At 36.6% G+C, this 121896-nt stretch overlaps 18 protein-coding genes and 1 non-coding gene across 36 annotated transcripts in view; 4 read left to right on the top strand and 15 right to left on the bottom strand.

Moving 5' to 3' along the window:
* Nucleotides 1-644: 644 nt before the first annotated feature.
* Nucleotides 645-2775, bottom strand: LOC122574419 (protein l(2)37Cc). 3 transcript variants are annotated; one of them, XM_043742015.1, is made up of 4 exons: nt 2714-2775; nt 2211-2309; nt 1667-2088; nt 645-1591 (listed from the first exon to the last, which is right to left on the bottom strand). In XM_043742015.1, the coding sequence occupies exons 2-4, from the start codon at nt 2305-2307 to the stop codon at nt 1283-1285; spliced, it is 828 nt and encodes a 275-aa protein (XP_043597950.1). In that variant the 5' UTR covers nt 2308-2309; nt 2714-2775; the 3' UTR covers nt 645-1282. The 3 variants fall into 3 exon arrangements, with proteins under 3 accessions (XP_043597950.1, XP_043597949.1, XP_043597951.1); XM_043742014.1 differs by lacking the exon at nt 2714-2775 and adding an exon at nt 2421-2579; XM_043742016.1 differs by lacking the exon at nt 2714-2775 and adding an exon at nt 2417-2435.
* A 691-nt stretch (nt 2776-3466) lies between these two features.
* Nucleotides 3467-3540, bottom strand: Trnan-guu. Its single transcript has one exon. It is a non-coding gene; the product is annotated as a tRNA-Asn (tRNA).
* Nucleotides 3541-3793: 253 nt separating this feature from the next.
* Nucleotides 3794-9794, bottom strand: LOC122574380 (vitellogenin-6-like). The gene is made up of 16 exons (XM_043741896.1): nt 9779-9794; nt 9635-9673; nt 9205-9500; nt 8976-9116; nt 8733-8909; nt 8505-8647; nt 8035-8412; nt 7626-7954; nt 6902-7527; nt 5924-6816; nt 5722-5851; nt 5406-5642; nt 4985-5338; nt 4640-4922; nt 4270-4567; nt 3794-4143 (listed from the first exon to the last, which is right to left on the bottom strand). Exons 1-16 carry the CDS (start codon nt 9792-9794, stop codon nt 3954-3956), a joined length of 4530 nt encoding a protein of 1509 aa, XP_043597831.1. The 3' UTR covers nt 3794-3953.
* Nucleotides 9795-11547: 1753 nt separating this feature from the next.
* On the bottom strand, nt 11548-12623 carry LOC122574272 (inosine triphosphate pyrophosphatase). Of its 2 annotated transcripts, none has more exons than XM_043741666.1 (2): nt 12493-12623; nt 11548-12250 (listed from the first exon to the last, which is right to left on the bottom strand). In XM_043741666.1, exon 2 carries the CDS (start codon nt 12247-12249, stop codon nt 11677-11679), a length of 573 nt encoding a protein of 190 aa, XP_043597601.1. In that variant the 5' UTR covers nt 12250; nt 12493-12623; the 3' UTR covers nt 11548-11676. The 2 variants fall into 2 exon arrangements, with proteins under 2 accessions (XP_043597601.1, XP_043597602.1); XM_043741667.1 differs by having other exon boundaries at nt 12479-12575.
* A 284-nt stretch (nt 12624-12907) lies between these two features.
* Nucleotides 12908-14511, top strand: LOC122574269 (26S proteasome non-ATPase regulatory subunit 7). Its single transcript, XM_043741663.1, has 4 exons — nt 12908-13182; nt 13412-13504; nt 13580-13758; nt 13833-14511. The coding sequence occupies exons 1-4, from the start codon at nt 13008-13010 to the stop codon at nt 14346-14348; spliced, it is 963 nt and encodes a 320-aa protein (XP_043597598.1). The 5' UTR covers nt 12908-13007; the 3' UTR covers nt 14349-14511.
* Nucleotides 14512-14968: 457 nt separating this feature from the next.
* On the bottom strand, nt 14969-23876 carry LOC122574260 (protein artichoke). 5 transcript variants are annotated; one of them, XM_043741649.1, is made up of 11 exons: nt 23828-23876; nt 21158-21370; nt 19920-21090; nt 19149-19855; nt 18277-18601; nt 17917-18183; nt 17369-17522; nt 17077-17289; nt 16285-17011; nt 15889-16214; nt 14969-15814 (listed from the first exon to the last, which is right to left on the bottom strand). In XM_043741649.1, exons 2-11 carry the CDS (start codon nt 21319-21321, stop codon nt 15318-15320), a joined length of 4551 nt encoding a protein of 1516 aa, XP_043597584.1. In that variant the 5' UTR covers nt 21322-21370; nt 23828-23876; the 3' UTR covers nt 14969-15317. The 5 variants fall into 5 exon arrangements, with proteins under 5 accessions (XP_043597584.1, XP_043597583.1, XP_043597582.1 ...); XM_043741648.1 differs by lacking the exon at nt 23828-23876 and adding an exon at nt 23333-23460 and having other exon boundaries at nt 21158-21367; XM_043741647.1 differs by lacking the exon at nt 23828-23876 and adding an exon at nt 23333-23439.
* A 27-nt stretch (nt 23877-23903) lies between these two features.
* LOC122574266 (L-threonine 3-dehydrogenase, mitochondrial) lies at nt 23904-26413 on the top strand. 2 transcript variants are annotated; one of them, XM_043741659.1, is made up of 5 exons: nt 23904-24276; nt 24604-24867; nt 25162-25329; nt 25802-26068; nt 26140-26413. In XM_043741659.1, the coding sequence occupies exons 1-5, from the start codon at nt 24120-24122 to the stop codon at nt 26298-26300; spliced, it is 1017 nt and encodes a 338-aa protein (XP_043597594.1). In that variant the 5' UTR covers nt 23904-24119; the 3' UTR covers nt 26301-26413. The 2 variants fall into 2 exon arrangements, with proteins under 2 accessions (XP_043597594.1, XP_043597593.1); XM_043741658.1 differs by having other exon boundaries at nt 23905-24276; nt 25162-25422.
* Nucleotides 26343-28808, bottom strand: LOC122574264 (DNA primase large subunit-like). The gene is made up of 8 exons (XM_043741654.1): nt 28705-28808; nt 28404-28584; nt 27940-28277; nt 27629-27856; nt 27418-27552; nt 26984-27362; nt 26757-26918; nt 26343-26680 (listed from the first exon to the last, which is right to left on the bottom strand). Exons 2-8 carry the CDS (start codon nt 28555-28557, stop codon nt 26409-26411), a joined length of 1668 nt encoding a protein of 555 aa, XP_043597589.1. The 5' UTR covers nt 28558-28584; nt 28705-28808; the 3' UTR covers nt 26343-26408.
* A 91-nt stretch (nt 28809-28899) lies between these two features.
* Nucleotides 28900-30796, bottom strand: LOC122574268 (nucleoside diphosphate-linked moiety X motif 19-like). Of its 2 annotated transcripts, none has more exons than XM_043741660.1 (5): nt 30553-30796; nt 29989-30331; nt 29642-29877; nt 29402-29560; nt 28900-29323 (listed from the first exon to the last, which is right to left on the bottom strand). In XM_043741660.1, the coding sequence occupies exons 1-5, from the start codon at nt 30631-30633 to the stop codon at nt 29045-29047; spliced, it is 1098 nt and encodes a 365-aa protein (XP_043597595.1). In that variant the 5' UTR covers nt 30634-30796; the 3' UTR covers nt 28900-29044. The 2 variants fall into 2 exon arrangements, with proteins under 2 accessions (XP_043597595.1, XP_043597596.1); XM_043741661.1 differs by having other exon boundaries at nt 29989-30325.
* A 119-nt stretch (nt 30797-30915) lies between these two features.
* LOC122574273 (succinate dehydrogenase assembly factor 3, mitochondrial) lies at nt 30916-32873 on the bottom strand. The gene is made up of 2 exons (XM_043741668.1): nt 31572-32873; nt 30916-31395 (listed from the first exon to the last, which is right to left on the bottom strand). The coding sequence occupies exons 1-2, from the start codon at nt 31746-31748 to the stop codon at nt 31216-31218; spliced, it is 357 nt and encodes a 118-aa protein (XP_043597603.1). The 5' UTR covers nt 31749-32873; the 3' UTR covers nt 30916-31215.
* A 150-nt stretch (nt 32874-33023) lies between these two features.
* LOC122574271 (cysteine dioxygenase type 1) lies at nt 33024-36421 on the bottom strand. The gene is made up of 5 exons (XM_043741665.1): nt 36005-36421; nt 34005-34146; nt 33832-33928; nt 33573-33742; nt 33024-33419 (listed from the first exon to the last, which is right to left on the bottom strand). The coding sequence occupies exons 1-5, from the start codon at nt 36217-36219 to the stop codon at nt 33384-33386; spliced, it is 660 nt and encodes a 219-aa protein (XP_043597600.1). The 5' UTR covers nt 36220-36421; the 3' UTR covers nt 33024-33383.
* Nucleotides 36422-36557: 136 nt separating this feature from the next.
* On the bottom strand, nt 36558-43352 carry LOC122574262 (calponin homology domain-containing protein DDB_G0272472-like). Its single transcript, XM_043741650.1, has 5 exons — nt 42185-43352; nt 39080-42108; nt 38413-38979; nt 37834-38061; nt 36558-37687 (listed from the first exon to the last, which is right to left on the bottom strand). The coding sequence occupies exons 1-5, from the start codon at nt 42491-42493 to the stop codon at nt 37540-37542; spliced, it is 4281 nt and encodes a 1426-aa protein (XP_043597585.1). The 5' UTR covers nt 42494-43352; the 3' UTR covers nt 36558-37539.
* A 520-nt stretch (nt 43353-43872) lies between these two features.
* LOC122574379 lies at nt 43873-52163 on the bottom strand. The gene is made up of 18 exons (XM_043741895.1): nt 51840-52163; nt 51488-51763; nt 51249-51399; nt 50990-51149; nt 50655-50918; nt 50365-50578; nt 49897-50212; nt 49511-49818; nt 49035-49358; nt 48395-48966; nt 48224-48324; nt 47798-48124; nt 47145-47467; nt 46852-47026; nt 45875-46575; nt 45014-45458; nt 44478-44735; nt 43873-44412 (listed from the first exon to the last, which is right to left on the bottom strand). Exons 1-18 carry the CDS (start codon nt 51989-51991, stop codon nt 44209-44211), a joined length of 5271 nt encoding a protein of 1756 aa, XP_043597830.1. The 5' UTR covers nt 51992-52163; the 3' UTR covers nt 43873-44208.
* A 425-nt stretch (nt 52164-52588) lies between these two features.
* On the top strand, nt 52589-71243 carry LOC122574259 (unconventional myosin-Va). 6 transcript variants are annotated; one of them, XM_043741640.1, is made up of 24 exons: nt 52589-52603; nt 52717-53241; nt 53328-53470; nt 61042-61466; nt 61941-62241; nt 62318-62635; nt 62965-63453; nt 63530-63736; nt 63921-64043; nt 64137-64435; nt 64864-65482; nt 65579-65770; nt 65838-66200; nt 66290-66589; nt 66687-66792; nt 67267-67453; nt 67560-67592; nt 67777-67975; nt 68054-68147; nt 68276-68332; nt 68708-68878; nt 68959-69634; nt 69700-69982; nt 70073-71243. In XM_043741640.1, exons 3-24 carry the CDS (start codon nt 53444-53446, stop codon nt 70190-70192), a joined length of 5589 nt encoding a protein of 1862 aa, XP_043597575.1. In that variant the 5' UTR covers nt 52589-52603; nt 52717-53241; nt 53328-53443; the 3' UTR covers nt 70193-71243. The 6 variants fall into 6 exon arrangements, with proteins under 6 accessions (XP_043597575.1, XP_043597576.1, XP_043597573.1 ...); XM_043741641.1 differs by having other exon boundaries at nt 52717-53470; nt 70073-70240; nt 70521-71243; XM_043741638.1 differs by having other exon boundaries at nt 52717-53470.
* On the bottom strand, nt 70977-74790 carry LOC122574265 (T-complex protein 1 subunit epsilon). 2 transcript variants are annotated; one of them, XM_043741656.1, is made up of 8 exons: nt 74552-74790; nt 73649-74073; nt 73384-73576; nt 72794-73063; nt 72296-72481; nt 71732-72050; nt 71520-71657; nt 70977-71209 (listed from the first exon to the last, which is right to left on the bottom strand). In XM_043741656.1, the coding sequence occupies exons 1-7, from the start codon at nt 74657-74659 to the stop codon at nt 71524-71526; spliced, it is 1635 nt and encodes a 544-aa protein (XP_043597591.1). In that variant the 5' UTR covers nt 74660-74790; the 3' UTR covers nt 70977-71209; nt 71520-71523. The 2 variants fall into 2 exon arrangements, with proteins under 2 accessions (XP_043597591.1, XP_043597590.1); XM_043741655.1 differs by lacking the exon at nt 70977-71209 and having other exon boundaries at nt 71316-71657.
* Nucleotides 74791-75187: 397 nt separating this feature from the next.
* On the bottom strand, nt 75188-79712 carry LOC122574270 (prohormone-3). The gene is made up of 6 exons (XM_043741664.1): nt 79562-79712; nt 78880-79077; nt 78238-78364; nt 78010-78159; nt 77734-77822; nt 75188-77647 (listed from the first exon to the last, which is right to left on the bottom strand). The coding sequence occupies exons 2-6, from the start codon at nt 79039-79041 to the stop codon at nt 77504-77506; spliced, it is 672 nt and encodes a 223-aa protein (XP_043597599.1). The 5' UTR covers nt 79042-79077; nt 79562-79712; the 3' UTR covers nt 75188-77503.
* Nucleotides 79713-81328: 1616 nt separating this feature from the next.
* Nucleotides 81329-95042, bottom strand: LOC122574263 (serine protease filzig). 3 transcript variants are annotated; one of them, XM_043741652.1, is made up of 8 exons: nt 95038-95042; nt 90054-90141; nt 84585-87097; nt 83628-84081; nt 83309-83495; nt 82669-82934; nt 82434-82588; nt 81329-81928 (listed from the first exon to the last, which is right to left on the bottom strand). In XM_043741652.1, exons 2-8 carry the CDS (start codon nt 90139-90141, stop codon nt 81767-81769), a joined length of 3825 nt encoding a protein of 1274 aa, XP_043597587.1. In that variant the 5' UTR covers nt 95038-95042; the 3' UTR covers nt 81329-81766. The 3 variants fall into 3 exon arrangements, with proteins under 3 accessions (XP_043597587.1, XP_043597588.1, XP_043597586.1); XM_043741653.1 differs by lacking the exon at nt 95038-95042 and adding an exon at nt 91471-91570; XM_043741651.1 differs by lacking the exon at nt 95038-95042 and adding an exon at nt 90987-91031.
* A 10789-nt stretch (nt 95043-105831) lies between these two features.
* LOC122574284 (serine proteinase stubble) lies at nt 105832-118720 on the bottom strand. Its single transcript, XM_043741689.1, has 10 exons — nt 118588-118720; nt 114489-114808; nt 112904-114302; nt 110814-110957; nt 110060-110206; nt 109418-109494; nt 109070-109170; nt 108611-108882; nt 108378-108532; nt 105832-107825 (listed from the first exon to the last, which is right to left on the bottom strand). Exons 1-10 carry the CDS (start codon nt 118718-118720, stop codon nt 107661-107663), a joined length of 2913 nt encoding a protein of 970 aa, XP_043597624.1. The 3' UTR covers nt 105832-107660.
* The window catches only part of LOC122574294, an 18919-nt gene continuing 6578 nt past the window's right edge, over nt 109556-121896 (top strand). Inside the window, exon 1 of the mRNA XM_043741707.1 lies at nt 109556-109685. The gene's annotated coding sequence lies outside the window, so the exon portion shown is untranslated. The remainder of the gene's footprint in view (nt 109686-121896) is intronic.

Below are 121896 nucleotides of genomic sequence, written 5' to 3'. Positions count from 1 at the left end.
GTGTCTTCATTATTCACGCTAATCTGCTTTTGCTTCGTACTCCTACCGCCACGATCTTGCCTTGTACCTTTTCAAGACTGAGACCTCTCTGTTAGTTTACAATTTATTGAAAATTATAGATACTAATCAAATTTACCATAATGCGTAAATCATTTTCATTCATTACGCCTACTTCGAAACTTTCTACAAATTATATCTGATTATAATACAAAAAATATAACATGAAATAAAGGAAGAAATTATGCATTTCAATATTTACATTTACGAAACTGCTGTTTAATTTTACGAAGAAGAAATTGAAATTGTTAACGTGTATTTCCAATTTTCTTCGCAACCCATGATAGAAACCCCATGGTGATCGCCCAAATTGTGATGAATTGTTTTCTTTCTTAACTGGCAATGCCGACAAACGTTGGGCCACAGGACCCCGACTGCGATAATCTTTCACCAATCTTCAGTCTTGATTGATCGTCATAATTCATTGTTGATCCGGACGAATAAATGACTGCGATAAAATTTCGAAGTCTTTTCCCTAGCTAGCATTTTTCGCGATAAAAAAGTACGATTTTAAAATATCGATACTTAAAATTCTTAAAAAATTAAAGTTTTGAAAAAGTTGTACATTGAATAAAGTACGAATAAAGTGACTGTTTGAAAATATATACTCTGAAAAATAAAATTTAAATTGGTATAAATCTTTTACAGGATATTTACTAATTTACAACTATGTATTCGTTCAATTCTCCCACATCATAGCATACAGTTCACTAAAAGTTATACATTTCCTGTAAAAATTCAGTTTTTATTACTTGACACTGAAATAAATACAACTCTATCATTGCTTACTAATTACTATGAATGCACAGTTTGAGGTACAGAGCTTATTATTGGTAAGCCAATAACCCTGAAATAAAATAATCTCGTGGATGCAAAGAAATTTAAATTTAAAAGCATTACACAAATTTTAAATTTTATATTAGGGTATTGAAAATCCACAAGGAAAATGATCTCCTCTTCTGAAAAGCAAACTGACCCATACCTAACAACAACAGATGCTTTCAGTTTGTCAAGTAACTATTACATAACTGAAAGGGAAACATGTATAGAATTACAAACGTAAGATTGTAAACTAAAATTCTACAAAAATTGCTTCATTTATGTCTAGGAACATGTATGCACATTAAAAGTTCTCTGTTACTAGTATACCATTAATGCATCAAACTCATACATTATAATATAAATGCACAACTTATATATATAATTTTTATTTGAGTTCATATCTTTACTGTGGTAAGTTTAATAAAACATTTTGACCTGGTGGTAAATAAGCTACTTGACGAGATCTAGACAGATTATGGGCTATATCTTCTGCAGCTTCGATTCTTCTAAGTTCAACTAAACCATCACCTGCTTCGCCAAGGGATTTTGCAATTAAGCTGGCAGCTTGAGCATCACCCTCTGCGCTAATGATAGCAGCTTTCTTGTGTTGTTCCGCTTTTTCTACTAAGAAACGGGCCTTCTCTGCGTCTTGCTGTGCTACTTGTTTCATTTCTACAGCCTGAGTAAATTCTTTTCCAAACGTTAAGTGTGTCTGAAATAAAGTAGATTGTGAGATTAAACAGAGTATACACATATTGGAAAACATAAATGATCATAACATACTTACAATAGAAATATCATCTAAAATTAATCCAAACTGAGAAGCTCTTTCTGTTAAATCTTCCCTAACTTTTTGAGAGACACTCTCCCTCTGCGTGATTAATTCTCCTGCATCAAATTGAGCAACTACTGCTTTTAAGACTTCATTGGTAATAGAGGGCAATACTCTTTCAGCATAATCTATACCAAGAACAGTATAGATTTTTGGCAAGGAGTCTGGTACAGGTCTGTAGAGAATACGAAGTGTGATGTTTACATTTTGTAGATCTTTACTTCCAGTAATTACAGGAATATTTCTTGGCATTGATCGAATGTCAAATATGATAGGTCTCTGAACCCAAGGAATAATGAAATGAGTTCCTTCCCCTACAACCTGTTTCTTTATTCCAGTAAATCTATCAAAAATAACAGCCCTGTGACCACCATCGACTGAAACAAACAATACACAAATATTATAAAATTTGTAACTTTGTAAAACTAAGAAAAAATTATAAAACTTATTAAACTTGTATTCGATAAACACATTGTTGCATAATAAAAGGAAAACCAACCATTGTACAAGGCATTATTAACAACAAGACCAGTTGCAGTCAAACCTAATCCAAACTGTCCTAAACGATTCCAAAACATAGCCATTTTTGATAACATATCTGAAACAAGAATAAGAATTCAATTGCAGAAAATAAATGGAGTGTGTTCTGATGCAACACTAATCAATATAGATACAGTTGTGGTTAAACAACTTTAACTACTTAACCTACAACGTAACAAGACCAAAATACGAATTCGCTCTAATAACATAACCAGAGACAATAATTTTCACAAAATTGTAAAGTTAAGCATATCAAAGAGTCACAAACATATAACGTGAATAAAATATTTAAAAGTATCGTATAAGACCAACCACATGCGGTCTCAACCGATTCTATATATAAGTAATAATGTGTGCAACTAACAATAGACAATGGTGCTATATTAACAAATAACTAATGTTTTTGATATTTACATAATTAATTCTTATATAATAAATGTTATCTTTCAAAAACGAACTTACGTTTCTCTTCGCGTTGCGTATACGTTGTCGGCGAAAGGAAGATGGAGTCCAACCATAATTTCAAATCGACAGTAGCGCCACTTACTAATAGGATTTCGGAGGTAATTTTAAAATATGTGCTCTTATTAATGGTACATGGAACAGTCATAATATATAATAACAGATAATCGCGTTATTTAAATAAATATATAGTGTATCAAATCATATGTTGTATCATTTAAATCTTATTTCCCATTTACTCTCTATTATATCGCAGTATATTGGAATAATTCATACATTTCTAAAACTTAAAGCTAACATCTAAATCTTGTACATTTATTGTAAAAATACGTAACAAATTATAGATACATTCAATATTTGTATATTTGTATTACTTCTGCATTGTGTTATAGTAAAAGCCGTACAATTCACATTAACACTATATGCCTACAAGCACAGACGAGGTACAGAAGTCATCTGTACAATAAGATATGACATGTTCTACATTTCTACTTTTAACACAAAATTTACTGATAACGTTATTATTATTAGTGAATATGTTTTACTTCATTCCAAAACTACATGGCACGATCTTTATCTCAGAATCTCTCCAAAACTAGTGTTCCACTTTACTAGATACTAAATACTAGATAATGTTGTTTCTACAGTATATTTGTGATACAGATGTATACATTTTTTTGCCAGTGAACACGTGCCGAAAAATATAAAAATCGTGTATTATTTCTATTTTTGCAAAATTTGCAAAAAATAAACCGCCCCCGGGTGGGCTCGAACCACCAACCTTTCGGTTAACAGCCGAACGCGCTAGCCGATTGCGCCACGGAGGCCACGTGACAACTACTTTCTTAATGCTATTTTTCTTGTTCTTTCTAGACAATTGTAAATATAGAATATGAAAGAAATAAAACTTTATTTTTTCAATTTCAAATTATAAAATTTTATAAAAAAATTATTAAAAAAGTAATACTTCTTCAATATTTATAAAATGAATTTAGACATAATAATGAATTTTTTTTCCTTTACTAACATAATACATAATGATGATTACCATTATAAAGGTAAAGAATAACTAACCGAAGATTGCCCGGTATAAATCTTTATTCGTCTACTTTTTGTATCTACATGATCATTTTATATTAAGTTCTCTTGTTGGACAATGTACACCTACTGCTTTATATAATTTCCACTGAATACGTTTCATAAAATGGGAAATGTGATTAAATGATTTCATTTGATCTCTTTAAAGATGCGATACACTGTATATCTGTGAAATTTTGACTTCGTGCGTGTTATCCATATGACCGCACATGCCAGTTACTTGACCTTGAAGTGAGGTACCCATAAAAATTGTCACGCTGTCTGGTAGATAGTAAATTTGGAACGGTAGTAATTGAGATTCAATCGTCACAATCTCATAACCTTTGGTCAACCTGTTCGAAAAAGCACGAATATTATAATTATACTCAAATACCGTGTTATTCTGCAGAAATCATTCTGTGAGATTAAAATTTAAGTAACTGAGAATTTGTTGGAAAATTAATACTGAGGGAATTCACCTAATAACGTAGGAGTCAGAGTTCTTAGGTATCATAACACCTTTTTCTATATTCGTTTTGTCTATAACTTCATTATCTATGGTGACTGTCATGCCTCCATCGACAGGCATGATTTCCAATTCATGTTCACCTACATAAACCTTCAGAGCCAATACATTGTTTTGCACTGATTTCACGAAGATACTATACATTTGGTCTATATGATCACCAGACAGCAGAGTCCATTTGTCTCGTACGATGTACGGAATGATACCATTATCCAGATTAACAAGAACTCGAGGACGAATTGTGCAGAACCCTGTGAATAGTATAAAGATATTGATGACTATCTTATTAATGATTACTTGTTATAAGCAGCAAAATAACTTACTGAGTCCGCCTTTAACGTAATTATGTAACATTAAGAAAGAGAATTGTGCGTTATCCATCCATGGATTCCAAAGTGGATCACCAAATGGTAAATGGGCCAATTCGTAACTGTACGTCGGTGTAGCGAGGGCTACGTTTAGGAGAGATGTCGAATATGGGAATTCTAAGACAATCTTCGCGTTTCCGGGCTCCACATGATTCCAGGTATATTTCATATGCGAGAAGTAAGCAGCACGTAAAATATCTTGTGCCATATTTACGATCGATGTCAAATATAGAGGTACCTGTAATAAAGATCAAGTATATAATTAAACTACTACAATAGTACTAAATTGCAAATATTTACCTTCCTTAGCGTCATATTTACGGTGTACTTTCTCAAGGTCGAATGACGCAACGCTTCTTCAATACATTCTCTAGTCTTAGGAACAGTTGACCCCTTGGAGTAAAGCAAAGAATTCTGACTTTGTTTAGAGCACACACTATGCATGCTGTCATGGACGATATGATCTTTTTGGTCTTCTGACATTTCACCTTTCACGACTACTGTGACGTCCATGTCATCGCGTACACACTTATCATCTTTCGTTTGCCCCATGGTGATCGTCACTTTTGAATTAATTTCCTTTTCTTCATTAACTTTCCACGCACCTACTTTCCAGCCAATCATCGGATATTCTTTTTGTGCCTCGATACATATCTAAGAAAACACGTCAAATGTCTTTTTAACGAAAACGTTTTATGTATAGATCTTAAGACTTACGAACCTTCAGGTTTTTCTCTTCTGGCGCAATACGAGTGATCATAACTTTCATACTGTTGTTGAAGTGTCCCTGAGAAAATATAATGTTAACATTCATATCCCACTGTCTTACAGATTCATCAGTGGAGGCTGCTTTGACGTTCATATTTCCCCGAATATCGATTCTCTTGCTACTAATCAAAACCATTTTTTCATGATTGTGATCCAAATCTTGAAAACTAACTTTTCCGGTTAAGTCGATCTAAATAAACAGTAAAAAATTAGAATTAACAGAAGAAAGATTCGCGTATTGCATAAGTAAATCCACTTTTTTAACTTGCCATCGATGTAGGATAAGCGATACTTGGTTCACTTTTATACACAATTACGCAACTTCCTTCTTGTTTCGCAATTATATTGTTCATTATGTTATGATGAACTGCCATAACAGGTTTCATCCATGAACAGCCACTACGCAGAGAAAATAAGTTTTGATGCTACTCCTTCTCCTTGTTCGCTGTCATCCCTTAACTTTATACTTACATGGTGTTTTTATATTTGTCTGAGTACACTTCAACCCAGTGATTAACAGGGGAGATAGGAATGGTATCGTTGTCACAATGAAGTATCATCGAAAATCGAGTGCCGGTGTCCTTCGAGTCAAAGTTGCTCTCGTAAGTTTTCAAACTAGCACCAGTGGTGATAACTTCGTGATGACGGCAAGTGGAACACAATTTCTTCAATAGATCGTGCTGATCTCCTGTAAGGGTGACATAGTTCTTTCCGTGAAAGGATATTCCAACGACCGAGAATTCCGAAACAGGCAATCTTGCCAATGAAACTTTAAAACTCTTCGTGTCCTGATTGTAACCGATGGCTATATCACAAGGTAAAGTAACGTCTACAGACGACGTTTTACGAATAGAGTGCCAGGAATCAACGACAGGATTGTAAATCGACATCACGTATTCACCGTGCATCCATTGTTGATATTTGACTTTTGATTTCAAGATTAAATGATTTTTATTCTCGGAATATTCAACGCTTCCTCTGAGAGAGCTCAAAGATGGTACTTTGGAAGCCAAAACGGCTGGTACACCAAGATCGGTGACCATGTGCATTTCGAAATGACTATGGTACAGCACAGTTTGCCAGTTAATAACATTTAGGTACTCGGTAATGAGCTTGTTCCATTCCTTCAATTTATCAAGAAGTTTCAACGAATTACTCTCGTCAGAGTGAAGTATGAAAACAACATTGTCGTTCATTGTTAGAATCACGTTAACGTTTATATCTTTAATTGCCGGTATATCTTTGAATGCTCGATTCAATACATTCTTCACATTGTCATTTTTAATTACCTCTACGACTTTGTGCAGCACATTATGATTGATATGCTTTAAGATTTTGCTCATTCCATCTATGTTCCAGTGAACCTAAGACGTAGAAACAAAGTTGAATGATACTAAAAAGAACTTAAATAATATTTTTCATATATACAATAATATCGAATAGACTCACTCCCAATGTGGTCACAGGTTTATGAGCAACAGTTTCGACGTGTTCCACTGAACCAACGTACGGTAAACCAGTTAAATTGTCGAGAACTAAGGAAGCCATCACGCTCTCAGCGAATCCGTACTTTTTATCTACATAGTCAACGTGGATTTTGCTTGAAAGTGGTTGATTCAGGTTCCTTATGCGAATAAACTTCAATATTTTCTTAGCCATTTCTCGAATTTTCATCAGGCAAGGGTCTACCGAGTTGGCAAGTCCTTTAACGGTATCCACATAATAATTATACAGATGTTCGTCTTTTTCGTAAACCATTAACCAGTATATGTTCATAATACGCCCTAGATTAGGCTCTTGATTAACTTGGTGCATCAGTATATTAAAAGCAGCGATTCTCACTGCCGAGGGAAGGCTAACGTCACTAAGAACTGGCCAGAGTATATCGTTTATATAATTTCTATGCACGTTTATGTTTTTCAGGATCCAAATAGCTTGCACTCGAATGTTGTGTGGCTTTTCGGAAACAACCTCTTCACCTTTGATGATAGGCTCCAGATGTTTCAAAACATGTTTCGATCGAACGTTCTTCATAGCCATCATGTATACCATCTTCATGTGAAACATCGGCTCATCTGTAACATTTGTTATCAATCATATTGAAGAATGCAAGGGCTTAAGAACTAAGAAATTAATTTAAAAAAAGAAAGAAAAAGTGATAGAAATTCCATACTCCTAACATGATCCATGAAATGCTTCAAGTATCTCTCCATAAGAGGATCGACAACTTCGGTTTGTTCTTTCTTGAAGGTCTTATGAATCAATGTGGCAAAGCAGAATATGCCAGCTTCCCTTACGCTCGGAGAAACGAATTCGCCTAAGTTAAGGAGTTCTTCCATCTGTAAAAGCAGTTCCTTCGATGGAACTTTTACGTGCATCGGAAGATTGGCAAGCATCGTGACGGCAACCCAATTCGGTACACTCTTTGCACGGACTACATTTCGCGTGAAAAGGCACGCAGCAGGAGTTCCTACATGTGGCACTATTGTGAGGAAAATATTTCTGAAAAGGCATGAAAAAATTGGTGTGAAGATATATTACATAGTTATTTTTCAATCACAGTTAAATATCGGTTTACTCACCTCACTGCTTCCACTTTGTCATCTTTGATATCCTCAATTTCGCTAAACAATTTGTTCAAAGATGCAACGTTCATGTACTTCATAATGTGTAAAATTCTGTTGATCGTTTGGTCGTGCTTCCAATCTATTTGTTTCTTATCGACGTTATTTTCCTTCAGGTAACCAGCAACCTCGTCCAACATTTTCTTTGCTTTAACCACAAGTTCATCGAGTTTAACAACGTGCCGGTGACCAGTTACGTCTATATCAGCTTCAGGAACGTATGGAGTTTTAGGTTCATCGTAGATGACCTTCTCGATAGGCGAAACAATTAAGTGTTTGGAGCCCATTAATTGAATGTCAGATACGGGAACGACCTTTTCGAGGAACAAAGTTTGGCTGCAAAAACAGATATTGTTCTTAAATAAAACTTCAGCGAAGTGTTTATACGTTTCTGGAATTGTAATAATATGTTATCACTCTCAAATTACTTGGTCAAAAGATAATGAGCTTCTGATGCAGCCAGCCATGGGAAGTAGTTAATCACTGCATGTCCAATCAGTTTTTTAATAAGGATTTCATTATCGTGATTATCTATTACGAAAACGCGTCTGCTGGAAGTGCTCATGTCGTTCTATGTAACAATATAGGAACGAAAATTATGAAATTGAAATTTTAGTATAGAAGAAATGATAGGAAAGATCGACTGTTCTTAATACCCTTTCATGTATTTGACATTCGTGGCATTCAACATGATTAAACTCGTGGTATTTGAAGTGAGAACAGTTCATGGATTCGTAGAACTTTGTAACTATGAGCTCTTTGCCAGATGTTGCTTGCATTTCGTTCATTGGCTGTACGTTATATGCCACTTCGCAATTGCCATGAATGGTAACCTAGTGGTAACAACCAAAGAGAACATTAACCAAAACCCAAGGATGTTCCCATCAGTCGTTACCTACCTCCTGAGATATAAAACTATGTGCTTTTATTGGGCTTTGAACACGCATCTGATCCAAGTCCAATTGAAGCATAGAGACGATACCCTTCTTCACGTTCTTCGACCATCCTGGCTCATCTTCAGCGAATTTCACGCCTTCAAGCTATGATAATACAAATAAGTTTCATTTCATTCGTTATTGGAATGCTTGTCGCTTTTCTAAATTACTTCTTTATCTTCTTATAACTTACGTGCCCATTTTCCTCATAGATAACGAGGAAAGGATTCAACAGCGCTTTAGCAGCGTCGATCGGTAACATATGGCTTACAGACTCGTAATGTTTCATCGGCCCATTGTACAACCCATGTTTCATATCACTCAAAGTAACGTAAAAGGTATTCTTTGAGTTTGGATTGGTAACATCGTGGTGCACCTGAAGGAGGCATTCGATATTAAAGTCGGATGCGAATGGAGCCGGGTCGATGATTCCAGCTTTCACGTCAGCATGGTATTTGTAAGTCACAATTTTTCCATGGGGGAAAGGTGCTGCAATAATGTTTGATAAGATTATGCTTATAACTGTGTCTTGAAATTGTCATGCGATTCGCAATTTCAAGTCCAAAACTTCTCTGCATGAAGAGTTCGGTCGACTCGGTTCACTTTATTTCCATTCAACGTACCTTGAACGGCAAACGCCGTAGCCAAGATCGCCAATAATGCTGAAAAATAAGAAATTTGTGTAATATTTCAAGTTATTGATAACGTTCGAAAATATATGAGAACAAAACATGTAAACCCCTCTTTGCTCTTTCCTTATTACTTACCGATTAGGGTATCCATTATAGTATGACCCATGCAACAAGACTGGTATTGCCGCTGCATCGCTTTCTCCTTTTATAAGGCGAAAAATCTGCAAATCCCGGTGGAATAAGAAAATGCGAATACAATGATAACCCCTCCCGAAAGGGTGTTATGAACTGGCTGTGCCGGTGTAATCAATGCACAAGATAACCCGTTCGGACATCGTCACCAGTTACTTTTGCTACGTGAATAATTTTTAAGAATATCACCTAAATTAGCTAGAACCTGGTCCATAGTTTTTACGTTAATTGAGCATTTCATAGAAATATGTCTTTTTAATCTCCTTCTATCCTTTCACGAAACAAATACGTATAAACAAAATCAAATAAAACCTTATCAGCTATTTTGTCGAAAAGTATCGCAGATATGGATTGAAAACTTGTTCTTAATTAAATGGGACTGAAAGATTAATTAATATTTTTGGGTTAGTATCAGGGGATAAACGAGTCCCTTTATTCTCTCTTCTTCTTTTTCCCTAGTATCGAAATAAAATTTAAGTGAGAAATTCTTTTCATTTTACATAATTAGAGAATTGCGGTGAAGAATATTTTTGTCAAAAAAAGAAACATTGACAAAGCATCAAGAATAAATGTATTCTGGATTAAGAGGTATTTTATTAAATTTTCTATGGCATTGCTAGAGTTCCAAACATTTATTAAGTCATTGAACAGTTGATAAAATTAATGCAACAAGCGATGCGCAGGCGGCACGCATTCTTACATACGCTCTGAAATTTTTTTATTCCTTAAAGTTTCTCTTGGAAGAGACATTCTCTGTTATGATTCTTTAATTGTATAAAATAAAAAAGAATGTTATTACATCGATAACAACTATTCCATTGAAAGAAAAAATAAGGGGAGCGGCCTTTGTTCTAGCAGCCTTAAAAAATCTGTGATATATTAGATAATTAGTTCCCCTGACCCATTTAATTAAAAGAAAAGAATTGCTTTTATATTCGTAGAAAACTTTGATTAATCGTTGGCTATTTATTTATAGCTTCACAATATAATCAGTAATAAATAATATAATTTGATGTGCTAATTTTAATACGATGATAGACAATTTCCTTGATAGAAAATTTTCCTTGAGATTGTTTTTGTTCTTTTAAGTCACAGTATTGCAAATATTTTCGATTAATGAACCTAATTGGCTTTATCAATAACGTTCAGAAGAGCAACAAATAAAATCCGATTGCGTGTTTACCGTCGTGCGTGACAATCAATAACAATATAAAAGTATATGAAGATTACATTATTCCATATATAGCAATAACGAAAAAAGAAGTAATGTTACTGCGAAATAAATACGTCCAATTTTCTGTATGTATTATATATTCACAAAATTTTAAAAATTCAAAAATTTAAATTTTCATTAATAAATAAACATGGTACAATGTTAAAAAATATTGCATCATTTTACAACATATCGATAAATGTATGGTCAATATTTACGTTATATGAAATATCGTTTGCTAAAATCAATTTTTTAATTCTTTTCCTACTTTTTATTGTTCGTATAAAAAATTCTTCGGTAACAACTTATGACGAAGTCCATCGGCTATCGCCACCCCAGTCAAAATGTATTTTAAACTCTAAATCTGCTTTGATAAAACAAAAATAATTTACTACGTAAATTAACATTGGATTAAAATGACGAATGCATACTTTGATGATATACAATCATTCATAGGAGAAAATAAATATTTATATAGGAAATAGTAAACAACACGCCATGAAAAGCAACTAAAATATATTTCTCAATGCTAATAGCTTACAAATACATATTTTTAATACTTATAGGAATCAGGAAATTAAATGAATATTATACTTCATAATCATATGTAGTAATCATTTTTTTCGCTTTACTTCACAGCCTCTTTCATAAAATATTTCTTTAGTTTCTTTACCGCTTTGCTACGGTGTGAAATTTTATTCTTCTCTTCTTTCGATAGTTCTGCATAGGTTTTATCACTGCCCAAAGGCTGGAAACATGAATCCCAACCAAAATCACGTGGTCCTCGAGGACTCACGATGGTTCCTTGGGTTTCATCCTGAAACAGTAAAACCGGATCATCCGGTCCTCCGGCGCAATAGGCAAAAGTGCAAACCGCTTCCGCAGTTTTGTCTTCCCAACCATGGAGCATTTGGTACAATCCTTCTGGTCCTAATTTATCTAAGAACCATTTGATATAAGGTCCAGGTAATCCTTTCATTGCATTGAAGCATAAACATGTGTCTTCAATAATAACAGGACCTTTTATTAAATCTGCTGCTGTTCGACATTTGGAAACGCAAATCTCATCTATCTCTCCTTGATATTCCGGAAGGTTAATATTCATGTGTTTCACTTCTTGTGGAAAATTCTTTCCCAGAATAGCCATAAATTCCTCCAGTTTCTTTGCATTTCCGGTTATGAAGATTATTGGTTTCGACATACTGTAAAAAAATATGAAATCTAAAATTTCCCGCCTATTCTGATTTCTACAGTTGGTAAACTTGCCGGGAAGAATATACGTTATTAAAGCAAAAACGTAAGACGCATTGGTCTTCCTCCTCGAATAAATAAGATTAAATCGTTATTAAAGGATATACATATATATGCAGATGCATATTACATGACCCAACATTACGTTTATCACATTTCTTTAGATAATTACTACGTACTTGATAAGAATTACCTTGCAATCGAAAAACCTTCAGAATCGAACAAAACACGGTGGAAGAGTATGTTTTCGCAACAGTGCTGCTAACTATGATTTCTTATTCTACTTACAATAAATGCAAAAGCATTTTTATAATTATTTAGAAAATAAATTTCATGAAAATTTCATTCGCTTCGTCTCACCTCGTGGGGGATATAAATTGGAAAAAATTGTATAAAAGTTACATATATACAAAATTTTTTAATTAACCTTAAGCTGATTTTAAATTAGGATATAATTGGTTGTTGTAATATAATTATTATTAATTATTATTTAATATATTATTAATTTTTGCTTGTTGGAAATACTTAGGATATAGTATCTTATAGAGATATAGTTGATACATTTTCCTGAAAGTGGCGCTTATATTGTCAGATATTGTTTACTTTCACGTACTTAGAAGGGTCTTTTGTGAATGGCCAGTGAATGACTTGGATGTTGTTTCTGCTGTGGCTACGTTCATTGGTTAAAGTCAAAGGAATTGCTCAAAAATGCCGAGTCAAGAGGTTGTAACTACAAAAGTAGTCGTGCACCCTTTAGTTTTATTAAGTGTGGTGGATCATTTTAATCGTATGGGAAAAATTGGCAATCAGAAGAGAGTTGTTGGTGTTCTTTTGGGATGTTGGAGGGCTAAAGGCGTTCTAGACGTGTCAAACAGTTTTGCAGGTTAGGTTGATGCTACTAATATTCACTACTTGCTTTTGGAAGTTTTACCAACTTTTTTAATAAAATGGCAAATTTTTTACTAATTTATCGTTCTTTTAATACCTTTATAGATAAAATGAAGTTATTTTTATCATAAAAATTTCTAATTTTAATAGCCTACATAAACATGCACACATTTCAAATTTTAGTTACATGAATTATGAATATCAAATATTATCTTTATTTACAGTTCCTTTTGATGAAGATGATAAGGACAAAAGTGTGTGGTTCCTTGATCATGATTATCTTGAAAACATGTATGGAATGTTTAAAAAGGTCAACGGTATGTATCTATTGGAAACATAAGCACATGAGCTGATAAACAATCAGAATTTTATATTTCATTAATCCATTTTAGCACGTGAAAAGGTAGTAGGATGGTATCATACTGGGCCCAAATTACATCAAAATGATGTTGCGATTAACGAATTGATCAGAAGATATTGTCCTAATTCTGTTTTGGTCATTATAGACGCTAAACCCAAAGATCTTGGTCTTCCAACAGAGGCGTATCAAGCTGTTGAAGAAGTTCACGATGTATGTTTCATAACATAATTGCTATGTAAATTTTAATTTATATTGTAATTAATATAACTGTAAATTGGTTACAGGATGGTTCCCCGACATCTAAAACCTTTGAACACATTCCTAGTGAAATAGGTGCAGAGGAAGCAGAAGAAGTAGGTGTAGAACATTTACTAAGAGATATTAAGGACACCACAGTTGGTACCCTTAGTCAAAGAATTACAAATCAACTACTAGGTTTAAAAGGTCTTCATGAACAAATTAGAGAAATTAGAGATTATTTGCTACAAGTTGGTAATGGAAAATTACCTATTAATCATCAGATTGTTTATCAACTACAAGATATTTTTAATTTACTGCCCGATATGACACAAAGTAGCTTTGTTGATTCATTATACGTGAAAACAAATGATCAAATGTTGGTTGTGTATCTTGCTGCTCTTGTTAGATCCATAGTGGCTTTACACAATTTGATCAATAATAAACTAACCAATCGCGATGCTGAGAAAAAAGAAACAGATAAGAAAGAAGCGAAAAAGGATGAGAAGAAAGAAGAAGAAAAAAAGGACGAAAAAGAGAAAGCAAAAAATAAAAGTCAGTGAATGAAGTGAAACCAAGACTAATTTGTGTGATTGAGACTGTTAACATTGCAGAAGTTCACAAACGTTGCAGAGTTTGTTTATACATGTACAGATGTATTTTGTGCTTACAAACGATTGGTATTTCAAATTAACACCAAAATAAATCGAATGTCCGAATGTTAAAGTGGTTTATCATAGTATGATATATACATTAAATAAAAGATACGATAGTAGAACTGCAGTTACACATTTCCACCATTTATAGTAAATACGAATTGTAGCAAATATGTTGCACAATTAATAAGAATTCTGTATGAAACTATGTTTACAAGACATAATGCAATGAATGTTTTCACTGATAATTCTTTTCTTTCATACTAGGAATGAGCAACTGCTTCAAACTACTTATAACTTTTATATAATGTATCAATATCGGTAAAAAAATTTCGTAATTTTTTCATAAACCAATACCATTCAATTGTCGTTCACGGCACGTTTGAATGTATCAACGTTTTCTATATCATCTGAAGGTAGCAGATAAGATTCTTATAACATACGATTCGTAGATATTATAAACATATTTTCTAGAGAAGTTAAGCTTTCTTAACTATCATACTGCGTTATTAATAAAAAATCAATCATTCGGATTTATAATTTTATTTGTGTTTCATTACTACACAAAAACTCTGTGAACGCCATCACGATATGCACAATAAATCAATTGTGCATTTCTTTATATTATAAAATTTCATATCTGACCATAGGCATGAAGCACAAAATTGTGAACCTTGAAACAACCTTTTATGGACATGTTATCTGTTTTTCATAATTAAAACACTTTAACATTGTCCCGTAACACTTGCATTCTTTTTATCTTGTTTTCACCGTTCAGGTCGACCGATATTTTACACGTAATTAAGAGCACTTCAAATATTAATTATTTAATAAATTAATTGTGCTGGAGATATCTATATTTAATCTTCCATGTTTTTATATGAAAATGTACAAAATAAGAGAGAGATATATTTGACCCAATAAAGTCGATCGAGTCACACTAGTCTTTTCACCTCCACTGTATACTACACTAACGAAAGGTTCTAAATTAGTGTCGTTATAATGTTGAAAGTACCAATTAAAGGAATTGTCTTCAAGAATCTCAGCATTTTCATTGGAAGATCCATCTATGCCAAACAATTTCTCCTCGGCATTCTCCAAATTTCGTTGAACAGCTTCTGCCACGGATTTTTGTTTCTCTGGTTCACCAGAAAGGCCAATACGCGGTGATGGAACTTTTGTTATAGTTGGCCTGCCTAATGGACGCAGATTTGGAACCAACGAAGGTACTTGACCTCCTGGAATCAGGAACGCTGAAAGAGCCGATGCCTCTGTTTCTCGAGAAACTTGAGACGTGGAAGAAAAATTTTTCCGATTTTCCAAAAAGGTTGAACGGGAACTTGATCGTTCTGTTGCGATAGTACTCGAGTCATCTGTAATTAATCTTAAAGAAATATTTGCTTGAAATTACGTATAAAAAAAATTACGATACAAGTTATAATTTTACCACTCGGTTCGTTTGGAACGTTTGTTACAGGACTGGACGTTTTTTGAAATCCGTTTACTTCAGTATCCCAGTAGGAATCTTTTTCTCCTTGTAATATCTCTGTTGATATTTCCTTTGTCGTTTCCAAGGCAGCTCTCGGAGTAGTCCAGACAATTCTACTCGCGACTTCTATTTGTGGCTTTTCTTCGTTTTTACTTGGCTTTTTAATCATCTCTAGAGTTTCTCCACTATAAATTTCGGTAGATGTAGAAGTTTCATTTGTTTCTTGCAATGACTCGTCTGCCGCGGGGCTCAAATCAGACGTGTTCGTTGAATTTGTAACGGCACTGGAAAAAATGAACAATAAGATATGTGTAACAATTCTTGTCTTATTTAACAACTTATTGACTCGTTTACCTGATTTTTTTCGTGTCAGTTACTTGCCAACGAGAATCTTGTTCATTAGCTGACACCGTGGACAACTCTTCCCTTTCTTTGGACCCTGCTTTAGGCTTGCTCGTTCTTGGATAAGCCCTTTCGACTTTCACCACCGTCCCATTTCCACTTTTCCATCGTTTTCGCTCTTCTTGAGTAACGTTTGAGTTTTGAACCCTTGAAGTTTCATTTTTAATCTGTTTTTCATAAATTAGCCTGGGATCAACGATAGGTACAAATCCACCTTGTCCACGTGGTAACGGTACGAAACCACCTCTGTGGATTTCCGGTTCTGTAGGCGGGAACATCCTGTAACGACCTCTTCCAGGTCTTTCCGAAGAATTCTTTCTTTCGAATTTTTTCCTCGAATTACCCCAAAGATTGAAACTGAGACTAGGCAAAGGAACCCCGAAAAAGGTAAAACCAGAGCTACTGGGAGAGGGAGGCATCGAAGTACCCTTCTTTATGGGAATCGTATTGTTCGTCGAAGGTTGAATCATCTCCGTTGTCTGAGTGGCTTTCACAGCTTCTGGTGCTATTGTAGTCAGAAACTGAGTCGACGTGAAAGTTACATTTGTCGTATTACTTTTGCTATCTTGGTAATCCGGATAGTCGTAGAAGTAATCAGTATCCTGAGTATTGGGAGGATTTTGTGTTGACGAGTCTTTTAGATTCATACGAAGTGGTACCATCTCCGTTGCTCCAAATACTGATAAAGTATTTATTAAGCATCTGATTGATAAACGAAAGTGATAATTTGCGAATATTACTCACTAGAAGAGGAGACAGGATACGGTGCAACGTCGATCATTTCCGCCTCGCAGCCGGGGTGGATCGGATCAATCTGTCTTTCGCGCTGACAATCCTGACGTGATAATCTAATTTCCTTGAATAAAGATCCGTCCGCGCATCTTGGACCTTCGGAGGAAGCTTGCTGCAGCCATCCCCTTAACCATAACATTCCACAGGAACACGAGAGTGGATTTCCTTGAATACGAGTAAAATTATTTTTACGAAATACTAATATAGAATACCAAGTAGTAGAGAAAAGAACAAATTTGATTACCATCGATATCTAAGACAGCAATGTTTGATCGCAATCTTTTGAACGCTGCTTCCGAAACGGAAGCCATTCGATTGCTTCTTAAACTGAGAACTCGAAGTCTCGGCATTTCATCGAAAGGCGAACCTTGGATGGTACAAATACGATTGTTGTCCATCTGCAATTAACATGGACAACATATGTAAAACGATCCGCTATCTTCTTAAATAACGATACAGCTACATTTGCAGAATAATTGCTCTACTAGCATAACGAGTGGCCTCGCACCACGGTTCGTGGCGAAGTTTCACTCTCGACGAGAAAGTATTCCCCGTTATTACTAAAGACTATCCCCACCACAGGCATATTTTTTCGTACTCGGTTTGCGTTTAATACGATCATTACGAAAATCGACTTTTATCACAACCATTCCATTCATTTTCACTCTCGAATACTTCATTTGAAAGAAAGAGATATTTCGTTCACAAGTCATTAATTCTTTTTAATTAGCACATTTATTAGCAAATGATCTACGAAGCAATTATTTTTATCCTCAATTTTGTTTTACTTACTTTCAGCTCGACCAACCACTCCATCGATGCTAAACTGTTGCTCGATACCCTAGACAATCGATTATTGCTCAAATCTAAAACTTCCAGGGAACGCAAGCTCTCTAAACCAACGTAGTCCAACGAAGGTAAATGATTGTTGCTTAGATTAAGGAAGAGAAGGTGAGGCACGTTAATGAACGCGTTACTTGCAATTTCCTGGATCCGATTCTCCTGAAGTTCCGCGCTTTGCAGCAGTGGTAACTCGGTGAAAGCTCCGCTTGGAATTATCTACGTACGTACGTCCAAATAATTATAGCGACAGTAGCCAATCGTTATAGTTTTCCGATTAAAATCAAAGGAACAATAAATATTTTCTGCTACCTGTAATCGATTTTTCCCAAGTCGTATCGCCTGCAACTCGGGCAGAGCTCTGATAGCGTTTCGCTCGATAATTCTCAGATCATTATTTTCCAGATCGATTAACGTTAACCGTGGCAAACCATCGAAGGCGCCTTCACGCAACTCGCGGATACGATTCCTGACAAGTTTGAGCTCGAGTAAGGCCGATAGACTGCTCAATGTTTCCGGCGACAGGATGTTCAGCTTGTTGAAGCTCAAGTCGAGTACCTGAAGAGCTGTTAAGCCGTGTAACGATCCGGGTAACTCGGTCAAAGTATTGTGCGACGCGTATAGTTCACGAAGGTCTCTGCAATTAACGTCGTTTCCTCCCTTTGATATGGAGTCATTAACAGGAACAGTCGTTTCTGACTTTGACAAATTGGTCTGCCTAAACCTATCTTGGCAGACTTAAGATCAGTTTGCAATAAAATATTGAAATGAAAAATAGTAATTTTAATTGAAAAAAAAAGATAGAGGGAAACGTTTAGCGTTCAGAATGTAATACGCCAATAAGTTAAATGACTAAATTTCTAAAAAAGTTACCGTTTAAAGAATCGATCTTTTCGTTCGCATTTAAGTGATTAGAGCTCACTTGTTAAAGCAACAGAAACTGGTAGAAAATAAACGACACGCCAGGATGGTGCCATCTCGCAAATAGAAGGGGACATTCAACACGGGCATGAAGAACTTTCTAGGTACCAATTTGCTAGTGACGCAACCATATAACTACGAGTGAAACTGCTTTTCTACTCGCGTGTTGACGTGCAAAAAATGGCGCATCTTTACGTAGTTTTGTACGCATTATGGTACGAGTGTACTATATGATTATACACAAGAATATTTCATTTTGTTACCTGGTACTTGAAAAAGTTGCATGAGGTATTTGCGCAAGGTTGTTCCTGCTGAGATCCAATCTCTGTAATCGAATATTTTCCTGGAAGATATCTGGCCTTAGAACTTCCAAACGACTGCCCCGTAGGTTTAAATCCATCAGCGATCTCAATGGTCTAAAACTTCGTCCATGTAGGGTGACTAATCGATTATATTTTAAGTCCAATTGCTCCAATCTCGACAACCCTTCGAATGCACCGTCTTCTAAGATTCGAAGAGAATTATAACCGAAATTTAACTTTCTCAAGTTCGGCAGGTCGGTCAAAGTTCCTGGTGGTATTCTTTCGATCCCGTTTGCGCTGAGATCCAAGGACCTGAGAACTGGCAGATCGAGGTCTTGAGAAGACACAGCTGGTAGAACGATGATCCGATTCATAGGCATGTGAAGGTGTTCTATGTTTCTCGGTAAACCCGGAACTATCTCGAGCATTCGATTCCAACCGATGTCCAGTTCGTAAAGATTAGCTAAATGATGAAACGTGAGAGGATGAAGAACCGAGAGCGCATTTCCAGAAATGTTGATGTGCTCTAAAGCCGGTGTACCCATGAACGAGTCAGGCTCTATAAGGCCTACAGCGTTTCCGCTCATATCCAAACGTCTCAAACTTGGCAAATTTGCTAATAAACGAGGCTCTATATGACGAAAGTAGTTTTCTGAAAGATCTAGACCCTGAAATTGTAATAGAGCACGATTAAGCCAGAACACAGAGAATGTTTCATCGTCGACCACTTACTTTCAATGATGGCAAGTTCCAGAACGGCGCTTCCAATAAGTTTGACAAAGAATTATTTTTCAATCTAAGTTCCCTAAGAGCGGGCATCGCGGTGAAGGTTTCTCTCTGCAGAAAGGCCACTCTATTGTGATCAAGGTGAAGTCTTTCCAGTGTGAGATGCCCCCTCAGTGCCCCAAATGGTATCTCCTCGATTTGATTGTGACTAACATCGAGAAACTTCAATCTAGGCAAAGCCTCCATTATCGATCTCAGTTCAGTCACGTGACTTAGATCGTTGTTGATCATCCACATCTCCTCCAAGATGTTTCCGGGCCTGCGCGGGAAGAACTCGGGATGTATTCGATGTATTACATTGTGATTGAGATCTACGGTCTTCAATGCTGGCATTCTTTGAAATGCTCCAGCGAACACCTCGGTAATATAATTCCTTGATAAGTACAAGCGAGAGAGAACAGATAAGTCTGTGAAGGCTCCTTCGCCAAGACGATTTATGCGATTTCTGTCCAGTCGTATCACCGAAAGCGAAGGTAGATCCATACAGGCACGGCCGATCATGCTAGCGTCCACGATCGAGTTTCCAACCAACGAGACCTCTTTCAATTCTGGTAAATCTATCAATGCTCGAGGATGAACCCAATGAACTCCACAGTCCGTGATGTTTATCAATTCGAGACGTGATAGGCTGCGGAACAGGCCAGCTTCCAAACGTATCAGACGTGGACTACCAAAAACATGGAACTGTTCCAAATTGGTCAAGTCTCGAAAATTTCTTGGAGCCAATTCTAATAAAGCCGGAGAGTTGATCTGGAGATATCTGAGCTTTGGCAGTCCAGAGAATTTAGGCAGCTTTTTCATCGCTTTACTCTGCAAGGTTACTGCCTCGAGACCCTGCAGATTTTCCAAGCTATCTACTGGCAAGGAACGCAAGTCTGGCTCCACGACGAATAGTTCTAAGAGAGAGTCGTGAAGTCCCTCTAGCCACCCTGACGACACTCTTTCAAGGCGATTATTTCGAAGCATTAAACGAAGAACACGTAGAGTAGCAAAAACTTTGCCTGGTAGACTAGGCAGATTGTTGTTCTCCAGGATCAATTCGTCTACCGGTCGATCTAAATAATGACTCACTGCCTTTAGACCCTCGAGAACTTTTGGTAGCTCACTATGGCTGCACCTATTGACATATAAGGAATAAATTTCATCCGACTGGTTTTTCCCCATATTTGAAGTACGACACTTGCCATATTTGAATCTCCATGTCACGAGTAGAACATCTGCAAGGTAGAATCCTCTCCTGAGTAGGACATCCGTACTCTGAACCTAACTGAGCACTGACACTGATACAGAACAGTGTCAGGAACCAGCCAGTTATAAAGAGGTTTCCACCCCACGGTAGTTTAACCATAGCGCATTTGGATCTTGGTCTACGACCTTAAATACCAGTCCCACATCTTCTGAAAAAATCATTTAATCTCTAGCGCGCAACCAACAATTTTTCCTTCTTTTTAAAGTTTACAAGCGTAACACGCGTTCGTTTCTTTGTAAAACTGGTCGTGATCATCGAGTGTTGAACCGCCCTTGGATGTCACAGTATTTTCTATGCGTAAACCAAAGAACGCACGGTAGATATATATGTATATGCGCTGTCTACACGTCACGGTCGTAGACGACAAAATTAATGCTTCGTACCGTAAGCAAAGCTAAAGACCGCTAGGACAATCTTTCCCCGCAATAATTACCATCGCCACAAAATTACACGACATAGCTATATTATATCTCTCGCGACCAAATTAAAATGTTTGTATTAATTGCAACAAACAGCATAGTGTTCCAAAATGCGAAGCGTACGTCACGAACGATGCTTAAATATACTTCGACGTCTTATCGTGTCGTCGAACGACTTAAAGAATGGAGCATTGAAGTAAAGCACTGACTTAAGGGAATCGATACGGAAGAGGAAAGTCTTTTTACTCTATCTGATAGAATGAAAACAAAGGTGTTCTTCGAGGATAGTGTCACGGGTGACCACGTGTGTTTCATAATGCGCCTTCCGTAAGTAGGAACAATCGGACGACCTGGAAAAGCAGTCAGACATAAAGAATGTCGATATCACGGTGATCATTAATAAAGAAAGGTTTAATTAAAGATCCATGTGTCAGTTGAAAAGGCCGATTTATACCGCGTACTTCGTTGAAAATTTAAGGGGGCAAATCAGAATTGAGGTATACAGGTCGTTACACTCGCGTGATTGCATTTGCATTGCTCCAAACTAGACTAGCTGATTGTTAGGAAATCGCTTTTCATCGTTCAGTGAACTTTCAAATTAAACTATTGAATTCGACTTGATACTAAACAAGCGAGTCTTTTCTATGGGCATTCCCTGACAAAACGGGTCTTCGCGTGACTCGAGCTGATTCTGCAAACAGTTGACATAATCCTTCGCTGTGTGGTCTACTAGTGGCAAATTACAATGTGTACAATCGATACAGGTGCAGCACCTCTTCTATTGCAATCGTTATCGTCTATAACTATGTTCGAATCATAGCGATCGTATGTGATACTAGTGAAAGTGATATAGCTACGCTTCTTTCGTTTCCTTCCTTGGCTCTGTTCCTCTTTAAACCGCACCAAGTGTAACTACATGGAATTATGCGACTTTAAAATTGGTTGCAAACGAATTGAAACAACGTTGAATAATAAGAACAATATTATTCCATACATATATGTATTCGTTACTATCCACGATGAAATTATTCTTTGACGTGACGATCTGAAAAAGTGAAACTATCCAACCCTTCTGTCTGTTCGATCATTCCTACCTTTTGGACTCCGTTTAACTCGCCAAAAGTCTCGACTTATTTCTGGGAATAGGAACGTTCTCTTCCTCTTGGAATTTCGATGGTTTCCGTAAAACTGTTTGTACTATCTTGAGCAAGAGATTAAACAGCACTGTTTGTTCACAAATATAAAAATAACACGTCGCGTGTTTTGGCGTTGTTTCGAAAAGCTAGAGCGTCGGTGCGCTCGTTACGAACAGATACGGGCTAACTACACGAAGAAGTTTTGTGCAAAGCGTGCTGATGCACAAACTCGAGGGGAGAAGATGACTGTGGCGTGGGTGATGGCGAGCGGGACGAAAAGAGAATTGCGAAGTGCCGTGTCCAACCACCGTGAAGGCACGCTTCCAGGAAATTCTTCCCTTTCCACCAAATCTTTACCATACGTACCAAATTTGACAAATTTCAGATTTAAGATCACCCGCTTTTAAATGTTTTTGCATTTTGCGTGTGAAAAAATATTCAAGAAGCTACAATTAACTTACAATTATAGATATTCCATAAACATTGCAAAGATCCAGTAAAATTGAAGCTTGAAAGAAATTAATATTTCCGTACTACTTGATTTGATTCTCTTACTATAAATAAATTCTATTTATCATGATGTTCGACAATTCTTCGACTTAAATCGACAAGAATCACGATTTCCATGATTTTCCTAGGAACGTGCAGCTAAACGTGTTCCAGTCCAGATGACACGAGTTCCGTCTTCTCTTATTCACTTTTTTTAAAAATGCAGGAAACATGCATTAGTTAGATTCGAAATATGTAATATTGCAGAAAATTTCCATTCCTCTCTAGCCAATCTGTATGAGATTACCATTCATCCAGGAGTGGTACCTGAATTGTTGAATACGTAAAAAAGTGAATAGCTTTTGGTATGTACGTCTGCCTGAAAGATACAATTTTCAAGTATTGGAAACATATAGTTAAGGAATATATAGTAATACTTAATTTCTATTAATAATCGATAAATTTTTGTAAAATTAATGGCAGATTACAAAGACGAACAGGCATTTTATTCGGATAGATTGAGCACTGATCAGAGAATTCTATGCTTATTAATGCACCAACACAAGTTAGAGAACTAATCCGTGTTACAACTGGTTTCTCTATAATGTTGCGTGATTATGCGTGCCTGTGGCAGTTGTTTATCGTGATCGAGTCGAGAAAGGTCCCCAATTTTCCATGGTTCTTTGAGAATCACGCCTTTTTGTGTGGATAAAAGTTTCTTCCTCGAGCTATTTTCCTTTTTGAGTTCATATGACTCTGCTGTAACCAACAAAACATATAGAAATAATTTTCTTTCAATAAAAAGAACCATCGCTTCGTTCGTCACTAAAATTTTTCTTTCGAATCCCGAGATATGTGGTGCAAGAATTTCTCAAAAACTTCTCAGTGGTTCGCAAGAAATACTTTGAGACATTATCGTATTACAAACAACTGTTCGTCGTGGGAAATTAGAAAAACTGGGATCAATAGATCGTATACTACCGAAAGATCACCAAGGATACTTATTACTGGTGAGTACGTTTTACGAAACCAGTTAAGGCTTTTAAAACCAGTTGGCCTTGTTATCATACAATTTTCATGCCAATGCTCCAAGTAAAAGATACACATATGTATACACGTAACTTAGCTTATCTAAAAATTTGAAGAATAAAAGCAAGTAAATTATTTAATTGTTGAAGAATAGGCAGTCACGACTTTACATTTACATAAAAATAGAATATTCGCTTTTTACTTATTCTGAATTAAAAAGAACAAAAAGAAAACGTGTTTTTCCTGTACATTAATCGTTATCAATAAAAATCTACTCAACATTTATGCTATATTTATATTTTTATAAGGTGGTCTCGGGCAACTGGGTACTGAGTGTGCGAAACTACTTCGTAAAAATTATGGTAGCGAAAACGTGATATTATCTGACATAATCAAACCGACAGAAGAAAATTTATCCAACGGACCGTTCATTTTTGCTGATATTCTCGATTTTAAAGGGCTTCAAAAAATTGTGGTCAATTACAGAATCGACTGGCTAATTCATTTTAGCGCTCTTCTTAGCGCTGTAGGCGAGCAGAATGTTCCTCTAGCAGTGAGAGTCAATATAGAAGGTAATATAACGTTTCAAGTTTTACGATAAGATAGACAATATTTCGATGAAATGGAATGTTGCACCAAGTGAATCTGTCATTGTGATAATAATTATATTGTTAACGTAGTTATAAAAGAAAGTAAATGAGAGAAAGTAGCTTTCTTAGATATCATTGAAAAAAATCTTCGTGCAATGAGACAAGTAGAATTGTTATTCGAAACGTAAAAACTTAAACCGAAAAAAGTGTAAAATTCTCTAAACTATACTTATAGATTAAGGGAAAGTTCTATAAAAAATTAATGTTTCATTTTAGGAATGCACAATGTGATTGAACTGGCAAAGCAGTATAAATTAAGAATATTCATTCCATCAACAATCGGAGCCTTTGGACCAGATTCACCACGGAATCCTACTCCAAATGTAACTATTCAGCGTCCACGAACAATTTATGGTGTTAGCAAAGTCCATGCTGAGTTATTAGGTGAATATTATCATCACAGATTCGGGCTTGACTTCCGCTGTCTTCGATTTCCGGGAGTCATTAGCAGTGACCCACCAGGTGGTGGTACCACAGGTGTACTTTTTATCATATTTTATTCATTTTTTACTTTTTATTCTCTCTCCTACGTTGTTTATTATTTTTTATTTATAAAGAATAAAATTGTATCATAAAAATATTTTCCTGTATCAAGAAATGGAGCATCATGATTAGAATAACAACATAATAGCGCAATTCATTGGTTTTTAAGGACAATGGTATTAGTAAATTGTTGAGCGTCTCTTGATCATGAACCGTGAGATCGCTTCTTGTGTTTCCCTTGTTTCCTGAAGCGTAAATCTTAAAACAGTAAAATCACATGATAAATAAAACCATAATTTATAATAAAAAGTAATATTCTGTAGGTAATTAATAATTGTACGATATTGTATATACATTTTTTTTTTTTTTGTAGACTACGCAGTTGCAGTTTTCCATGAAGGATTATTTGCTAAAAAATACGAATGCTATTTAGAACCTTATACCAGATTACCAATGATTTATATTGAGGATTGCTTATCAGCACTTTTTCAGTTTTTAAACGCTCCAAACGAACAATTACAAAGAAGAGTATACAATGTTACTGCCATGAGTTTCACACCTGAAGAATTATTTAATGAACTTAAAAAGCATGTACCTGATTTAAAGATTTCGTATAAGCCGGATGCAAGACAATATATTGGTTGGTCTATAATACACAATACATATATTATTATCGATATGTAAAAAGATAATATACTGTTCAAATTTTAGCTGAGAGCTGGCCTCAAGTTTTTGATGATAGTGAGGCGCGTCGGGACTGGGGTTGGCGACATAAATACAACCTGGAAAAACTCGTAGAATCAATGATTCGCGATGTGAAAAAAAATATGTTAAATAAAAGATCATTAAAGGAGGTCAACAGCTATGTATAATATAAAATCATTTAGGAAATAATTGATATAAATTAGCCAATGTATAAAAATATTATTTATTTTACAACAAAAACACGATACAAAGTTTAGCAAATATATTTTTATACTTCACATGTCTTCACTCATTAATTGAGCGATATCATCATCATTGAGATGATTTTCGATCCTTTTTGGGGTTGGTCTAGCAGCTCTAGTCGGGGTCGAGTTCGTTCTTGCCATTCTTCTCGATGGTGTGGAACCTTTATCTATACTTCTCGAAGGTGTCATTGCGTTTCTTAAAGGTGTACTAACATTTCTATCGATGCTGCGGGGAGTACCAATTCCAGGACTACCAATATTGTGCCTCCCACTTTGTGAGAGCCTTTCTTTGTTTTCAGGTTCTGCATACAAAATAAAAATAAGTTTATTTGTTAAGATAATTCCTATATGTCTCCCTAATATGAAATACTACTGCACCTGTTGCATTATCCTTAGACAATATGGCACGACTTTCCATGAAATATACATTTGGATGATTAATAGGTTTATCTGGTAAACGATCATGTATAAATTCAAAATATGCGGTACAAGCACCAAAGTAATTTTGTTCTTTGGCAAGGTCTGTTATTTCATTAATACCTGAAGTATATAAGATTGTAGATACCATTCCTTAGAATTTATAAGTAAAAGAACAATATTCTTACTTGCTGCAGTTACACCATAATTAAATAATTTTTGTCTCAATGATCCTTGATCCATGTGTTTAAATGGACAACCATGATATTCTCCAGCGCTTACAGCAGAAGATATAATTTTTGTACACCCAAGAGGAGTGTAATTTGTTTGTTTACCCTCTTTACCATAAGTATGCCTTATAGTATAGGCATATTCTTTATCAAATTTTCCTGGGTCAATTTTCTTTGTGAATTCGGTTTTCCAGAAGGATAAAGCATCTTCCAATGTTACTCCTATACCTTTTATAAATAAACCATACTGAATACGCCCACTGTTTTTTAGGTGGTGGTGAGTTCTAAGTGCTTCATGTAATACTCTCATGCACAAAGGATATGAAGTTTTTGATAACTGAAAATCATGTAATATTATACAAATGTAAGATTATGAGAAATAAATTAATTACCTCATCCAACTTATCTATAGGTGTAGCAGCACTAGTCCAAAGAACAGTTGTTCTATCAGAAACATTATGTACAGATTTGAGACACGAGGCTATTCTTTCATCACCATACATACGTCCAACAGACATTCTTGCCTCCTAATGTTGAAAACAGAATCAAATTAATCACACTTTAAACAGCATTTGGTTAATTAATATAATAAAGGAAACTTACTGGCATACCATCAACTAAATTTTTCCTAAAACAAGAAACAAACAAAGATACTAAGTCAGTCTGTGGTATAAATGCTATTCCTTGATTCAGATAAACCCTGCGTGATCTAATTAAATCAGTGACTTTTTGAAAGGGCACTTTATAAAACTCTGTCATATCAACATTTTTTACTTTTGCGGTAGATGAACCAAGTTCTTCCCTAAGTTCATCTTTTTCTTCTGATGTAATCTTAGAAAAATAACATTAAAGATAACAATCATAAAATTAGGAATAATCAACTTATATTTTATTTTACTGATTTTATTTCTTACTTGCTGGCAATCAATTTTATGCATACTAAGTAACTTTTCTACTCCTTCTTTATCTAATGAGTTGAATCTTAATTTAAAAAACTCTACTTCTTGATTAATAAACCATGTTTGGTTATCTGGCTCAAAACAATGTGATAGCCTCAATATAAAATGTGATATATGATCCTTTCTTCTATACTGTAAATCTGTTTCTGTCGGTGTTTTGCATCCCTTTGCATACAAAAGATGTGCATAATGTTTAAGTCCATCTTTAGTTAAAGCTGTGTTTAGATTTTGTTTACGTTCTTCTAATGTCTTAAAATCTGTTCTATTTGCATTGTTTTCAATGTGTAATAAAACTATAAAAAATTACATGTAGTTACGTACAGTTGGAACTATTTTGATACACGACTCTTAAATTTTATAAATATACAAAGAAACAATTATTAAATAGTAAATTAATCATAACATTCCATAATACTTACGTCTTAATCTTTCTTTAGCCAATTGTTCAAATTCTGTAAGTAGTACTTCACCTCTTGGAGGAAAATCATACATTTGTAAATCATGAGGATAGATATCCTCAAGATCATTATTTTTCACTTTAATTGCATATCGCCTTCTTTTAGTATATTCCATTTTTAAAAATAAATATACTCACTCTACCTGTCATATCAAATACATTTATAAATTTATTGCTTTAAATAGATTATTTAAATAATTTGTATAGTAGAGATTTTATATAATAATTACAATTAATAAAATTACTGATAGGTAAACACGTACCTATTTGACGATACTTTATTCGTTGCATACGATCAATTTAACGTTAAGGCACTTAAGCAGCCATTACTATAGCACTATCTTTCCCGCGCTTTTTTCCCGCTATTTTTCGATCGAAACTGTTCAATAGGGAAGGTAATGCATAAAAAGAATATTGTGTTCATTAAAAAATTTTAATATGTGTTTAGGCGTAGAAAATTATGAAAAATATCAATATATATTTATTAAAAATTAATATACAATCATCAGTATTTTGATATAGAAAAATATGATTCTTAGTTACAGTCTAGCATCGAGTAAGAATGTATATTAAAAGAGGATTGTACATCGTTAAATACATGTATTATAGTTTAGAATTCTTACGTGCCACTGCAATAGAAACATTTTTTAATTGAAGGGGAGCTAAATGGCCATCGGCGCTATCAAAATTTTGAACATAAAGCTCTTTCACTTGCAGATTGAAAAATTCCATTCTATTTTTTATGGGAGATATGTCTCGAAATTCGGAGATAGTGATATCGGTTCTATCAATAATTTGTTTGTCAAGTAAATTGACTTTATTTGGATACATCGAGTCACCTGGTAAAACGTGTACTTTTCCATCTTGTAATTCTACCTGTATCTAATAATATACATATGTATTATTTTAAAATCATTTCTTAAGTATTAGAATGAGTTTTTTTCAAGTTCTTTCACATACTGGTAAATTTAAGAGCACGCCCATTTTACCACGATCGACTGCGAAATCTAGTAAATTATGTATGCTTTCGAACTTTGCTATTCTTGCAATTTCGTACTGTTGAGGAGGGGGAAACGCAGCATCAGGAGATGAAAATAAAAAATTCCCGGGCATGTCCCACTAAATTTCAAAAGCAATATTATATATGTGTCATATTATATTATACTGATGTATTACATTTGATTATCACAACAATCTTACTTTCAAATCTTCCATTTCTGTAATCTCATAAATGGTTTGAGGCATAGTTGCAATACAAGCCAAATAAAAAGCAGTGTCATAACGTCGTCCAATAAAACAAGTTGGTGTTAACCAATTACTCCATTCATAAAGAGACCATAGATCTGGATAACAGTTAAAATCTTTGCACAATGTATAAAATTCCCTGGCATCGTTGTGCACCCTTGTTTGCCAATTATATAATTCACTTTCAGAAACTAAAAGGGGACAAGAAATAAAAAAGGAGAAAAGAGAAAATTGTCACTTATTTATTTACTCTAACGAAACAGATTTTATTTTTGTGATAGAAACATTATCAAACAAATTACTTTTTATGTGTTGCGACCAACCAAGATCAGTCATCTCTTCTGGTGACTGCTTGCAAAGAAGTATACCAGATTCTTCGAAAGTCTCACGAATTGCAGTAATTCGTAATGAAACTTCTCTTGGTAATTCATTCGGTTTAAATTTGAAAATTTGAGGACGGTTTGGAGCATTTGGACTCAAAGATTTAAAACTATTGGCATCAAAACCAAAGGCGGAATAAATATTGTGCCATTTTAAATCAGCATCGGATGGATCTATTACTCCTCCAGGAAATACATATGTACTTGGCATGAACTTCGAATTCCGATGACGTTTTAGACATAGTAGATTGTAATTATACTGAAACTAGATATTATTATCCAAACTTTGAATGTAGTATTTAATAGCTACTTTTCTGACAAAAAATATAAATCAAAGAACGATTTCGGTGTATAAAATACGATTCGATTATCGATATTATATTCATAACCTTAAGCTTGATTATGTTTTATTATTTTCTTTTTACTACAATAATAAAAATAATGATCAAAGCAACATTTAATTATAAATACTTTAATCAAACTTACCTTTGTAGAAGACGGGCGAATATATCTTTGTGTTTGACGTGCAGCTAATATTAAGCTAGCAGAATCTTTCCACGCTTTCATTTTTTTTATTAATTAACGTATTTTGATTTTATGCTAATGTTTGTAATTTATGAAATTTTTTAATAAAAAAAAAACAATTTACAAGGTTATATGATCCCACAAGATGTACTTATAACTTATAACCTAATTGACTATATCTGTATATGTATACGATCTAAAGAAGATAATCTTCAGTAACAAAATAAATGAATCATCAAATGAATGATATCATCTTTTTTGATATATATTGTATTTTTATATATATTGTAAAGCTTTGTAATGTAATTAAGCTGTTAAACATTGTTTTCTTTTTTCTGCACTCTGTAATTTCTTTATTGTAATATTTTATATTTTTTACAACATTAAATACGCTATAGTATACTAATATTTAATATACTTTATGTACAAGTCTATTAGATACTAGTGTTAATGAGTATTATTGTAAGGTATTTTGCTCAAGCCTAAATTTTTATGGATTACTTATGTACATAAACAATGATACAAGTAAATTACAATTACATTGATAATAAACTATGATATGTAATATTACATATCTCAAAAACTATAAAATATGAAGTACTTTGACATTGTAGCGATAATAAACTATTTGCCTTCTGCATCGTTATTAGTTTTACCAGTAGCTGCAATCATTAGCTCATATAACTGATACATTTGTTCATTCCTAAATTTGTCTAAATCTTCTTCTTTTAAATTTTTACCTAGAGGCTTAGCTGTATGAGGCCCTTTTAGTCCAAGTTGTTTAGTAAGCATTATAGCATACTCCTGCGAAATAAAGTAATTTCATTATTCATGTTAGTCAACATAATTTTTAGCTATTAAAGACAAAATATCAATTTAATTCCTATTTATTGTACTTTTATCACTACAATAGAGGGTAAAAGATAACCTATATAATTATGTTAGAGAAGTATTGGACTAAAATTTTTAATATTACTCACTGTCCATTCCTTCAAAAATATAGCTGCTGTAGCTTCATCACAATTTTTATGTCTTCTGAACTCATCTTGAACATAACTGGTTCCTACAGCTTGAATTTCAGCTGGTAAACCACGATGTAACCTTAAAATTGTTTTGTACAGTATTCTAACACGTTGTACATGAGATAAATTGGACATAATTTATTTATTGGAAGAATGTCATCTATGCATGCTAATTGAATGTCTGCATACAATTTTTTTCAATATTAACTTTATTGAAAGACAAATTTTATTAAATAAGAGACATTAGAATCTCGCGCCAAATACCAGACAACTCTTTGTAAGTAATGAAGGAAAGAAAGCTTGTATATGTGTATACCTATTTATAATATTATGTAAACTATGTATACATTATCAAATTATTGGATCTATCGTAATGAAAACTGATTACAAAGCAAAATTAATGACATATTTTGATATAATGTTCCGATAATTACTGTTTTGCTGAATTTTACATTGCACTTTATTCAAGACATAAATTAAAATACTTTGGTAGGTACTTAGAAATATTTGAAATACCAGTGGGTTTGATACAATCGAAATTTAAAACAATGATTCCCTATCATAAGGAGATTTGTATAACGTAACAAAATTAAAATATTATAGTCTTTAAAAAATAGTATGATACATATCGTATGATGTGCATCTAATAACGTTTTCAATTATTGGATATTAATAAGAACTCAAATTCTTAAAATATAGATATTATGCTCTTTAAGATTTGAAATTTTAGCGAGAAAATTGCAATTATTCTTAAATCGATAAAAAGTTCCGAAACATTATCAAAGTTTAATCCGTATAATTTAAACTTTTTTTTACAACGTTTGATACAACTTTTATTAAGTCTTTGTTAATATCTATTCTTAAATTGAAATAATTAAAACAAAAATTAAATTGAGATAGTTGAAATAATTACTTTCTGCGCCTATGTTTTTAGGCAGGACCCCCGCGAATATTTCGACCAATAACGACGATTAAACTTTAGTACCAATCACCTGTCTTTTAACATTTTTCAATTTGGAACGTTATATGTTTTTATAACTTTTTTAGTTCGTTATAGAGAACAATGAAGTGAGAACGGATGCTCTGAGTGAATTACTAAAGGTAATGGTTTCGATTAAATTATGTACAAAAATAATCGGTTTAAAATTTTTATGACTTATGTTAGAATACGTAATTTTACTGCATATTTCGAGGAATATTGTGTAAAGGTGATCCCTCCTGCCGCGCTTTTGTTGACCAATCAGGAGGATCTATTGTATCCTTCTGGCTACTTCTTTATTACCGCTCATTCGTCATTGTACCCTCGTCCTGTTAAGACACTTAAATAATTAATCCGATTTAATGTATTAATTGTACAATCCTATTTTTCATTACGTGGTCTCAGCGGTCAGAAAAAGAAGAAAAGAGATATTAAGAAATCTAGGTAAGCAATTTTATTCATAAAATTCAGTTTTTCAGAGGATGGGTGCCGTGGATCGGGTGGGTCTCCAAACGCAGCATCCTCCACGTGGTGAGATCTGGGCAATCAATATTATTTGAGGGATAGTTATTATGTCTCAAATAATGTACAGCTAATTGGCTATTTTCGTGTTACCAAAATTTATCATATCTTGCACCCTTTTTTTTTTTTTATTCTTTTAATTAAAATATCAGGAACATTCTGATCATTTGGTATAGTATTTAAAAATGCATATACTATCTCTTTATTTTGTTTAACTTAGAATAATTATTCAAATGATTATCACTGGTATCAACTTCATTTTTGATATATTAGTTATCCTCAGGGCACCTAGCATCTTGGATTTCCTGCAAGTTTAGAGAAAATCAAGTTAAAGTCAGAAAGAACTCAAATCAGTGGCAACTTAATTTTGACTTGGTATTGATAATATTGACAGAAAGAAGGATGATTAAAAATGAAGAAATGATTGAAGAAAGAAGAAAAATAGATGACCATCTTACGCGGTTTCGCTTATCTCCGTATTTCGACCAAAATGTAACTTTACACGAGCTTTTTTGTCCAGTTTGCTTATTGAAGACGGAACAGGAAGAGAACGGCGGCGAATACAAGTGTAAAGAAATAGCAGGATTCACGGTACTCGGATTTTCAACTCGATGAAGTCCTAAAGAATCTGTAACAAGTTGTATATAAATAAAATCAAAATAAAATCTCAACAATATTATATAACGATAGATAATTTAGTGTATTTAGAAATTATACCATTTATATAACATATCTGATTAAGACCAAGGGTATTTCTTTCCAATTCTTGTAGTTCTTCTGGTTCCTCATGCTGTATAGGCCACGCGTATCGTGTCTATAAAATCATAAACATAATAAAAAATTATTCGCTATATATATATATGAAAAAAATAGAATGTTTCATTCTATACCTCAAAGAGTTCACCTTGGAGAATTTTCATTACGCAATGTGCATTCGCATGATCATGTATTGCTGAACCATGACCTTCTCCCCAACATAGAATCATTAGATTGAACCTTCCATTTCCTTCATCGACTAAATTTCTTGTATACCTAAGCACAATGATTCATTTGGATTTTTCTTTAAGGACTTATATGATTAAACTAGACAAGCACCGGTGAATCACGTTAAATTAGAGGACAATAAATTAGTCTGATTGGAAATGTACTCGGTATAGGCATTGTTTCTAAGTTCATGAGAATGTTTTGTCGTTCGTTATTTTCGACCCGATAAGTGTCGCGTGTCAAAGAACCGATGTTCTGAATCAAGTGTAATGTTTAAGAGAAGGGGGCATACGTGGAAAGTGTGTGTAACCAGCCGTTCACCGTACTATACTACGCACACTACTGATTTATGTGCAACACACATAAACATTGAAGTGTTCCGCATACTTACGTTTCGGTTGCAATGATGTCAAATCTTTTTGGTCATATTTCTTTGTGTATTATATTATTAAATGACATGGTAGAAGATAACGTTTCCATATCTATTTACGAAACGCAAATAGGACATGTACTAGGTCGGCATAAAGTGAATCGAACGAAGTACTAGAAATCAACAAAGTGTTTCGATGAATATTTTCGATGTAATTTTTATGCGATTAGTAATCGTCTTTTTTCCGTTCGATATAGTACGTTCTACTCTGTAAAGAGGTTGTGCCTGAACTACAGTTTCCATACTTTCGCGTGTTATGTGGAAATCGGCTATGATAGCAATTCCGTGTAATAATTCCATTTATACATACATACATACATATATATATATATATATATATATATATATATATATATATATCTTGTAACGTGATCATTATTATCTTTATAATTGGTGAAGTAATATTCATTGAAAATTTATGTTATCTTGTAGGCGAACAGAATAGAAAGTTCAGACTAATTCATTTGTTTTCTCAATCTAAACTTAGATTTGTGCTTTTAATTTTGAAGAAATTATACAAATTATTTTTTCAAACTGCTTTAATCGCAATCTAAACACTTGGTTGTAGTTTCTGTCGATTATGTACTAATTAATGCAAAATATAATTAGCATGCGAATAGATGATCAGCTTGTACTTACTAATTGATGTGTCATTCTTCGTGAATACAAAGGGTAGCTTTAATAGATTTTGATAGATGTTATTTATAATTTTTTAATTACATAAACAAAATTATCGTCTCGTATGAAAATACTATTTGTAATAATATCATCGTTTAATAATATCACAGCTATCTGGAATAATTCTGGTATGTACTCTTTTTTTGTTTTAATATTGATAGCTTTCTAATGCACACATTATGCCACTTATTGCATTTATTGTAGCATTTTAGTGCGAAGTGCGATCGTTGTAAAGTCTCGCAATATATGTTTTTGCAGATAAGAATAATGACGTTTTCAGTAAACTTTTAAATTTGTCTTGCTTCTATCAGAAATCCGACCATGTTCCCTTCTTATTTTTTTTAAGGTCAGTTACTTCATGCTCGCGTGTCAACTTACACAGATAATACTCAAAGTACAAGGTTATTAAATTCATTACTTAAGATTGAATGAAACAAAATATTTAAGAGAAGACCAGGGTCGAAGAAACAGTAACAGATGATAACCTATCGTAAATTTTATGTTAATTTTATTTTATGTTTGAGATGTAGTTGTGCCGTGTTCTGTCGACTGATAAAATATTTACTGGGGAATTCGATCTTTCGCGAACGTAAGACGCGTAGAAACGAAATAGAATGGGAATCAGGTGACCACCCTCGTTATAGTCGTTGATATTTTAATCCAGTTAATATACTGTAACTTCATACCGTACTGTATTTTTGAAGTATTGAAATATATAAATCTTTATATTAAAATTCCTTATTTTTCCTTTAGATTATTTTAATAACTGTTAGTATAATTTTCAAGCTGTCAATTTACCTGTATCTGTCAAATTTTGCATATTTTTTCCATTCTGCGGAGTTGCTTCTGTACGAGGCCATTAGATATTGAACCCTGTCTATATTCACGTAGTCAGTTTCGAAAGCTTCGTGTAAACCATCTATGAGTTCCCGAAGAGTTAAAGAATTCTTCTCGTTTAGTAGTTTATCACGAGAAACACAGGGTGATACAGGATCTTCACTGTACACTTGCATTTTCTTTCCAATTTGTCACCTTTCTTCTTTTTTACCGGCGCTCGATAAGAATTGACAAAAAAATATAATAGAAATAAATGACACGAAATGAAGAAACAATGAGCGTTAGGATACTCGAATTTGATTCTTGAAGCAAAAGAGTGCTATTTGAAAGCGAAAGCAAACGAGGAACACGATTAAGGAAGAACACGTTGCCCGTCTACGGCTCGTACTGATCTAGTAAAACGGAGGAGACAGCGTCTTGTATGAAGCCTAAGATACCCCCTACTCCTGACAATTCTAGCAGTCTCAAATATTTTGCACACAGTTGTGAGGTAAATAACACTTCCGAAGTCTTGGTTGTTTTTTGTTTCTTCAATGAAAGTGGAGAAACAAAACACTCAATGTAATGTTGTGAACATTTTTTAGCTGTATTTTAGCTTTATATTTTAGCTTTATTTTTAGCTGTATATTTTACGATTAACATTGTATACAATTTTTTTGTAGAAAGATGCAAGATTAGAAAGGAAGCTTAATCTATTTAAATTTATTTTATATTTCAGTTACATCACGCATATTTAATACGTTCATTTATTTTTGTCTTAACGCGTTTGTGACATACGCAAATGTTTATTAATGTTTAATATCTTTGACTTTAATTTTTATTTTACATATGTTACATAAAAAGACAACTATGTTGTTATATCGTTATATCCGTTATAATTTACAAAATGAAATATTCGTTCCGTTAATATGCTAACTATTGCTACGTAATCAGAGCGTTTTGCAATATGTCAAATGTTTTATCGTAACTAAAACAGAGTTACCTTGTTTCTTTATGATTATATATATATATATATACACATAAGAGGGAATGATTTAGTAAAATGCAACAAACTGAAACATATTATAGTGTAAACATACTTGAAACGTTAAAGTTAAATCCTCGACAGTATTATATACCTTGATCAATTTTGAAAAAGAAAGGAAAAGAAATGACACTGGAAAATGTTCATAAAAATTCTGTAGAGAGAGAAGTAGGAGGAAGATACGTTCGATTATCAGCTAAATAAAAATGCTGCTTTTCATTGTGAAAAATGAAAATTGCGAGTGCAGCAGAATCGTTTGAACCGTTGTTCGTAGAACGCTCTTAACAATATAATTCAAATAAATTTTGTTATGTATAAAGATATTATCGAAGACTATGAAGAAGGGGTTCATTTTCAAAAATTTCGAAAGATGCAAATCGTTTGTTGGCTTTTGTTTAAAAATCCTGAGCGGTAGTTTGCTCCAATTGACATTGTATTCCAAATTGTAAGTCAAGTAACGACAGGTGTCACATTAGTGCACGCAAATTGTCTTTTCGTCATTGTTCTTCGGTTTCGTAGATGTTTTTCCATACGATGTGCTTTCCTTCTCTTTCGTACGGCAAGGTGAATCAGTGCACCTGCATGGCCTCGACTTGTTGCGCTCTCTGGCCGCAATGCAGCTGTAGTAAAGAATGTAATAAAAAATCAACAACTGGAAGTACCAGATCTACGTTCGGGGCAATTAGCGAAAGAAGTTGTTTCCGCTAACGTGAAATTTCCACACTTCTTCCGTTTTCCTCTTTTCTTTCTTTCTATCGATACTTACATGCACGGTGAATTTTTACAATAATAACATTTCGCTTTCAGCTTTTTCTGACTGGGCTTAGATCTCTTGCATCTACAGGGTGTTGCTTTGCAAACACAACAAAGGGCTACCAATACTTTTTTCTGTTTGTCGCTCTTTGCGTGATTAGACTCGTATTTGCAATTATTCAATGATTTATTTTTCGCTTTTTCCATACATACGGCGATAATCTTCCGTCGTGTTTTAGGGCTGTAACGAATAGTTTCTTAATATGATATTTTCGCAATGCGCTTCTTACTTTAACCCTTTGCCAGGGTAATAAAATGACGAAGAATTGGAAATGTACGATTTAGGAAATAATTGTATTTTCTTTTCAAGATATCAGAATCAAGTAGAAAAATAGTTTTGACACGGCGGTCATTGACGATATATTGAATTTTAAAATTGTTCTCTTGTCCCTGTGATTTTCATTTATAATGTACTTATAATACACATTATTAAAATAATACTGTAAATTATGAGTCATCTAATGATTGCCTGTCCGAGTTTCTTGCGATTTACATTATTAATGGGTTAATCAAAGTAGTAAAAAAATCCAACCTGATACAATACTTTATCTTCCTATCTTCTCTTCTCTCATCTCTGTCTACACTAACATTACAACAGCAAGGAGCTTTTTGGCATCGCGCACAACACGTAGATTCGATTATTTTTTGCTGCAATTCATCCATCACGTCAGAAAAAACGCTCAATCGTTGATAAGGAAGGTCATCGGAGTTATGCTGCTTAAGCTTCTCGCAGCAGCAGCATTCATTGATGGAATCGGTTTTAAGATCGGTCAAATTCCTAGAAAAGTAACGTCGTACTTCTTCTCTAGGCTTCCACGCAGTAACGTACATAGTGCGATCGTTATTAGACTCGGTCAGGACCGGTCTTCCATCGCAAATTGTTTTCTGCTCCTTACACAAGCACATATCTATGGGCAGTTCACAGTACGAACATTTTCGTGCCATCGCCATACACGTGCATTTGTCGCGAGGTTTATCGCAATAAAGACAAAACATCGATTTCATGTACCCACTACTGCTCTTCCTTTCGTAAATTAATTTACAGTTGCATTTATTTTGAGGTTTGTAACAGTTTACGCAGTTTACCATCAATCTACAACTGTTTAATTGTAATTAAGTTTAATTGTCGATGAGACACTGATCGAGCTGAATAGATTCCGGATGTTCGTGCAAATTCATATTTTTGTTAATATATTTACCTGCATTCGTTCCGTGATCTACAAAAATTGTTGCAAGGAATTATTCTTCTACAACTACACTCCTCCCAGGTTTTCTTATCACGGTATGGAATCGCACGATTACTTTCTTGAGAAATAGTATGATAACACGATCTTTCCTTTTTTAAGCAACTTTTAGGATAATTTATAGGTTCGTTATTGCATTGACGCATCGGTAAATAATAACAATTGCATGTGCTTTTTTCGGTTGTAGTATAATCGGTAACACCCGTATGCCTTGTGTAACTTGGGTTCGCGTTTCTACATATCATACGAGAGTCGAATTTGTCAGGTTGCGTAGATACCGCGATAGATTCTTTTTCAGAATGCACAATAACATTCATTTCTTCACCTGACTTGTCTTCTTGAGTTTTAGTAATCTGCGGTTCAAGTTCTTTTTCTTCTTCAACGTCGATTCCCTTCTCAAGCTGTGGCTTCGTCAACGATTCATGAATTTCGCGATTTTTAGGCATGTCTTGAGTTTCAGATATTTTTTTATCGTTTTTAGGATTTCCTTGGTTTCCTAATTCAATAGCAACATTTTGAATTGGCGAAACAGCCGAATTTTTGCTATTAGTGACAATTAATAAATTTGATTTATTTGGATTTTTTTTACTGACATTAGAATTTATTTTATGTTCTGCATTATTTTTTATTTTTTCTTTGGTGGATCGCGAAGGATTGGAAGCAGGATCGTCTTTATTGTTCTTTTTATTTTCTTCGTATACAGGCGGTTTCGTTGAATTAGCTATATTCGGATTTTTATTGTTATTTTTATTTTCCTCGTTTACAGACTGCTTTTCTGAATTATCTGTACTCGATTCAGGTTTATCATTTTTCTTCGGTATAAGTATTTTCTTTAGCGTAGGTATTTTCGTCGGTATAGGTACTTCTGTCGGTATAGGTATTTTTTTCAGTATATATGTGAACAATTTAGATTTTGTATCGTCTTTAGATTTCTCTGGTAATTCGCTAGTTTCTATTTCGGGAATTTTAACAGTTTTATCGATAATAATATCAGGCGATGCAGGTTCCACGAATCCTTCAGGCTTTGGTTCTGGGCGTTCTGTTCTACCTGTAATCATTTTTAAGCCTTTGAAAAGAAGCGATGGTCTCAATATTTGTTGGATGACTTTCGTGTCTTTGCTTTCGCTGTCGCCTTCTTTCTCTAACTCTCTCTCCTCTGCTTTTTTCGTATCTTTAATTCTGTTGTCGTCTTTCTTTAACTCCCTCTCCTCTGCTTTTTTCATATCTTTAATTTTGCTGTCGTCTTCTTTCTTTAACTCTCTCTCCCCTACTTTTTTCATATCTTTAATTTTTCTGTCGTCTTCTTTCTTTAATCCTCTCTCCTCTGCTTTTTTCGTATCTTTAATTTTGCTATCGTCTTCTTTCTTTAATTCTTTCTCCTCTACTTTTTTGATATCTTCAATGTTTCTGTCATCTTCTTTCTTTAATCCTCTCTCCTCTGCTTTTTTCGTATCTATAATCTTGCTATCGTCTTCTTTCTTTAACTCCCTCTCTTCTACTATTTTCGTATCTTTCATTTCGCTATCGTCTTTTTCTTCTAATGTTCTCTTTTCAGCTTTTCTCGTATCTTTAGCTTTGCCTTTGTCTTTCTCTTCTAACGTTTCATCTTCCAATCTTTTTTCCGCTGATTCCTCTTTCAATATTTCTTCATCTTTTTCCTGAGACAACTTTCGTTTCTCTTCAATTGCTAGTTGCTTGGGTTCAAGTTTGCTATATTCCTTACGCAACTTGTATTGTTTAGAAATAGTCGGCGGTACATGGATTTCAGGTTTTAAATCAACCGTATCTTTCGTCGATTTTTCCAAAATATCTGTTTTCATAACAGGAATTGGCAAAATATCAATAATTCCTACAGGTTTTGGTTGTATAGGTTGTTTCAACAACTGTTTCAGTACAATTACTTCAGGTCTTATTGTTCTTGATGGGACAAACTTCGGCATGTCAAGTAGAGTTTCTCCTGGTTTCTCGCTTTTTTCTCGTACAATAGGTATCTTTTCTTCCTCGGGTAAGTCTTTCGTATCCTTTTCTTTTTCCATGACTTTCATATTTTCAGCAGGTTCTTCCTTTAATTTCTCTATACGTTCCGGTAAATCCACAGAATATCTTGGGCATGGTACAAACGTCGTCGTTTCTTTTAAATCTTCTGAAGGTTTGCGACAAGTAGTTGTTGTTTCTTTCTCTTTTACAGTTGGCTTTTCAAACTTTTCGATAGTCTTCATATCGACGCATACATCTTCTTCTTCCTCTGTTATACAATTACAAGTCATCCATGATTCTTTGTTTACTGTCTTAGAGTAAGGTCTTCTGCTTTTACAACTGCATCGCAGATTAGACCTATCAATTAGTCCTTGATCTCTTTTACGATATTTACATATACTTTCACGAGCTTTTATAGGCAATGTACGATGTTCGCTATCGTTAATACGATAATTTAAATTAGGCTCTACTGACCAAGCGTCGGATGAAATACATACATCTGTATTTCGACTGCTGCAAATCGATTTCGATGACCATCCGTCGCTCTCTGAGTCTGTCAAGGTCTTCGTTGTATAAATCGTGGAGCAAGGTTTCTCTATTTTGTCGCATATAACAAATTTCGATTTTTCAAACGACAAGTCTGACTTATCAATTGTCATGAGAGTATCGCTATTATCGATGTCCTTGCATCCACATTCGGTCGAAACAGAGTCAGTGCTTACACGGTTGTCATCCTTATCAAGGTTGTCATAGACGTCGATAAAATTACAGCTTTCTACTTTCAGCGTGTTTTTGGAATCTCCGTATGGGCCTGAACTATAGGTAGTGCTGTCATCGTTACTTTGTTCACTTTTTACAAGAAGATCGATCGAATCCTGTTCTTGAAATTTTCTGCGCTTGTTCCGAATTGAAGTGACAAGTTTGCTCGATGAAACTTTTGACTGTTCCGTCGTCGTTTCTGAGCATGATTCCGTGCATGATTGAGATTTATCTTGTTTACTAGTTGCCTAACAAATAAAATAGTAAGTGGACAATTTTTTTTTTAAAAAAGAAATGCTATAAGCGAATAAAAAGTAGAATTACTTGGATATTTTCACTGGCTTCCGAACAGATATAAATGTTCACGTTTCCAGTCATCCTACGATTATCAGTTTTTACATTGTTTAATGATCTTGAGTGCCTCTTTTTCTTTACTTCTTCGAACGCGTTATCTTTTTTACTCTGACGTTTTCCTTTTTCCTCCTGTAATTTTCTAATATTCGTACGTACGCTATTATATTTTTCTCGAAGACGATTCGATTTTAAACGATTATCGAGCTGCTCGTTATTTTTACGTAATCGTTCTATCGTTGAACTATTCCGAGTGGTACGTGGTCGATGCTCGTGCTTCATTTTTACTAGAATTCCTTCCTTATTTACGTAGCAAACTTTATCAAAGTTAGCTTCTTCTTTTGGCTTCTTATCGGCATCTTGTTCTTCTTTCTGCTTTTTAAAACGCAAAATACATAATACATTAAAATAATAATTTCCTTCATTTTGTTTGCGCGTGCACTGACAATAAAAATGTGGTAAAAAATTGAAGTATCCTGGATACTTGCATCTTAAATACCATTTTACATTGCTTCACGATATTCTGCATCGCTTCTTTGATCGAGCTATTGATTATTTCTGTTAATTTCGTAGGAGAGATCTTGTCGTCTCTATCATGCTTCGTGCGTGTTTCTGAAAAATTGTCACAAGTTTCAGAACAAATGCAATCTCTGTTCGAATCCAAATTTACTTCTCTATATTTGTCTACTTTCTGAAATTTTTCTTTCGTGCAAGTCATCGAGTCGCAAATTCCATTTGCATCTGAATCTACATTTTCAGATGTTTCTTTCCTGCAAGTTATCAGATCGCAAAATTCGTTTTCATCCAAAAGTACCTTTTCATCGTTTTTCATTTCATCTTTGACTTCATCCTCGATTTCGCCTTTGATTTCATTCTTCGCTTCATTCTTGATTTTATCCTTCAAAATGTTTTTATTCTTTCTGTCCTCTTCAGTTGTTCGTAAGATATTTCTGTCTTTGGTATAGGATATCTTCTGGCGTTCAAGGTGCGTTGCAAGTAAAGTTCTAGGCACTGACACATTTGGCGAAAATGGAGGGGAAACGCTTGCTTTTACACCGTGAAGTGGATCAATTACATTTCGATCGCCACTTTTTGGAAGTTTTTCTGAATTTTGTCCCGGCAGAGACATATCGTTCTCTGTTTCCAAAATACCTGGCTTTGAACCCGTTTGTCTGCGACTGAACTTGTTAATTGTATCTTTTTTCTACTTCTTTCTTTTACGTTTGTCTTTGTCAAATCTTACGTCGTCTTCCAGATATATTCTTCTTCGATTTTGAAGAAACTTATACGTTTTCTTCGACATAGCCGAAATTCGTGTATGTGTTGGAAAACGATAATTTTATTTCATCTCTCGGATAGATAATTGTTAATCCTTTTTTTATTCGACAGTTCTATTAAAGGTTATACATTTTAATAGGATAGAAAATTTGAAACAGTCGAAAGTATTTTTGCGTCCATCAGAGCTATGATTATGAAGTGTGTTGCATGTAATACGATTAGAATATCATCATTTTTAAATGATAGAGAGATGAGCGAATATTTGTATATCTTGAAATGCCGATAGCGAATGACGATCAATTCGGAGAATTACTTAGAAAGAATATGTGCAGAGCGAAATCTTTAATAATACGGTGTGATTAAGAAATAAGGGTTTAATGCACTTAGGGTTTCTAAACTATATATTTTCTCTTTCTAATTCAGAAGGGGAACGCTATTAGTTTAATTACTGACAAAGCTTTGGATAATTCCTATATGCTTACATATTATATGCATTTTGTACATTTTCACGCATTTAAATAATTTCGCAGCATAAAAATCCGCAGTCCAGCCTTTAACATACTTAACAAACTATTTATTTCTCCTATGATAAATTTCCACCATTGAGTTCGCCAATGTAAGTATAAGATCCGATAACTAACGGTGTCTCGAGATTATACTATCAGGAATCAGATTCCAAAAGTTTGTAATACACGTTTGAAGATATTATTTTTATCCTTTCATTGGATTGACTCGTTATTATCACTTGTTTCATCGGCGGATGTTAAAGTACCAGATTTATGTGTCTTGTTAACGCAACTACAAGTAGAAGATGCCTCGCTTAAAACTTCTGCGTCACATAAGCAATCGTACATAATTTCCATTTCTTCAAACCTTACGTCTCCTCTGTGCGTCTTGCATTTGTGTTTCTTACATTTAGGCGGCTAAAATGATGATTAAGAAACATATATGCCAGTTGTTGCAATTATTAATTCACATTTCAAATTACCTTGAATGGTGCTACTATTTTATGAGCGAATTTCTTCATCACACTCGGCTTTTGTCGAGCTTGTCTTTCAGATGGATATAGTTGCTCCACTTCTTTACTTTTGTCTGCCTTTTCGGACAAGCATATTAAAGGTATCCTATTTCTAGGTTTCTTACGAACTTCTTCACGTCCAGCCCTTGTTTGAAATTCGCGTAAGACATTTTTATAAGCTTGCGACTCTTGATAAGCAAGTCTGCCATCTTTTTCTTTCGGTTTAAACTTAAAGCGAAATAATTATCTTTTTAACGAAAGCGATACTCTGTCTCATATAGTATGTGTACTTCAAAAATGTAACGACATGAATCATTTTTGTGTTGGAGTATTAAAATCGTCGGCAAGGGATTTTATGGGCTAAGAATGGAAAATTAAAAAAATAATATTTGATCATTGTTCCCTAGAATCTATCCCTTTTGCCAACATTATATGTCTTGAGTAAATAATTTTGTTGTTCACTTTCAAAGAGTATCACACTTCTCCTGAGAAACTTGTTTACTTACCGATGAATCAGATGCAGGAGAACGATCAACCTTTCGATCTTCCGCATCTGAAGATCGATGAGAACTTCTACTTCTCCGTTTTCTAATTTCTCTTTCTTGAATTAATCTCATTCGATCATGCCTTTTCAATTCTTCGATCAGTCCTGGACTCTGATACATAGGCAAGTATCTTTTTACCATAGGCATTTCAAATGTTCGTTTCGCCATCTCTGGATGATCGGAAGCACAGTTCTTACAAATATCTGGTCCATAACTTCGCGATGGAGATTCACGAGCAAAGTATTCATTTTCGCGTGGCTTCAATTCTTCTGCTTCGCTTCCTTTTTCAGCATTTTCGGGAACAAATCGACGTGATCTTTTTGATCGTGATTTAAGCTCAGGATGAATCTCTTCGTCATCGGTTAACGTTGATTTTTCTGAACCACTGCGTTTTCTTCGTTTTGACCTGCCATGTTCATCGCGATTATTTTTCAAAAATGCTCCCCTTAGTTGAATACTAAAGAGCATTAAAGAGAAAAATTTCTTTTCGTCAATGAGACGATGTTGAAGCTCATTATTATTTATGCCAAACTTATTTGTCAGGTATAAGCAAGAAAATTTTTTTAAATACTCTAGGAGCCTAATAAAAAGTCTATAAAAGCTATTATCCTTATCATTTATGTTATTCTTATTACCTAAGATATTATCATTATAGGAGGAGATGAATCATTTTTCAAGAAAACTGAAGACATAAAGGCTTGAAAAGTCGTGATGTTACAAACGATGAAATGTTTAATTTCCTTTAAATCTTTCTTTACTTTCGTCATGAATTCGCCAAATAATCTAATATGTACCTACCTTGCTATCTATTTTGATATTTACCTTCGACGATGCTTTTCTTTCTGTCTTCTACTCTCCTTATTTAACTCTCTAGAAAGTTCACCAAACTTTCCTGAGTCTGCGATATTTGTATCTTTCTTAATATAATTATCTCTTCTATCATGTTTGTGCAATTTTGTTTGAGTGAATTTGTTTTTATCTGATAGATCGGTGGATTTATCGACCTTCGTCTTTCTTATTAGCTTGTCGAAAAATATGTTTTTATTTCCAGTATCAATTTTTAGAAGTTTTCCTTCTGAGATTGTTGGCTTCACTTCCGAACATTGCATTTTAAACCCTGCAGCTTCTTCCATAGTCGCTTGTCGGTTCCTCGATTTATGACCAACACCGTATAATTTTAAATCTGCTGTTGGATCATATAATGAAGTATTATCTGTATCTGAACAAACTGTTGCAATTTCTTCCTTTATTTTCTTCGTAGTTATGCTTTTTATCTTTCTGTTTTCTTCCAATTCCGTGTTTTCTTCCTCTAAATCTTTCGAGTCTTTGTACTCAGAAAAATCATCCTTCGTATACTTTTGTTCGATCCACGGTTCTCTCACCTTTGTGTAATCTGTCTTACCTTTAGATACAATCTGACTAACTCTATTTGTCTGTTCCGATATAGTGCTCATACCCAATGAATAAATATCTTTATCTGCAGTTGTCTCAAACGTGATCTCTGATGTGCAAGAACAAAGATCCTAGAAGAAGCAAAAGAATGTTTTTCATCGTCTCTGGTATTTTGTAATGTTAACTAGACTGCGGATTTATGTTCTTATATGAATAGTTAAAAGAGTGGGAGCTTGGTAGAGATTTGTTTCACCTATTAAATATTACGACGAGTACCTGTACTTTGAATATTCTATACAATTTTATTCTATAAAATTCTTCCACCAAATTTCGAATAAATACATAACGATCCAGAGTCTAGTTATAAATTTATGTACAATTTTTTAAAAGTATAAATATGATAATACTAATTCATCGTTTTCTGTCGTGCTCCACGTGTCTCTATATTTAAGTCCTGTAGGCACTTTTATGTCTGACGGTTTATTGATATCCTCTACTTGGCGAACACATTTTCGCATTCGTGAGTCTTTAGTCTCATCTACCTCGAAATAAGACGTGTCTTTCACAGCAGACTCCAGATTCCTGTTTTATCGTACGTTTGTTAAAAATAATTACGTACAATAAGAAATACTTACTATTACTAAATAATTATATGCAAATTAAAAATAATTATAGTCTTTCATTTTTTATACAACATTACCTTGGTAATGGTTTCGTCTCGAAATTCCTTTCATACGATACCCTCCTAGTTAGAGTTTCATCAGAAGTATCTTCCGTTGTTGTCTTTCTACTTCTTCTTCTAGCCAAGTGTGATGGACTATCAGTGTCTCTGTCTTGCACATTTAGCAGACTCTCGTTTTCCTCGTCAGACGAGGAGGAAGAAGAGGGCGAGGAATCCTTCGTCCTTCTAACTCTTTTATACGATTGGATTGGCATTGATTGCTTTCTGTGAAGCATACTGACAATCTTATTCATAAGGGATGGACGTCTCCTTTGCAATCCTTTGCGTGTCTTCTCGTCATTCTGTCGAAGCGATAAATTTCTTTCTTTGATCAAATTTTCGACTAAATTCTATTTTAAATGGTTCTTTTTGTAACAAAATGGATACTCTAAATTCTATATCCATTTCTGTATCTTCCAGTGTTTTTAAAAAAGAGTGGGCTGCATAAATTTTTAATTTCGCTCTATATCGTTCGATAGTACTTTTTAGAAAACGATGGATCAAAAATTTGAGGCGCCTTGAAACGAAGTTTAAGCAAACTTTCTGTCCTTTCAATAAAACGTCAAATCCTTCCCCAAGGAATAATGATCCAGAAATATGAAAATATTCGGAGGGCTTAGAATGTTTCATACCTCTCCTTTACCGAGCCAAGGAATTCTCGCAACCGCATCGACGATTCTATTTATACGACCTAGTTTCCTTCTATCCTTTCTATCCTTCGGAAGTAATTCTTCCGAATCGCCGTCTATTTCTATGTGTATTACTTCTTCTTCGTCGACGTCTTCACTCGGCCAGGATTCCGTGTCGGCAATCGAACTTGATGAATCCGAATCTCTCACCTCGGCAACCGGCCGCTTTTTTAATTTGGCACGAACTTTTCTACGTGCTCTCACAACGAAGCCAGAAGTTGGTGATTTACTGCCCGAGATTGATTCTCTTACGAACGGTTGGTTGAATATCTAAATACGAAACGATATTAAAACAGTAGCAAGAAGATAGGATATTTAATGAAGTTGATATTAGACGAAAAGACTTTACTATGTCACGTTGAAACGCACTTGGATTGTTACGTCGTCTCGAATTTTCTGTGCTTCCACGTCTTTGAATCGTTTCCTCGTTTTCTCGATTTCGACTTCCTCAGGAGATTCATCTTGATACGCTGGGACAATTAACACGGTTATTGTAGTACACTTTAATGAGGTTGTCTCAACTATACGTTAAATTCTTACTGTAACTGTATTCGGTACTTTGATCGACATCTTCCAAGGATTTATCATCCGTCTGCTCACCGACGTCTCTTTCCATTTTCTCTGCCTGCTCGGCTCTTACTTTGTTTCCTTCTTTTTCGTTCTTCACTTTTACCTCTTCTTTGTCTTCTATCTTTCCTTCCTTTTTTGCTATCATTTGCATTGCTCTTTCTTCTTCTTCTTCTTCTCCCCCCATTACCCTTCCATTTTCGTATCTTTCTCCTAATATCTCTTCACCTTCATATTCTGTACCTAGTATCTTTTCATCTCCATATTCTTCACCTAACATTTCTTCATCCTCAGTTTCATATTCTTCACCCATCATCTCTTCATCTTCCACTTCATATTCTTCACCTGACATCTCTTCATCTTCAGTTCCATATTCTTTACTTAACATCTCTTCCTCTTCAGTTTCATATTCTTCGCCTAACATTGCTTCGTATTCCTCTCCCATCATTTTACCTTCCTCGTCCATTATTTTATCTTCTTCCAATTTCAATTCAGGTTTTAGCAACGCTCTTCTTGGTATTTCAAATTGATCTTCCGAAGAGTCTCTAATATTTTAAAGGCGTTAGTGATCACCGGTTAGCCTATTCAGGATTTTTATCATTAATTAATTTACTTCTCCTCACTCATGTCGGACAAGTCACCGTAGTCCATCGGTGACCGACAAATGGTGCACAAATTCTGCAAATCCGCGAAACATTGCGTACAATATAGGCCAATGCAACCAGGAGTTGGACATTTAACATGTGGATCCTCGTCACGTTCCACTGTGCCACACAGAAGACACGCTTTTTGTTTCGATGGGAAAAATATATTCAATAAGGGAAACGTGGCCCACAATTTCTCTTTCAAAGTTACTTTCTCGATCTTTTCCCCTTCGGTGAGGCCAAATTTTCGGCGCAATTGACGTCTAGCAAACTTCAAAAAATTGCCCCTTGACCTAGTTCGAAGTAAAGATTAGGAGAAAATAAGTATTTCGCATTTCGAAAGTTTCGGATTCGAAGTTGGCGAGTCTAAAAAACAGATTTCGACCCGTCTGTAGTTAAAATAAGTTCACCAGGTAGATACCTTGGATATAGAGAAATTGGATACCTGATGATGTAATTGTACAACCAAGCTGCCCTCTGCTTTGCTCTCTCGGGATAATACTGGCACATGACTACCTGTCTCATTCGTAAACCATAAGGCTCGAAAAATGCCATCAGCCAGCAAAGAAAGATCAAAACGAGGATCTGAGTGTATTTATCGAAATCAGGTGTTACAGGATCCGGAAGACAAAGCATCGTATCGATTTCTGTTCCCTGCCCGTGTGGCGTGAATGCTTTTACGATACTTTTATAAAGATCAGCTAAATACCCATCGCCCGATACGTGAATAGTTACCACGTTTGGTCGTTCGATCTAAAAGAATGCCGTATTACTGTATGAAGTAATTGCGATAATCATCCGCAGTCTAATAATAATAGTTCGTCATTTTACTTTGCTTTGAAATCGTCCGTAAAGTTGTATGGTGTTCAGTACCCAATAAAGACAATAATCTATCAATATGTACGTGATAAGTTTGACCGTAGCCAGGCTTAAGAATATGATAGACTTGGATAATTTCGTTCTTTCGGATTTTATTAATATGACGGAAGAGAGTGGTACGTATTTGTTCCGTTCACGTCGATTCAATGGCAAAACTGTCTCCTTGTCTTGACGTGTTCTTATCAAATCGATGGTACGTAGATCGTCGGTTATGTATCGATTGTCGAAACGCTCGCTGGTTAACCATTTGTAACGATAGCGTAACACCCTGAAAATATTAAATCGGATAGTCAATTTATATTGAATATTCCATTTCTGGCATTGTTTCAGAGAAATGCGCGAACGTACTGAAATTACACGATTGAATAAATTCATAATTATCCAACTATTCTTATCGATGTAATAGCTACATTACTTTACCTGAGTATGATAAAGAACATGAAAAAGGACGTGATGAAGTTCATGAAATCGAAGAAACCAAAGAGTTTGTCCGTTCTCGAGCGTATTTCTGTAGTAATGCTCGTGGACACGTCTTGTATCGTTCTGCTTTGGTTGGTTTCGAAATGAAACGAATGGGAGAACTTAACTTTAACGTAGAACATCGCTTTCATATGCATCGTGAACTTCTTAATTTCTACGAATTGCGACTGTAAAAACGTCTTCGGGGGAAAGAAACACGAAAAATTCAAATTTATTTCGAGATAACTTACTGCTCTTTACGACACCAACTACGCTGTCAGCGATATAGGAAACAAGCATGCAAATGAAATCCAGTGGCTTCACTATGTAACACAGACTACTGACTACGTAAGTTATGTTGCAAACCAATCCAAAAATTGGACCCAATTTTGCTTTGCAATCCGCCACTGCTCCTTCGAAAACGCTTTGGCACCTGTCGAAAGGTGTGCCCAACTTTTTGTTACATATACTTATGATACTTCCCAGCCATTCGAATACCGCAGTGATAACTCTAACTATGATGAGACACGAAGTAAAGGATGCAGGTTGTAAAACGTTTAATAGATTGTACACAAATTCTACTTACGTATGCTAAGAACGACTCTTTTAATCGCAATTAGAGTCTGTTTAATCCTCTTTACGACCACTTTGACCATCTTTATGACTTTCGATATTGCTTCTCGCAAAGCGTAAAACGGTTGTTTTGCTAAATCTATGACGGTCTTTACCGCTTCCTTTAACTGTTCCTGGAGAGTAAACGATATTTTCTAGTTGACCGTGAATGCGATCGATATTAGAGAACGGGGAATTTAATGACGTAAAATGATATAGAGCGATATACGTACTTGCGCACAGGCTAGTGACTCTGAAAGTACACCGATGTTGTGCATAGTATTCTTCACTGGTCCAGTTAAAGCTAAAATAAACGCGTACGCCATTAAAGCTTGCCTTCCGCGTTTCGAGAAAAATTGCGGCAAGAGAAGGAACACAACGCATCTGAAATATTCTTCTATTTATTTAAACTACCAAGAATATATCGTACATGTTATATGTATGATAAATACATGTGCATATCATAACATACCGGACTTGGAAAGAAAATGCAAGACCAAGAGTGAGAATTATTCCTATTATTGTACAGAGGAACGTCGCAGACGACAGCTTAAAGTGCAATTGAAAAACGAAAAATACGAAAAATATGTACGTCAAGAATATTCCACCAACGAATCCTGCAAAGCTTTTTGCTATGTAATTTTCCAGTGTTCCATCGGTACGAATTACAACAATCTTTTCATACATCCAAGAATCTCTTAAAATGGCAAAGATTTTGCCTAAGAGGTGTGTAACCTTCTTCTTAAACCTGTCTCGATTTTCCAAAGATAGTCAATATAAAAACGAAGTAAAAATTTCTCGATTATTTAAAGCTCCAGTCTAACCATATTTTTCTCCGACGAATTTGCTGCTTCAAGGTATATACAGGTTTGACGATACCCTTCGAAATCTCAATCGATGTCAGTTTTTCATCCTCGTAACTTTGCCTCAATTTTTCCAATTTGTTGGCTTTTAGAACCAATTGGAAAAATGCCATGATAGAGCTCTGTTCGTCTGACGTTAATAAATCATGCTGATAACTGAAATTATTCTTTGCACGATAGTTCCTTATGTAATTAATGGTTAAGTATACAGTTAACTTTTACTGTCTATAGAGATGCGATTTCATTTTTCTTTTCTTTTTTATCGAACTGTATAAAATATAGGAAGTATGTGTACATTAAGTTATATCGCCAGCTATAAGCTTTTAAGTATACAATAAAATTACAAATTATATTGCAAATAATACGAGTTGATTGGCTGCGATCGCGATTAAGTTTTTCTATAGTTAGGAAATTTATATAGTTAGTAGTAGTAATTCCATAATTACATTCCACTATAATTCCAACTGCTACTAATGTCGCGTTCTTGTTTTATACTGAATCGATAACATCGCATGTGACACCAAAATGATAAGGGACTCATCCGATTCCCTGAAATCGGGCGACTTGAAAAAGTATTACCGTCAATGTAATTGCACGTTTATTCGTGTCTAAGCTGTCCATCGTCAACACACATTCCTATTTCACTATCTACGAATGCTGATAACGTATCGTACGAGCGAACAATTAATAACGTGTTCGCAACTGATGTTCGTCACGACTGTTAGGTAATATGTCGTTACAATTTCGTTAATAAAAAGATCATTCTAAGGTTTATTTCTCAACGATGAAATTTCGTAATAGAGAAGATTGCTGAAACAATTCTAATTTACTGTCGTAGGATGTGAGAAAATCCACTCGTCTCATTTTTCGATTCGCCTGTGAGATGGCGTAAAACTCGTAGTTCGATCTTCGAAGAGAGACGTCGATAGCCAGAACGAATATGGAAAAGAAGGAAAGAAAAGGTTGCTTCGGCTGGAAAGCCGAAGAGTAGTCGTGCAAGGAGTCGTAGAGGGGCGCCGAATCTAAACCCGATAACGAACCAGCTGGTGGCAGTGCCGTCGGACGACGTTTACGTGGAAGTACGGCCTTCGCGAAAATTCATTTCTCTATCCAATCACTGTCGAATGATTCTAACGAAGAAATTTGAAAAACGATAGAGACAGTGTCACAAAATCAGAATTTGTTAAAACGATTACTTGTGATTCTTGTTATCGGTAATTGGTGATCCATCGATTTTTCGTGATTCCTGATAGAAACAAGGCAAAGCAAAGGGAACAGAGAAGAAGAAGAAGAAGAAGAAGAAGAAGAGGAGGAAGAAGAAGAGAAAAAACAAAAACAGAAACATGCCTTGACCGCACCTCAGGTGACACCAGGATGTATTGTATAGTCGAAAGAATATCACTGTGCTTGTAGCGCGTATAACTTTTGATTGGACGACAAATGTCGTAGGTATTCTTATCTGTGCTGAGGTGTGTGCGTGTGTGAGTGAAATCGTGTGTGGCTGTGGGTGCTGCTCTCCTCGATTGTATCTGACCTGACCCAGGTGAGCACCTGGACCAACAAAGATGACTACGAGGGAGTTATACGTGAAGGTACGAACCAGTTCAGATTCCCAGGCCGTCGCAGGTACACGAATCCAGTTTTACGATGGCAACTGGTTTAGTAGCATTGTGACAAGCTTGTCTGTTGACATTTACAATTACCTTTTCATGAAATCTCTCTTAAAGCCTGGCGAGAAGATCTCTTCCATTATAGAACAGTACATGAGGCAGAATTTTAGCTTGAGTTTGTGAATCGAATAAATAAGTTCCAATAATGACAAATATAAATCTATATTATCGTGGAAATGATCATGAGAGTCTAGTAATTCTTCGAAAACCGCGGAGAGTTGTTTGGATCATCGTCGAATTACCAAACGAATTTTCACCTCCGACGTTCCCTGAATATTTCCATAGTTATTGCCAACGTATCTAGTTTTCTAATATCGTGCAAACAGCATTTGCGTATTCTCTTTAAAATTCCGAATGGAAGGGTCCGCTCTGCAGAGAAGCAGAGGAGGTCTTTCGATAAATGTGTCGGAGCAGATCTCATGTAAACTTATGCGAAATTTTCCCTGGGAGTTATCCAGTGTTTTAAAACACTCGGATGCCTCTATTTCTTCTCCCGATTTTCTGATAAAAATTTGAAGATATAACTGCTCAATTTCGGACGAATATCTGGCGTAAAAAAAGATTGATCGATCTTCTCTATGTGCCTGATATTACTCTCGTTTCATTTTATACGAATTTAAGTGCATGGAAATGCGTTATCGATTACGTTCCTAAAGTTCGGAAAAGTTCGAAGCGCGTCGTTAAAACCTGAAACGAAGCAAGGAAGATTGAATATTATTTTGTAAAATCGAACGAAACTTTCTTCTTTTCTATCGCCGATGCATATCGTGCATGGTTAATCGTTTGAGAAAATTGTGCTATAGACAATATATCGTTGCAATTAGTTGGGAAGTATCCATTATCGATTCGATCGAAGATGTCTTTCTCAAACTTAACTACTACTTTCACAAAAGGTGTCTACTCCTTTCAATTTTTATAACAGTAATTTGCACTGTTTCGAACTATGCATGACCTTCTCAATATGACATTTCAAATTATAGTTACATGTATCTTATCGATCTCGCTTGTAGAAAAAAGAGATTCGATGCTCTCTATGATTTAAACGATACGACAATGATAGGTACGTGAATTATAATTCTGGTTTATAACAGAAAGTAGTGGAGAACGAGGGACGAACGCGTCTAAAATCCAGAAGTTCTTTTTAAAACAAAAATCAATAATTGTCGTATGGAAGCTCGGAGGCTCAAGACCTAAATTTCGCTTTAAAACCAGTGATTACGACTAGGTTGTCGACCACGATAACATTTGTTGTATACAAACGAAGCGTTTCTTGACAAGAGATTATTGCGTCGAAGCATTAGTTATGTCCCTGACTAAGTATCGCTCGTAGAGTCTCTCGTTGTATTATAATCGTTAATAATAATCGTTATAATAATTAGGCAAATTATCTATACAAAATTCAGGCAAACTAAAATATTAGAAAGTAAGATTCTGCTCGCATTTAATTATAGCTTACCCACGAGGAAATATCTGCTAACCATGCAGAAATGAAAACTGGGATACGGTGTTCTGAATTACCTGATAATTACTTGGGTCTTACTATGCGTGAGAATGTTACGTACAAATTGCACAGTGAACGTAAGGGAACGATACTGTGAGAATACTTAGTCGACGAGAACAGAGAGTTTAGTCCAGCCCGAACCTGCCCCTTTAAGGTCGTGCCGTGGCTCTCCATCTTGGCTGATTTATTGCCTTGGTCAAGTGAACTGCGGGGGTTGTCCGAGGTCGTATCGCAATTTTCGTCCAAGTTACCTCCAATGATATTTGCTTCTTAATAGCGCTAACTATTAATAGTAAGAGAAACGTGGCTAAAATATACCCGCAACCGTTAATGGACATTACATCTGTAGATACTGGTAAAGTCAGGGACACCTATTGCTCAGTACAGAACGCGCGTATTGATTTAGTCATCTTATGGATGGTCTTTGAGTTTTACGATTTATAAACGCGAACAGAGAATAATATATCGCGTACGAACACAGCTTAACTCTTAAAGGCCACGAATTTATTAATACGAATTTTTGTTTTCTCATTGTCATCCTATAATGATATCGTACATGTGTTTCAAAAATGACAAAATGCCAACTAGTTTCTCAGGGTAAAGCTCTTTGGAAACTTACGAAACGATTATTTATTAACACGTAATGCTGGCAAAGAAAGAAACAGCCTCCGGGAAACAATGTCCAAATATTATTTTTATAATTTTTCATTCTCAGTTTGAAATAATTCTTCGATGGTTTTCGTGTTCTTTTAACATAGGATTAAATTATTTCCTGACGTGATCGTAATATTATTTGTAATTACCGCGTACGATGATCGTTCTACGTTTCTTCTAGTATCAAATAATAACGAAACATCATCAATTCCACTGGTTCGATTTTGTTAATTTCTTGATTTAGAGAAGATGCTTCCGGGTAAATTTTCTTACGATGACCTTTAAGGGTTAAAATGTTTCCTGGCGCGAAACTCTTGTAACAATTAATTACGCAATAGCAAGTGCTTAACGTTTTGCGAACTAGTTTCGACACGTTTGAACGTAACAGGCGAACTCATAATGAAATAGAATGTCGTCTAGGTACGATGCTAGCCGGTTTGAGACACAAGGAAATAATGAAATTATATTATGCAATAAATTGAAACTCGAACCGTAGTCTCGATCGCACCTTTACATTTAAAGGTAAGCTAACCCCATTCGAGACTGTTGCTCGCACGATCAGTTCGAGGAACGTGATCGCTAAGACTTCTCTTACGAACGGGCAGTTCCCTTTCTCTCGGAACAGAAAAGCAAAGCGTCTTGGAATAGGTCGTTCTCCTTGCTTCTTCGTGGCCCGTCACAAGGAGGCGCAAACAGAGTCGTGGACATTATGCTTCGCGTGATTTTATCCGAAAGGTCAAGGAAGATTTCTTTGAAACTCGTCATCCCACGATGACCGATGTGTTGATCCGGGTGTAACGGTTTCGTAGAAATATATTCGTCATTCTGCCCTTCTAATTTTGCCACGTTCGTAGATTGATCTCGGGTGCCGTGAAAAATACCTGTACAGTACGAAGAACGCATTCTTGTAGACTTTCATTGTCTCGTGACGACAGCACCGTGATACAGCAATTTAGTCGAGAACAAAACTGTCGCTTGGTTAAATACGATGTTTCGATCGCCCTTTTGTGCAACCTCCGTGAAAAACGGAGGATTCCTTATAGCAGTCTCCCACGAAGGCATGCCGCTTCGCGATCTTACTCAACACTGAAAGTATGAATTCACATTCTCACGCTCGTAAACTTCGCTCGATGAACATTGTGCATTTAGATTTGCATTTGCAGTTACGCTTTATACGCTGTCCTTTAAATTATAGCGGCTCGAGGAAGCGTTTAAACACTTGTAGAAACTCCCTCTCTCTTTCTCTTATGAATCTATTACGTGTACACGTATAATATAGGACATTTTCAAAGCTTTGTTAGCACTCTCTTCTTTATTATCGAAATCAGTAATACCAAATTTGAATTGGTTCCGAGTTTTACAAATGACATCACGGTGTAGCTGTATCTCTTTCTAGCGATATCGAAATTTGAAACGTCTTATACAACGCATAATAGACTCAGAGATGCTCCTATAGTTTCTATAAATGCTGAAATAATTTCGCCACTCGCTATATCTATCTTCTACGTAACTGAGATCGATAACACATCAAACATGATCAAACGATATGATACGGTCCGCAATCAAGAAATACTCGTACTCGGTATGAAAGGCACGTTTATCTTTAGCCGATTGAAAGGGAAACTGTTGGGTTGTACAGGGTGCATGTGATACGGTAGCTCGCCACCGGTGTCAACGGTGCCAATTTCGACGCACGTGGTAAAAATTATACGTGGGCGGGAAACTTGACCTGGTTATTCTCGATAACGGAGAACCTTTCTCAGGAACAACGATGCCGAGCTACGGCGATCGATCTCTCGACGACAAACACGACGTCAAGCGGTTTCTAGGTGTAGCATGATGCTCTCTAAATGTACTTCGGATTTGCTGCTGAAAGCGTAACAACGTTAAGCCTTGGCAACACAGTCAGCGAATAACATTTTGCGATAAATGTTAAAGTTCACATCTGCGTAAATCGTCAACAATAACAGAAGCAGGAGAAAAGATAGCAGACACCGAGGAACGTTAACAATGATCGCAATTGTTATTTCTTACGTATTGAACAAACGAACAAGTGCGAAGATCAATTATTTCCCATGTCGGACGTACATAAAAGAATATGACAGGCAATTTCAAACAGTATCTACATTACCGGAGTATATTTACGCCACTTGTGTTACGTTATTACGTTAGGGTCTTAATTTTCAAGAGAAAGGTTTCCGCAATCCTTAGCTTTCATTTTGATCAATAAGCGAGCAGAGCAATCGGAGATACGCGTGCAGGGGATTTCCACGCATTTTAAAGCTCGCCAAGTTGTATTCTCTTGTTACGTACGAGTCGTGAAATCTGGATGTATTTTGTGGGAGGAATCAGTGGCAAAATGATTCATTCTAGAGTGGTTTCACGGTTGCAGATAAGATTATAACATGTATCTTCCCCTTCCTATGTTTACGTGAATATTAAAAATAAAATTAGATGTTCGTGGAATAACGTCATCGTGATGACGTCATAAAATTGTTATCGCGAGGTCGTCATTGTCAAACGCGAAGGTATTTTTAGTCGCGGAAATGAATTTTCTAATTGTACCTTACGCCGACGAAAAAGCTGATAAATTCCCTGGCACGCGTTACAAATTATATAAAGATACGTTGTTACGTTCCATTCGTTTTCGATAATAATAATAACAATGATAATAATAATCGATAATATTGAAGTTATCGAACGTAGTAAAAAATTGCGTAGTTTGAACATTGAAACGAGTCGTGAGTGGGACGCGACAGAAGCCGTAGATCGGTGGTCTGTTGGTCACAACATGCGAGTGGACTGCGTTCATGTAGACGCCAGAACTTCCCCTATGTTGCACTGCGTCAGAAATATCTTTGAAATTATCTGTTCAGCTGGTCGAGCAGCACAACGATATTATTGAAATATTTTCTTTTCTTCAGAAATTTCGCATTCAATGAAAGTTATGATTAGGAGAGACCCGAAATATTCATGAATGGGAAGCAGAGATTTACGTACCTAATTACTAGTTACGCAACTTACGAAAGCCGTGAGAGAAGTCGAGGTTGAGAGAACAGCAATTAATTTGAAAGGAAGAGGGGAAAGTCGGATATTCTCATCTTCGAACTTAGCGATTGTCGCGCTTAGATTGAATCGCGCGCGGTTCGCTCTCATTCTGATCACCTTTTCAATTAACAAGCAGCGTGGGAACCCGGTAGGATTTTACTTTTTATATGGCTTTCCGTGAGTAAGACTTAACAGAGTAATCGTTATTTGGTACGTAACGTAGAAAGCATGGGAACTACATACTTCTTTGGTACACTTTGACGAACGAAGTGAACCATCAAACGTTCATCGTAAGAGAAAGGGTAGGATTCGCTGGAATTAGAACAATAGAATATTCTACGAGTCATCGACCACTTACTTTCCGAAAAGTAAGCACGATCGAATAAGTACGAATCGAATGTACGGATAAACGTTGAAATCGTGAAGAGAATTTGTCCGCTGCTTTGCTGTTCGTTACCGTCGAAATATTTCGTAATACTTTTCTTCCGATGATTTCGATCGGATTCGAATTTAGGAAATTTATCGTTTATGTTATGTTTTATTAACATATTTCGTTGAATTTTTTCCCGTTCAAATTTATCGATGTGTCACGGATTACGTTTGCTGGAAAGGTGTAGCGTATTACGAAATTCGCGGAGATGCGTCCACCGGCGAATTCGTAATTGCACAATCTGAAATTACAAAGTCAGCAATCAACTAACCTCGAAACGCGAAGATACAATAACTACACTTAGAGTAACGTAGCGTTAGTAATCATTGCTGAATTATAGTGCATAGTTTATGACTGAACGTCTAAACACGGTGATGTTGAAAATTTCGAGGTAAATCGTTCCGTTGATAATCCCGCGAGGGGAGAAGTATTCCATATTGCGAGAAAGTTGTAATTATTGGTTTAATAATTTTAGTGATAGCATGCCGAGGTATGAAGTTACTTTTAATTAAAATATCGACGGCGTTGAAAATGAAATTTGTGCATGTACCACGGATATCTACATATATTCTTCTTGATTCTTTCTCGATATCTTTCGAACGATGTCTTGCATAATAGTTGAGTCACGAGAGTTCACGGTTAATTTTCATTTCTTCCTAGCCATAACTGTCTCATATACGCGTGTCACTATTCTGTTCAAAGGCAGAGCTCGCATGAAACACTTTACTGTTTTCAATCGTTTTAACCGGTTTTCGAATATCAAAACGCGACAGCGTAAATACAACGATGCTTAGAGAAGACAGCAAACTATACCGTTGCTCGATATTTCTTCAGTTCACGTAATTCGTCTTTTGTCTGTACACCGTGCTCGATAACAGTACATTTTGGTATTTCGTGTCTCATTTGTATGATAGCGAGACAAGCTGAAGAACCATTTCCTTGATACCGTTACGAATCTTTTTATCTTCCAAGGAGAATTACGTTCAACAATGTTCGTTTTATCTTTGAAGTGCATTTTCCTTTGTTGAAAAAGTCCCTTTAGGATTGATAATTTTGTAATTAGAAAATACTACGTTCAAAGAAATACGTTACGTCTTTGAAATATCTTCTTCCTTTTTGGAAAGGCTCCTTTAGAGTCGATGATTTTGTAATTAGGAAAAATGATACTCAACAGTGTTCGTTTCATTCTCGGAAAAGGAAATATCTTTTCCCTTTTTTGGGGGAACGTTTCTCCAGAAATCGATAGTTTTATAGTCACTGTATTTTCGGACACGTTACGGAAAAACGTGTCGTGGTTGAAGAGTAATAACGGTTCTAACGCGATAACCAATCTCGATTTGGCGCAGTTGGCGTCGTAATCGATATGCTGTATTGCCGACCTCATTTTCATACGTACTTCTCGCAAAAAGGAAAAGCAGGTCATCTTTTCAAAAGAAGGAAAATTAGACGCCGAGTAATTAACTCGTACGAGCTCGTTCATGTAGTTGAAAAACTTCTTGCTCGGGCTCGTATCTCAAGGCGATATTTCACCGTTGAATCGCGAAGCTTAACTTTTAAAACAATAATGATAGCGTGAAGTACTTTTCAACGTTATATCGCTAACATAAATTCACCATCACAACGAACTGTAAAGTACTTATTATATTGACGCATAGGTGCTTAATAAAAATAGTGATATTGAAGAGGAATCCGTGTTTCGTTGGAGTTAAAGTAATGGTGCAATTAGGTTCGTTCTATTGTTGCTTTGCAACGTTGCATCCTTAGATTTGCCATCGTAACGAACTGTATTGTACCATGTGGATGCACAGATGCTTGATAAAAATAAAAATAGACGCATTGAGGAGGAATATGTGTTTTCAGGGTGGTAAGGTATGGGTGCCGCACCCAGAAAAGGTTTGGGAAGGCGCGGTGCTTCTGGAAGATTACAAATTAAAACAGCGAACCTTGAAGGTTCATACGGACGATTCCAATCAGACGAAGGTCTTAGAGATCAAATCAGATTCCGATTTACCACCGTTAAGAAATCCTGATATACTTATAGGGGAGAATAACTTGACATCGTTGTCGTTTCTTCACGAGCCAGCTGTTCTGTACAATCTACAGATTCGTTTTCAACGACACTGTATTTACACTTATTGCGGTATCGTTTTGGTTGCGTTTAACCCATACAATGAACTTCCAATTTATGGCAACGACACGATATGGGCGTACAGGGGTCAGGCGATGGGCGATTTGGAACCTCATATATTCGCCGTCGCTGAGGAAGCGTACACCAAGCTGGAAAGGTTGAAAGCTTCTTTACTCTGTCACAAATTACTTAACCCTTTGAGTGTTCGCTAAAGGTAACTTAAAAGCCTAATACCGAGCGACGAGCGTACAAAGAATAAAAAAATACACTCACATCTTTAGACTTTTAATTTAACGTAAGAAGATGGCAGAGGATAAACAATGGAATGATAAGCCTATTTAGATTTTTCTGATTTTAATGCCAATAGGTGAGAAATATGTAAATGCCTCGAATCGAGAAAAGTAAAATATTTCGAAATAATTGACAAATGACAGGAGATCTTTTAAAAAGCAAGAATATTTCTAATGTTAAGACGGTCGGATGATTTTGACATGTTCAGGAGGATAGAATCTTAAATTACCTGTATGGCGTTGAGAAGAAGCGTTGTCTGTACGGATTAAACACTCAGAGGGTTAAAGGTTATACAGGCAGGCGATGGTTAGAGTTTTTAAATGTTGCATAATAAACGTAGGGAAGGTCACGACCAATCTATTATCGTTTCTGGAGAATCCGGCGCTGGAAAGACTGTGTCTGCAAAATATACGATGCGATATTTCGCTACCGTCGGTGGTTCAACGACCGAGACGCAGGTCGAGAAGAAAGTCCTTGCCTCTCTACCGATCATGGAAGCTATCGGTAATGCAAAGACAACGAGAAACGATAATTCCTCGAGATTCGGGAAGTTTATCGAGATTCAATTTAACAAACACTACCACATCACCGGGGCCAGTATGAGAACTTATCTTCTGGAAAAGTCAAGAGTCGTGTTTCAGGTATTATTAATTAGTACACCTCTCGCGTTCGTTTATTTACAAATGAGCCGGTTAGATTAAACGAATGATTTTCTAGACATACGAGGAAAGGAATTATCATATATTTTATCAAATGTGCGCAGCCGCAGCGCGTCTACCTCATTTGCATTTGAGCCACCAGAATAAGTTTCACTATCTAAATCAAGGAAATGATCCCTTGATAGACGGCGTGGATGACTTGATGTGTTTCGATGAGACGATAAGCGCGCTCACCATGCTTGGATTCTCGTCCAAGCAGCAGGACGACATGCTTCGTATTTTAGCAGCTATTATGCATTTGGGAAACGTGAATATAGGGAATGCCGATAACCAAAATTCGAGCAATGAAAACGACACCGAAACCAGTTACATTCATGTAAATATTATGATTTTACTTTAACGCAGATCCACTCTGTTTACATTTGGTTAAAATGTTCTATCTGGCATTTTCTCGTTCTTCAAGACACGGCGAAATATTCGAAATTTATCCCGTGTCCTTTCAAGCATAGTTACGTTGTACAGGCTGTTACGAGATAACGATTAAACATTTTCTGCGAAGCGAAGAAAAGCAAAGACGGCACGAAGAAAATGATAATTTTTCGTTGATAGAAAAGATTCCGTTTTCTTCGGCTTCGAAATAGATAGGACATTTCAATCAAAGAGAACTTTACTGACATTCGATGTACCTTGTTGCAACCTTTTTAGTCGTCAGATAAACATCTGTTGATGATGTGCGAGTTGTTGGGCACCGACGTAAACGCGATGCGAAAATGGCTGTGCCATAGGAAAATCGTGTCGATGAGGGAAGTATTCTTGAAACCAATGAACGTGGAACAAGCGATTGGTGCTAGAGACGCACTGGCCAAACATATTTACGCGGAATTGTTCAACTGGATCGTAGCTGGTATCAATAACTCCCTGCATTCTCAAAACAAACCGCAGTGTTTCATCGGTGTCCTGGATATTTACGGTTTCGAGACGTTCGAGGTCAATTCTTTCGAACAGTTTTGCATAAATTACGCGAACGAGAAGCTTCAACAACAATTCAATCAGCACGTCTTCAAGTTAGAACAGGAGGAGTATTTTAAGGAGGAGATCGAATGGACTTTCATAGACTTCTATGACAATCAACCTTGTATCGATCTCATCGAAACGAAACTGGGTATCCTCGATTTGTTGGACGAGGAATGTAGGGTTCGTGATACTTTTCGTTCTTCTTCAAACACTCATTCGCTAAAACGTACAATACTCAAATGGCCATTTTATGCAGATGCCGAAAGGTTCGGATAGTTCATGGGCGGATAAACTTTACTCGAAATGTGGAAAATCGAAACACTTTGAAAAACCACGATTCGGAACTTCTGCCTTCTTGATTCACCATTTCGCCGACCGGGTGCAATACGAAACGACTGGATTTTTAGAAAAAAACAGAGACACCGTTATCGAGGAACAGGTTGACGTACTGCGAAACGGAGACGTATGTAAAATTCACGTAACTCGGTGCTTTGGATTATGGTTACAGTAGATGCATGTTCTAACTAACCAAGTGTTAGAAAGTACACTTATTATGAAAATACAAATATTACGAATGCATCCACTGTGGCCATAGCCTTATGAGTAGATCGCTATGAAGAAAATTTTCATACTGTTTATTGTTTCAGAATAAGTTATTGAAGAAGTTATTCAGCGAAGAGGATCCGAAGCTTATGGTACCATCGAACGTGAGACTGAAAGTATCGGCTCAAAAGCCAGCATTAAATTCGCCTAAGCAAAATAAGAAAACGGTAATTTGATGCTAATGGAGTGCAGAGCTTTTGCTGTAATTCTCTGTTGGTGATTTTGGTCGATAAATGTTTGTTGTTGTACCAAATCTGTAGGTAGGTTCGCAATTTCGCGACTCCTTGAATATGTTGATGTCTACGTTAAACGCAACTACACCGCATTACGTGCGCTGTATCAAACCAAACGATACCAAGGAAGCGTTTGAATACAACCCAATTCGTGCGATGCAACAATTACGGGCTTGCGGTGTTCTAGAGACGATTAGAATATCCGCCGCTGGATTTCCCAGTCAAAGAACATACAACGAATTCTTTCTCAGATACAGGAGCCTCTGTAAATTCAAGGATATTCGACGCGACGACCTCAAAGAAACCTGTCGGCGAATATTGGGCAGGTCAGTTACGTTCACTTTCCATTATCGTCCCACTTTCTTTCTCCTTGTATTTATAATATAAAATAAATCTCCTGTTAGGATACTCGGAAAACGTGTAACATTTTTGATCAGTCGATTAATTCTATCAATAGAATATTTTGTATGTATATTTATTATGCCCTTTTACCGATGACTTAACAAATACTAATTGGACGCCAAATGTGGCAGTTAAAAAAAATTAATCTGTCATTGGAAATGTATATTTCTATGATGACATAATACATTCAAATTTTTGCCAACTTTCGCTGTGAACTTTCCAAACTACTAAAATACAATAAGCTCATCTTTTCTAACACAATCGAGAGTTATCGAAAGTAATGGTACATCTATTGCTCAATAATGCGTTAATTCCACAAAAATAGAATATAAAACAACTTGAATTTCCTCAGGTATATCAAAGACGAAGATAAATTTAAATTCGGCAAGACGAAGGTTCTTTTTCGTGCTGGTCAAGTAGCTTATCTAGAGAAGCTACGAGCTGAACGACAGCGAGATGCTTGTGTTATGATCCAAAAAACGGTGCGCGGCCTGATATGCCGTAGTAGGTATAAGAAGATTCGATGCGCTGTGCTTGGCCTTCAAAGATACGGAAGAGGATACATCGCTAGGCAGAAAGCTCAGGCTGTGAGGGAAGAAAGGGCCGCGACGAAAATTCAAGCTCGTGTCAAAGGTTGGCTGAAGAGGCGTCGATATCTCCAGATAAAGCGCACAATTCTCGGTATTCAGACGTACGGCAGGGGAAAACTGGCGCGGCAGAAATACGAACGGATGAAAGACAATGCGGCAGCGATTGTAATTCAAAGATTCACCAGGGGTTACCTTGTTCGAATGGCGTGCAAGAAAAAATTAAGAGATATTATAACCGTTCAGTCCTGCGTCAGAAGGCATATGGCGAGGAAAGAGTTTAAGAGATTGAAAGCTGAAGCGAGAAGCGTGGAACACGTGAAATCTCTGAACAAGGGATTAGAGAAGAAGATCATGACCTTGCAGCAAAAGATCACCGAACTTGTATGTTCTAACAACATTATTATTTACAAGTTTAGGCATATATGAATAATATTGGTGTTAAAGGTGCTGAATATTGGAACACTGTTTGGTTTCTAGATGAAAGAGAATCAGGTATTGAAGAACGTTCAGAACGAGGTGATAGACTTGAAACACAAATTAGAAGGATTGAAATCCGTAGACGCGGAGAATAAGAAATTAAATGCTATACTAATAGAGAAAGCGAAAGAATTAGAAAAGATTCAGGATATCGTGAAAGCTGAACGAGACGAAAAAATGGATATTTTACAGGTAACTTGTTGAAAATATTCGGTTAATTTGTGTATAGGAGATTGAATATCGTATGTTTTTTATTTAGGACAAGGAAAGAAATACACAAGAGAAAGAACAAGAAAATATGGAGCTTCTGGGTGAAATTGAAAAGTTGCGAAAGGAACTTTCGGTAGCTAATGAGAAGTTGAAGAACAACCAACGCGGTGCTGAAGAGAACTTGAAGTATCGTTTAGAACAGGAAAAAGATCTTCTCCTGCTGGATCAGGACCAGGATCGTGGCGCCTATCAGAAATTATTGAAAGAGTATCACGAGTTAGAGCAACGTACAGAAATGTTAGAACAGAAACTCGCCATGCATGCTCCTGCACACTCGCGTTCTCTTAGCAATGCTTCCAGCAGCAGCGGGCAAATCGTGTCTACGGAACTTCCGCAAGATGACCAGAATATCGTAAAATCATCTTTTATATATTTTTGTCTAGATTTAATTCATTTCTGTGATATATAGTTTAACATTTCATTTAATTCCGTTTAAATAAGGATTTGGGTTACGGTTCGGTAAGATCGACTGCTTCTTCCTCGACTCCTTACTCACGGCTGGAAACGATTGACTGGAATCAGCAAAGGTCGGATAGCCCACCCGATGGAGAGGTCCAATCGAATAAATCACCTGCCGAGACGAATGGTCCGACACACGCGCCAGTAGATATTGGATTAGTGTTGAAGCTTCAACAGAAATTAAAGGATGTTGAGAAAGAGAAAGGACGATTAATCAGAATGGTGGAAGATTTAGAACGTGATAGTCCCGAAGAAACTTCGAGGATGCAAGATACATTTAGGGTAATTTCACGTGCTTAGAAACTCGATCCATCGAAACGATAAGTTAGTAATACGCAATGATGATATTAAAATTAATACCTATTTCTGGATTTTATAGCTTCAAGAATTGGAAATGGAAAATGCTCAGTTAAAGAAAGATTTAGGTTCTTTAAGAAAAAGCGTTTCCTCAACAGGTCTAACTGGTGCCCAGCAGAATCTCATGGGTAATTTGTTAATTTACATGGCTAAAGAATTTTTTCATTATTTGCTTTATCGTGTACTGTAATCGAATGTCGCTTTCTTCATATGCCTTTGTTTAGTCTAGTTTTAATGTATTATACTGTTATGTTTTATTTTTTTTGCTGTGCCATTAACCAAAGCTTAGTATATAAGATATACAAATATTGCATCCTCATAGATTTTTATATTGCTTCTTGCAATCCTTTATCTGCCTAATGTATGCACGTTGACGTTAATAAAATACATTATCCCGCCTCTAATACCGAATAACCATAGTTCATATCATGCCGTTCCCTGATGTGACTATTTATAACATTGAAAGCAATAAAAGATTAAAAAGAAAATTTGTTTTTCTTTCGCACTTTCTCTTTGCTTTTACATCATATAATCTGCTTGTGAAATAAAAGGGATAATATAAATGGATAAATGAGGAGTGCGATAAATAATTTCCATTTTAGGACAATTCGATGCGCTTCAAGAAGAGCTTGAGAGAAGACGAGAAGAATGCATTCAACTGCATAGCGTGTTGGCTGATAATACACGAAGAATGAAGAGCTTAGGCTCGAATTATGGCCGCGATGTGGACATTATAAACGAAGACGGCGAATTAGTACTCGCCTTTGAAACACAGAAAAAGATCAACAGGTATTTTGAGATTTCTCGAATTTTGTAATCCTATTTTTGACGAAAGAGAAATGTTAAACCGTATCTAATCGTGTTTTGTCGTTTGTGCATGCACTTCAATTTTCAGTAGACTTAAGACAAAGCGAAAGGCCTCAAGAGAGTGAGTTGAGCAGATAATTTGCCGCGATTAATCAGCGATCTTTATCAGAAATCAACGAAACTTGTCGAACGTCATTCATTATCAAATATCTCGTACATCTAGCGCTAGTTCCTTCAGTTTCTTTCGATTGAACAATTTTATTGAAAGTAATAGGTGAATCGACATTTCGTGTTTTCATTTAAAGGCAATTAGAAGACGAGCTTCAAATGAAGGAGAAAGGGTGGCGGGCACAGAGGGATGAATGGCGAGCGGAAATCGATAGGTTACAGGAGGAAATTGAGAAGCAGCAGAAGTTACTATCCGTGAATTTGAGCAAATCGCCGCAGACGCAGACTGAGGCATATATGCAACACGAAATTGCCAGGCTAACGTCTGAAAATTTGGTAAAGTTCATTTTAGTTGTCGCATCAAATAAAGTTTTAACATAACGTTTATTATTAATAACGATAATTTGGATATAGGAATTGCAAGAAAAATACGATAAAATAGCAGAAGAATGTAGGAAGTTTAAGAGGCAATGCAAGATACTTGCGAAACGTCTGAGGGATGCAGGCTGTGAGTACACATTACTAAGCAAACTGTGTAAATTCGCTTGCTTTTAAACGATATAAAAGGAATGGTCGCGTAGTAAAAATTATTGGAAAGTAGTATTAAAATTGTGTAATATTTAAATGCTTTCTAAGATGAGGGAGACGATACTAAGGAACATAAGGACCGCCCTCATATGTCAAGGGGCGCCGGTGAGTGCGTGGTCCAATGTTCATTTCCATTGCACTTCACATATACCATAATTCACCATAATTCTTATAAATTAGCCATCTATGGTACCATTACATCATCTGCCATGTGAATTTTAAAAACTCGCATATTACTATGGGAGACTCAAAATTGTCATAATTTTATTATTACAATAATTATATACAATTATTGTTATAATCTTTTATCTTATTTTCAAACATATTTCATTTCACGCCATTCTTGATTCTATTTACTTTTTCGGCCTTGTTTGTTTATATCTTCGATTTATCTATTTGTTTTTTCAGTTTTATTAATTTATTTCCATCTGACTTCGTGAAACTAAAGATTATAAAAAAAATTAAAATTCTTTTTTATAGTGCCAGATACTGCAGAATCTGTAAGCGATTCTGCGATAATGTCTTCCAATAGTCAGTCGGGAGATAATGGAAGTAATTTGCCAGTTATCCGGAAGAAAGAAAGAGATTATGAGGGCATGTTCGAGTTTAGAAAAGAAGATATCAACATAATAATACGTCATCTCGTTTTCGGTAAATTTAGATAACTTCACTTATGTTACATACTTTGGATGATGCCAGTATCTTTTGAACTGTTATAATTCTTTTTCTAGAGTTAAAACCTAGAATCGCGGTGACATTACTTCCTGGTCTGCCAGCTTATATTCTTTTTATGTGTATAAGGCATACAGACTGTGTAAACGACGATGAAAAAGTGAGATTGTTATTAACGGCATATCTCAATGCTGTGAAACGTGTAGTCAAGAAACGCGAGGACTTTGATTGTAGCGTACTCTGGTTCAGTAACACCTTGAGATTGTTGCATAATATGAAACAGTATTCGGGAGACAAACCTTTCCAAATCGAAAACACACCAAGGCAAAATGAGCAATGCCTTAGAAATTTCGATTTAAGCGAGTATCGCCTTGTATTGAGCAACGTGGCGCTTTGGATTTTCAATAATATCGTAACGAACCTTAAAGAAAGGATTCAAGCTCTGACTGTTCCTGCTCTTCTCGAACACGAAGCTATATCAGGCTTGGATTCTAACAAACTCGGTCGACCACGATCATCCTCTATGGGAGAAGAGCCAGAATCAACTCAACAAAAACTTAATAAACTTCTGGATGAACTTACTTTAGTGTATAAAACTCTTCAGTATCACGGTGTTGATCCCGAGATTGTCGTGCAACTTTTCAAACAACTGTTTTACTTCATGTGCGCTAGTGCTCTGAATAATTTGCTTCTCAGGAATGAACTTTGTCACTGGACGAAGGGCATGCAAATAAGGTTCGTGAAGGTTTGCTAGAATTATTTAATGTGATTACATAATCTTGACATTATGCTTTCTTTAGATATAATTTAAGCCATTTGGAGCAATGGGGACGAGATCGAAGATTAGAAGCAGCATCCGAAGTGCTTCAGCCAATTGTACAAGCAGCACAGCTTTTGCAAGCTCGTAAAACAGACGAAGACGTAAATTCTGTGTGCGAAATGTGCAACAAATTAACCGCGAATCAAATAGTGAAAATTCTAAATTTGTATACACCAGCTGACGACTTTGAAACGCGCGTGCCAGTTTCGTTCATCAAGAAGGTACAGGAAAAATTGAGTGAACGTGGTGAGAACAACGAACAGGTAAGTCTAAATTTTACTACATCTAAAATATTATTGGGTCGGTTACGTTAATAAAGAAGTAATTAATGGATAATCAATCTTCTTTTTCAGCTGTTAATGGATCTTATGTATTCATACACAGTAAGATTACCATTCAATCCATCGGATATTCGACTAGAGGATATCGAAATACCAGAAGTACTTCATTTACCCATGCTCAAAAAGGTGTAATCATAGGAAAGGAAAAACTTAGAGGCCCTGCTGTGCATATAATTTTTAGTTGAGTAACAGTCTAATGAATAATCGAATTCGTATAGTCTATTTATTAAAAAAAAAAAAACAAAAAACAAAAAAGAAGGAAACAAAAGAAAGAAAGGAAGAATTAGATTACTTTCATAAAATTAGATAACGCATCGAGGGGGGTCATCGACATTACATTTTATATATTTTTTTTTACTCGTGTAATTTGTATTTTATAAAACATCATTCCTATTCTTCCGCGTAAAAGTGTCAATTTAACGAATTCGTTCTGACAAAAATTTCCGTTATTAATGTATAGCGATTGTACGTCAAGACTTAAGGAAGATGGTGTTGATATAACGCTCTGCTGGAACTTGAGATTTAAACATCTGAATTGAGTGAAGACATTGGACGTACGTTAAATAAGAATAAGTGAGATATAAGAATGCAAGTATATACGATGAAACGAAGTGCCGAATTCTGTATCGTAAGGTACAGAAATGTTGTTATGGAGATTAAAGATGTTTAAGAAGTGCGTTGTTTCTTGGTGTTGTTAGTCTATCAAAAGTTGTTATGGCAAAATATTGCAACTCCAAGCATGAACTTTATGTATGTAATAAATCTATTGGAGATGCACTTATTGTGTAAAAACAGAAAGAGAAAAGAGATATGCGTTATGCTGGGATAGATTGTATATTTTGTGATAAGAGAAAGACTATCTGTCTATCCCCATAGACCGAAGGCTGAAGATATCGGAGAAAAAGAGAGAGGAAGATAGAGGTATACAATGTTGTTATAATATAATTTATAAATGTACAAGCGATCGTATTTTGTGCCATTTTATTAGTAGAATGTTACCAAATTGTTTCTTACGTTGATCGATCTGCATTTACGTTTATGCTTTATGAAATAATTTTGGAAACAAAATTCCCACAATCCGGATTATACAGGAAAAAATATCTGTCTACACGATTATACCTTGACTCGATGTGACAAATTTATTTGTTCCTACGAAGAAAATAAAAAAGAATCGTTAATGGAATCATATACCCCACTTATTCAATACACTGCACATATTAGTAGCAAAAATACATATTTAAACAAAAAAATTAAATTCTGGTGAAAGTAAAATCATTTATTTATTCTGTATCACAATGCTGTCGCATAAATTATCATTATTACATCGATGACAGGATGTAAACTAAGTTAAATACAATTATTATTCATTAGAAATGTGAATGAAGCTGGAAGAAGCAAAAATAAGGTGAAAAGTTAAAAAATTCCAATAATGCAAGTATCGAAGTAAAAAATACGCAACTTCCTTAGGCAACATCGCCGGCATCGTTTGGTGAACGTATGTCATCAATTTTAAGTATCATTTTGACCAACTGTGTAGCCAATACAATTTGTTGGGTTTTGCTCGTCAATGTTTCAATGACGTTTTGGACTTTCATATCTGAAAGAAAATGAATAATTATTTATTCTTAACTGTTACAACGAAAGACGAAAGTGCAATTATTCGATACGTACCGAAAGTACCACGGTTTAGGCAATCTACACCAAACGTAGGGTTATTTTCAGCCAATTGTGCTGCTTTAATGTTAGCTAAAGCATTTACAGGTGAAAGGCCAGAATTTTCAGCAAGTGCCATAGGTACGGCTTCCAGCGCTTCGGCAAACGCACGGAAAGCATATTGTTCCAAGGTGCTGATCTTGTTGGCTTTTTCAGCACAAGCAAGGGCACAAGAAATTTCAGGGGCACCTCCCCCGTACAAGATTTTTTCATTCTTGATTACATTACGAACTGTACATAGCGCATCATGGATAGCTCGTTTCGCTTCTTCAATGATCTAAAAATTGGAATAATTCATAAATTCGCATATTCTTGCACTGAATAAATAAAAAAAGAAATATGTAAAATTGTAGCATCAGAAGAAAAATTCAAATTAAACTGATTTAAATTGAATTAAATCAGATAAAATATATGTTTTAATGCTTTATTCTTGCAAGGTGTCTGGTCAGTTAGATATATTTGAATACCGCTGAAATTCTCCTTGCTTTTATTTCTCTTACAAAAACTTTAAGCATTGCTTACCATTTTGTTCCCTCCGCGGATGAAAATAGTAACTGCTCGAGAGTTCTTGCATTCTTCGATAACAAGCATTCGATCCTTGGTAGTACCAAATGTTAATTCTCTTACGACACCAGCGTGACCGAGTTTTTCCGGTGTCAATTCTTCGAAACGAGGAACAATACGACCACCTGTAGCGATAGCTATTAGCTGAAACAAATTTGATACTGTTTTACTTACTAATGCTTTTTTACGATTTTTTATAAAGTTAACAAGAAGGAAAAGAATCAGGCCCTCAGATCTCATAATCTATTGGTCATTAGAGCTACAGCGAAAGAAAGTTAATCAACTAAAGCATTTAAAGGATCTATATCGTTATTCTCATAATAGAAGGCTATTATGAGAAAATGAAATCCCGAAAAATTATATTAGCTTATTAACTTAACTTTCACTCTCTTCCATTGCGCTTTGTCGTCATTAGGCAAGTAAATTGATCATATAGTAATTAGAAGCAAAACTTACTTCAATTTCTGGGCCACCAACCCATCTGACCGCGGGTAATTCACTTTGAAGAAGGAGATGATTAGCTTCATCGTCAAATCCCCATTGACAAATAGCAAGGGTGGCGCCAGCATTTTTAACCCTCTTCACCATCTCGGTGAATTTTTCTTGTTCGTATTCACGCAACGCTCTATAATCATCGACTGAAGTGACATCCAACTTATGTTTAGTTTTTGGCTTAGGTGGTTCAAACGGACATGTCAAAATAGCTAATTTGACATTTTCTAATCTCTGTAATGTGATAAATGTATCTCCATTAACAATTTCATTGATTGGTAAAATAATTTATTAAAAGAAACAATCCCTTCAGCTCTCATAATCTTTTGATCATTGAAGCCACTGCAAAGATCAGGTTATTAAATAGCTACTTAAACAGAAACTTTTACTTTTTCAGAAGTTAACAAAAGAGTAACCAAAGAAATAGTTTCAAGTCTTGACAATAAGTAAGCTAAAGAAATATCCTGAATCTTCACCCTTCTCTGTTTCAGTTTGTCATCATTAAGCAAAATAAAATATATCAAAAAGGAATCTAGTACACTAACTGACTTTACCTTAGGCATTTGAGGATGACTAAAGTCTTTGTCAATAACAACACCGCGAACTAGGACAGTATCTTCCAATCTGCCTCCAACTTTCCCTTCTAGTTTTATCAATTCAAAGTTCACATCACGTGCAACAGGATCTAAAACTGCAAATACAGCATTTACAGCTATTTCTGCCATTTGTCTGTGACACTTGTTGATGCTAAAAAAGAATAAAGGTATTGCTTTGTCTTGCCCATATTAAATACAAATAATCAAAAAATGTCCTTCTTACATCTTTGAACCAAGACTGGTCATGGCAATCTTTATATAAGGTTCTAGGTTGTCAGGAGTGCCCTCAAAATCATGAACAATTTTCTTTAAATGATCTGTTGCACATTTTGCTGCCATTTCAAAGCCATCTGCTATTCGAATTGGATGAATTCCTTTGTCTAACAGTTGCTCGGCTTGTTCCAAGAGAGCACCTGCTAAAACAACTACTCCAGTAGTACCATCTCCAATTTCATCATCTTGAGATTGAGACAACTGAACCATTAGCTTTGCAATTTCATGATCAACATCCATGTTTTTCAAGATTGTTGCCCCATCGTTTGTTACAGTGACATCACCATCAGAGCTGACCATTAGTTTGTCAAGCCCCCTAGGTCCTAACGAGGTTCTCAAAATATTGGCTACATCACGGGCTGCCAAAATATGTGACTGCAATTAAACAATTACTTATTAAACATGTGATGTATATATTTTATGTAATACTTGTCAAAATAGTATTACAGCAATAAATTTTCTGGATTTCATTGGACTTATACAATAGTACTACTGATCTCCTTATATGGTCAAAGATCAATATCATTGTGTTTCATTCAACTTTCTATATTGCATGAATATTACTTTAATGAAAAAAGAATGAAAAGATACAAATGATGTACAGACTACAATTTAAGATACAAGTATATATATATAATATTAGTTCAGATTATATCGTTTTAGTAGCAATGTTAGGATTAGCTGCCAAGCCCAAAACGTCGCCATTACCGTTTCACGTGGTCGGTCCTTTAACACAAGCTTTTAATTTATAAATCCAATGAAATCATGAAAACATATAAGAGGAAAATTATCACTATTTTTCTAATTCTACAGACGGATAGGAAAATTATTCAAAAAATGTAAGTTTACGTACCTTGATGGCATCAGTGCCGGTTAGACGTTTTTGCCTTTCCTGGTTACGAAGAATGATAAAAGGTCTACCATATTCATCGAAGGCCACAGTACCAGGTATTGCGGTCATTTTAATCGTCCAAGAACCTCGGACACTATGCTTAAAATAGTTTCAATGAGAAGAGCGTCGTCTGTTCTTACAAACTTACGTTCCTTCGTCGTCACTACACGACCATTTTGTTGCCCATAGCGGATATTGGTGAGTGCATAGTGCCATCTATTCTCGAATATTCCGAGTCTGCTTTAGGTTAAGAATGGGAAAGGAGGGAATTTGAAAATGGAAGCCAAGGCTGCACTACATATTTTTCTCTTAAACATTGATTAACAAATCGTATAAAAGAACTGTCTAGAAAAATCATTACCGCAACGCTTTATTCTAGGAAATGTACAAATTGCAGGAATTTTCTATCATTTGCTTAAATTATATATCATATATATATATTATATATATAAATGAAACTTTTTGAAAATATTTTTAATAAGTAACATCTTCTAGATATAGCCGTTTTTAGTAGAAAGAGTCTTAAGAAATTGTAAAAAACAAGGAGAGATAGAGGTTTTCTTATGGGGAATGATAAAATAGTAAACGAGAAACAGGTTTAACTGTTTTGTATGCACCACAGTTTATTTCACATTAAACTATTATAACTCTGTATTATAATCTTGAACGTTACATATACATAATTATACACATATAATTATTCCGGAAATAGTTCATCTGATAGAGGTACTTTTGACTCCAGGCCGTAATGGCCATAGTCCCTCAATGAGTCGTACGTTCAAATAATATGTTTTTGGATAGAAGTTTTCTATCCAAAATTTTCACGCTGGAAAGAACTTACTATCCTATGATATGTATCAGTTTTATTTACCTTTACTTCTTTGGTTCCACGAACAGTATTAATCGAAAGACTATAAACAAACCGTATAAACAGGAGGGAACAAAGTCGACAGTCATAAAGGGATTAAAACATTTTGTAATGGGTATCTTCTTAGCCGCTTGTTATAGTTTCCAATCAAACTTAGAGTTGCAAATTATTCACCTCGAACAAAATAATCAATTAACCCTTGTGAGATGACGTACGCACGACGCATCGGAGGGTAGTTATGTTATGTTATAGATATACGCTTGCGGAAAATATATGAATACTATATAAATATATAGCGTTTTGGTATACATATCGATCAAAGATAAAAATATAATTTCAGTAAGATATATCTCATAATAACATTCACATTTAAAACTTTCTTAATGAATTAGGCATTCACATAATATGTTAGAGTTCCCTTATACGATAAAAGATCAACGATGGAAGTATAATACCATATAACTAGAAATATGTTCTCTTTGTGTGTTTGGACTCTCGATGACTAGCACAGTAGCATAGAAACGAGGGGTTGTCCAGATTTCGCAACAGGTACTTTACGCATCAGAAAGTGTTTCACGACACTGTTTTAAAATAACACTGCGTCTCTCGTGATTACAATTGTAAAACATTTGCTTCATTCATATTTTTCATCTTCGTAACTATGTCGATAATTAACACGTCTCTTTCCTTATATATCTTTTAAAATCTTGACTCTGATTAATATCTAACATAACGATTTTCATGTACATACATATATATATATTGTTTTAATTATATTATGTTTAATGTTAGGAGTTTAATAACACTTAACGAAGCGACCTCCGAGGTTTCAGTGTTCAATAGAGCGATTCCCGCGATCGATGCTTAATAGATCAATTCTCACGATAAACATTTGATCGAGTGGCTACCACATTTAAATCAACATTTCTTTTAATTGTCTACGTACATACGTATATCTCTAATAATTTGGAATATACGCTAGGTAAAGCAAAACCTCACTGCTATATCGTTCAATTCTTTTCTGTATTCGTATCAACTAGAACGATTTACTTTCAAATTTTACTGTATGACTTAACGGTAACGCATTAGTTACATTTGTTAAATACCGACGAAGATGTTCGAAAATTTCCAGAGTGAATGCTCGACACAATCGAGTAAATTCCTATCCATAAATGATTCATAATTAGACTCGGAACATTTATCTGATATCTTAATACTATTTCAATGCTCGACTCTTTCTCATGAAAAATAGTCCTTTATCGCTGATATATCAAGAACGTTTGATCTATGAGAACTTGAAAACCAGAAGAGTGAAAATATATTTTATTTTGTGTGCGTTTGAGAAATTCCAGTATATACCTTAGCAGTAAATTTAGGAAATTTGATTCGTGGATCCCTTGAGATCGTAAATCTCACCGAAAGTGGTTTTTGTCGTGTACAGGGCGAAACAAGTGGAAAGTACTCTACTTTTTAAGAATTTCTAACAAATTTTTTAATCTAACAAAATTTTGTCAAAGTTAGATATTACATTTAGTGTACGCACTGTTCAAAGCTTTCCTAGCAGTTTTCCCATTGCTATCGTCATTAAGATGTCAACTTAGTCTAATTCGAATATGTTTAACCAGAAACAAAAATGAGTAAAACTAAGACTAACAACGTAGTAGAAGAAAAGAAAATTTTCTCTTCCATAACACAGCCTGTGTACTCATCGTTCATCAAAAGCTATCAACCTTTAAAGACGCGCTGCCTAACTTTTCTCATGAATATATATATATATATATAGTATATCTTATAATCCTATAAGACGGACTATTCTGATATGTATCGTATTTGTCAGTCGTAATATTTGGAGGAAAATAATGAAAAAGCGCGTTTAATGATTTTTCTACTTCTTTGACCTAACAGGCAAAAGTATAAATGAAAACAATTTAGGGAATTTCGAAGTAATAGACTTATCCTAAGTTCCTCGAAGTAATGAAAAGGGGTATTTGATTCATGTAGACATTTCTTCCATTCTCACCAATTTATGAGGAACGACGAAGCTCTTAGGCGAAGGGAACCCGTTTGAAAATTCGATTTCCCTGTCCAGTGATCCGCTTTTCACCAGAAGTGTACTGGACGATAGATTTTATCTGGTCCATCGCAACTGGTCCGATGCACACTAGAGGATCTTTGAAATACGAACAAACCTAATGGAAAAGATAACTTTCGTAATGAATTCTATTATACGGAATTATTCCGATTCGATGTTATTTTTACCCGGGAATGCAAGTACCTTTCTTGGTGTTTGTCGATGACGTCTCTGGAGCTGACAACACAAACCGCGGCTGATATCGCATTCCCCAGACATATTACATTCTTCATCTGCGAGAATTAAGAATAGGATACTCTAAATTTAGAAGTTAAATATGATATAGTTCTTACGTAAGAGAGCCTGTTCCTTTGACGTAATCGTTTGTGAATTGACCTTTATCGATTATCTCTACATTCTTGTCACGTAAAGGACATTTACTGGTATTGACAGCAAACGCCCACATATGTTTATACGTACTATACAATTTATTTGAAGTCACTGGTGGCTGACACGAACGAGTTTCGCTGCCAGCAACCTCGGCACACAATAAACCAGTTTCACAGTCGTTATCGTTCCTGCAAAGTTCTCCCTGCTTCTGTCCCAATTCGAAAACGCAGTGGCCAATATCTAAAATTTACAGGCAACTTTGTACCTTCGACTATTGTCCTAAAGCTGTGTAATGAAAGCACAAGAAATGAGAATTACCACCATCGACGTTTACACAGATGAAAGACGGACAACACTGGTCGTTAGCCGTGCACCTTCTTTCATAACATGGTACAATTTCTTCCAACGAGTCATAAGAGTATCCGTAGCTGGTAGATAACGGACGCTTGAAATAAAACGTGGCACATTAGTGTGTATTATTCGATATCATTGTCGAGAATAGAGCAGCTAATTAAATAAAACTAACGCGAATTAAATAAAATGCCGAGAATTGGTAATTATATTTTTCGATCGCTGTTAAATTTATTAAATTCTTTAAATTTGTGGGAAAGAATGAAACAACTATTCATACGTGTGATTTTTGCTATTATACAATAAGGAGTGATTATAAAAACATTTGGATAACTTCTTTAACTTTGGGACAACTTCTTTAATTTTCTTTGTCGAAGATTCGCAATGAAATCTCTTCGATCTAATTGATAGTTGCTAATGTTACTGTCCTCGTTTTAGAGAATTATATTGAAATATAAATCCCTTGCACATAAATCGTATAATGTTCTATGGAAATAATATATCGATCGTATGCCGGTTGTACTGCGGCAAAGTTGCAACAATTGTCTACTGTATAAAGACATCTCAATATTGAAGAAACTTACTCGTTCGAACTTCTTTCTTTCATACCTGATACAATCCTGTTTTGGGCATATGGTCACCGTGACTACCATAGCCAAGATTCGATAACATTTCTGGGCTGAAACGATTAAAGAGACCGCCCCATGCCTCCACTTCAGGGTGCATTGTGCTCGTCAGAGCAACCATCATCAATGCGACACACGTGTACATTTTTGGTCTCGTGCAAGGACACTGCTGTTTGCACCCCTGAAATTTAAGTTGCTTTATATATTTATACTAGTTACTACTAATAACTTTTTAAATCAAATTTAGTACGTATCATGGAATAAAATGAAATTCAGTGAAATATAAGCAAACGAAGAAATATTTGTCCTTTCTGTTATGAAACTAAACGAACTGTATTCCCTGTATTTACGCAGTAGCTATTGCGATATACGTTGTGATTAGATTAATATCGAAAGAAATGTCAAAAATGATAAAAATTTACAAAAAGAGAACAATTGGAGTTTTTCAACGAGCACCGAAAATTTTTTGAGGATGATAAAGGATCCTTTGTAACAAAATGTTTAACATATACCGACATTTTATTGGATAAAATAGAGAGAATTGTTTACAAGAAATTCCTTTTTAAACGAGGACGAAATAACGTTTTTGAACAGGGTGAAAGAAAAAATGTTCCTTGATGGTTTTACAAATGGCAATTCAAAAATAAATTTCAACTTGAACTTACAATTTTTTTTTACTGTAGCTAACTTGCTGATGTTTCTACTTAGATGGGTCAATCTGGAAGGATCAGCTGCTTCTTCTTGGGATCAACAAGTCCTCAATGGAGATTGCTGGAGGACTGAGTCGGAGCTGTGCTTGCATCGACAATCTATACTCCTACTCCCTTGTTCCGGTTTCCCTTGTACAAGCTCGTGCAAACATTCGCGCAAGCGCGACACCTGACTTTTTACGCACACGATCCAGGTGCCGTTTTATTCATTCAGATTTTTACTTTGTATTTCCGTTATTTATAGATTCAGTTTCTTCCTCAAGAATAAGAAAGAACGAATGTTTCATAAATCTTTGCAAGTTACTTTGATCTTTGTTTAGATCATTGGTGAATGAGATGCTGAATAAACGATCAGGCGATTCTGATCGTTAGCTTTAAATTCGCCTATTTGCTTTGTAAATGCAATTCACGGTGAATTAACAATCTCGTATTACGTTCAAAAATATCCTGGAAAGATCATAGATGCGATGCAAAAGTGATTTCATAAATTATTCTCGAGGTAAAAAATTTTCGTAGAACGTTTCAACGTACGAGTATAATGTTTTTATTTAACATGTTCAACAGTTGCATATATGTAGAATAGAACAAAAATTGTATCTCTTCTCACAGGATACAGCAGCGCCATTCGTTGGGTGAACTTTCGTGTAGGTGTTTAGCTCTTTCCTCGTCGTTCCAGTCAAACGTTATTGTTTCCATCTTCGTTGGTCGTATTGATCCGAGATGTCCTGATGTTCCACAGGGCGGTCGATCCTGCTCCATTTATTCGTTTCCTAGGTGGCCCATGAATAATGGCTGTATATGCAGTAGCAAAGAGAGTATTTTTCGCTAAAGTAAAAGGTGTTATTTTATTTTTCGACCTGACATTATTTTTATTTCGTCATTGTTCGTTCGTTTTACGATTGAAGCAATTTCAGCCCGAAAGTAAAACACAACACAGCTCGAATATGCATTTCTCTCCCTCGAGAAAATTCAAATTTTATGTGATTCACGTTCATGTTTCTAGATCACGGTTCAACTACTTTTGACACGCACATGTTCCGGAAGACTTCCCGTAAATATACCCTTAAGCACACAAACACCTGTCTTTGGAAATGCCAAAGTACATGTATATACAACTTACGTTGCATGTGTGAGGGCTATTTATAACACGCAACGACGAGATTTATATGTTCTGCATTTTTCCCTTTATAGAGAGTATAAAATCAAGATTGAAAAATGTTGGATAGACGAGATCTAACTACGTAGACGAAACGTTGTAGCCGCCCTTGATTAAGTAATCAGTTTTTTTTTTCGACTTTTTACCAGATTGAGGCGGTTTAATTATTTGCTCGTATTCGCATAAATTAAAGTATAAGGTTCGTTAAAATATTTTCGCCGGATGGAAACGTTGTTCGCTGCTTAAGTGTCGCGTGCTATTGGACGTGACAGGTTCTGAACTTCCACGAAACTTTATCCACGATGGTTAAAGTTTCTATCACGCACGGCTTTCTAATTACTATAAGTTCGTACCAAGTTCTTTACAAATGAATTAGAATTTCCAGACGATTTTTATTCTTTAATTCTGCAACGTCTTTCTTCATCTTTTCTTCCCTTTCTTTCCCTCCAAGTCGAATGTACATCTTTGAATGGCGCGCAGTGAGGGTGGAAAGAAAACACTGTTACCTCGTATAAAAATGAGTTTAATAAATAACAGCTAACAACGAAATAAATAAGGCTCGCAGTTCGTAACTGTATACATATAGTACGTGTAATACGTACTCACGTATATATACATGGAACACACAACACGTTTAACGTTTGATGTACATAAATACGCGATGATTTTTCGGATACTGATCAAAATTTCACGAAATAGTTGCCAGTAAATATCGATTCTGATACTATTTCAAAATTTAAATAATCGAAAATCAACGAAATAATTTATCGATTCTATTAAGTACTTGTTAAGGAAATTGGGACATTTGAGCGGTAGAAATTATTTAAAGTTGGAAATAGTATACGAAACGCATCCGTGTTCGTTTCATCCTTTTAGTCCCTTAATCGGTATTCTTCAACCTATTCCGAAGGAAATAAATTAATCTTCCTTTGTACATTTATACAAGTGGCACGAAATCATCAGTGCCTGTCACCTTGTCCAAAAAATAAACTATTTGCTGGCTTTCAGACGCCGGTGATACTGTGTAGCCAGGGTTTAAAGTAAGTTGTTCTCATGTAGACACCTGGAAGATATGGTGCAGCACATGTTATTCCATGGGACACCGTGCCTACCAAAAACCATCTTCCGTCTGGTCGTTGCATCACCAGTGGACCACCACTGTCACCCTGTGAAATAATCAAATGGAGATAATATTAAAATATCGTTTCCTTTCTTTTGTTCATAAAAAGACAAACAAAGACTAAAACAGGGCGAATTTATTTTATAATACGGCGGAAAGGTTATGCAAAATAGGGGAAGGGATGCAAAATACTTTTCCAAATAGAACCCAGGAAAGGTATAATGCGTATCTGGACATTTTAGTAAATTTATAACAACAGTATATGAATGTTACTAAAATGTATAAATTAATTAAACCAACAGCAAAAACAATGTTTCTCATCTTCTTGCAGAATCGACGCAGAATAAAGTTTAATTACTTGTTTAGAAGTCGATAATCGAATCGCTATATTCCTATATTTCACAGGAATATTTTATACGAATTCTATGCATTTTTGCACATTTGAATTTCCCATAAATCCATAAACATCCGTAGTTTAGTAAGAAATTAGTGACAAACTACTCGTATAGTTTAATGGGTTCTAACGAGAAGTTACGTTGTTTTGAAGATACCTCGCAAGAGTCTTTTTGTCCGTTAGCATATCCGGCGCAGAGGAAGCTGTCGAGAATCAACTTGGAGTGTCCACCTGTCTGGAACATTTCTTGACAGACAGAATTCTTGATTATGGGCACTTGGACCTCTTGTAGAACAGATGGTACGCCGCCATCTGCAAATTCAGATTATTTATAAGTATGCTATTCATAAATACGTTAAGTAAAATATAGCACAAGTAGGGACGATACTAACTGTACTTCAATCGGCCCCAGCCAGTGACAGTGGCCATTCTACTCGTGAAATCTATACCATCTTCGGGCATACAAATTGGGACAATGTGAACATCAAATTGTATCGGTGTTTCCAGTTCCAGGAGGGCCAAGTCACTCTCGAACGTCGTTGGATTATAGCCTCTATTGACGATTACTCGTCGAACGTTCCTTGTTACGCTCCGTTTTGCTTCCAATTCGCCGGATAGATCGAATTCTCCAAAAACGGCTACCAATGTCGCTAAGAATCTGTAAAACGTTTGTCGATACAAATTTTCTATATCTTTGCATATTACGCGCTTTAAGCTTCTCACGAATGCATAAAAATCCACGATCAATTCACGCCGTTGACTATAGGTAGAAAGTACTAGGACATTTCATATTACGTTAAAAAAGAATTAGTATTTTACGTTTCTATCGTAAGGCTGAAATAATAGATTTAGTGAAATATCGAATAAAAATTTAATAAAATAATTAATAAATAGATCTAAGTAAAAATCAGCTAGCGTTCTAATAATATGAAATATGGCCACTAGTGTATGGACAATATGGAACGAATATACCAGATAACATTCTAATCAAATATAAATGAAAAAATACGCTATGGAAGATATTGGACATACCCTGGTTGACAATGAGCTGCAGTGATGACGTATTTGTCCGTGATCAGTACACCACCGCACTTATTCTTCGTGAAGAGACCCAACCAAGTGGCTTCTCGGACTAAAACTTGCCATGGCCATTCGCCAAAAGTCGCTGCTTTACCACCGACGATTCTTCCAGTTTTAACCAGAGGTCTTATGCCACATTCTGTAGAAAAATAACAACATTTAATGAAAGGTAGCAATAAAATTTATACGGTAAAATTTTTGCTCGATTACGCCGATACATCATGAAATTTCAAATATAACTTATTATAACAATTAAGTAAACAGCACTCACGAGAACGAAAATCATTCGAGGACGTGATCTGCGGACTCGCGGTGGTCCCGTCTGCACTAGAAATACTAGTTTCCTCTTCTTCCGCCACTATCAGCTCCGTGCTTGTAGCCAGCGTTGTAGTAGGTTTTCTAGTTGGTCTAGTACGTTTCGTTGTAACCTGGGGTTTCTTCGTGGTTGCAGCAGACCCACTAGTTGGTTTCGGTCTCGTCGTTGCCGGTTTCGAAGGACGAACTGGTTTCTCTGATACCGATGGTTTTACAGTTGTCGGACGATTGATTGGTCTCTTCGTGGTCGTTGGTTTCTTCGTCGTGACGTACGAAGGTTTCGTCGTTGTTGAGGGTTTTCGCACGGGTTTTCGCGTCGTGGTAGTTGGCCTCTTTGTTGCAGTGGATGGTTGGTTGGATGTTGCAACCGATGTCCCGTTAACGCGGTTGTATACAATATCTTTGAGATCCTGAATAAGATTACACGAGATTAGTCTTAGCCGTTGGATTAACCCTCGTCTCACGAAGGCTGAATTGTTGTCGCGAGCGCTGAATATTCCATGTTATAGCAATGAGTTGAGTCAACGAGCTTTTTATCCCTATTAAAGTAGAATTATTCGTATAGTTTAACTGGTTAGCCGAGGAGGCCGATTTAGCTCGTCACTTAGATTCCTAATCTCTCGATATAATTTTTTTCTTTATAGATGTATTATTATCCAAAAATAATCACCTTCGATATAAATAGACGTATATAAATAGCGGTATCATTTTCATCACAAATAAGTTTCATATTTATATTTGGAAAAATTAAAATTCATTCAACTGAAATTAGTTTGTACGATTTCTATAACTAGAGAAGGTTTTGGTTAATAATACATAAATATAGAAAATAATAAACGAGATATTTGCACGAATTGGACCAACATTTGTAAAAGCAATAAATAGACCATAAAAGTAAATGTAAAATTAATACCTGAAAGTTGCCTTGCAGAGACTGTACAATCTTGTTCACGAACGTGTCGACTTTGTTCGTAAGAATATCATCTTCGATGAAGGTGGGTGTTGGAATATCATTCTCACTTATCATCTCGATATCTGGATAACCGGTGTTATTAAAAGTTTCAACGATGGTTGGCTTTTCTTGTTGCGAAATTGGTGCTGATATATTAAGATTCGGATTTCTGACAGGTGGGAAATTGATCAGGTCATCCGGAGCAGCCGTTTCTTCATCGCAGTGTGGTAGAGCAGTCGTTGCTTTGAAGTCCATCATCGTTGAAGTGGTAGGATCTTTGAAGACTAGAGTGTTGACAGGTGTTAAATCGTCGTCTGGGAAAACCAACGGAGGACTAGATGGTCTCAAATGGAAACTCGGCTTGCTCGACCATGAAGAAAGGGTAGTCCAAATTGTAGGTCTCTTTGTTGGCAACTTCTCGGAATTTGACTCTAATTCAGTCTCAGTGACGACAGATTCTGTGCTATAGCTACTGTTCACCATTGGCTTAGACGTAGTCCCGTCTTTCACGTTGACGCTGAAGAAACTCGTCGAAACCACGTTATTGGTAGCAACATTGGAAATCACTGTACTGATATTGTGAGTTATGGTTGTCGAGACGCTTGGTTTCCTCGTGGTAAGCGGACTTGGTCTCGTCGATCCGATTGTAGGCCTAGAAACTGTCGTACTAGGACCAACAGTTTCGCTCACCGGTCTCCTTGTAACCGCTTTCTGGGTAGTATCAGTAGTGAATTCTGTACCAAGGGGACCTAGGACAATCACAGTCGGCGCAGGAGGATTCGTCGTAGTCGCTTTCGTAGAATAATCCGAAGTACCGATATTAGCAAGAGTCGATTGACTCGATGGTCTCGACGAATGAGAATTGGAAGTCGAATACAAAGCGAAGGTCGTGTCTGTAGGAACTGTCTCGTAGCTGTAATAATTCGATGTCTGTACCGGTTTATAAAAGGTGTAAGGGAAAGTTTGAGCGGTAGTTGGAACGGTAGGAGCTTTCGTGGAGATTCGAACCAACGATGGTTTCGAAGTTTCGTCGATACTGACCCATTTATTAATGGATGAGTTCGGGGTTTGAATCGTGGTTCCCGAACCTGGTTTCGTTTCGTTCAGAATGGAAATTATATGATTAATCGCTAGCTCTTCCTTATCTACTATGTCGTCCTTTTTGTTGCCAGACGGTGCGTCATAAGTAATTGTTGGCACTTTTACTAGATCGTCCTTTTTGTCGCTTAAAGTAGTCATCGGCGTGGTCGTTCTCCTGTTCGTAAACTCGGTAGCCTCCACGTTCTTCGTCGACACTCTTTCTTCTATCGTGCTGATTTCTCCAAAGTTATCGATCGCAGTTGCTTGAGGGAGAGAAGTCGTCGTGAGTCTCTGTGTGCTGGCGTACATTTGGGTAACCACCGGCAATCTTGTCATCGACGGCGTGCTGAGTTTTTGATCTGTCGAGGTAGAAGACATCGCGTCATGCATCGAAGATGCTGATTGATCCGAAAATTTCATCCACTGTGTCGTCGAAGTACTTTGGTAAGTGGTGTCGTGCAGAGGCCTCTTAATTTCCGTAGTCGATACACTTTCGGTCACTTTCGGCTTCTGCGTGCTGTTCAAAGTTTCAGTCACTTTCTTCTTCTCGGCACTGGATTCGACATTAGGCTTGAACAAATCATCGGGATTATTTGTCTCGTTCAGCATGGTTCCGTTTTCGTTTAATAGTATCGTATCGGGCGAAGTGTGATTATTCTGACCCAGTCCTTGCGAAAACAAAGCTGGAAGTTGGTCAACCGGATCCGCTATCTGAAGTATTTGATCCGGACTCAGCAAAGTGGTAACCGGATTAATGGCGGAGTTGTCCTGGTGATTCTGAACGTTGTTGTTCGAGTCGGAGTGACTCAACAATCCTGGCAGACTCAGATCGTCTAAAACGTTCTGTTGACCCAACAGAGCTGGAAAATCTTCTTCTAAGTGACTTATGTCTGGTTGAGCAGGTACTTGTGGTTTTTCCGCATTTTCAACGCTGTCGTGCATCTGCGAAATTTCGGACGATGGTTTGGTGGTCGTCGAAGGCGCTTCGAACGTTGAAATTTTAGTGTACGTTGTTCCTCCGTTGTTCGCTTGATTGGACGCGTTAGGCGGATCAGTTTTGACGGTATTATCCTGGGACATAGTCATTCCAAGCGGCGTACCGTCTGAATTTAACAAGATCGGAATATCCGGGACGTGATCGATCTCGTGTACGTTGAATATTTCATCGGGGCTCGGAACGTTTTCGACGTTGCTGCCAAGCGAATTTTTCGGTGGCAGTTGACAACATGCACCGAAAAGGAACCCGTCCACACACGCGCCGACCACTTGCCCGTTTCGACGCGAGCATTCGTAATTGAACATGCATATCGCGGGTTCATTCGACTTTACTCGGGATGGTATCGTTGGCTGGCACGCTTTTGGTACTATTCTATATCCGCCGAACAGTCTTCTGCCTGTAAAAGGAAATCGTCGTGCAAAATATCTTTTCAAGTATTGACGTTCTACGAATTCTCGAACGCCCGTTTGATCCAGTTACGATAGCGGTTCGCGAAACAAGGCGAACTTTTATTATTCCAATCAGGGTGTACTACTGTAATTAGCGACGAGTCTGCAACGGTTCACGATAAACGAGTTGAAAACGAAACTAACTGGACTGGTTTGGTATTCGGTCGTTGTTAAGGTCGTGCGAACAAATATGCAAAAACATTCGTCCTAAATTCTGTCTTTGATTTTTGAGAGAAAGCGGCCATTTATCCGCGGCCTACGACTTGATAAATTTATTACGTGGATTTTTGAATCTGGGCCAATGTGTGTGAAAATGCCAATTCCAAAGACAGAAACTACAGCGTTAAACGTTTCCTTATGTCTTTATACTCATAAAAATCGGCATTTAGCGTGATCGGTTATGCTCAGGTGACTAAGCCATACACGAGCAAGCATGTAGGCTTTGCACGTGCCTTCTTACGTGTCTGCATACTACCAATATAATGACCTACTAACGTGAATCGTCCGTAGACGAGGATCACCAGGATCCTTCCGGCGTTCCAGATTTTTGTTTAATTTTTCACGGACTTTCGTTTTGTGTCCAACTATATCACGAACAACGTGAATTCGGGTACGTTACAAATTCATATTTCAACAATCAGTTTGATTTATAAAGAATTGCAGGCTCTTAAAAATTATTTACTCGAGAGGTTTTTGCACACATAATTCCTAATTAAAGAACAAAGTGCTAGGCAACAAAACCCGTTATTTTCAACACACAAAAAGACGAAACGATCTTTCTATGGAATACGATAAATTCGACCTTTGGAATTTTTATCAGATACATCGTGCTCTAATAACATTTTGTTCCACTTACTTTCGACGAACGTAATTACAAATTTTACTAATTAAATGAACGCGTTTCTCTACCCTTCTAGGGTATAGATACGTTGCCGTATCGATTGTGCAATACGTTGGTTAATTTATTACGCAGCGCAAACAGGGTAATAAGACTATTGCGTGATATTTAATTAGCGACTGGTTTAGGAAAATGGAACTGCGAAAATGGTAAAGCTCGTATTTAGGGCAAGTGTCCTTGTTGATTAATAAATCCTGAAACTATTCTTCGTCAGGGAAATCGATCAAAATTGTTTCTGCTTCGTAGAACCTGTCTTCGCTTAACTATTCCGCATTCAATTGGTTTGTCAAAGTCGTTGGGGCGTTATGGATTTAATATGAAACGACGTATCTGTGACCATCGGAAGATTGCTTTAAATATTCAATATAAATGCTTCGTATGCGTGTGACACTTTGTAGGGATATTCGAAATTTCTGTCGTCTATTGAGAACGCGCGAACATGCATTTAGAATGAGATACGCGCACGTATAAATACGCGACTCGTGGAATTCGCGACTTTCGAAAGGAAGTGAGATGTAAGTGGAATTTGGTGTCAATGTTGGTACGTGTGCGATTGTTAAAAAGTAACGCGTTTATGTGCATAAGGGTATATGTATAAATAGACAGCGGGTATTGAAACTCGAAACTTCAACGATTCGTATGTAATTGGTAATGACTGCAATTGAAAAACTGTGAAATTACTCTCGGTGGAAAGTACGCGTGGGAAGATACGTTTGTTTCACCATGCAGACGCAATCAACGCAGAGATAATTACAACGTGGTAGACAGTCCACGTGTGAGACATGACGTTATCGGTTAAAATACTTTAACGAATGCGCGCGAGTATGCAGCGAACCGAGATTGACATTGAATTATAGGATTCCGTGCGAGTGGAACTTTTCATCGACCTCTGACATTTTCATCGGTTTACAATGAATAGAAGCGTACTATGGAAAAATATTCTGTCTATATGTATTATCCCATAATCGAGGAGCATTCTGGTAAAAGAACCCGTAAGATAAAACGGTGGATCGAGTAAATTGCATTGGAAGTTCTAGTTCCAGTTTTTTTAATATTAATAGACTGCAGGCTTCTACGCATTTGTGGGAAATATGCATAGAATGCACATAATACGCAAAAATATATAAAATATTTAAAATATAATACTCGTTAAAATATTTAGCAGATTATATTCATATAATTATGAAATTTTGCATAAATATCTGCAGTCTAGATATTTTAGCTACGTTTGAATTAATAATTATTAGACCGCGGATTTTCATGCATTTATGGGAAATTTCAAAGTGTTAAAGTGCATAGAGCGCATATAATATGCAGAAGTATATGAAATATTCACGATACAGCACGCGTTATAATACTTAATAGATTAGACAGTTTCTTATGTAAGTTGCATCTTTTTAATTATATTCGTAGAATTATCAATTTTTGTATAAATATCTGCTGTTCGGATGCTAGCTACGTTTGAATTTGATATTTATAAGCAATTTCAAGGTGCTAAAATGTATAGAACGTACGTAATATGCAAAAATAATATGGAATTTAGTACGTAAAATGTATTCTTAGTTTCCATTCCTTTAATAGTAGGTATTAAGATGTTTCATAAATGGATAAATATACCTACACAGTCTAGTAATTGCAGAGGTTTTGAAAAATTTATTTTTTTTTTTTTTTGTGTATATTTACGAAATAAAGAAAACTTCTATAATTCAACTATTTGACTAGAAAATAGACTCGGTGTATGTACATCGTAGATGCTTATCATAGATCTAATGTATACTCTTTTTTTTTCAGAAAACTCCTTAATTTTCATTCTGCACAATTTCTGACGAATAAATTAAGGTCGAAGATTCTAATGAAACAATTACACTTTTCAACGTGAAAGGCAACTCACGTTTACGGGAAGCTTTCCATAGTTAAAAATAAAATCGCAATCATCGTATTCACTTATCGCAATCCATTAATTCTTGATCTATCTTTAGTCGCTCGTTATATAATTTAATTGTTACCTGTGGCTTGGGGCACGTAAGAACGTGAAATAACGGACATCGAAGAAAGGATGACGAGTAATAAATGGATATTCTTCCCGACAGCCATCTGTAACGAAAATTTAGATCGTTTTGTTAGAAAAAATTATTTGCACGATTAATCTCAAAATTATTTAAACAACGATTACACGCTGCAGAAATGAGATGTACATATACAGTGGAGCTTCCCTTATCTTATCCGATTTAATAGGCAGACGAAACTCTTTGGATAACAGAATTTACGGATAATAGAACAATCACTTTTCTAATATGAAATCTCGCTTATTGAAACACAGATTAAAATTAATTGATTCTTCAAATATTTATTCTCCAAATATTTGGTGATCCTATATGTTCCTGGCTACTAAATTATAATTCTTTCAACACAAGTAATGTTCCGTACTTCAAAGAAATATTATCGCTTTTGTTTGCTGTTTCCATTTGTATAAAGTCGTTAATATTGTCGTCGTCGCAATGAAATCATCTGATAACACCAGTATGTTTAAGGTTTTTCTAGTATTACTAGCATTTCAGGAATCTACACGCTTCAGATTAGACACTTTCATCATGTACACTCATCATTGTACATACATCATGAACATCATGTATTTTTGCTAATTCTGTTGCACTTACACTATTTTCGTATTTTCCGTTATGTCGTATTTTGTTTTTTATAGTTAAAACTATTAGTTTCACACTAAATTTTTATGATGAGAATTCACTGGATCGAATACAGGAAAGAATACTTTGTATACTTTGTATACGAACACTAGCAAAACACGTACATATATGAAACGGAAAGAGCCATCCGTTACTGGGAAATGTCATGTTGGGATAATAGAACGTTCGGATGTTAAGAGTATTCGGATATGGGAGGTTCTATTCTATATTAATCGTCATTTCAAATCTACTTACACACATTGTAGATATGTATACTGCCTTTTGTAACGGTACAAGAAATTAGTATAGTGAGTCGCAACAGCTACAAAATATAAACTAGTTTGTACTCCATCTTAATTTGCAAGTTATTCCTTTACAACTTGTTCTCGTGAAATATACTCCAAATATTCAAAGAGAATCTACTATGCATAAAATATTTCATCACTGTACCGTATATATACTCTCTTCATGCATCTATTTAAAGGAAATTTAAAGATGCAAAACTGGAATGCAAATAATACATATAAAATAGAAAATTGAATGCGTATTACATGGTGGGATACATTGAATATCTTAAGTAGAGTAATTTCCCATAACTTTAGTGGATGAGACGAATCTCTATTTAGATTCTATTTCTTTATCTCCATTCATAAAGATACAAATTGGCATGAAAATTTAAGATTATTCGTCGCGAAAGTGCTTGAAATCTTCTACAGAGAAACATAATATCTTTACTTACTGTTTAGAGGTGTAAATAAATTTACCAGCTAGCTGTATATCTTAGATTCTTACTAAAAAGAGAAACAAGATCATCTTTTTTAACGAGTCAATTAAAAGAGCAGATCCTAGGGTAGTGATAAAAGGTAACGAAGAGGTTCGGAGAAATGATGAGAATCCACGGTGCTTCATGGCAGCGTCTTGCTTTTTCTCATCTGACGATACTTTCCGATATTTACACGTTCACGTGCGTGTCTCGAAGGTGAACACACACGGTATCCCTTCGTGTCCCGAAATCCCGTTACACAGTCGGTTCAGAGGCATTCTACGTATCACGGCTGCGTAATGCTAAACAGAGAAGCGAGAACGACGACGATGAAGAAGAGCGAAGGAAATACAAGGGGCAGCAGACCATTGCTCGTGATCTTGCGTTGATGCGCGGTGAGGAAAGGGGCCGTGAGAAAGACGAAGAGAGCGAAGAAGCTGATTGCTCGAACGTTGCTTCACCAAGCCACCGGTAACCTAGTTACCAATTCCCCCTCACTGTCCTATTCTTCGCCGTTCGTCTGACCTTCTTAACAACCATAAATTCGATCTTGTGCGTCGTAATAGCGAATTAATTTTTCATTGACAAGACGGTGCTGCGACGAAAGCTTCTTCAAAGATAAACAGATTTCTCGTTTCACTGTAGGAAACTGCGTGACGTTCATGGACGTATTTCAAACGGTTTCATAAATGATCGAGGTAGTTAAATGCTTAACTGTCGACTATTTTTTCGCGTGTTCCATGCTAATGTGAAAGCTGCTGTTAAAAATAGCAGAAACAGCGGAGTGGAAGAGTGGAGGAAGATACCGGTATTACAAATTATTGATTCTTTGTGGTATCCACTGACTTTTCTTTCTTTTGTCGCTGAGTGTCATTACTTGCACGCGATGCTAGGCTATGCGCGGGAGCCGCGTCGATTCATTGGAAATTCGTTTTCTATTGGTCGATTGACGATTCACGAATGCCACGCAGAATGCGTCAGAAATTTATTCTCTTATATTCTCTGTTGACGTTTAGTATTGTAAATGGGGATCTGCTAAACCTACGCGAATGCTATTAAATGCAACGTTCCGATTCCACGATCACAGAGAAAGTATTATGTTGACCCGGCGAAATCGATTACATCGTGTTCGTTAGCTATTGCGGATGATTATACGTTACGGCGTCCTCGTGGTGAGAACATTTCACGCTGATAACGTGACAATAGTTCCCTTTCGTTCGTCGTTTATTCACGCGCTATGCAAGCATGCTATACGCGCGTAAATACGCGGAAGTCACTTTCCTTCGAACCGTCCCGTTTCTCGGTCTTCAATTTCAAGTAGTTTCGATCGCGACAAAAACAGGCCGGTAGCAAAGGACGATAATTATCGTTAACTATCTTTTCATTCCTGTAGAATAGTTAACAGTTACTACTCAGACAGAATCTCTGCCAAAGATGCAGCGATAGCTTTTTAACGAGACTGCTACTTGCTTCTGTTCGCAAACAGTTGCGCGGTGATCTCTGATTGATCTTCGTATACCGGATGAACGCTTATTCGATTCGTTCTTAATGAATTGTAAAATGTAATTTTAAAAATACGAGTTTCATGCACGGAGGTATCAATAAAGCGAAAGACTGTACCAATAAATTAAAATTGAGTTTCGATTCATGAAGAACCCTACAAGTACAGACATTGTGTTCTCTCAGGAAAAGATACGAACGACTCACAATTTATTAGACAAAGCGAAGGAAAAATCCTGTTCATCCAACGTACAATGCCGAGGATAATATTTTACGTTGACTCGTTCTTGAAAGAACGTCAACCATCTTGCCTGGACGCATACGAAGAGAGGGCACACTGTATGCAGTATGCGCATGAAGGTCCGGACACAGTCACGATCTTGAGCTGCTCGCAGCTTGCGCAGGATAAGAGTCAAAGAGTAGACTCGAGTGCCTCGAAAATTCTTCGGCGTTCATTGGCCGTTCATCGGTATATGGGTAAAGGCTTATACAAGTGCATGAACACGGGTATGCATGGGATTCTGCGCACACCTGTGCACGTAAACCCGAGAGAAAGCTCAGTTCGATTCTACTTCATTATTGGATCTGGGTGACCCGATTGGCTTGCCTTCGTCGATCAACCGAGAGATGCTTCCTCGTCATCGTCATCGTCATCGTAATCGTCCATTCTTTCTTCTCTTGGAATCGGATCGTGTAGATCTGGTCGCGATAGTTCACTCTTTTCGGTAGATCACATTGACATAGCCACGTAATGTCTTTGTGTCTGTCGTATCTAGCTTTGCTATGGTTTGTGGAACTGTGCTGACGTTTTCGTCAATTAAACGCGCAGGTGCTGCTCCTAGAAATTGTTTCCACACTGTAACGATGCAATTACGGTAGAGACTGATCGATCAGCTTAGCCCATTAATCCATTAAGGACCAACGTTACGTTAATGACGTATTAAATTTGCAATTTTTTTTTTTTCAGTCACTTTACGTTATCAAATTCTGCGTTTTTGCTACTTTGCGACTATCCAAGGAAATTTCAAGGATTCGCTTAATATTTCCTTTGTCACCATTTCTTCCACGTAGATTTTGCAGTTTTATGAGATCTAAAGAAATTGACGTATTTGTAACATTGTGTCAAGGGAACGCTGGAGAAAGCAACACGATGGATAATCGAAACAAATAAACAACAGGAAGCTCATCAAAAATACAAGAGATGCGCAATGATATTTAGAAACGTACTCTGCTTTCACTTAAGCGCCTCGAATACTTCGTACTTGATCATTCGTGCAAAACCGATCACCGCCTCCGCACGGTTCAAGTCGAATAACTCGAACGATGGTCCGAAGCCTATCATCTCTTTTCTTAAGAATTGTAGAAAGTGATAGTTTACCCGTATCCCATATCGAAATGGCGTATAGTCGAAGAAACGTTGGTCGGTGAAGGAACGATAAAGAGTCAATGGCGATAGCGTAGTAAATTGGAGCAGAAGGAAATGTTCGATGAGAGCACTTTCTACAGTTGCTATGTACGTGCCGAAATAATGATGTTACTTTGAATAACTCGAAAGGGACAGTGCGTCGTCTGCATTTTAAGAGGCTCGAAAAGTGGTGCCGGTATGTAGGGCGATAAAAGCAACGCGAACAGTCATTTAACCCAGCTAATCTACGCTAGTCACGCTGACAGAAAACGATTATTAAGAAGATGTGACGATAATTACAAGGAAAATAATATAAGCGCGCGTCATATTATATTACACGTAACTTGTCACGAGCCTATGTTTTTGCTCTACTATTTTGCATTGTCTTTGCAATTTAGATTTCTAGATCGCGCGTAACGCACGTGTAACATCCCGAAAACGTATTATTATTTAAGAGGCTGCTTCTTATCGATGGGAAACATCTTTATTGTCCCTAATAGTAATCCGCTGGATTCGTCGATCTGTTGAAATGGAGCGACAGGAAGAGTCGCGAATAAGCGTTAAACGCACAAATCAACGAATAGGATTGGAAAGAGTGACACGAGTCGTCTGTGTGCTGACAACCGTTACCAACTTACCACTACCTGCTGCTGTGGCATACCTAACTTACAAGTTAGGTGCACACACGAACCGGCGCGCGTGTACTACTCGTAGCAGGTCGTAGCAGCTCGTAGCAATGTGTCAGACGCCACTCGGGGTCAATGCGAGAAATTTTATTCTCCCCGATCGAATCTCTTCGATCGTGAACTGTCCAAGAACGCAGAGTTTCGAAAACGCTGGGATCGAACTTCATCGACAGGAAACTTGCACGATAAAAAGAACCGGAACCAGTTTGTCCGATTGAGCTAAGAAAGAGGTGAATGAACGTCTAGCTTTATCTCGCATGTTAATGATCGAACACCGTTCATCTGTAGCCGAAATCTGTTAACAGATCAACTATCTGCAAAATAGCTGGAACATTGACTTTCGATAGGAACGGGGTTATTGTCGTTTCCTGCATGATCAATTTGAATAAAGAGCTTCATGGAATTTAAAGTAGTTAGACAAATTTGGCAGTAGATACGTAATAGACGAAATTATCGACGACGTTTTTACAACCCTCTCATTCTTCTTACAAATAAGTTATACTACATTTACTTTATTTAATGCAATAATTTATATTACATTACGTTAATTAGGCTCGTTTCCAAGGACTAAAATCAAAATTTATTTGTGATTGATTTGTCTTTATTAATTCTTAATTATATGATTATTATTATATATATATATATATGGATCTGTGTGGAGGAATGGCCCTGTTAACGAGTCAAGTATAATCGCAGCGGGATTTGCGTTTGATACTTACACGAAAAGATAATTATAAAAAGCAGACTACAATGTAATTACGTGTGACTCGGTTGTTACGTTTAATCTCGAAAAATGGGACTTTAAGAAGGTGCAACGTGTAGGTAACGACGCGTGGATGAAATCACCGAGAATGGAGCATCAGGATGAAGAAGGCAAAGAGAGAAAAAGGGAATAAGGATGCGGTGAAGCAGCGGAGCATGCCAAATGATCTTCTATGTATATCGCCTCCTTTACTACGGGCCAAAGTCGGAAACCCAGCTTTCTCCTGCCTCCACGGTCAAGTTACCTTCTGTACGATCGTACTGATTCCTGATCACGTCCTGGTTCCGATAAACGATCCTACGATTCGAACTGAACGATAATTTTTCATCCTCGCCACTATCAAACTTTCTACATTAATATTTATTGCATTGTTTCCATGCTATCAACATGTGGAGCCACGTCGAGCGAAACGAAGTGTTACCGTACCCTGTCCACGTGAACCAAGATCAAGATAGCTCGATATATCTAAAGTAGACCTCGCACGTGTAATGATCGCTTAAACAAAATTAGCTGACTATTTCTACAAGTAATCAAACCCAATCATTTTGTATGTACGTATTTTTCATTTACTTTTATAGCTTAGACTATAGTTAGAGTGGATGAGTTTTCGGACGAACACGTGAAAACAAGCAAGTACGCACCATTCAGATCAACTGCAGAGTCACATTGGTCAACTCTATGTATTAAAAAATACAGATAAACTTATTATCGTTATTATCGTTGCTCTCTTCTTGCGACGAATGAACAATAGAAGTAAGTCATTTGTTTCTCGAGCATTGAATATTAATCGTGTACTTATGTAATGAAACGAAGAAATTAGCTTCTGAGAGATTCATATGCGTTATAGATGTTTCATGAGATTCATTCGTGAGAACAACAGTTTGTGAGAATACGCATCCACTGTAACTATAGCCATGTTGTTGTACAATTCGGTGTTGTATATAAAATACTGGCAATTCTGATTTATAAGGAATACTTGCCATGTAACGTATAAACCGTGATACGTTCGTGGACTCGTTAAACCCGTCTCATAACGTAGCCTTAAATCCTCGTGAAACGTTTAGTCGGTCGTTCTCCGGAGGAAAACACGACCTTTCTCACGTCACACGAACGTCTTTCGTCAAGTTCACACGTTGTCACCCCAGTTCCTTTACGCGTCGCACTTGTTCACTGAACTTCCTCCACTTGCCTTTGCTTTGTCCGCGTATCTCGTCTTACAAATCATATACTAACTCAACTGTAGCCTGAACTTCAACAGCGTTAATAGGCAAATGTCCGCACGATTGATAACGAGGAGGATAACATGCACTGATCTAACGAGATACAGGTAAATTCGATGGGCTATACACCGTCGACACCGATCGCGATATCGATGATAAAATCCTGCCGGCTGTCATCCGATATTCTAATCTGAAAAGCTCGGGCAGCGTTAGAACCGGGTCGACGGTCGATAGTCTGGGACACTGTGAGCTACAACCGGCGAACCTGTTCGATTGAACTTTTCACGCGATTCTAATGCCAATCTCTTCCACGCACCGTTCGTCCATCCGGTTAGTCAACTGGATGGTACCTGTCTGGTTGTTGTACCTCGTGCCACAGCATGTGCTGGAATCGCATGGCTAAGTCATAAGCGGCGCCTTCGAACAGGAATCGTGGTGGTGGTCGAAGAACGAACAGTGGTGGAGGTCGTTTATGGTGGAGGTAGCGTAGTCAGGAAGACGGATCGACGATCGGAAAAGTGGGGACCCTGTCTTCGAAGGCACAAACGACCAAGCATCATCGGGGAGAGAAAAAAGACAGACACCAGCTGGAGAAAGAGAACAAACCAGGAGAAACCAAAGTGGGCCAGTGACCAGGTCACGTGGAGAAGAACGAGGCCCAACGCGCACGACAGCGACACACTGTCCTACTCATCAGGATCGCCGTTGCTCTTGCTTCTATCTGTCCATTCAGGAAACGTATCGCGATGCATTCAACCTCCACTCACTTATCTGCTTGTTCATACGGAGACCAGACCGATCTAAAAGACTAGTTACAGGTTTACACAGCGATTCATAAAGTATTTACAGATTGTCTATAATTCGATAGAAATTCCATTATGATCGAAGAATTCTCTATTCTCTTATCGCAATTGCAATCGAATAGCCTGTTAAATTTGAATTGAGGATACATTGCATCATTCAAGTTCCATCTATAATGAATGGCTGACAGTTCATAAGATCTAACTCCATAAACTTCCAGAATGTGGCTTGCAGCACGTATTCCAGTCGCTGTAAGATCTTACCATTGAATAGACATGCTTAATGTCATTTAACTGGGTACATCCGCTGGACCAATTTTCATCCACCTTCCATATCTACAAATTGAGTATATGGACAGCCGAGATAAGATCAAAAGTTGAAATTAGATTAGAGAATTTCATATATATTCGAAGTAATTTGAAAGTGTCCGAATGCTTCGTCGATATTAAAAAAGAAAGGAAAAATGTACGCGACCTGACTGCGAATTCTCGAAGGGAACAAGTGATCTTTTTGAACATAAGGGACCACGATAGCATCGTTTAATTAAAACAGCGGAGAATTTTGGGAGATGATCTATCTTGAATTTTCCCCGTCTGCGATAAAAATACTTGTAAAGGGATTATTTATAAATACAAAGTTTCGACGAGGGTGAAAAGGATGAAAAGTTTATTCGAACAGAAGAAGCTAACGCGACGCTAGAAAAGGATGATTGATCCTATAGTTAAATCTTGTCAGACAAGCCAGATTATATGGGTAGAAATTATGGGACAGAGCTAAATATAACCAAGTTCATATAGGAGAGTGTTTAAGTAACTGGCTCTTTTTGTTTAAGTGTTTATGGCAAACAGAAAATTTCTCTCGCGGGTCATTTGGCAAAAGGGAACGGACAGCATACTCGTTTCCTAGTTAATATAATTGATCAAAGCGTTATGGGAAAAGTAGTTTTGTAAGAGTTAACTGTAAAACAACTTTCATCGGGGCCAACGAATTTCATCGACGAAATTGGCTTCAAGCTTCTTCCATTCGTTGTAACAAATTACTTCTGTGAATATTAAAACATCACTTTTATCACGTACAAATTATAAATCTAATATTACAAATTCTCGATTTTCTGCTGTTTAGAAATTTCAGTTAGTTCAAAACGTCGAGGCGTCGTTTTTACATTGCACATGACACGCCGACGATTTCATCCGTGAAACTGGAACAAAAGGAAAACTGACATCAAAAATAGAATAACAACACGATCGAGAATCTCAATTGATCGAATTTCACTTCATTTCGGAGTCAGATCATCAATCTATAATCTATGTCAACCGCATATGACGAATCCTATCACTCGCTATCTTAAAAATTTCTAATTATAACCTGAACGAATCAAGTAGCAAGTTTGTCCCCTTATTAACGTCTTGATTGTCGCAATAAGAAACATCGCTTAGACATAGAGGTACTGTGCGACGAAGATGATAATTATCAGTTTCAACTGATGAACAAATGGCGTTGTTCCATTGAAACAAGCTCGGCTCGTGGCATGGAACTGCCAATCAATATTCCACGCATAATTACGTAAAAATTTGTCTTAAGTTTCGAAGAACGAACGAATGTGTCAATTAAATTTATCTATTCGTGCCTTGTCGTCGGAATGGTCGTTATTTAGAGGATGCCGACATTTCCTGTTAACACGGTTGAAACGAAGTTTGCGTTCGAAATATCACGATATATCGAAGACCCGAAATCTCTCACAAGGTCAACGTTGCAAAGTGTGTCAAACTTGGCCAAGTCACCTTTTACGGTACCTACGGCTCGCTTTGTGGTTAAGAATTCCGGATAATATTTCATCTAATATCTTCGTTTCGCCATTACAGCGCAGAACGAGCGCTGATGCACAGTAGTAGATCTTTCGGAATAATTATGTATTTCAGACGCTGCTACCACTGTACGCGTAACTTTAGAGAGTGGATAAAGTTCAATCCTTGATCGTGAACGTGACTCGTCCTAAGTAGGCCAGGACCTGTACCTTTCAGCGCACAATGTTTTCTTTGAGGCCGATGTGGCATCCCATTTATTTAGAAATACTCCGACCGAGAGCATAATTGAGTGGCGAATACGCTGCCGGATGAAATTACAGTTCGAAACGAACGAGCGTGCAAGCATTGTAAGATAGAAATTTATGAACAAAGTTGAGTGTATTTTTATGTCAGCTCTTACCAAGCATCAATGAGATACGGAGATACCGTCGTACGTGTGCGCACTTGTTTATCTGTACAGTTAATTCTGCAGTGGTTGAATTGATTACGGAAAAGGAGCGATGAATCTTCACTATGGGAAATTAATCTTACGGACGACGCTAACAGTAGAGGATTTTTCTCATTTCCTTTTAGAACGTGACTCACCTTACAGGAACGTACGAATGTTTGACCGTGATCGTGACTTTCATCAAGTAGGTTAGAACTTGTCCGTCTTCTCTGTAAAATGGATTTTACACCTTCGTGAACTTAGGCAGAAAATACCGTCTCTATTACGAGTTCTTCGTAACGATTAACAAATTTTTCTTAATTAACATCATTATACCAATTAACCGCTTGAGGCGCAACCGTTCGCCGAATAGAACGCTTCTATCGTCTTGGGAAATCGCGGCAAGAAGTGAAAGATATAGCGATCTGTTACGTAAAATTAAGCATCAAAGAAGTATGAATATGCGAATCGGATTAAGGACGAAGAAAGATTACAAATCTTCCATTCGTATATCTTTCTTCGTGAACAAACATTTATTTAAATGCAATTTCGTGCTTATCGAGGACTCGATAACTTTTCAACTGTAAGAGCATACACTATTCTAATTTTCTATCCTCTTTAACATATTTTCATTCTTATCTTTCATTATCGTAACAGATAACGAAATGTCTTTACGCAGCGTACTGCTACGATACAATTTCATTGATCACTACAGTACCTCTACTCTTAACGAAAAAATCCCCCAAGCATTTAGGTCGTGACCCCATAACCATGGGAAGGCACCCGCGAGAAGGAACGGGGAGAAACAATCGATGGTCATGACCCAGGACACGCTTGACAAAACTAGGTCAGAATTTAGCTGCGTCTTTTCACGTTCCGCGCATCATTTTTCTTTACCGTTGCTCATACGAATTTACAAGGCTTATAAATATGCGGGCTAAACCTTTCTCCTTCATCCCCTCTTTTCATTCTCAATTTTTTTACAAACAAAACGAGTCGTAGATTTCACTTTTTCTCCTAATAACTGTACTGGTAAATATTGCGGCCTATCGATGTAATGGACTTTCTAAAATAAAACTGACCGCCAAAATTTTCTAACTTTCATATCCAATTTTCGGAATTCTCACTTCTAAATTTGTTTCGAAAGTTACCAATGAAATCATCGTTAAACGTATCTCGTTACAATGCTAATGAAATTTCAAGATGTTGCGTATAACGCGTAATATGTTCATAGGAGGTGTTTGCAAACATCGGAATAATCTCGCGAATCGCTGTATCTCAATTGCGACAGCCACGAGAAGTATTAGAGTCCTCGACTCGAAAATACGCAAGCAAAATCTCAGTACAGAAAAACTACAATGGTCGTGTACTATGGCGCCGATAAAGTCTAAGTGACGTCATTCTAGGCTACTAAGGTCAGACCATGACCCTGCCCGAGTACGATGGTGATTCGAACAAAATCTGTTGATCGATTAGGGCGCAGTAGCGCGCCAGGCGCCGACGCACCTCGTCCTCGACGTCGTATCGCTCGTTCTAGCCCGGATGAGATCCTTGCAGCGTACCACTTTTCTATACTCTGTTTGCATGTTTAATCGCAGTATCACACGAACGCAACCTGCTACTTTCATTTCGACAACCAAGACGAGGACTGTAAAAAAATTAATCGAACACTACGAACGAACACGAGACGAATTTCGTATTTATTATGAGAAATCAGTTTTAGTATTCAGTATTCATATTCACATTAGAATTGTCTTTATGTTTAGTTTTGGAGCCACTTGTCTTTTACGATATGGATAATAGAATATTATCTTTTAAAATTGTTCAAAGTATCAAATTTGTTCGTCATAAAATATATACGTAACGTACTTATCATATTTTTATCGTGTGATCCTCGACTAGAATAATCGCATGATCAGATATTTCTAATTAAACCATCGAATCTTTCCACGTACTATACACAAGCTCACGAACATTTTCCACAAAGAACTTTTATTATCGTATTGTACGTATTATATTTCGCACAGATCGTCAAAATATGTGAACAGTCAATTATCCATTATACCGATAAATCTGGATATTTCGTGGAATCATATTTAACACTTATATGCTTGACATGATTATTCGTAATGTACGTCTTTTACTAACATTTCTTTCCAATAAATATCTCGTAATTGTAATCTGTATAGATTCTCAGACTTGTTTCAAACTTCATCGGTATGATCGTAATAATGTCATAATAGCGCAAATGAAACTTTAAAATATTTCGTATTAAACACGTAATACATTTTCGTGTATTTGTAAAAGGTATGTTGTCGTGTATTTGTTCGAAGACTTTCGCGAACTCGTCTTCGTCTTTTCGAGGACAAAAATATTGGCTAGGCAGGAATTTGCATGGTTTGTGTCACGATCGGTGGGTGAAGGCCGTCAATGGCTTCTTCTTGACTGCTACCCGCACGGTTTCGTGACTTCATAAGGAAAAGGCGGAGGTAGCTGGCTTTCTCCAAAGCCACTTAACCCGGTCCAGTAACATCCATCCATGAACCGTCACGTCTGTGACATTTTCGATTGCTTTGTATCGGCCACGGTGTAGAAAATCCCTTACGATTACGTTTTCATTGTAGCACCCGCGGTATGCAAGAAGTCGGCGTAAACACGTAATTTTACGATCTTCATGGGGCTTGGCAGGATACATAAACCGCGGCGAGAAATTACAAACGATTATTGTTTCTCGAGACACCAGCGGTATTTCATGCGGTTTGTAACAGTTACATTCTTCTGTTACTGTTCCAATTAGAGGTTACACGTTGAAAGGAGAGGCTAGACATTTAAATTACTCACTTTTCCATGAAATTAAAATAAATTACTTAGCACCGAACAACGGTATGCTGTATGTGGATTAACGATAATAGCTTGGCTACTTCGTGACTGAAACTAATAGCATAAAGAAACAACGGTGCGAGGAAAATTTCATCGAATTTTCGTCGTTCCTCTTTCGAAGCAACGAACCTTCGTCGAAACTGAAATTTCGTCGTACAGCCACGGCTGGATATACATGAAAGGAACATCTCGCGTAAATTGGTCTCAACAGCTTTTTTTCCCCCCTGCTTTTCAACAAGTGCTTTGAACTGAAATCACGGATACGATGCAAACATTTGGAGAGCACTTGCTTTCTTAGCCTCTTTGAGTCACTCCAAGTGTAATTACCTGTTCAATCGACGATAAAATCCACGGAATGCTGTCGCTTATCGCATATCATAGTGAGGAATTTAAATCAAATACGATAGCAACCCGAAAAAAAGTAACGAGATTCACGATCTAAAAAAGATAGATAAAAGCTTCTTTCTATGTTATAGATCGAATGGTGAAGACGGAATTGACGTACCAATGAAATGGCGTGAAAGGAGAGAGAGTTACATTCCCGGCGACGTGCTGGCACAATTGGGCGCGACGATCTGTTTGTCCCATTCGACCAGGTCTAAAAACCGCGATACTTTCTAGGCCAGACCGTCTTTTAGCGAGAAAACGAGCGTAAATAATTTTCTGCCCTTGTCCTTTTTTTTTCTTTTCTTCTCTTTTTGTTATCTGTAAGAATTACATGTAGCTGAACTATCTCATCGATAATTATAAAAATAGAAGTATCGACCTGATTATAATAGTTGGCAATTGCAGCGGATCACAGTCTTTGGAATCTCTTCAATGATAGATAGTTAAGATTTTCGTTATCTGTAACTATCGTAACAAAGCCGAGGTATTAACGTCATAACGCGTTTCTATTTCGTTATCATAAACTTTCCAATATAACGTTAGGTCAGTTTCTAAAGTGAAAGGCATAGGAAAATTAATGAAATAATCTACATAGGATCACGGCGATATCATGGACGATATAGAAAATAGGTGTATGGGTAAGCCGCTCGTTAGCAATGCTCATTGATAAGACATCATCTGGAAATACATGTGGCAATAAATGTGTTTACAAATTCCATGAATTGGAGGTTTCAACTTGTTTCACGGCCACCTGAATCGCTTGATTTACGATTGATGTCTCGCAATTTTGCTTGAGAAATTAATCAATAAGCGAGCAGCTGACCAAAACAAAATTAGACGATAATCTTTTAATATGCAGTAATATTTATCTTTACGTTCCGCTAATCAAATGAGCTTCCTGCAAATGTGACGTGATGAAAAGAAACGAGCAAGTCGCAAACCAGTTGATATCCTGTAGATAATCGAATAAAGATTAAATCAATCGTTAATTCGGACTCTTTATTGAGTTAACTATAATAACATAATGACTCGTTGAACGTTCCCTATAGATTTTTCCTTGGAAAATTCTCCTCCTTCATCCTGTAGCCAAAGTGAAGATTCTATTTGCCTCGAAAATGTCTCACTTCAGATATCTTTCAGTTAAATAGAAACCACTGTTCGAATACTAATCTCGTATCTGCTTCGATTCCAATCAGAAGTAGATCACGTTCATGTAGTTTTACACTATTGATACGGATGAGTGCGAATTATATACTTTACGTAAATGCCAACCGATAATGATATAGCATCGAAAGAAGTTTTCAAATTTTATGGGTATTTTTAACGTTCGATATCCACGCGTTGTAGAAAGTTTTAGAAAATCGTTCCGCTTCCACGAACATTTTTATGAAAAAAAAAAAAAAAATCGATTCGCCTTAATACCGCAATCAATGGTTATCGCTAATAAGGAATTGTATTTAGTTGACGATGCAATCTCGTATATTTCTTTAATATGGTTCGAAGGAGTATATTATGAAGGTCACAAAAATATTTGTAAAAAGTACAGAGAGAAACAATCAAGTAACTCCAGGTAGGAATTTCTGTGTTTTTATGTAGGATTATTTTTAACTGAATACAAATAGCTTCTTTTGGTCGGAAAATATTTTCGATTATATTGCGTCATCAGACACATGCAAGATAAACTACTGTTTACATAACTTTCTTTCGACTCGTGATAAAGAAAGATACAGTGACACATGAAATTATGTAAACACTTAAAGAAACGCTTTGTGAATATATTTGTATGTACGTATCGTACAAAATATTTTGAAATTTCATTAGCGCAATAATAGAGGACGACGTCATAATTATATAGATAACGTTTGTTTGATAGTTCTTTAGTGCTACCATTTTTAGCACTAATACTACGATTGAGTACTATTGTTATTCGTTCCGTACACAATTTTTCATTGAATGTATATTTACAGTAGATATGTCGTAACTTCTATGTACATGTTCAGCTTGGTTTTAAATTTTAACGATATAATCATGGCAGTCGTGTCTCATTACGATGTTAATGAAATTAATTAATAATAATGAATTCATAAAAATTTTCTATGGTAAGTGTTCAAATAAGTACTTTCGTGAGCCACTCTAAATAAAGTACTTGTAAGAGGATCGACGATCTCCATCGCGTTTTCTCTTCCCTTAAATGTTTCATGCCACCTGCTTAGTAATCGTTTCCTCCTCGTGGCGCTTCGGCAAACAAGCCGTTCCATTATTCTAGAATTTTGCTCTCGCTCTATACAGCTACAGGCGATGGTGTGGGCGTTGCGTGTAGATGAGATTTGAACTCTCACTTGAGACCGATTCGTAAATATCAACACCCACGTTGATTGGTTGCGAGGACAAACAAGATGGAACGAGGGATTGCACTCGGCAAGCAGGTAATTCACTGAGCCTTTCCTCGATGAAGAACATCGATTTTTTTTTTTTTTTTTTTTTGTCCTTTTTAATACTCGATTGGTAAATACAAAGACACCGAGGGAGAAACGTGAAAGGGATAGTAAAACAGTAGAAAATAACAGATTGTAATAGAATGAAACACGCACCACCAATCGATCAATTATTTACAAGCTCGGGGTTTTGTATATTTTCACAGCCCCAACTACAACATATATTAATAAATTATTTGTTCGCATACACGACTGGCTATACCCGCGTGTGTATTATATCTGTACATACACTCGTACAAATACAAACTTTCGTATAAATTAAATTAAATAATTTCTTTACCTTAGGCAATTTCGATCGCACGACAAACGACGTGTTCAGCTTCTTCTTTCTTCCTTTTGTTATCGAATGCTAATTTAGTTTCTTATAGACGATTTACATCGTTATTTTATTACATACGATGATAGTTGATTGTATCTGACGAAAGGGTAAAGATAGTAAGCACGTTATTTTTACTTTCGATTAAATCAGTCGATTAAATAACAGATCGATTCATAAACATATTCGTTGACCAGTATTTTGATAAATTACGAAAATTAACGCAAACAGCATCGGGTTCCTTGTTTGATATCAAATAAAACTAAAATCATGTAATACCATTAACAGTCTCTATGTAATTCGATAACATTGCGTGCGGTATCTACAGCAATTACGGAATTATATTTCATTGAAGGATTCGCCTTTGCTTCGCGTTAATATTACTAGAAGAGTCGAATCTTTGACGCTCTACATGTTTGTACAGCATATTTATTCTAATTGTTATATGTTATGCACGCGATACTACTTGACAGAATAATATCAAAAGTCACATTGCACGCGTTATTCAGGCTCTAACACCTGAAATATTGCAAGTAATTGGAATTATTGGAAGACGTGAAAGTAAACCTGGAAAGAGCCTAGAAGTTGTTGAATATTATGTACTTCCTTCGTCAATTTTCTTCGTAGTTCACATCGCTTTTTTTCCGTCCTTTCGACGCTGGATATTTTACAAGAAGTACAATTCGTCGTGGTATCGTGATAGGTATTTAATTGCGTCTAATTTTGCAAAACTTCTCAGTCAAACGAGAACGTTGCAAATAGTTATCATCGGTCGGTTCGAACGATTCGCTCAGATAATATTCGCTATTAAATGACGTAACGCGAATCGAGTCCATCGAGAAGCGTTGATATCACTGACACGATATAGCTGCTAAATTGACCTTATCATTAACACATATTATTGTCATTGGACATTTGTGGGGGGGAACACCGTTGGCATCGTAGAAAGCTTTTCTGTCGACCGGTGTTCGCTCGCTGAAATTGTGACACGAGCAAAAGGTGGCATTAATTATCTACGGACGATCATGCATAGTTTTATGTATCAAACTACGCAACATAAGCGTGACACACACTGATCAACCCAAAGTCCACCTACACTTAGTTAGTAACAGAGTCGCGTAATGCGTCATATAAATACATCACACAGTACAAAACATTAATCTTACTAGATATTGCGTTTGATGACATTTCGTGAGAGTAGTTTACACGTACATACGGCGACTCATATTTTTCCTTTCTTTTCCCTTCTTTTCTTGATATCCGCTACGTGGGAAGTTTTCCGCGAGGAAAACTGTCTTTGCATACGATTTGTATAAAATAATATTATGTACAGCCGCGCGGACTTCACTACATTCAACTTGTACATCTTTCGAAATTAACTTTCGAGCGATGGTCTCTTGTCTCGATGTCTCTTTGAGATGGTTTCCACATGTAACCATCATTTTCAAAAAGATACGTGATCCGCTGCTCGGAACTTCCGTCTAGAATTGAAGAATTTGGTTTATCCATTCACGAAATTCGGAGATACGAGTGTAAACTCCTGGTTGGTTGGGTACCGCACAACCTATTCCCCAACTGATCACCCCGGCAAGTATCCAGCGCTTATCGCGCGCCCTTTGAATCACCATAGGCCCTCCACTGTCACCCTGCAACGATACAAACTCTTGTTTTAGTTCTTGCAAATTTTGCATTCAGTGGATGAATGGAGTTACGTATTCCTCTTCGTTTTCTTCGCTTATGAAAGTACATAAACACTTGTGGAAACTTTTCATGAATACATCGCACGTGCTTTGCGAAATGTTTGAAATTTAATTAGCGTTACGACGAAACACGACTATCATGATTATATCGATTAAATTTGAAACTAATTTGAATATATATGCAAAAGTTACAAAACTGAGCAACCATTTATTCACAGTATTTCATTTTCACGGTATTAAATTTCTGAAGTTACGTGAAAGTACTACTAAATGACGCGAAATTTCATACACTTGGATTTAATTAATTAGTATGTGCTACAATGGTATGCAAATACGTACATTTTCAGACCGATTAAAAAATTTACCAATACAACGATGACAGCCGTGTCCCATTATAATGCTAATAAAATTTCAAAATGTTTTTTGTGATAAGTACTCAATTACTTTCGTGTGTCATTATATTCGCATCTGCATATAGAACGAAGAGAATTGGCATACCTCACAGGAATCGTATTCGCCATTTCGCCATCCAGCGCAAATAAAAATATGTGGAATATGTTCGATGTATCCGGCATTCCTGTACATAACCTCGCACATTGTGTTATTTATAACTGGCACAGCCACTTCTTGAAGAACTGATGGCAATGGGCCCTCTAAGAATGAAGTTTTAATCAATATACCTTTTAAATTATGCCATTACGAGAATACTTATAAAATGAACGTATTGGTACCGTCATAAAGTCGGCCCCAGCCAGTCACATAAGCAGTACGGCCAACGTAACTTTCGTCGTCATCCGGCAAGCAAATAGGCAGAACGTTTGGTTGAAACGGTAACAAAGGTTCGTAGAATCTCAACAAAGCAAGATCATATTCGAAGGTTCGAGGATCGAATTGTGGATGACTGGCCACGATTTGAACTCTTCTTTCTTGATAGCCGTAAGGTTCGTCTTCGTTGGCAAGATCATGTTCGCCGATTCTCAACAACAAATCGCTTGGTGGTACGCTGCAGATAAAATATCATATTCAAAGAAACTTTCAAATTAACACTCTTCTTAGATAAAGATATATATTTTTCATAAAACAGTGGTTCGATAATATGCTCAGTTATATCATTCCTCTTGGAATCGATTAATCGTAGTAAGGAAATAATATAGATCGAAGCTAATCGCAATGATAAACATGATACCAACTTTTCGACGCAATGCGCTGCTGTTATTGCCCAATTCTCATTGAGTAAAGCTGCGCCACATTTGTGCAGATACGTCGACGTCCTCCATTGTCGTAACGAGATCTGAAAAGAAAACATCGATCTTACTTAACGATGCTTGGCTGTGCACGACTTTGTGTATCAATTACATGAACACGCAACACGTGTGATATGGCTGTTTATACACACATACATCGATGTACAAGTACGTTGTATAACACGTTTCGATATACGCAAAAATAACACAGTGACTGATAAACGATCGCGAGATTTCCGCTTTAATTCTGAATGATTTAACGAAGCTCCGAGAACTTTCTCGAATTGTACTCACCTGCCAAGGCCATTTTCCAAACGAACTACGATTCCCACCGACGATTCGCGACTCTGGGAACAATCTTCTTCCGCACACTGCAAGAACAAGCATGGTCGAATTTAAGCCCTTCAATAAATTCGCGAATCTCAATGACACAGCCATGTTGGAGAACGAGTCTTCTATATTGGTCCAACTGGATGAACCGGTACCATCGCGAGCGCCCCTTCCCAGCATGTTTTTTCTTCCTCACGCCTCTAATTATGCGTACGACTCTGCTTCGGGTTTGGTAAGTGAAAAAAATCATCGCGTTTTCTAGCCAGTTATTCACGATGCGGTCATGAATGGAAACGATTCGTCAATGTTACCTCGCGCGCTTCGTTTTACATATTCAAATATTTTCATTCTTTCCTCTTTTAATCTTTGTTCCTTACGATCACGCGTTATAATCGTATTGTATAACGTTCAGGTTTCTATATTATCGACTATAGATTCTCATTTCGTAGCAGCATTTGCATAAATAAGATTTAAATAAATGTTCTATCGATTCTGATATGATAGCGACAAGATTAAAGTTATCCAGAAATTACGAAACATTATCGTCATCGATCGAGCTACTCTTTATACGAACGGGGATTAAACGATTGTATAGGATAAGCTCACCTTGCTTGTAATCCGACATGTTGAGCGTTTCCATCGGTACCGGAAGTTCGGTATCTATCGTCACACTGGCGATCGAGGACAGAGTTGTCAAGATAGTGGGTCTCTTCGTTACCTCGTGCTCTGTACCAGTTTCTGTCGTTGGTTTAGCTAAATAATCGTGAATTTTTTTATGAAAAACAAGAATACGTATAAATTTATTAAAAAATAGCTAAAATATAGAGCAGAGAATTCGAAGGACTCGTAACAAAAGCAACCCTTATCTATATGTTTGCCTCTTTCCAGAAAAGCGAAAAATTATTCTACCATCTTTAGTTTCAGTCCGTTGCGTTTTAATTCTTTTAAACAAAATATTGGCTTTATTACGTAATTTTTACGAGTGTATCATTCGAATGTCATTACTTTTGGTTCTCGCAAAATCTTTTAATAGTAAAAATCCGAAAGAATTCATTGGCAAAAGAAATAATCGATAATTGATAGAATATTTCTAAAAGAAGACGCTATATAAAATATTCGATAAAATATTAATTCCACATCCTATGAATTTATTTCACATTTCGCTACGAGCTTTCCGATTAACTCGACGTTTTCATCGAGTTACTGTGTACCGAGTAGATAGTCGTTTTTGCAACATCGATCGCATATTGTGCGAGTTTTGCCTCTCATTACCAACTAGATCGATTATTATCTGGAAAGTGAACAAATTTGACGAGCATCGTTTTTGTTTCAAGTTCCTCAAATTACTTAATCATCGTACCAGAAGTCGAGAATTGCGATGTAGACTCTGGAACAAGCTTATCAGTCGTATCTTCTACCGTTTGTGGTTTTTTGGTAGTGGGCGACTGAATCATAATCCAACCATCTGGAGTTGTTATCGGAGTCCACTCGCTTTCGGTTTGATCTACAGGATGATTCAGGATTATTAACGATCGATATCGTGCATTCGCAGAATTTTCTTATTCGCGCGTCTAACGAATAAAAGTAATTGGAAGCACTCGAAAACTAGAACGGAGTGCAGTTATCGGAAAATAATTCGACTCGTTTAAATTACAACGGAAGAGAGAGGCGAGAGATGGAATGGAAGATCGTGGATGCTGTTCGCGTGGCATTTGAGAGGAAAGATTACGGTGGACGGTTTAAACCGTTACAACGTTCCGACGCAACAGAATTTCATCTTCTATCGATGCGCGGAGAATATGTACGGCCTTTCCTTCTTTAACAAATTACCCGTTCCTAGACACGACGATTAAGACGTCGTATACGGGAATTTTATTTTACACTTTTGTTGCGTGTACGGTTTGGAATGCAATTACCGACTGCAAAGTGAGACTGATCGCGGTCAATAGATACGGCAAAGTATTGGCGAATTTCTTCAACTATATCGATGCCTTCGCTGTTGTCTATTGACGAGTAATGTACAGATTTATTGTACAATCGAATACTCTTTCTAGGTATACTATTGTCCATGAGTATATACGGTTTTTAAGCGTTTAGCAAACTGGATATTCCATCCTAACTATGGAATTAATGAATTAATTAAAGAATTAGCAATAGAGAAACGTTCTTCGACAATAGCTTTGAAATTATAACAAAGATATCTACCTTTAGATCGAATTGCATTGCGTAAATATCTATGGACGATAGCGTAAGTTACGTGGTAACGTAACAATGTTTCTTATCGAAACATACGATACATATATAAATATAATACTTAGAAACGAATGATATAAAAGTTCTGCTAATTTTGAAATCTGGATGTTTCTTTAAAAAATATCATTATCTGATAGAATTCGTCGAATTTATTAAGAGTACGGATGAGAGAGTAGATAAGAAGATCCTGAGTAATCGATCAAATTCACGAAGCTCCCACGATTTTCCTAATGCTACATAATTAATGCAGGAGGCGTGCAGCTCGACGTGAATTGCCACCGAGATGATTTCCTATGGACGACAAGAACGTCACGTTACACAATGGATATCCGTTTTCTTCGATTTCACCGAGCATCAATTACTGTTTTCGCTCAGCATGCGAATGAAAACTGCAAATGGCCGCGCTCAAACTGATCGCGAATACGCGTTTAATTACCAATTATATAAATTTTACATCGTCCAATTAGATCACGCGTTGTTTAATTGAACTTATTAATTGGATTATACATAGCTTAGTACCGTTGCCAATAAATAATTCAATTTATTTACGCAGTGAAACCTCGATAAGCCGGGATTTTGCAACTCGAAAACCTGTATGCAGTAACTTAATAAAGCACCGATCAGACAAAATCTTCGTAACTTGAAGATTTTAATTTTAAAACTTTAAAGTACAACTATATTTAAATAGATGGTAAATTAAGATTTAGTTTGAGGAACTAAATTAAGGTAGAAACTAAATATATCAAACGTGCACATACTCAAAAAAGATGGTAATAAGCATAAGCCTCGATGTAAATACAAAAAAAAAAAAAAATACAATACAATACGATGATTTGAAGACTTTGAGATTCCAGTTACTAAGTTTCAAATTCTGCTTTATAACGTTGTAGTTATGAAAAAGCATTCCAAGGATTTGCATCCTTATTAGACTGCGGATTTTTATGCAAATTTATACTTTCATAAACGTAACTAAAGAAATAGAGCCCGAGCAAAGATTTGTCCTATTAAATATCACAACGTGTACTATACTTCCAATATTTTATACGTATTTTCGTATACCACATGCATTCTCTGTATTTTCATACATTTTCATATCTCTCATAAATCCATAAATACCGCTAATCTAATTATGAGAAACTATGGGAGAAATTATAGGAAACTTTGCCCTCAATGGGTTAACTCAATGTTCCTACTCACCCAGTTGCGTAGTTGTCGTCGAAAACGTCTCCGGATTCTTCGTGGTTGTATCGTCAGAACTCGACGACCATGTAACGAGTCCAGGTGTATAAGTTGTATGAGAAGTTTCTCCAAAGGTTTGATTAACAACCGACACCTTTGTCGAAGTAACGTACGCTGGCGTGGTGGTAGTCGTATTGATGGAAGACGACGACGCGAGACTGACATTCGTTACGGTGGAACTGAGCAAGGTTGTGGGTGTCGTCGAAGAAGGCTTGCTGATAGGTTTAATGGTAGGCTTAACGGTAGGCTTGCTGATAGGTTTGCTGGTAGGTTTACTCGATGGTTTCGTAGGCTTCGTTGATTCTATCGTTGGCTTAGGTTTTGTAATAGCAACGGTAGTAACGTTAATCGACGACAAAGATCCCGTTTTTTCAGTGGTCGATGCGTAGTCGGGTTTGGATATCAGGCTCGGAGTCGTCGTGCTGATCTTCGTTGGTTTTGGCCTCGGAACAGTTGTTAATGGCTTTGGAGTAGTTGTTAACGGCTTCGGAGTAGTCGTTAACGGCTTCGGAGTAGTTAACGGCTTCGAAGTCGTTGTTCTAACCGTTGTAGGTTTCACCTTTTGGGTAGGCCTCGTTGTGGCGATGGTTGTGAATTTTTGAGTAATCACGGTTTCCGTGGTTGAGCTTACCGGTTTTGTCACCGTGGAGAAAGCAACGTTCTCGGTAGTCGTCGCGATGGTTGGTCGTTTGATGGATGTCAAAAGAGGTTTCGTGGTGGTCGTTGATGATAAAGTACTTAAAGTGGTATTTACAGATGGTCTTATTGTGGTAGAAGGAGGAGGCCTCTTCGAGGGTGTAATGGGTTTCTTCGTGGTAGCTGTTGGTCTCCTTGTGCTGCTACTGATTACCGGTTTTTTAGTACTGGTAGTAGGTTTTCTGGTGGTAGCATGAGTCAATGGTCTCGCGGTTGTTGCGTTTCTTGGTGGGAACCTCGTAATTGGAGTGATCCTTTGAGTAGTCGTAATTACAGTTTTCGACGTTGTTGATTCGGTCGTTAGATCGACGGTCGATTGAAGAGGTTTGGGTGTGGTTGCATTGGTAGGCCTATGAACAGTCGAGTGGACTGGTTTATACGACGATGAGTGAGTTGGTTTATACGACGACGAGTGCGTTGGTTTATACGACGACGAGTACGTAGGTTTATGCGTCGTGGTCGAATGAATCGGCTTCTTGGTAACGAATTTAGTCGTTTCGGCAAAGGTTTGCGCGGTGGATAGCGGCCTTGTCGAGATTTCTAATGTCGTTGGCCTTTGAGTGGTCGTCGCCACTGGCTTTTTAGTTGCCACTTTTGTTGTTTCTTTTACGGTGGTTGGTTGCGTGCGGATACTCTGCGTAGTGTATATGCTGGTCGTCTCCTAAGTATTCGTAAGGAAGAAGAACTGGATTATTTCACCGAATGACTATTGGCTACAGCTTATATAAAAAGATGGAGAAAAAAGATTCGTTCTTTGAGAACATCGATATGATTGAATTCAACGTTATTGAGGCGATCGTGAGAACGAAGCTAAATCTTGGTAAGTGTATTCGAAGCCATAACTCACCTCGGTGGAATACGTCCCAGTTGGTTTCTTTTCGTTGATCGGCTTCGGCCTTGAGAAATACTCAGGTATATCGTTGCTCTCAATTGGCCCATGAGTCGTAACGAACGGCCTTGCAGGAGAACCATCGTCGATACTGTTGTCTTGAGGAAAAATGTCAGGTTCTTCGTCTATCTTACAACAGCTACCGAAATAGAAACGGTCGATGCAGGTGCCAAGATGCGTGCCATTCGCCTTTGCGCAGGTAAACGCGAACATGCAAACACCAGTTTCGCCAGTTCTTCGAGACACACATGGCAAGTGCCTGATATTCCTTCCCGTACCTATGGACATTTTCAGTAGAAATCTTCAAATAAAGTCAGGAATAATGTAGCCAAATTTCATCTTTAAAGATTAAATACCGCACCGGCAGTATATGTTAAACAGTTTTAAATGGAACATTGAATTTTGAGATCAGAAGATCATTTCTTTTCCTTTCTCTCTTCTATAAGGAAAAAATAACTGAAAGTTGAGAGAGAGAGAGAGAGAGAGAGAGAGAGGGAGGGAGAGAAAGGAAGACGGTGATCAACATCCGTATTCTGTGATCTCTAATCGAATGAACGTTAACCTTTGCTCGATACCAATAGCTGTGTATTCGCTGTACGCGTTCTACATTCAGTGTGTAATGCTTGAAAATAGGTATCGTCATCGTTTATAATGGCCCTTAATCGTCCTACTGTGCAGCCACGATCCTGTCATAGATAATGAACGATAGCAGGTAGTATAATCAATTAATAATCGCGTCGAAAGAAGCTGTAAATCTCTCGACGGAAGCGGGTGTACTGTTCCTGGTCTTTAATTGCATCCGTTATAGAACGATTATTACGGAACGGTGGGCGTAATTGCTTTAATGGGCTCCAAATATGTACTTATTAAGAGGGTAGATCGTGAACAGTGCAGAAAAATTCCAAGATATCGCAGATAGATGCATAACTGCGTATAGTTTATGATTTATAATATCGCAAAGTGTTTTAGTTTCATTAAATTCGAACATGTGGATGGCTGAGAATCACAATAACGCGAGTCAATTCGTTGCTTATTTTATAAAACGGTGTTATACGTTTATTATCATGATAAAATTATTCTATCTTTTTCAAATTAGAGTTGATATACTAAATTAAAATTCTCGAAATTTTTGAAACGTGTAAATCATATGTATCGATCGAACCGACAACTGTTTAGTAATTTTCAATCGTTTATGGAACGTAGCCGATATGTAATGTAGTATAGCGGGCGTTATCGAAGAACGAATTGATGTCAGGCAAAGCAAAGCATCTTGGTACCGTTACGTTTCGATGTATGAGCTAGATGCCCGACCCAAAAGTCGGTCACAGTCATAGCCTAATGTAACAGCCCGTTTTCTTCCAAGATACCTCACAATCTTGGCTTCTCCTTCTCGTCCTATTACGTGTTGGCTACCTAACGAATCCCTCTCGCACATTCCAAGGTTCTTTGACTCAACGTGATTAAATCGACATACCTGACCCGACCCATCTCGCCGGAACAGACACACCTATATGATGAACGTCTGTGGCAAACTCGTTAAAAAGATATCCCTTTTACGAGAAAACTAGAACGAAATAGTGAATATATATATATCTACTTTTTATTTGTACTACAACCTGAAAAGAACGATATAAAGTAACAATTAATTAATAGAAAAAAACACGGAGAATTTATCGAGTTTCTTCGAAAGAAATTCTTTCGTAATTTCTCTTCTTCTTTTGCATTTGAATTTCTAAGATCCTGATAAAGATGCAAATTGAATGATCTATGAAACATGGAAAACTAGAAGAAATATGTTCGAAATTAGACTATAAAAATTACGAGATCGACGTTGTTATAGATGATAGTAACGCGTTTTTCTCGGAATATTTACTTTCTTCTTGGCAGTGGAGGTTGATAGCCGTAGCGAGTGAAAATCGACCGTAAAATTATATACAAACCCGGCACCCTTGCTTTCGGGTCAGTCGGCCAGTTCCCTTGTCCAAGATGTTCTACGTGTTTGGTGTCCTTCCGCGTAGAAAATGTATGCTACCGGAAGTGTCGTCTGAGTCACAGTCGTGAAAGAAAGTTACCGATTTCATTACGCACTTGTTGGAATTTCAGTCGTGGCTATACCAAGCGTACATGCTTGCGCGTACATGCCCACGCGAATTCGTACCATCGAAAGGATTTCACTGATGGTGATAATGTATTCCGTCAAATCTCGTAAAAGATCGGTCGAAAACAACAAACTCGAACGATGCATAGAGCGGCTCGTGAAAGGATTTGAATTGTTAACATCTCATTAAGACTGTTACGGGATACGGCTGTCGCGGTTCTATCGGTAAAATCTAAAACCAATCTGAAACTGTATACACAAGTTACAAGTCATTTATGGCAAACATATATTTAGTAAAAAAGTTAGTATACAGCATGAGCATTAAATACTGTAACTTGTCAATATACTTAGTAGTTTGGAAACCTCAGCCGAGATATGTTATCTTCTACGCATTTTCAGATTAGTTTCAAATTTTGTCAGTATGATCATGATAATCGAATCTCGTTACAACGCTAGTGAAAAGATATCTCGTATGAAACGTAATACATTCATAAGAGAAGTTTCTATCAATAAGCATTTAAACAGTTTTACGAGCTGCTGTAATTTCACTTGCCATATCAATAATCGGCAGATTGTTCTCGTTCAATTATATCGATTAAGGTCTTTAGTTTGATGACCGATTTTTCGTTGAGACCTCGAAGTATGGCTTGAATGAAGCGATCGGAATACCAATGAGAACGAAGATGACAAGATCGGAAAAATCAGTGTAAGTCGTGTACACGCCGATGACCGGGGCTGACCTACTTGTATAGATAACTGACCAGTCCGCCCACGTTGCATTCGAACTCGAATCCAAGGTAGGTTCAATGTCGTCCTGCGACTCATATAGGTAAATAACCGCGCGTATACAACAGGCGTGTACTTTACATGTGCTCGAATACATCGAAGAAAATGTATATACAGGTTTAGCCCTGCCCATGCCAGGTATTTGCGTACCGATCCGTTATTCGGCTGACACTCGGGGGAAATCCAAGAATCGCGGAAAGAAAACAACGTGCACGCGAAAAAAGAAAAATTTGTACTCGCCGTTCGTAGTTGAACCATGCTACCCGCGTGACTGTGTACATATACTGTAACTCATGAAAATACTCGAACACTTGTAGACATACTTCATAGATATATTACATGCGTTATACGAAACATTCTGAAATTTCGTTAGCACTATAACGACTATCGTGATTACGTTAGGAAAATTTGATACGAACCTAAAGACGTACATAGCAGCTGCAGGATATTTAGAGCAGGTATGTATGTATTTTGCAGAAATCACAAGAGAATTTTCAAGAGAAACAGATTTTATTAAGACAAATATCCATACTGTATGTTAAATGTTTATGTTTCTAACTAATTCCGGTGAATGTCTCAAATTCTATATATGTCTCAGACTTGTTTCAAATTTTACTAATTAAATGACGGCGATCGTGTCTCGTTACAGTGCTAATGAAATTTCAAAGTGTGTTGTATAACACGTATAATACACTCGTATACATAAAATTGTCTAATATAGGTGTTAAAATAATTTTGTGAGCCACTGTATAGTTCTAACGACTGATTCGAGAGCGAATACGAATTTTGGAATCGAAGCTGTTCGTTAAGGTACGTTTACGTTGGAGCTGCGATAAACGATAAGAGCGGCGATGAGAGCGAAGCCTAGAAGCACGCACAATTGTTTCACATGCATGCACGTGTACATACATAAAATAATTGCATGTATTTCTACGCTTCGCTCTCATCGCCGCTCTTATCGTTTATCGCAGCTCCAACATAAACGTACCCTTAGACGAATGAAAGAGCGTTGATCTTTGCAACGTTGATGATTTCTGTGTTGGCACTTGGATATGTTGAACAGTTTTGGAAGTGAAACGAGTACTTGACACGAGTTTCACTTCGTTCCCGTATGCCGGTTAAAAGGCGCGCGATATTTTCAATTTGAGAATAACTATATTCGAAGTGACTTACTTCCTGGAATAAATTGTGGGACATAGATCGGGGAAGCGGTGACGGTATTCAACAGCACGTTGGCTAGGAAGACGACGATCCAGGTTTTTCTTTCACGATCCCACATCTGAAAAAGGAACAGAGAAAAGAACATGAATTTTAGATGAGTGCGAAGAACACGTGACATCTAAAAAGTAAAAAGTGGTTAGCGCATTGACATGTCCACAACAATGTCACCCCTTTTAAGAATTGTTGAGAAAATTCTCACGAGATAATAAAGGTAAGATTCCTCTTACCCACTGATTAATCTACGCTTTTTGATATTTCACGATTTAAGTTCTTGATATCAGTTTCAATTTAATAATTGGGTAAGCACGATATTATAGATAAAGTATCGTGCTAAGTGGTGGAAATCGTAAATAGATATTAATAAATATGACGCAGTTGTAACGCGATAGATTTTTATGACTTGCACAAATCATTTGGATAAGATATAGTTGGACACTTTATCAAAATTATTGCGAGTTGGTTGGCTGTAATTCTAGCTAATCGAACTGTTTAAGTAGAAGGAAAGTACTCTAACAGTCGTTCGTTATAAAAATCAATGGAAAATATGTTCGATTACGGGTTTGCGAAAAATATTAAAAACATAAGAAAAATATCTACACTGATAATTACATCGTGAGAATGGAAATGTCGGAGTGAACGACCTTATGAGAACAGACATTCGTTTTCAGCAGTAGTACAATATTACGTGAAAGCAGCAATAACACAGAGAAACAAATTCTTGTATTTTCGCCGCGACGTTCAAGTACTTTCCATATATTCTTCCTTTTTATCTGTCCCAACGACGTTAATGTCGTTCACGCGGCTGACGCGACATCAAGTCATGGTTACCCGATATTCATCGTGTAAGAACTAAGTTACAGTTATTCAGAAGCAAGAATTCGGCTGTAACGTTATATCCTGTCCGGTTGAATCACGGATCGCCTTAGACTCGTATATCGTCGAATCCATTTGAAAGAACGTGTCCTTCTTTTCCGTTCTTCCACGATTTTTACGCCTTTATATCACCAGCTAAAAAACGGACAAAAGTAATCGTAACGAAGAGGAAAAGAAACATGTTAGGTTGGAAGTGATAAAGATGTAATTTCTCGGTTTTGCTTGAAAATTCAAGTAATTCTCGTTTTCCTTCGAGTCGCCCGAAGAAATGCAATGATCTCATCCAGTGTGCACTCGCTCCTCCTCTTTGAGGAAGTGATAAAAACCGTTACAGTTACCCAGAGGCAGGAATTCGGGTGGATGAAGCAACAAATGTCTACGTGAGTTGTGTCGGCTTGTCGATGGTCAGGTTACTGGTTTTCCTGCTTCTGATTAGTTAGGCGACAGTTATCTTCCCCGTCTCGATTTGGAACAGAATATTCTTTTCTTTTTTTTCTTCTTCCTCTCTCCTTTCCTTTTTCTACGAGCCAGCACTTTTGTAGAAAATCGTGCATGTTACCGTAACGTTTCTTCGAGAAAACAAATAAGTAAATGACTTCCTGCGAAGACTATGAATAACGAACGTCGAGCAGATTATCCAGGTGATTACTAGAAATTATCGTTTCAAGTATTTAACGATCACTATTTGATGCTTATACGACGTGATTGGAAATTTTTGTTTCGTATTCCGTTCCATTTATAAGATACTATAATACCGTACGCAATCATTTAAAAGCAAATACCCGTGTCGTTGCTGTTTTTTTGATTATTCGTGTATAATCAAATAATTTGATATATGTACGTATTGCCGAAAACGAATACGATATTCATCAGCGTTGAATCGCGAGGTGAATCAAACAAACATCGGTATCTAATTTTCGTAATTAGAAGATTCGAGGACGAACGTACACGCGTGTGCAACCGTGTCCCTACATAAAAAGCTTTTGTTGTAGCCTAGTACGTAAGTTGTAACGGTACAAGCCACTTTCATTTGTACGCACGTATCTAATACAAGGCGCACATGTGGGTTGGCGCCGAAGTACGGTTCAGTGGAATAAAACAGCCATTTGGAAGCGAAGAAACGACCGTATCAAGCCGAAATTCGTTAAAAGTACAATCGTAAATATTTTTTGGCTTGAACGATGGGTCTGTATCCGAAGCCAGGTCTACCTGTGTATATCCCGAGCAAGATATCTCAGCGCGAAAGAAAGTCGTTAATTGGATATAAGATTAACACAGATACGTTCCAAACTTTGTACAGCTATGTGGATTTACGAACGGAATATTTATCCTGTTAGCTGTTTGGGGTTGATTACTTCGAAAATAACTAATCGCCGTATAACGTGATTTATGCGTTAGTCGTCTCCGATCGTGAAACGAAATTGTAATGGAAAACAAGTATTTAGGCGTGACCTTTATCGATTTTTTTTCACTTGATCTGCTCGTGAATGTCATACGAAACAAAGTGATATTATCGAGAGAATGACATTCATACTAAAACGTGGCGTTTGTGAAAGTTTGAATTCTGCTTAAAGAAACGAACGGTATTCGTGAACGACATACGGCTCGCATTGGCAAATCTCTGGCAGTTCTGCGATTTCTTTCGATCGGTTATCCGACGAACGGTCTTTCCCTTAACATGTTCTATTAAAACGTTCGAAATTAATGATGAAACAAATCGTCAGAATTATTGCATTTAGACGTAACGTACTACGGTTGCAGATTATATCGTACAATTATCGTGTTTTTTCTATTATAGTGGTAAATATTGCTTCGATATATCACGGTGTTTTCTTTCTTTCCTTTTTTTTTTTTTCCACTAAAGCGAGGTTTTCTCGAGTTGAAACGATAAGCTTACCTTTTCTGATGATGTCGAGCGACTGCAACGATGAACGCTACTTCGTCGTCAGATTCCGAGGTACATCATCCCCTCAGCAAGCTTAGAATTCTCACCCTCCCGAAGCGCTTTCGTTGCTGTGTCGAACTTTGTACACCTTCGAAGAAAATTCACCCTTGAACCCAGGCCGAAGCGTAACAAAATTTCGACCTGCTCACAACAGGTAGCACCAATCGAACTGGTTTGTCGGTGGTCTTTGCGTAGTTCACGACTTCTGGATCATCGATCCAGGTGCTCTCCGGTGCGCTCCGCATGCACGAATCCCAACGCGACGCATCGTTGTCCGTGAAGGCCCCACCATGACCGATAGAACGAAGCCAAGCTAAACTACAGGACAATTCCGCACGGTAGACCGTGCCAGGGTCGAGGATATTCCTCGTGTTGAGACTTTAGCACCGGCTCGAGGTGAGGTGGTGGCAATGACCGTTCTCCTCCGTTGCTTCTCTCCTTCT

This window comes from Bombus pyrosoma, linkage group LG13 (assembly GCF_014825855.1).
Source record: "Bombus pyrosoma isolate SC7728 linkage group LG13, ASM1482585v1, whole genome shotgun sequence".
Classification (NCBI taxonomy): domain Eukaryota; kingdom Metazoa; phylum Arthropoda; class Insecta; order Hymenoptera; family Apidae; genus Bombus; species Bombus pyrosoma.
Note: the sequence above shows the minus strand (reverse complement) of the source record. Positions and strands in the feature narration are given on the sequence as shown.

Bases quoted from the DNA above. Each gene is read 5' to 3' on its own strand.
- LOC122574270 (XM_043741664.1), bottom strand. From the start codon at position 79,041: ATGTACACGTGTGTCGCATTGATGATGGTTGCTCTGACGAGCACAATG. The intron at 78,365-78,879 runs GTATGAAAGAAA...TTTTATTTCAAG, and splicing joins CCAAAACAGGATTGTATCAG to CGTCCGTTATCTACCAGCTA. The intron at 77,823-78,009 runs GTACGTATAAAC...TAATTCTCGCAG, and splicing joins GACTTCAAATAAATTGTATA to ATGAAGAATGTAATATGTCT.
- LOC122574419 (XM_043742014.1), bottom strand. From the start codon at position 2,460: ATGTTATTAGAGCGAATTCGTATTTTGGTCTTGTTACGTT. The intron at 2,089-2,210 runs GTTGGTTTTCCT...TGTTTGTTTCAG, and splicing joins TAATAATGCCTTGTACAATG to TCGATGGTGGTCACAGGGCT. The intron at 1,592-1,666 runs GTAAGTATGTTA...ACTTTATTTCAG, and splicing joins TTTTAGATGATATTTCTATT to ACACACTTAACGTTTGGAAA.
- LOC122574259 (XM_043741640.1), top strand. From the start codon at position 53,444: ATGACTACGAGGGAGTTATACGTGAAG. The intron at 66,201-66,289 runs GTAAAATCATCT...CGTTTAAATAAG, and splicing joins CGCAAGATGACCAGAATATC to GATTTGGGTTACGGTTCGGT. The intron at 66,590-66,686 runs GTAATTTCACGT...TGGATTTTATAG, and splicing joins GGATGCAAGATACATTTAGG to CTTCAAGAATTGGAAATGGA.
- LOC122574268 (XM_043741660.1), bottom strand. From the start codon at position 30,633: ATGAAAGCGTGGAAAGATTCTGCTAGCTTAATATTAGCTGCACGTCAA. The intron at 29,878-29,988 runs GTAATTTGTTTG...GTCCCCTTTTAG, and splicing joins TTGGTCGCAACACATAAAAA to TTTCTGAAAGTGAATTATAT. The intron at 29,324-29,401 runs GTATGTGAAAGA...GTATATTATTAG, and splicing joins GCGTGCTCTTAAATTTACCA to ATACAGGTAGAATTACAAGA.
- LOC122574266 (XM_043741658.1), top strand. From the start codon at position 24,120: ATGTGGTGCAAGAATTTCTCAAAAACTTCTCAGTGGTTCGCAAGAAAT. The intron at 24,868-25,161 runs GTAATATAACGT...GTTTCATTTTAG, and splicing joins AGTGAGAGTCAATATAGAAG to GAATGCACAATGTGATTGAA. The intron at 25,423-25,801 runs GTGTACTTTTTA...TTTTTTTTGTAG, and splicing joins ACCAGGTGGTGGTACCACAG to ACTACGCAGTTGCAGTTTTC.
- LOC122574260 (XM_043741649.1), bottom strand. From the start codon at position 21,321: ATGGTTAAACTACCGTGGGGTGGAAACCTCTTTATAACTGGCTGGTTC. The intron at 18,184-18,276 runs GTAGCAGAAAAT...GTACGTACGTAG, and splicing joins TTGGGAAAAATCGATTACAG to ATAATTCCAAGCGGAGCTTT. The intron at 15,815-15,888 runs GTAAAATTATAA...GATTAATTACAG, and splicing joins CGTTCCAAACGAACCGAGTG to ATGACTCGAGTACTATCGCA.
- LOC122574379 (XM_043741895.1), bottom strand. From the start codon at position 51,991: ATGGCATTTTTCCAATTGGTTCTAAAAGCCAACAAATTGGAAAAATTG. The intron at 51,764-51,839 runs GTTAGACTGGAG...AAATCGAGACAG, and splicing joins ATTCGTCGGAGAAAAATATG to GTTTAAGAAGAAGGTTACAC. The intron at 51,150-51,248 runs GTACGTATATCG...TTTACTCTCCAG, and splicing joins AGTCACTAGCCTGTGCGCAA to GAACAGTTAAAGGAAGCGGT.
- LOC122574263 (XM_043741651.1), bottom strand. The intron at 84,082-84,584 runs GTATTAATTTTA...AATCTTATTCAG, and splicing joins CTCTGCAAGGCAACTTTCAG to GATCTCAAAGATATTGTATA. The intron at 83,496-83,627 runs GTGAGTGCTGTT...ATTTTTCTACAG, and splicing joins CTCGAATGATTTTCGTTCTC to AATGTGGCATAAGACCTCTG.
- LOC122574264 (XM_043741654.1), bottom strand. From the start codon at position 28,557: ATGGAATATACTAAAAGAAGGCGATATGCAATTAAAGTGAAAAATAAT. The intron at 27,857-27,939 runs GTAAGAAATAAA...TATTTTTCTAAG, and splicing joins ATAAAATTGATTGCCAGCAA to ATTACATCAGAAGAAAAAGA. The intron at 26,919-26,983 runs GTAAGAATATTG...TATATACTTCAG, and splicing joins TTATGGTGTAACTGCAGCAA to GTATTAATGAAATAACAGAC.
- LOC122574271 (XM_043741665.1), bottom strand. From the start codon at position 36,219: ATGCAAGTGTACAGTGAAGATCCTGTATCACCCTGTGTTTCTCGTGAT. The intron at 34,147-36,004 runs GTAAATTGACAG...CATTGTGCTTAG, and splicing joins GCAAAATTTGACAGATACAG to GTATACAAGAAATTTAGTCG. The intron at 33,420-33,572 runs GTAAGATGGTCA...CTAAACTTGCAG, and splicing joins ACGGAGATAAGCGAAACCGC to GAAATCCAAGATGCTAGGTG.
- LOC122574269 (XM_043741663.1), top strand. From the start codon at position 13,008: ATGCCGAGTCAAGAGGTTGTAACTACAAAAGTAGTCGTGCACCCTTTA. The intron at 13,183-13,411 runs GTTAGGTTGATG...CTTTATTTACAG, and splicing joins CGTGTCAAACAGTTTTGCAG to TTCCTTTTGATGAAGATGAT. The intron at 13,505-13,579 runs GTATGTATCTAT...AATCCATTTTAG, and splicing joins AATGTTTAAAAAGGTCAACG to CACGTGAAAAGGTAGTAGGA.
- LOC122574273 (XM_043741668.1), bottom strand. From the start codon at position 31,748: ATGTCCAATTTATCTCATGTACAACGTGTTAGAATACTGTACAAAACA. The intron at 31,396-31,571 runs GTGAGTAATATT...TTTATTTCGCAG, and splicing joins TATTTTTGAAGGAATGGACA to GAGTATGCTATAATGCTTAC.
- LOC122574284 (XM_043741689.1), bottom strand. From the start codon at position 118,720: ATGTTCTTTTCTCTGTTCCTTTTTCAGATGTGGGATCGTGAAAGAAAA. The intron at 114,303-114,488 runs GTGAGTTATGGC...ACGAATACTTAG, and splicing joins CTGGGACGTATTCCACCGAG to GAGACGACCAGCATATACAC. The intron at 108,883-109,069 runs GTTGGTATCATG...TTTTATCTGCAG, and splicing joins GCAGCGCATTGCGTCGAAAA to CGTACCACCAAGCGATTTGT.
- LOC122574380 (XM_043741896.1), bottom strand. The intron at 7,955-8,034 runs GTGAGTAAACCG...ATGCCTTTTCAG, and splicing joins GACAAAGTGGAAGCAGTGAG to AAATATTTTCCTCACAATAG. The intron at 4,923-4,984 runs GTAAATATTTGC...TCTTTATTACAG, and splicing joins TAAATATGACGCTAAGGAAG to GTACCTCTATATTTGACATC.
- LOC122574265 (XM_043741656.1), bottom strand. From the start codon at position 74,659: ATGACCGCAATACCTGGTACTGTGGCCTTCGATGAATATGGTAGACCT. The intron at 74,074-74,551 runs GTACGTAAACTT...GTTTAATTGCAG, and splicing joins CCGGCACTGATGCCATCAAG to TCACATATTTTGGCAGCCCG. The intron at 71,658-71,731 runs GTACGTATCGAA...ATTTTCTTTCAG, and splicing joins CCTAAACCGTGGTACTTTCG to ATATGAAAGTCCAAAACGTC.
- LOC122574262 (XM_043741650.1), bottom strand. From the start codon at position 42,493: ATGAAGCACGAGCATCGACCACGTACCACTCGGAATAGTTCAACGATA. The intron at 42,109-42,184 runs GTAATTCTACTT...TTTATTTGTTAG, and splicing joins AAGCCAGTGAAAATATCCAA to GCAACTAGTAAACAAGATAA. The intron at 38,980-39,079 runs GTAAATATATTA...ACAATTAAACAG, and splicing joins AGATCACGGAACGAATGCAG to TTGTAGATTGATGGTAAACT.
- LOC122574272 (XM_043741666.1), bottom strand. From the start codon at position 12,249: ATGTCGAAACCAATAATCTTCATAACCGGAAATGCAAAGAAACTGGAG.